General features: G+C 50.2%; 2 protein-coding genes across 4 annotated transcripts; one reads left to right on the forward strand and one right to left on the reverse strand.

The window, feature by feature from the left end:
* The first annotated feature begins 9,206 nt into the window (after window positions 1-9,206).
* Window positions 9,207-39,860, forward strand: CES1 (carboxylesterase 1). 2 transcript variants are annotated; one of them, XM_039242033.1, is made up of 14 exons: window positions 9,207-10,059; window positions 13,103-13,307; window positions 18,370-18,514; window positions 21,166-21,299; window positions 23,651-23,804; window positions 25,244-25,348; window positions 26,279-26,383; window positions 29,233-29,271; window positions 32,828-32,968; window positions 34,557-34,637; window positions 34,896-35,043; window positions 37,977-38,108; window positions 39,164-39,236; window positions 39,500-39,860. In XM_039242033.1, the coding sequence occupies exons 1-14, from the start codon at window positions 10,008-10,010 to the stop codon at window positions 39,681-39,683; spliced, it is 1,698 nt and encodes a 565-aa protein (XP_039097964.1). In that variant the 5' UTR covers window positions 9,207-10,007; the 3' UTR covers window positions 39,684-39,860. The 2 variants fall into 2 exon arrangements, with proteins under 2 accessions (XP_039097964.1, XP_039097956.1); XM_039242025.1 differs by lacking the exon at window positions 9,207-10,059 and having other exon boundaries at window positions 12,971-13,307.
* A 9,734-nt stretch (window positions 39,861-49,594) lies between these two features.
* SLC6A2 (solute carrier family 6 member 2) lies at window positions 49,595-96,120 on the reverse strand. 2 transcript variants are annotated; one of them, XM_039242003.1, is made up of 14 exons: window positions 95,847-96,120; window positions 82,936-83,067; window positions 80,805-81,042; window positions 68,794-68,932; window positions 63,159-63,293; window positions 61,429-61,532; window positions 59,714-59,838; window positions 58,874-58,986; window positions 57,850-57,978; window positions 57,269-57,368; window positions 55,287-55,387; window positions 54,473-54,640; window positions 52,963-53,034; window positions 49,595-49,651 (listed from the first exon to the last, which is right to left on the reverse strand). In XM_039242003.1, exons 1-14 carry the CDS (start codon window positions 96,118-96,120, stop codon window positions 49,595-49,597), a joined length of 1,887 nt encoding a protein of 628 aa, XP_039097934.1. The 2 variants fall into 2 exon arrangements, with proteins under 2 accessions (XP_039097934.1, XP_039097941.1); XM_039242010.1 differs by lacking the exon at window positions 49,595-49,651 and adding an exon at window positions 52,393-52,416.
* Window positions 96,121-133,500: the final 37,380 nt, after the last annotated feature.

The following is a 133,500-nucleotide window of genomic DNA, read 5'->3' on the forward strand; positions in this document are numbered from 1 at the left end:
TCTCCAGGAAATCATCATTGATAAATATGTACATTTATGATGTGAAAAACACCTCCTCTGAAGCAGTGCCCTTGTGCATTCCACAGCCTGCACAACTATTCTCAGTGACCCTGACACATCTTCAGGAACTGAGTAGAGGCTACCCCTTTACAAAGGCATGAGCTCTCAACTTTCCACAGCCCTCACTATCCCCCTTTGTCTTGTACCTGGTCCATTTCACTCATTGATATTACCTGACCCCAGAAGGTGTTTAAGCCTGGATCCCTGGCCTCTCATTTTATAGAAATCTATGGAGAAGAGAAGGAATTCATCCAAGATCACTCAGTGAATTAGCAGCAAGTTAAAACCAGGCCTGAAGTCTCTCGACTCTGTGGAGCAGGACTCTTTCTGCCGTGCTGCCTGCCCCCCTCAGCATGTGGTCCAAATCTGTTGGACTGTTTCTGGCTTAGGTGGTTGGGGAAGTGGTAGATCAGCAACCCTTGGGGCATTTCATGGTTCTAGGAAGACGAGCCAAGCCACACACAAGCAAGCTGGGAATTCAGTTGCCTGTGCAGCTGCAGAAGGCTAATTTCTACACTGATATTTGGCTTAACTAACAGCTAGAAAACACCACTCAACTCATTTTTTAAAGTACTATCATATTAAATGACATTACACTTATTTATATACTGCACACAGTCCCAGCATCCTCAAATATGATTCTAATTTTGGTAGGTATCTTGCAAGAGGGAGCATATTTCCAACTCATCCAGACACAGGGCCCTCTTCCTCCGTATTCCTGTCCACATGTGATTCGATGTTGTATTGAGTTAAAGCTGAAATAGAAATGTCACTTGGAATCCCGCTTTTTTCATTTAATTCAGACTTTCCTATCAGAGGCGTAAGGAGAAGAATCACCCAGAGGCCTTTCCCAAAATTCCAATGCCCAACCCACTCCCCAGTCCAACCAAACCAGAAACTTCTTGGATGGGATCTGGAAACCTATATTTTCAGTTTTGGGGCATTTGATGCACACACCTGATTGAGAGCGCTGAGTATTCACAGGGTGGTAGAGGAATTGCAAGTTGCTAGAGAATCTTCAAAAACTCAGCTTTCATGTCTGCCTGATGATGTGGGTACATCACAGTCTCTAGCTGCTAGTCTGCTCCTGGACATTTATGGATATAATTTGATAAGCACTTTTACTTTTTTTTTTTTTTAATTGTTTTGAGAGAGAGATAGAGAGCAAGCAGGGGAGGGGCATAGAGAGAGGGAGACAGAATTCCAAGCAGGCTTCACGCTGTCAGCTCAGAACTCTATGCAGGGCTAAAACCCATGAACCGTGAGATCATGACCTGGGCCTGAATCAAGAGTCGGACGCTTTACCGACTGAGCCACCCAGGCGTCCCAAGTTCTTTTACTTTTTTAAATTACTCCTGGCATCTGGATTTGCAGCAAACGGACCCAGGCTAAGGCCCTACCCTTTTTCAAATGCTCTTCTTATCTTACAGATTTACTTCCCCAGAGGGTCACTTCATTTCCCACTCATCAGCCTCACAGATACAATCACCTCTGCATTTCCGTCAATGTAAAAACAGAAAATATTTAATTACTTTATTTTAAATTAGACAACTTACTTTTTTACAGAAAATAGATTTTTTTTTTTTTTCAAACAATCTTGGATCTGAATCACTAAATCAAATCAAATCAAACCAAACTCTGGAGAGAAACCAAACCTTTGCCTGTGAATTTCCTAATGGGCAGCAGAGGGCAGCATTATTAAAGGGAAAAAAAATGCTTTCCTCCTCTCTGAGGCTCCTGGGGTCCTAGTAAGGTGATATTGCTGAACTCGGAAGAAAAAGAAAACAAAACAAAATAGTTAAGTTATAAACCTTTTCTTTGTAACACTTGGCAAGGGGAAGATTCCAACCCCATTGCCTGAAAAGTCTAATTTCAATGACTACGCAGAGCAGAGATTGGTGCCAGCAGGTTTTTTTCTTTCCTAGTTCTTATACTTTCCCATCGAGATCCCAGGAGCCTGCTTTAGATGGGCAGAAAGGGGTCCCTTCCCTGGTGGCTCCCGGTTCCTGTTCCTCCTCCCTCAAAGGCCCTTTAGCCTCCAGACCTTTCTGCCCAACCCCAAGGCCTAACTCTCAGCGCCGTGGCCCTAGCTATAGGTCACAGACAGGAAGAGGTGGGAAGGAGGTGTGTTCTCATATCATGTATGCCATTTATCCACATAACGTGTGGTTGTAGTTTTTTTTTTTTTTAATCACTGCTGTAGAGTCTTTATTTGTGTGAATATGCCATAATTTATCCATTCTGCTAGTGTTAGGCATTTAGATAATTCCTAGTTTCAGGTTATTATGAAAATAGTTGCCATGAATATTTTAGGACATGTTTTCTGGTGACTACACCTTCCATGTCCCTTGGATATTTACCTAACAGTGGCTTCGCTGGGTCACCAGGGTTGCATGTGACTACTTCAGTAGACACCCCAAAAAGTTTGCCTAAGTGGGTGCCAACTTGCCCTGATACCAGCAGAGTAAGACATTTCCAGCTGCTCCATATTGTCCATACTTGGCATTTTATAAAGGATTCTTTCACTTTTATTCTTATCCATTACTATATGTGCTTGCTTAGCTTTGCTATAATGCAACAATTGATGTACAGAATTACATTCTTGAAAATAAGTTACTCATTGGGAAAAGTGGACCACTGGTGGTCAGTTAGTAATATAAAAGCAAGGACAGCTTTGTCCACCTCCATGGCCACTAGTTACGTGACCAGGCATTGGCTTAATCAGGGGTCATTGTTACTGCGGCCATTACCTTGAACCTCAGGAACGTCTTTCTTTTGACACTCAGATGTCTGGACAGAAACCACACTGTTGATGTTGCCAAGCTTCTTCTGATGCTCTCTTGTAATCACGTGATTGGATTCCCCAGACTCAATCCATTTGGGACTAGCAGAGGCAGAGCACATGTGGGAACGTTGGTCTGGGGGTAGAACTCAGAGGGAATAGCTGCATCTCCATGTGCCTAAGTGGGGGGTATCTGCACTCCTGTTTTCACAGATGCCCAGTAGCTCTAAACCCAGAGGGTTTACCTACTGCTACATTTTGAATGCGTTTGCCCAGTTGGGAAGGAGGTCCCTGCTCGTGCATTGATTTCCCCTTTCTCTGCTCTAAAAGCAGTCATCACTCCTCTGTCCACCTTCCTACTTCTAAAATGCTGATGTCATTGTCATCTGCTCTTCCATTCTGTTTGTACACATGCTTGTGGACTTTATTTTTTGACCTTTTAGAAGAATGTGGGGAGGGAGTGGAAATAAATGCAGGTCCTGATCCTTCTTGAATAGGAAATGGCAAAATGCTTTTTTAAAATTTTTTTGAATGTTTTTATTTATTTTTGAGAGAGAGACAGCATGAGTGAGGGAGGAACAGAGAGAGAGGGAGACACAGAATGCAAAGCAGCCTCCAGGCTCCACACTGTCAGCACAGAGCCCAACGCGGTGCTCAAACCCACAAACCGTGAGATCATGACCTGAGTTGACGTCGGACTCTTAACCAACTGAGCTACCCAGGCGCCCTGGCAAAATACTTTTTTTAACGAACAATTAAAAATATAAATATGTTTCTACATTTTTGACAGCCACATAGTATTCCATAGTAGGAATACTTGATAAATTATCTAACCATTCACTATAGTTGGACATTCAAGTTATTTCATGGGTTTTACTACTGTTAGTAACATGGAGGTGAACCATCTCAAGCATTCATCTTTGGGTTCATTCAGAACTGTTCCTGGTTAGAGAATAACAAGGTCATAGAGATGCCTCTTTGAAGTGTTTAGCTGGATTTTGCCAAATTGCCCTAAATAAAGCTTGTACTAGTTTATCACAATGGTTCCTGTTTTTCCACACTCTTGTCAATATTTGGCACAGCCACTAACGTAGTAGTGGTAGAAATCCTTGCCAGTTTGATAGTGGCAATTTGAGTGTCTGCTTTTAATTTGCATGTCTTTTTTTTTTTTTAAGTTTATTCATTTATTTATCTGGAGAGAGACAGAGACAGTGCAAGTTGGGGAGGGGCAGAGAGAGAGAATCTCAGGCAGGCTCCATGCTGCCAGTGCAGAGCCTGACATGGGGCTTGGACTCATGAAACCGTTGAGGTCATGACATGAGCTGAATGAGTTGGCTGCTCAACCAACTGAGCCAGCCCGGCACCCGGTTTTCATGTCCTGACCTTTGTGGTTATTGGAGTGTTGAAATGACATTTTGTAGGTGTGTCACTTGAAAAGCCCTTGGGACATAGTTAATAAGTTGAAGGAGGTCGACTGACTCATCCTTCCTTCCACAGCATCCTTATGCTCACCCCCAATGTGCTCCGGACCTGCTTCCATACAAAGACAGGTAGGCACAGAGCAGACAATGATTTGGCGATGGGGTTACATCTCCCCAGCCCCAGCTGCCAACCAGCCCGCTAGGCATTCTAAAGATTTCATGGCCCCCTGAACCTTCTAAAATGAGAGCTGAGGGCCAGCCCTGGTAGATCCTGAGATCTGGCCCAACCATGGTACAGTCTAGCTTCTTGAAGAAACTAATGTCGTCATTCTTGCTGAGGCCTGTGGGAGTCCAAAAGGCAAGCTTTCTTATGCATGCAGAGAACTTAGTCTTCCCTGGGCAGAACTCACCTCCCACCCTTCCAGTGATTATTAAGCCACTTGACTTCCTAGTGGCTTGCCTGCTTCTGCCAGATTCTACTTTCAGAAACACCCCTTTTCTTCTTGGCACTCCCAGAATTAAAGACTTTTGCTGGCTTCCCATTTCCAAGGTGAAAGCCAGCTCTCTTTAGCTCGCCATTCAAACCTTCTGTTTTCCATTCACCCTTTGGGCCCAAATGACCTCCTCAAGAGCCCCCCAAATCTCCCCTGCACTGGTGATAACGTGCTCTCTCCTCTGATACTACAAATCCTGTTCACCTCTTGACGCCCTCTGCAATCAGAAGAAGTCATGGATGGTTTTGGCATTAACATAACAGGGCATAAACTCTAACAGTGCTCAGAGTAAGATACCACACAAAACCCCTCTCTCATTCACGGTCACTGTATCACCCAGATGTCTATTAATACAATCTATAATAATTTGAGTTTGATGGATCCTTTCCAGAAGAATTTAATTCAATCTTAACTTTCTGGGGCCTCGATTTTTATGTCTTTCTGACTCACCCTTTTTCCTTTTTTACTCTTAAAAGGGTGAAGGAAACCTTTATAGTGTAACCCTAGCACCAGGGACTAGGCTTACTATCTTTTATTTAGAATTTAAATAAAAGAAATATACAAGCTCCTTGTTTACCAAAGTATGGTACACTTATTCCTGGAGTTATGCAAGATTACTTTAGATGGTGCACAAAGAAACTTGAAAGCATTACAAATATTTTTAATGTTTATTCATTTTTGAGAGACAGAGTGCAAGTGGGGGTTGGCCAGAGAGAGAGGGAGACACAGAATCCAAAGCAGGCTCTAGGCTCTGAGCTGTCAGCACAGAGCCTGATGTGGGGCTCAAACTCACAAACCATGAGATCATGACCTGAGCCAAAGTCCAACGTTTAACCGGCTGAGCCACCCAGGCGCCCCCAAAGCATTATATAATGGTTATGTGTTTATTTTGCTATATATTAGAAAAAAATCTCTAATATCAAATCTGTGATTTAATGGATAGTATTATCTGTGGCAGGAATTACCATCCAAATCTGTCTGACCTCCTTTGGCACACAACCATACCATATTTCCTAGACTTCCTTGTAGTTAGATTAATTATATCGCTAAATTCTTTCCCATGGAATGTGAGCGACCATGAGGTATGCCGCATTCAGGCTTAGCCCAAGAACTCTGTTCACTCCTCTGGGCTTGTCCTTATACCAGCTATGTACAATTGGCACCCATGACAGCATTAAAAACTATGAATTAAAGATGGTAAAGCTGCCATGTTCTAGATCAGAAGTTAGCAATCTATGGCCCATGGGCCAAATCCAGCCAGCCATCTGTTTTTTAAATAAAGTTTTATTAACACAACCATGCCCATTTGCCTACATATTATCTATGGCTGTGTTTGCCACCATGGCAGATTGAATAGTTCCCACAAAGACCATATGACCCACAAAGCTGAAAGTATTTTCTGTCTGGGCCTTTACAGGAAAACTTGGCTGACCCCCTGGTTAGATCACTGGAGGACAGCCACCTTGCTGACCTAAACAGCACTGCATTTCTTTATGTAATCATGAAATAAGCCACTGAAATTCTAGGATGGTTTGCTACCATAGTTTACCCTGCCCTCAATATATTCTTACTCAGCAGCAGCTAAACTAGGCAATCCCATGAGATTGCCTGATGGAGATGGGCTGAATGCTAGCTGTTTGTGCCTAAAGGGATGACCACTTATGTCCCTGGTGAGTGAAGGACTCCCCCCCCACCCCCCCGAACACACCCCCGGGCCAAAACTTCCCACAGGTGCTCTGCCTCAGTCAATCCTAGGACATTGTTCATGTTTCTTCTGGTGGTTGTTCTAGTAGGTGCTATCCATATGTCTGTTGAGTAATTTGATGAAGAAGTTTGGGGGGGTGATAATTTGAAGGCCTCAGAGGTGTCTTCTCTCCTAAGATCTGCCTAAATGCTTGAGAGTTAAGGCCAGTTTCTAGGATTTTACTCTTTAGACCATCTCGCTCCACAAGAGAAACCTTAGGGAGTTTCCCAAAGGAAAGCAATGATCCAGTCAATTTCCACCGGTACAAGAAGAGCTGTATTATTTACAGAGCTAATATGATGCAAGGAGATCGTAATGTTAGGCAAAATTGAGGTCTGGCATGAGGCTTTGTAAACCCCAGCCTCACATATGCAGTATCATGATGAGAAATGGGCTTCCCGGCCGCAACCAGATACGGCAAGATCTGGGAGTGGCTGCATCTGTTTGGAGAATTGGTTAATGTCACAAGCAGGCATGTAATTAAGTGGGATTGGGAGAATAATTCATCCCTACCTTTTATATTTTGCCAAGACAGCATTCTAGAATTTTTTTAGGTTAAGAACCAGGGCTGTGTTCCCAGGCTGCAAAGACCAGGTGGCCAGGTCAAGAGGCATAATGATTATGCCTTAATTGGTGTGTGGGTGTGTGTGTGTTGTGCTAACTGATTAGAAAGAGGCTTAATGTCTACTTAGAAAGATAACCCAGATTGTCCCATGTGGAGAGCGATGTCCTCTTTCTTAAGGTGGTCTTTATGACTCATGCTTCTTTCCTGAATGAAATGGAGGAACCCCAGCCCAGGTCAGTCTTCATAGAAGCAATCACTTCGGGGGACTGACTCTAACTGGTGTCACAAAGTTCTCACCCCTGTTTCCAGAGCTCCCCACACTGGCTTGCCACAGTGACTAGAGTGAGTGCAAATTAACATCCTTTTTTGAATTGGCGTCTCCAGAAACTTCATTTCGGCTATAACCTATGGCCTTGGCCAAGAACCCATGAACTTCCCTGAGTGTCAGGAGCTTTGTGGCTGCTGGTTGCCCAGTTTTCTCAGATCTCAATACTGGTCTGGCCCGGACAAGGGCAGCCTTGCCAGATGACACCAGGAAAACTGTCAGAGCAGAGAAGGCACAGCTGCCTCTTCACGGCACCAGCCCGAAGACAACTGCGCCCTACATCTGTTCCTTGTCCATTGACATCTAATGTCTCCAGTTCAGCGCAGGGGGGTTGGGTGGGGCATGTGATTTCTGGCTGGACAGTGACTTCTCAGCAGAAATTCTGAGCCAGCAGCAAATACCTCTGCTGCTAGACTACCTGTCCCAAGAATGTGTTTTCACCCATCCTTCCTGAGGCTCTGGGAGGGCTCAGCAGGGAGGCATGGGTGCTTTGAAGGGTGGACGTGGAGATGTTTCCAAGAGAGATAAGCTACCTCACCCAGAGGCGAGTCAAGCATGTGCTTAGGGCACCCACAAAGTCAGTCTGTCAATAAGGTTTTGACACCACAGCAGAGTGGTTAAGAGTATGGGCTGTAACATGAGGCAGCTTTTGTTCAACCCTCAGCTCTTCCTATATTTGATGTTCCTTGCCCATGCAGAGCCCCAGAAGACCAGAGCAGCAGTTCACGGGTTGATTTTGAGAACTAGGTGAAGTACTGCATACAGAATGCTCAGCACCTTGTTTGCCACATGGGGAGCTCTCAATAAATCTCTGTCGAATGAAAGCCTGAAAGAATACAATTTGTGGTCATACAAATTAGATGTATAACCTTCCAGAACTTTTCCTATGCAAAGATCTGTTTTTTACTGAAATGGGATATTAGTATGGAAATAGAATTCGTATACCATACAATTCACCCTTTTCAAGGTGTGTGTACAGTGTCCTTTTAGCATATTTGCATAGTTGTGTAATGACCAGCCCCTCCCCATCTAAGCCCAGAGCATTTCATCACTCCACTAAGAAGCCTCCTACCCATTCTGAGTCATTCCTCATGCCCTCCCTCCTCTGCCCCTGGCGATGTCTAATCTACTTTTTGCCTCAATGGACTTGCTTATTCTGGACATTTCCTATAAATAGATTCCTATAATACATGGCCTTTTGTGTCTATCTTCTCTCCTCAGTGTACTGCTGTCCAGTTCCGTCCACTGTTGCAGCAAAGAATCTATGCTTCCTTTCTTTTCATGGCTGGATAATATTCCATCATATGGATAGATCAGCCTTGGTTTGTCCATTAATCAGTTGATGGTCACTTGTGTTGTTCCCACTTGGGATATTACAAATAATGCTTCCATTTGTGTCTCGTTTTGTATGGATTATTTTTCCGTGAAACCTCAGAGTGGAATCGCTAGGCATATGGTGAGTCTGTGTTTGATTTCTGAGGAACTGCTCAGTTATGTCCTAAAGAGGCCAAAGGTTTTTAATGACCTGGTTTTGCCCCCTTTGCAATAGATCATGGCTGTCTGTCCTTGTCAATAAAAGGGGTGTTGCATCACTATTTTGAGTGAATGTATAGTATTCCCTTAGCCAGCTGTACCAGACCATGTTGAACGAATTCTCTTTTGTTGAACGTTTAATAATCCCATGAAAGAGGCATTGAGCGTCTAACTCGTGTCCCCAGCAGATACATGACACCTTCCCAGGTATATTCAGGGTGCTTTGTATCCCCATGTTGTGCTTTCACAACATGCAGTAATCCACTCCCCCTGCCTCCCGCCCTAACACCACGTGTCTTATCTACTCCATGGTGAGCCCCTTGAGAGGTAGCATCTCTTGAATTCATCTCTGTAGCCATATCACCTAGCATAGCACCAGGCTTTTGGTAAATGGAGAATGAATGAATAACCATGAATAAATGGAAGGAAGGATGTGTGATTAGAGCCAGTGACTAGGGAGAGAAAGAGTTCATTTGCGGCAAGAACATTCTGCCCAAAGACCTCTGCCTGGAGATGTAGTGAGTTCTCTGACCCTGGAGGTATGTGATGGGAGGATGAGTCGCTAGGAGAGAGTATTGCGAAGTTGATTTAGACATCAGAAGGAAAACCAGATGAATTTAAGGTGCTTCCAAACCTGAGAGCATAGAACTCCATAGAAAAGAAGCCCAGGCAGCTAAGAGATTTGTCCTGAATTTCCTTAGCTGAGCAGCCATGGGGCTGCCAGTTGCTCTAGAAGTTTTCAAGTTTGTTCTGAGGACCTTGGACCAAAGCTTCCCCCTCCCTAAAGGCATCCGACTGCTCATGCCTGCTTGGGAAATTCAAAGTGCACTGAGGTTAGAGTCCTCTGAGGCAGAAACCCTCATGTAACAGGCTGCTGCCCGAGTCTGTGGCTATCTGTAATCAGAGATGCAGTCCAGGCTGTTCGGACCAAAGAGGGTAAATAGGGTGGGCGTGGCTTAGAGGCCCCACCACAGGCTGAGCCACAGAGCGGTGAGGACAGAAGTGGGACAAGTGGGCGGGACCTGCCCAGCCTCTATAAGCAGCGGAGACAGCTTGAGGCCCTGGAGCTGAAGTCCTTCCACGATGTGGCTCTTCGCTCTGGTCTTGACCTCCTTCACCACTTCTACGGCTTGGGGTGAGTCCTTCTGAAATAAAATAGGGAGGCACGTTCGGAAATCCTTGTCCAGGCACCAGGTGGGGGAGATACATTATGACAAGGGCGTGCGGGGCAGGTCCGGTTCCACAGCAACCCACGCCCTCCAGACTTGGCACCCGTGAGACCCAGCAGGTCCCCGCCAACCCGAGACAAAGGGGAGCATGAACACCCCAAGACTGCAGCTGCGTGCACAAGAGGGCAACCTGCTAACCTCATGCCTCAAGGATGAGGATTTCAGAGAGCTCAGTTTATTTTCCGCTCAGATCATTCATCTGAGTATGGCTAAATCATAGAGAGTGGCTTGAATATTAAGAGTACCCCTGGCTTGCTGCAAGTTGCAGTAAGCCACTTTGCTTTTAGGAAAGACCTACTACATTGGTAGCTGTTATCGTAACCCAAAGAAATCTGAAGAGGCTTTTCACTCTTCTTTTACTGTAGGTCTTTCCTAAAAGGGAAGTGGACTAATGCAACTTGTAGAAAATGAGGTGAGGGGGGGTTACTCTTCACTTCGTGCCATTTCGACTTCAGAAAGATTTCATAGGAATGCTCTACCTATGGATGGCAGGCAGAGCGCCTAGATGAACTATGGATCCAGAATGAGTGGGTTTGAATTACTAGCTGGATGTCCTTGGACATTGTTTTCTGTGCCTCAGTTTCCCCCTCTCTAAAATGGGAATGACAGCACCTACCTCATTAGGCTGCTGTGAAGATAAAACGGGTTGTTTCTAAAAAGTGCCTGGTATGGAGAGTGCAAAGAAAGGATTCCTAAATAAAGAAGTTGTTTTAAAATGTAGTGTAGTGTAGTTGTAGAAAACTTGAGATATGTTAAGGCCAACAGACAGGAGCCCACTGTCATAGCTTGCCATTCACAGTTCCCAGGAAGAAGCAGCACGCCACCATGTCGCAGGGCAAGGTGATGCTCAGGGGGGCTGGAGGAAGCGGGAAGAGGGGGCAGTTCAGGCAGGAGCCCTCACCGTGGTGGCCAGGGGAAGGAAGAGGTGAGACAGGATAAGCAGGTTTGGATTGGGAAACTAACCAATTTCAGGGAGTTCTCAGGCACAGAGGTGGCCCGCAGTTGGCGGGTTCCTAGCCTGTAGCGAGTAGGGCAGGATGATAGCGGCGTGGCCTGGGAGATCCCGATAAGGAGGTGGTAGTGGTACAGGCTCTGCTTGTCCGAAGGGAAGTTGATTCCTTTCTCTAGAATTGGCTCACTCTGAGAGGAGCAGTGCCTCCAGTCACAAGGCCCCAGATGTCAAGCAGCAGCATACACAAAATAAGACACGTGATTAACACAAGGGTGTGGCACGGGACCCCGAATGCATCTGTGCCCATTTATAGGCAGAGAAACAGACATAAGAGAGGGAAATGTATTTGCTCAAGGTCAACTGGAAAATCATGCCCTGGAACCTGTCTGTGCCTCATGAATTGAGAGCCAGGGCTGTGACCATCAGAACTGTGAGGGTCCAGGCCTCGTCTGCATTTATCTTCATTCTGATGGGGACATGGTGGGAAACCTGGAACTAAATACAAGGGCAGAGCAAGAACCGAATTAGGAATGGATTATTCCCTTGCTGGTTACCCCCTGGCAAGGCCATCCCATTTCCACCTTTAGAAAGTCCATACTGGCTGCCTCCATTTCCTCAGCTTCCTCATCTGTAAAATGAGCCTATTGTAAAGATGAATGGGAAATAAACTGGAATGCACATCTGGCACATAGCGAGTGCTCAGTATACAAACATTACATCTGTACTTGTGTCGGACAGCGAGTGCGAACTGCCCCTATTACCATAACGGGCCTCTCTCCCCATCCACCCACTTTCTCATGCTTGGCAATCGTGCTTCTGTCCACTTCATCTCTCTGGAGGATTATCACTGGCTGACTCTCCTTTCCTGTCCTGCCCACACATTTTGAGAGAGATGTTGGCCTTTTGTCTATGTCTAGGAGGGAACAATTGGAAGGATGCCAGGCTAGAAATGGTTTCAGATGAGAAACTTACACACACAGGCTGCTTGGAGGACGGGCCGTGATCAAGGAGGGGCTGAACGGCCACTTGCACATGCACACCCACACAGTCCCATAGCAGGGAACCAGGACAGGGGTGGAAGCTTCCAGGAGACAGGTGCGGCTGGGGTGGGGAAGAACCAACCGCCTGCCCCACGAGGAATCGCACCCCCAGACTCCCCTCTGGATGACCCTGCTCAGAGCCACTGGAAGAGCCCCCTTCAAGCTGACTGGGTCGCTCTGGCGTCCGGCAGGACTGTTCACTGCCGCTCCTTTACCCACTAAATAAAGCCCTGATCGTTAGCCTGGCTCTGAGGCCCTCCCGGAACTGCACCTGACTCATTACGGGCCTGTCCCCATAGACTCCCTTCCTTCTCCCTCAGGCGGGCCTTGCATTTGCTCTCAGAGCCTCGCCTTGGCATGTTCTCTTCTCTGCTTTATACCTTTATCCCCACTCCTCTCTCTGCTGCTTGTTGGCTCCCCCACGCCCACTGCCAGTCCCAGCTCCAAGTCCCCCATGATGCCCTCAGTCAGAAGGCCTCCCTGCCTCTTCTGACTCCTGGAGGACCTTACTGGGACCTCACTCAGGACACCGACCCCCTTGCTTACCCCCGAGTGGAGTCCGGTGCGTTTATGGCTCATGCTTCCTACAAGGTTCAGAGATCCCGAGAAGAGGGAGCACCTCTTGTTCATCCTCTCGGCCACATGCAGCTCAGCGCCCAGGTCCTGTTGGGTGCCTGTTTCTAGAGTCTTCTAAGAATGGAAATCAAAAGGCTCGACACTCTCAGCAGGTCTTTTTCCTGAATTTCCTTTTTCCTTGATGCTCTTGTACCTCCAGTACCAGTCTGCTCCTCCAGCTAGCCCCGAGTCAGGAACAACAGTTCACCTGATCTCTTAGAGAGAAGAAACTGAGGCCCAGACTGTTTCGGTGACTCATTCGAGGTCTCATGCTGAGAGGGGCAAACCCATCTACAGACTTTTCACCACTGATGCATTCTCTTTCCTCTGGACGTCCATCAGGGCACCCGTCCTCTCCTCCTGTGGTGGACACCACTCAAGGCAAAGTCCTGGGAAAGTATGTCAGCTTAGAGGGATCCACGCAGCCCGTGGCCGTCTTCCTGGGAGTTCCTTTTGCCAGGCCTCCTCTTGGACCCCTGAGGTTTGCTCCACCACAGCCTGCAGAGCCATGGAACTTCGTGAAGAATACCACCTCCTACCCTCCTATGTAAGCTGGCATCTTTTCAGTGGGAATGTTTACCTCAGAGTGATACAGGACGGAGTCAAGGCAACGCCCTGAGTGCCTTTGTTCTGAAATCTCTGAGCTACTGTAGATCTTTACAACGTTTGCAGAACTCACAGCATTCTAGAGCCCTTTATTCAACAAACGTGTATTGAGCGTGATTGAGCGTGTTCTAGAATCCTAGGATCCATGAGTGAACAGAAAATTATCCCTGGGTTCCCGGAGCTTGCATTCTAGCAGAAAGAGATAGATAACAAACAAAAAGTATGCAGATTAATAAATTCTGTTATTTATTATTATGTTATGTTATTATGTTAGACTGTAATAAATATCTTGGGGAAGGAGTTAGAAGTTGAGCCAGTGAGGGAAATCAGACATAATGATTCTGTTTATTCTCTTGTCTCGAACTTTGCCAAAATTGGAGAGCAGGGTGGGTGAAGGAGGTGTTTGGGTGGGGAGTGCTTTGGGGACTTGGCTGGAATGTTCTCATCTCCAGGTGTGTCTAAATACCTAGCCAGGAGCAGAGCGTGGTTGGTGTGTCCCAGTCACCCTGACCAAGCTAGGCAAAGACTCCTACAGCTGCCTCCCCTCCATTCTGACCTCATTCATCTCAGCAGGGCATTCTAGAACTTTCCAGAGTTCTGCTCCTTCTGCGTTCCTTCTCTTTTCTTCTCATCTTTCTCCCTCCCATCTTTCCTTTTTTTTTTCTTTTTCTTTCTTTCTTTTTTTTTTTTTTTTAAATAATATATGCCTGGGTGGCTCAGTCAGGTAAGTATCCAACTTTGGCTCAGGTCATGATCTCACAGTTTATGAGTTCGAGTCCCACATCGGGCTCTGTGCAGACAGCTCAGAGCCTGGAGCCTGCTTCAGATTCTGTGTCTCCACCTCTTTCTGCCCCTCCCTTGCTCACCCTGCCTCTCTGTCTCTCTCTCTCTCAAAGTTAAATAAGCATTAAAAGTTTTAAAAATATGTATGCCATTTTTATTTCCTGATTGCAAATGTAATATGTCGTAGACTCTGGGCCTAGAGTTCTTTCTTGTCTAGCAAGAAAGCGGGATTCAGGATTAAAATGCGAGGGATGGCTAATGTCCGGGAGAAGACAAGAGCCCCGAATAAGGGTCCTTACTCCATATTTATTAAGATCAGAAGGCTTACAGACGTGATGGACATGAACAAAGGACAATGAATCTGTGAACATTAACTTGTGAGCATGAGAGAAAGGGGGTTTTAAAGATACACAGTGTTAGGGGTTTAGGTTGATATAAAACACAATCCTGGTGCCTGGCAGATGGTTGTTAAGGGCAGACAGGAGGCGCTGTGTCAGTTTATCTTAGCCAGCCTTGGGAATAAGACCGATAAGAGCCTGCTTCCTCAGGGTCATCAAGGCAAGGCATCTTTGTTTGCTAATTAGCTCCGCTCTGGGCAACTTCACCCCTGGAAGCCTATAGCCCTATTTACCTGTTTACCCAATTTGGCTCTTCCTTCCTGTGAAAGCAGCTTTCTGCTTTAGTACTAAATTGGGGGGGCGTTTTCCCCCTGAATACCTAATCTTGTTTACCTCATATACCTTTGTTCTATATTTGGGGCTTTCCCCCTACCCTCTCTATACCTATTTACCTAATATTGTTTACCCAGATTTGGGTGTGAGCATGCTCTGGCTTTCTAATTCTTTATGCCTTGTTAACCCATCAGTGCAAGCCCAGGGAATTCCTAAACTTATTCCCCCCCAGTAATACATACCTATTACAGAAAAGGGAGGAAGCACAGGTAAGTAAAGGCAAGAAAATGAAAATCACATACAATTCCTCCACCTAGAGAGAACTGCTGTTCACATTCTAGATTCTGTTTTTCTGGCCTTTCATCTGTTGTATATTTTCTCCCTTAAAAATAGAACCCATAAGATTCTGCGCTCAATTCCAGTGTGTGGGTTTCTTTGCCCCCACATCAAGAAACAATTCTCTCACACCAGCTGCGTGTCCTACGATTCAACTAACTCTTACACTGTTCTGCCTGGAGATAGTGTCACATCCCACAGGTTAAAGACTCAGCCCCACGAGGCTGCTGTCTGCTTCCAATGCCAATCACCAGTAGTCCAAGCAGTCACTTGTGCTTGTGACCTTGGCTATAAATCACAGGTTCCCGTGGCCCCCTTCTTGGGTTCTATCAACTTGCTAGAATGGTCACAGAACTCGGGAAACTGGTTTATTCACTGGATTACCAGTTTACTACAGGATTAATAAGGGGTCTAAATCAAGAGCTAAACTTAAAGATCTGTGGGGTTGAGGTCTCAAATAAAGGAGATTCTGTCTTTCTGGCGTTTGGTTTCTGGCACAGCAGCCTTGAAAGCATTCTGGGTCACCACCTTGGGAACCCAGAACCCTGAACCCTGTCCTGTGGTTTTTTGGCAAGGCTTTGTTACATAGGCAGGATTAATGAAACCAGTGGCCACTGGCCAGGATTCAACCTCCAGCCCCTCCCCTCCCCAGAGGCCAGGGGGCAGGACTGAAAGTTCCAAGCCTTTAATAAGTGGTTGGTTTACTTGGCAACCAGCCCCCATCCGAAGTGTGATCAAAAGCCACCTTATTAACACAACAAAAATATCCTTATAGTTTTCTTCACAGAGGAAATGCCAAGGGTTTTAGGGAGTCTGTTCCAGAAATATGATGGAGCCCAGATAGATATTTCTTATGATAAAACACAATAGCACCTCACACGATAACGATAGTTTAGATGCCTGCTTTGCTCATTTATAAATATATCATGAACATTATTCTCTGTCATTAAATATCATAGCCTGACATGGAGTAGCTGCATGACATGAAGTATTGAATCATAATTTATTTACCCAGGCTCTTATTTGTGGTCATTAAGTGCTGTTGAGAGTATAAATAACACTCTGATGAATATCCTGCAGCTAAATCTTTATGCACAGTAATGAATATTTTTGCATACGTTCGAAGAAGTGATATTTCTGAGTAAAAGAGCGTGTGCTTTCTGTTAAATTCCTCTCCAGAAATGTTCCAACTACACTCCTCCTATTAATATGTGAACACCTCCATTCACCAGCCCTTTGGCAATGCATGGGGTTATTAAAAAATGCCTTTGGGCTGTTGGATAGGCAAAATAATAATCATTACTATTATCATTATAACTATATAATTTTGCTCCTTATTTCTCATTAATTTGAACACTAAAAATGTTGAACACTTTTTCTCTCTTTTGACATTTGATTTTCTTCTTTGATGATTATTGAGCTCCTTGCTCCAGTGATCAGGAGAACGTTCCCTTAGGATGGAAATTAACAAGTCATCGATGAGGGCTCTGCCACTTGACAGCTACCACTTGACCTCTGTGTCAGCCAAGTGTTCTAATGCCTCGTGTACCTCATCTACTTACCAGGGGCAGTGATACCTGCCTTCTGGTACCTTGGGATACGAAAATGTTGCTTATAATGTCCTTAGAAATGTAATGCACTAAGGGGAGCCTAGGTGGCTCAGCTGGTTAAACATCCGACTTCAGCTCAGGTCATGATCACAGCTCATGAGTTAGAGCCCCGTGTCAGGATCTGTGCTGATAGCTTGGAGCCTGGAGCCTGCTTTGGATTCTGTCTCCTTCTTTGTTTGCCCTTCTCCCACTCATGCTCTGAGTCTTTCTCTCAAAAGTAAATAAACATTAAAAAATTTTTAAAAAAGAAAGAAATATAACGCACTACATGTAGAGATCTTTCTGGCTGTATGACCTTGGGTAGTTCTCAAACCTCTCTGTGCTTCGGTTTTCTCAACTGTGAAATGGGGATACTAATAGAATCTATGTTATGGGCTCATCGTGAGAGGATTAAGTGAGTTAGTACCTAAGGAGTACTTAAAACAGCACCTGGCATGCTTAGAGGGCTGTAAGTATTATCAGTTTTAATCTATGTTGGATCTTTAAGATCTGTTATTAAGGAAACCAATAGTGCTTACCTGGGTTGAATAGATTCTTAGCATTTCACGGCTACAAGATCCTTCTTTCTTTCTTTCTTTTTTTAAATGTTTATTTATTTTTGAAGGAGAGAGACAGAGCATGAGTGGAAGAGGGAGAGGGGCAGATAGATAGGGAGACACAGAATCCAAAGCAGGCTCCAGGCTCTGAGCTGTCAGCACAGAGCCCGACACGGGGCTTGAACCCAAGAACCGTGAGATCATGACCTGAGCCAAAGTCAGATGCTTAACTGACTGAGCCACCCAGGCACCCCCCCTTTTTTATTAATGTTTAATTTATTCATTTTGAGAGAGAGAGCACCAGCAGAGGAGGAACAGAGAGGGAGAGAGAGAATCCCAAGCAGGCTCCATACTACTGCCACGGAGCCCCATGTGGCGCTCCATCTTGAAAACTGTGAGATCATGGCCTGAGCAGAAATCAAGAGTTGGACGCTTAACGGACTGAGCCACCCAGGAGCCCCCTGCAAGACACTTATAGAAATCACTTCCCTCACAGAGACCTGGCAGATTCAAGCCAAAGCAGGCAAGGGATTCACCCCAGGTCTCCCAGAAAATCAGCGAGGCAGGCAGGACTGGAACACAGTTCTCCTGATATGGCCCCACAAATATTTCATCCCTGAACTATTGTAGGCCTTGGATGTCTGCCATTTGAGTGGCTCCTCAGGGCTTACGGAAGTCTACCATGAACTAGAGCATGCCTACCTGGTGGAGGACACGGTTACCTGGAGCACGGAGAGCTGGGCTGTCTCCAGGGCACAGAGGAAATGATCCTCTCCCAGGGGGTCAGCATACTGGCAGCTTCCTCCCCTTGGCCCAGGGCATCTCAAAGCCTCCAGGAAGGGGAGAGGTAACACGGTCCTGGGAGACCTTAGTGAGCCTCAGACCACCCCCCCAGACTCTCCCCACAACCTCCCTCGAGAGAGTCCCTGAACCATTCCAGTGTCTCCAGCCTGGTAAGAACAGCTTTACTTACCAGCCTAAACCTGCCAGCCCAAGGCCTGTCCTGACCCCAGAAGACACCTTGCTCTGAAGAGCTCTGAAGTGCCTCTTTCTGGTCCCCTCCCCAGGTGCTCCCAGGATGCGGTGGCAGGGCAGGTGATCTCAGAGCTCTTTACCAACAGAAAGGAAAACATTCCTCTCAAGTTTTCTGAAGACTGCCTGTACCTAAATATTTACACTCCTGCTGACTTGAGGAAGAAGAGCAAGCTGCCGGTAAGCGGAAGCTTCCAGCACTGTGGGTCTTCTGGTGGAAACGACAAGAGGGTGAAGGCAGCTGGGGTGGGGGCTTTTTCAGGGATCCTCTGCTTCCCTTACCCCCCACAGTCTCTATACCTCAGTTTCCCCTAGTGACAGACATAGGGCCTTTGGGGGAGTTTACTGTGCCTCCGTTATGCGCATTGTGATTTTGCCAAATTGCTTCTTGCTGGTAGAAGGACAAGAGTTACTCTTACAGTTAAATCAACAGCCCAGTCCTTCCTTTACAGGTAGAGAAACTGAGGCCCAGAAAGGGGGAGGTGAGATCACGTTGTGGGATTGGCAGGACGAGAGCATAGGCCTTCTGAATTTCAAACCAGGGCTCTGTGGCACAGACTAAGAAAGTGAGCCTGTGGGTGACCTTTCCTCTGCACTTAGGATGCTTCTGTCAACTTCAGGGTGGCCTGAGAGACATTAGGGGCAGAGCCTGGGGCAATCTAAGAAGCTCTTTATTTTGCCTCTGGTCAAATATCTTGGATTTTATTGTAGCTAATCTCCTTCCTTAATTGTCTTTGGCACGGACTGACGACCCGATGAGTCAGTATTTCCAGAATAAAGGAGGCCCAGAGGTGGGGCAGCTCCCAGACTCAGGCTGGGGCTTGGAGGAAGGTCTCCTGGAAAAGGAGGTGATCCGCGGGGTGGAGAGGCGTGGGGGTGGTAGCACCCAGCCGTCTCCCGGCAGCACACCTGACTCGATGCCCAGGAGTGGGGGAGGGCACCCGTGGCCTTGTGAGCAGAAGCCAGCACGGGATATGCCCGGCTCAACGAGATGGGACAGCGTTCCACTCACTCCTTCATACGTGCGTTCCTCTGTTAGGTACTCCGGGCCCGCACGGGCGTAGCTATGATTGAGGGTTAGGACAAGGGAGGGACAAAAAGCTGTCACCAGACAGCCACTTGGAAGGATCTCACCGCCTGCGCTGCTCACACACGGATTAGCTTCTTCAGCGGATCCCTACTGACCGGCCCTTGCCTCAGCCTTCACGCAGATTGGTGCGAACTCAGTCCCTCTGCCCGGAGTAGGCAGGGATGGAGGTGTAGGGGGACCGGGGGACAACCCCTGCTTGTGGACACAGGACGGCAGGGTCTGGCCTTAAGCCTTGGCTGGTTCTGCCTCTTACTAGCAGAGACCTGGCTGCTTCCTTAGCGCAGCATCAATCACATATGTGATTAATATTTGACTGAGCTTTGTCTCAGTGACTGGCGAGCAGGCAAGGCCAGGACTCCTGAAGCAGTCGTTAGAGTTGAAGGGAAGACGTCATTCCTGTCCTCACGGCCGGCCCCCTGCACCAGGGCCAGGGCCGCGCTGTGCCGCGTGGCTCAACAGCTGGACTCCAGGGCCAGACTGGGTGGCTCAAGTCCTGCTTCTGCTGCTTATTAGCTGTGCGACCTCAGGCAGGTTAAATGCCTCAGTTTTCTTGTCTGTTAATGGGACAGCATTAATTCCTGCCTCATGGAACGGTACTTGGCACATAGTTTGTGTTACAAATTCTTTTTTTTTTTTAAGTTTATTATTTACTGGGACACCTGGGCAGCTTGGTCAGTTGAGCGTCCGACTTTGGCTCAGGCCATGATCTCACGGTTCGTGAGATCGAGCCCCATGTCGGGCTCCATGCTGACAGCTCGGAGCCTGGAGCCTGCTTCGGATTCTGTGTCTCCCTCCCTCTCTGACCTCTCTCCCCATGTTCTGTCTCTCTCTGAAAAATAAACATTAAAAAAATTTTAAGTTTATTATTTATTTTAAGAAACAGAGAGAGAGACAGTGGGGGAGTGGCACAGAGAGAGAGAGGGAGAGAGCAAATCCCAAGCAGGCTCCTTGTTGCCAGTGCGGAGCCCGACGCAGGGCTCCATCTCACCAACCGCAAGAGCATGACCTGAGCCGAAGTCGGATGCTTAACTGACTGAGCCACCCAGGCGCCCCCACAAATTATTATTTTTTTATTAATAAGATTATCACAATATTATTTTTAAAGCACTCTCCCTTCCTGGCTGTGTGAGCACTTACCTGCCAGAGCCAAGCGTTATGAATTGCCGTGCCCACCCTCATTCTCAAGCCTTATCGCCCTTCTCAGATCATGTTAGTCAGATGAATGAAGACTTACTGGAGGAGGTGGCTTTTAGGCTGGGCTGTGGGAAGATGGGTGGGATCTGGGGATGCAGAGGAGGCAGAAGGAAGGTATATTTGAAAAAAATCCCCCTGGGGGCATGTATACTTCTTGAGACTCGTTCATGTGCCAGAGCAGTTTAATTCCCTGCACGCGAGGTAACTAAGATGAGGCTGAAATGCAGGGCTGCGGCAGGCAGGGCGTGCAGGGCTGCGGGAGCGGTCCAGGCATCAGGAGGACTGAGGTGTTGGATGGTGGGGAGAACACGGCACTCGCAGCCTTGGCTGTTCCCATGACGGAGTTCTCAGTGTGAAGAGCCGGTGACGCTGGAGCTGGGGACCCAGGCAGGGACAGGAGTGGGGTGGCAGCGCAGGGACTGGTGGACTTCGGGGATGGGCCTCCCCGGGTCATGGCCAAGAGGTGGGCGACCAAACCAGACACCCTCTTGAGGTCCTTATCAGCTGTGCTTCCCCTAACCAGTATGGTTGCCTCCTTCCTGTCCAGGTGATGGTGTGGATCCACGGAGGGGGTCTGCTGTTGGGCGGGTCATCAACCTATAGCGGGCTGGTCCTCTCTGCCCACGAAAATGTGGTGGTGGTGACCATTCAGTACCGCCTGGGCATCTGGGGATTCTTCAGGTAAGATGCTGGACAGTCCTCGCTGCACATTGGCCCCCAAAGCAAGGATGCAGGGGTGCGGCTCTGGCCAAGTCATCCCTCAAGGGGATCTTTGCCAGGTTCCCTAGTGAGGCATCCAAGTCCCCTCCTTCCCCAACCACCCTGGTCCACTTGCTTCTGGTATATTCTCTCTACCTGGAATGCCTGTTCTACCTGATGAACTTCTTCCATTTTTTCTTTTAATGTTTATTTATTTTTGAGTGGGGGGAGGGGCAGAAAGAGAGGGACAGAAGATCTGAAGCGGGCTCTGTGCTGACAGCAGAGCATGACGCGGGGCTCGAACCCACGAACCGCGAGACCGTGACCTGACCCGAAGTCGGACGTTCAACCGACTGAGCCACCCAGGCGCCCCTACCTGATGAACGTGTATTCATTCTACCAGGCCCAACCCAAATGTTACACCCTCTGAAATACTCGTCTTTTTTGCTTGTGCTGGCCCAGCACATTGCACACATCTGTCGAGCCAGCGTAGATCAGAGCACCGAGAGGCTTACGCACCTCACCTCATGGGCAAGGAAGGAGCCGAGTTGGGGCAGGAGCTCTGCATCCTTGTGGGTGAAGGAACGGGTGTCTGGAGCTGCAGGTTTTCCGTGCATCTGACGCCAGTGGACAAGCCTCCCCGAGAGGAATGTCAGGCCCACTCATCCCGTTTCCATTTTTGGAATTCGGCACGTGCATGCGTGAAGGCCAAGTGTCTTCCCCATTGAGCCTGCACGGGGCAGGAGCCAGTCTTCCTGCAGGACACAGTTCCCGTGAGCCTTTTCTGAATTTCCCAGCACCAGCACCTCTGCCCCCGAGATGGCTGCTGGGTGGGCTGGGGGAGGGGTGGACTTCTCTCAGGAAGGCCCCCAGGGCTGGAGGAGGGCTCCCCCGGGGGCGTCCTGTCCTGGGGTGTATCCACGACCCGTCTCTCTGCTCCCCGTTCCAGTCCAACTGCTACATTAGCCCTTCCTGCTTCTGCTGCGCCTCCTGGTCTGTCCTCCGCTCACCCTACCCTGGTCAAAGTTCCCCTCCAAACACGCCACTGTGTCCTGGCCAAGGTCACCAGTGACCCAACCGCTCTTGGGCCAGCCTTGGCACATCCACACGTGACTCTTCACATGTGATCCTCTGACCTCCGTGTGTACCTCTCTCTCCGTCTCCGCTGGCTCCCTGGGGGACCTCAGGGGCCATGTTCAAAGTTCCCTATCTCAGCCCCTGCCTCTCCTTGGAAATCCAGATGTTCAGTGCATTCACTAGCACCTTGCACCTGCTGCTGCCTCTCCTGGACGTCTGAAGGGTCCCACACTGCACGGGGACAGACTTAACCCTTGACCCACGCTACTCCTTCCCCCACACTTTCCCACTCTGCCCCGCACTGCCTGTTGGCTCCTGGCAGCCCCGCCTTCCACCTGCTCCAGCGAGAAGACTTGGCTTGGCTTTTTCTCACTCCCCACATCCAGTCGGGGTCAGCAAATCCTCTTGGTTCCACCTTCAGAATATATTCAGAATCCAACCACTTCTCACCTCCACCCTTATGGCCCCTAATCAAAGCCCTCTGTGTCTCTGGCCTAGACGATTGTAATAACCACCTACTTTTATAACCCTACTGCTTGGATGCTATGTCTGATCCACACTAGCCAGAGTGGTCATTGAAGACATAAATGGAATCTTGTCGTTGCCCTGAAATGGATTCCCACATTACTAACAATGACATCAGAGGTCTTACCAAAATCCACAGAGCCTTTTAGCTGCATGTCCGACACTCATACTTTTGTCCACTGGACCCCAGGGCCTTTGCACTGGCTGTTTTTTCAGCCTGGAATTCCCTTCTTTGGATATGTGCAAGGCTCACGTGCTCATCCATTTAGGTCTCTGCTCAAATGCTACCACCGCAAAGAGGCCTTTCGGGGTCATGTGATCTGAGATAGGACCCAGCCGCTCCACCCCACCTTTTCCCCCGCCCCATTTTATTTTTCCCGAAAACACTTTTACTCCCTGACATCATGTTCTGTATGTATCTGTTTGTGTGTGATCTGTAGTGCGAGCTCTGTATAGCCGGAGATTTTGCCTGCTTTATTCTCAGATGTGCTCCTAGCTCTTAACCACAGTGTTTTGCACAAAGTAGACACTCAGTAAATAGATGCCTGCTGCATGACTCTAGAGCCCTGCAGTGGAACAAGGCTGCAGGGACGGAGACAGGACACCACCCTGTGTCAGGGCTGTGGAAGCCCAGTCCTTTACAGGAAGGCTCACCCAGGGCCCCCGCCCCTCTGTGGCCCTGAGAGCCCTACCGTGAAGTCCATGCTCCCACCCCCACCCCGTTCTTACAGCACAGGGGACGAACACAGCCTGGGAAACTGGGGTCACTTGGACCAGGTGGCCGCACTCCGCTGGGTCCAGGAGAACATTGCCAACTTTGGAGGGGACCCAGGTTCTGTCACCATCTTTGGAGAGTCAGCAGGAGGTATAAGCGTCTCTATTCTCGTAAGTGTCCCTGGCCTTGCTGTGGCTGCCCATGCGACTCCTTGAAGCCTTTTGTCCTCTTGACAAGACCTGGATCTAGGACTGCCCCTGCTCTGCGCGGCATCGGATGGTGGAGAGCTAACGGCCCAACTCTCCTTGGCCTCCAGGAGGCTCAGAGCCCAGACTAGTGTCCCGGGGCCCTGAGAGGCTCTGGCCTCAGCCACAGCAGTGATTTCCTCCCCTTCTAACGTGGCTGAGCCCCAGCTCTCTCTCTCTCCTTCCTACTCATCATAACATTGGGACTCGCTTCACATCTCCTGGCAAGCAGGGGTGAGCATAGACTATGAATGAGGGTTGGACAGAGTCATTGTTCAGCCTGAAGCCAGGTCGGCATGTCAGGGAATGTGAGCACTAAGAGCAGGGCAGAGGTGGAGCTGGGCTGGGGAGAGTGTGTGACCAGGGAAGGGATGGCGGGTGTGGGGACGGGAAGGGGTGGGGCAGCCGTGTGGGCGCCTGGGGAACCCGGGGGCCTGGTGTGGGGAATGGGGCTGGGGAGCCACCGAGAGTAGCAGGGATGGAAACCCCATGACAAGTGCTGGGAGCCATGAAACGGCCTGCAGCCCCCTCGCTGTTGAGCAGAGGATCCGCGCCATTACTGCATTTTTAACAGACGTATAGGTTTCCTTGTGGGATTCTCAGAAGGAAATGTTTTTGTACTGTAGTAAGTGGAGAAATAGGAAAGGGACAGATAAACCCAAAGAAGGAAAAATCATCCCTAACCCCATCACCCGAGGAAGCCCACCGTGGACATTTTGACACTTTTCTAGTTTCCCCGCCCCTTGATTTGCACGCTCTCTCTCTCTCTCTCTCTCTCTATATCTCTCTCTCTCTCTCTCTCTCTGTGATTGATCTATTTATCATCTCTCTACCTAAGATTTTTCCAACAAAAGCCTTCCTTAGCATATCCTGTAACAGAACCATTTCCCTGAACATCAAGCACTCTTCCATTAATACCATTTTGTTGTAGATTCCATGGTCTAGATTTGTACAGGTTTCCACAGCAAGAACGGAAAATGGTTTATTCACTCAATTTCATGACATTGGAACCTTGGGTCATTCCCAATTATATTATAAACATTACAATCACTTTTCCTGGGATAAACCCCGAGGAATGGAAATGGGGCATCACAACCGTGTCTTTGAAGTGTGGTTGTAATCAGCGTGTGCCGCACACTTCCTCTTCTTCCCTCTCTCTGTGCTGCTGGCTCTCTCCAGCGAAGGTTCTTGGAGAAGCCGGTACCAGGGTCAGCCTGGGACCAGGCCAGGCCAGACAAGGACCTGTCGCGTACTGAGCCCCAGGGTCTTCAGGGGAATGGGTCAGGGGGGAGCTGTGGATGGGGTAGCTCTTGAAGACCCCTCCACATGAGCATAAACTCTCTTTCTGCCCCCTCTCCTGTCAGGTGTTATCTCCCCTGGCCAAGAACCTGTTCCACCGGGCCATCTCCGAGAGTGGCGTGGTCCTGGCTTCTATCCTGGTCAAGAAAGACATGAAGGATGCAGCTCAGGTGGGTCATGCTGGATTGCCGGACACCCTTTGCTCTGCTCTCCTGGGGTCTTCAGGGGACTTTCCTGCCATGGGGTCCAGAGTCACAGAAGTGGAAGGGCAAGGAGACACTGCCGCCAACCTCCCAGTTTTACCACTGAGCAAACTGGGGCGGACAGTGGAAGCAGCTTGCCAAGGTCAACGAGTGATCGGGGCAGAGCAGGGGTTCGAGCGCGTGACTCTGGACTGCCAGCATGGTGTGCTGTCCACTGAGCACTATTCCCAAAGTGTGCCTAGGTGGGGTGCCAGGCCACACCGTGGGCAGTGGACTGTCCCCACATCTTGTCTCTCTCAGGGTCTCAGTTCTGGTGAGCCCACTAGCAGCAGGTGGGCCTGGAGTGGCTCCTCCTTAAATGCCTCATGGCTGGGGTGGGTACATCACATAATTTTGGTAGAGCCAGACATCTAATGGCCTCATGAATTTTGCATGGTGGAGACAGATTTATGATTACAGAATCACACAGGTTATAAAATCTCAGCTGATAAGAGCAATAAAGCAGAAGTACCTGATATCATAATGCAATCCAAAGGAAGGATTGTCAGGAAGGGGTGAGAATCCCTTAGGGGGAGGTTATCACGAGGGGCTTTCTGAAATGAAATTTGAAACCAGGCAGCGTGGTTCTGGATTCCATGCTCTTAGGCCCCACTCTGTGCTCCCTCCCTTTAGACACCCAGCTTGGAGATCGTTACACCCATTTTAACAGAGATAGGGTAACAGACACAGGGCTTGTCTGTTGGCACAATGGGACCCCGGACCCCCACCCGCTGGTCTAGAGTATTTTCTGCTCCCCCCTGCTGTCTTTAAAAATGAAGGTTGGGGTAGAAGAGCTCTTTATTGTTGGAAGGAAGGGATGGGGCTCTTGAATTCTGCTGTTGCTTGTGATCTCTGCAGCAAATCGCTGTCTTTGCCGGGTGTAAGACCACCACCTCGGCTGTCGTGGTTCACTGCCTCCGCCAGAAGACAGAAGAGGAGCTCTTGGAGATATCGCTGAAGATGGTAGGCGCACCCGTTCTCTGGGCCCCACCAGCACCCCAGCCTGTAATCTCAGCCCCAGGCTTCAGTATTTCTGCGTTCTCTTGACCCAGAAAACTGCCTCGGGCAGTGTCAGCCTCTGGATCTGAATAAGACTTTCTTTTATTCTTTTTTTCTTTTTAAATTTGAGAGAGAGGGAGAGGGTGCAAGCTGGGGAGAGGGGCAGAGGGAGAGAGAGAGAATCTTAAGCAGGCGCCATGCTTAGTGCAGAGCCCAACTCGGGCTCGATCCCACGACCCTGGGATCATAACCTGAGCCGAAACTAGAGTCACATGCTCGCCCGACTGAACCACCCAGGTGCCCCTCTTTTTTTTTTCTTTTGTATTATGAAATATCTCAAACATTTGCAAAGTTGAAAAAAGGCATAACGAACAAATTGTATAGTAATCTCTCACCTCAATCAAAACTTCCCATTTTCCCATTCTTGTTTCCAAATGTATTTTTAAGGAATTAAGCATTACATATTCCCAGAGATAACTACTGTTGTGAATTTTGAGGATGGCATAGTAAAAACAAAGATTTTAAGGAAGGTTGTTACAATTGATCTTGCTTAATTTAGAAACTACCTCAATTATATCCCAGTGGTGGCACAATTTTCTAGCTTTTCTGAGACACTGCCTCAATTGCGATTCTAGAATAACCATACATCTACTCATCCAGCCAGCCAGCCACCATCCATCCGTGAATCTATTCATCATCTTATTCGTCTATTTATCTACCATTCTGTCCAATTCATCAATATTCTTTTATCAGTTTAATATCAACCCATCCATAACTCTCATTCATTTCAGTCATCTCTACGTTATCCAACCACCATGTCTCTTCGCCTATCATTTAACCACCCAAAATCAATCCAACATCCCTCACCTAGTTATTGTTCATTTATCTACCAATCCATTGGATTCACCCATGCTCCATGTATTGACCCACTCCATCCATCACCTACATCCATCCACCCATCTATCCATCTGTCTGTCCATCCATCCGTCCCTCCTTCCATCCATCCTAGGTGTATGGAGAGGGGTAATTGGATGGGTGATGCAGACATTAATCAGATATAGTTCTTGCTTACGAGGAACTATCCATGGAGAAACACACTCATATACTTCCTGGGTTAAAGGTGATGGAAGTATACAGAGAGGAAACATTCATCATTGTAGGGATGCTTCACAGAAGAGGGACATTTGGGGCCTGATGGATGGCTATGACACTGTGTCATCACAAGGACACCCAGAGAATACAGCATGTAGGCCCAATGGGAACTGTTCCCTCTTTGGGGAAGGGTATGAATGTGAGCTAAGGAGTATCCTGAGCCCCTCAACTCTCATCTGGACTCTCAGCCTCTAAGGATATTGCTGGACCCCTAGGGCTAGGTCTCTGGCACTGGACTCCATTTTATTTCCTGGCTTGACTCCAGTGTGGCCTTGGGGCTTGGATCTTGGTTTCTCAGGCTCAAATATGGTGATCAGTGCATTCAAAGAATAAAAACACAATCGTTCCTGATTACTGGAAACAGATTTATTTCAGCAATTCTCCATCGACTTAAGAAGACCTAGCTTATAAGGAGAGACTTGGTGATTTTAAGAAAACCCAGGGAACTTCACAGCCCGTGTTATCTTTCTTTCTGAGATGGTGTAGAGTCTATCCCCAAAACACACACACACACACACACACACACACACACACACACACACACACCCCTGACTGGTAGGACTACAACCCATAATAAAGAACTCCTTCCTGGTCACTTGCTACGCACTGGTAAGACTTGTTAACTACAGTGTAGCAAATATACAGGAAAGAGGAAAATGGGGTGGGGTCAATTTCAGTAACCTGTGTAAGTCAGGACTTTCTGATACAAGAGGAGACACCTCTCAAAGCGCCTTGAGTGGAAAAAGAAATGTGTTGTAACAAAATCTTCATAAAATTAACTGAAAACTAAACCACAGTTCAGGAATACATGGCTTCAGGCATGGCTGGATCCAGATGCACATATGATATTAAGAATATACCTGCCCTATTCTTCAGCTTTTTTATTTTTTTCTCTCTCAGGCAAGTTTGTCCCCTGGGGAGGCTAAAGACAGCAGCAGCATCTAGACTTACATTCCTATCCGTTTAGAAACTTTCACAATAGGGGCGCTTGGGTGGCTTAGTCGGTTAAGCGTCCGACTTTCACTTAGGTCATGATCTCGCGGTTCGTGGGTTCGAGCCCCGCATCGGGCTCTGTGCTGACTGCCAGCTCAGAGCCTGGAGCCTGTTTCAGAGTCTGTGACTCCCTCTCTCTCTGACCCTCCCCTGCTCACGCTGTCTCTCTCTCTCTCTCTCTCTCCTAGAAATAAATAAAACATTAAAAAAGAAAAAAAGAAAGAAACTTTCACAATAATACCAGCAAAAGTTTGGGGGGTAAAGTCTATTGGAGTAACAGGGGCCTGTGCCCATACCTGAAGTAAGCTCTATGGTCAGGAAGCTGGGGCACCCAGGTCACATATAGATGCCTGGATTCATGGAGTGCGAATGGGAAAGAAGGAGGTCCCCGAAAGTAATATTGGGGTGGTGTTGCCTGGGGGAACCGTAGGGGGAAATGGATGGAGGGCGGGGCAGGCACAAACAACAGATGTCTTCTCCAGTGCTACCCTTCCTCGTTCCACACCTACATCTGTGTCCCTGCCCAGTGGGGCCAGTGTCCTGCCCACTTCCTCTTGGCCCAGCCTGGGTGACACCGGGAGGGAGAACCTGACACCTCTGGCTCACCTCCCATGGCCTTTGTCCCGTAGAAGCTTTCTCATCCACACCCTCTGCCTTTGTCTTCACAGAAATTTTTCACTCTTGATTTATATGGAGACCCCAGAGAGGTAAGGACTTTTGGTTTCTTGATTACAGGTTCTAACTCTTGACCTCTTGAAGCTCTAGTCAAATATGAATGAATGAACCCTCCCTTCTGGGCTCTTGGTAACTCCTTGTGTTTATGTTGCTGGGGCTCAGAGAGGGGCAGTGAGCTGCCTGGATAACACAGCCAGGTGGACCAATCAGTCCAGAGCCCCCTGGCCCCAGCCTACTGCCCACTTCTTGTTTGCGTTTCCTGCTCCCAGAAATGCCCCTCAGGAGAGGGCTGGCACTAGAAATTTCCACATGGGGTGGTGGAGATAGCTGGATGAGGAGCCTTCGCTGAGGAGCCCACGTCTTTCCCAAGAGGCTGTGCAAGCTACACTGTCCGCAGGGCGGTCCGGAAGGGGCTGAGCATCTCAGTCCTGAGGATACACCACCCTCCCGCCAGCCACACCGGAAGCCCCCAGCAGCCTTCCCCGTCTCCTGCCCTCCCTCCTTCTTTCCAGCACCACTCGTTCTGGGGCATTCTCTCTGCAACATTTACAGTCCCGTGCTCTCTGCTCTCTCCTGGGCATGCTAGCACTTACCTTAAAAGGTGTTGTGTGGATTCAAGGAGGTTCATTCATTCATTCAGCAAAATAGCACTTCCTTTGTGAAAGGACCTGATTGAGGAGCTGGGGACAGAGTAATGAAACAGGCAAAGCAGATGCAATCCCCTGCCGTCTTGGAGTGAGGGAAGGGTAACACACAGTGGTCCTTGTTATGGAGAAAAAGAAAGTGAGCAATAGGGACAGTTTGCTGTGGTTTGAATCCGCATAGCAGAATCAGAGAAGGCTCAACAAGAGGGTGACATCTAGGCCAAGTTCTGGAGGCAGAGAGCAAGGCAGCTGTCAGGACAACTGGAGGCAGAGTGTCCGAGGCAGAGGGATCAGCAGCTGCAAAGGTCCTGAGGCAGGAGGCCAGTGTGGCTGGTGTGGACAGAGTTGAAGGAGAGAACTGGCTTGAAGCTAGAAAGGAAAGGGAGCTGGGGGTGGTCCCTTGAAAGGAATTGGATTTGGATTTCACGTGAGATGGGGACGTCTCAGGCACGATTTGAACAGGGGAGTGACTTGACCTTGGGTTCGACAAAAGGGCTCTTTATGCTGCATTGAAATCGAAGGTAGGGAAGGGTAGGCAGCCCCAGGGAGACCAGTTGGGAGGCCAGTGCACTGCAGTCGTCGAGGCCAGGTCATGGCAGCCTGGGCTGGGCCCGTAGCAGAGGAGGAGGTGAGACCGTAGGGTGGCATCTGGATGTTTTTCAAGTCATGGCTAGTGGGATTTGCTAGTGGAGAGGATGTGGGGCAGAAGAGAAAGCCGGGGGTGCAGCATGCCCCGGGGACTTTGGCCTGAGCCGGGCAAGGCCCAAGGCCCACACAGGGCTTCCACTTTGAAGCGACAGTGTTGTTCTTGGTCTTGCTTGTCAGTCGGCCAGTTCCACGGCCTTCCGGTGGGTGGATTAAGGCACATGGCGTGTGGGGCTGCCAGCGAGGGCTCTGAGTGGTATCTAACGTGTATCGAGCTGCGTCTGCCACCAGACGCTGTGCTGAGCATTCTGCGTGGGTTCAGTTCCAACCCATCTCGCCGATGACAAAACCGAAGCACAGACAGATGAAATAACGTTCCCAAGTTACCGGCCAGGAGGTGGCAGAGCCAGGAATTCAAGTCCAGATAGTCAGGCTCCAAAACCCACACTCTTGAGAACGACTGTGGCCACATATGCAGGATCGCCATGCCCAGAGCCAGCTGCCCGGCTGGTGGCGTGTGAGGCAGGCGCTGCTGCATATGTGCCCACGTAACTGATCGTCATCAAGGGTAACACCGAAAATGGAGACATTCTTCAGCACAATGCGAGCCCACCGCTGGTGCTCTTATTCATGCTTTTCCTCTCTAAAAAGGAATTGGGTCTCTGTTTAGGCACCTTGAGTGATGGGGAGCTCACTATCTCCTCGAAGCGAACTGTTTGTTTATCAATAGCAGTTTGTGTTTAATAAGCACAAGACAGATTAGTGCAATCGATTCCTATGAATTGTGAATTCTGTATTTGTGAATTCATCTCCTCACTAAAATAAGTGTGTGACCCCAAATCGATACTCCTGACACTTTTTGCTGTCATTCCTGGACACGGAGTGGGCCCACGGCTAGGCTCCCATTCGAGACCCAACAAAGCCGCCCAGTGTTTTCTTGTGCCATGGTTCATGCTGATATAACACATGGCCTCCTCACTGTCTACTTAGTGCCACATTTTCCCCATTTTTGTGCTTTCTGTTGATGGCTCCACTGTTGCGAATGACCCCTGAGGCGCTGTCCCTGCGGAGGACCTGCTCCTGAGGGCTTGTTCAAGGCTGTGATGCACCTTCGTGGATTAGGTCACCTTCGTTCAGGGCGGCCGACTGTGCCGTGGGCTGTGAGTTCAGCGGTAAGGGGGTAAGGGGTCAATAAGGCCCATCCAGGAACAGGAAGGGACCCCTTGCCAATCTGTCTGTGAGGCTGTCTGGGAAAGTGCTAAAAGAACATCTAGGATGTGACGAAAGCTGTGGGTAATCGGCTCTAATCGGGGTTTTATGAGGTGACCATGGGTAAGAAATCCTAACAACATGGCCCATGGGGCCGAAGGCCGAAGGCCCGGGAAGATGCTGAGGACTTCTCAGCTGGTGTTTCATTGTAAATAAATACTACACATAATTAGTTACTTGTAAGCAGTGCGTATTCCATCCAGTGTCTTTAAGCTAACGGAATACAAGAGTTGATGGAAAGGTGACCAGATGGTTGTAGGAACCTGACGTTGTATTTTCCCACCAGCAGTGGCCCCGCGCTATGGCTTTATAGAACCGAACCACCACGGATAACAGAATTGACCCACATAGGCAAATGTACACTGCAAATTGAGATATAGGAATATGTACATACACACATATATGAGTATATTTATATAAAATGTATATGTTTGTAGATTTTTTAAAAATGTTTTTATTTATTTCTGAGAGAGAGAGAGAGAGAGAGACAGACAGCATGAGCAGGGGAGGGTCAGAGAGAGAGGGAGACACAGAATCGGAAGCAGGCTCCAGGCTCTGAGCTGTCAACACAGAGCCCGACGCGGGGCTCGAACCCACGAACTGTGAGATCATGATCTGAGCCGAAGTCGGACACTTTACTGACTGAGCCACCCAGGCGCCCCTATAGGTTTTAATATTAAAATATATATGCATGTTTATATATTTATACACTGATATATTTATATTTAATAAATTTAATGTGTATTTATAGGCATATGAATATATGGAAATATGTAGAGATATGTATACATATATTCCAGTTTGGGTGAGTTTTGCCCCACTCAGACTTACCCTGATAGTTACGGGTCCACCTTCCACCCTCTGGGGTCACATGCACTCGGCCCCCTTTGTTAGGAGCCTGAGTTCTGTGGCCGCTGCCCGTGGCCATGCAGGTGTGCAGTGCTGGCTTCCGGCTCTGACGGGCGGACAGGGGGACGTGGGTGTGGCCTCGAGAGCGGAAGCCCAGACCCCACGATGCCCTCCTCCCTAGAGCCATCCCTTCCTGCCCGCCGTGGTGGACGGAGTACTGCTACCAAAGATGCCCGAAGAGATTCTGGCTGAGAAGCAATTCAACTTTGTTCCCTTTATCATCGGAATCAACAAGAATGAGTTTGGCTGGATTCTTCCAATGGTGAGAATGTGGGGTCCCTTTAGGCTCCCCTCCCCCACCCCTCCCATCTCTGCTCACGGAGGCTCCTCCTTCTCGAGGCCCCCCCTCCCTCTGAATCCAGGGCAGCTGTCCTGTCAGATTTCCATGGGGGGCATGGACATTTCTGTCGGGGAGCTTCACCAGCATGGCCCCACTGCCACCTGGGGACCCCTGTTCCCAAACACTCTGACTGTCTTCCAATCTAAGAATCCTACAGTGTGGGCTCCAGGAGCGTCTGCAGGGAAAACCACTGGGCAGATGGGCAGACCGAGGCTGGGAGAGGACGGGCTCGGAGCTAAGCGGGGTGGCCTGAGCCCCTGCGGTCCCTCCCCGTGGCCTGGTGCTTCCCCTGCTCCTCCATAAATCCCACACCTGCTCTTTCCTGGTCATCTAATGGGGGCATCTTGCTCCCTCTGGGGTGAAAGTTCTGAGTCAGAAGAGCTTTCCCTCGGTCAGAGATGCACACAGCTGACGCGAGGGGAGGCGGTGAGGACAGGTCTTATTCAGTTCTACACCTGCAGCAGGGAGGAGAGACAGCGTGAGCTGAACTCAGGTCCCTGCCACAAAAGGCTGGAGTCTAGTTAAAGGCTAGGTGTGCCAAGGGAAAGGCACTGTGGGGACTGTGACAGGTGCGCAGAGGGGGAGGGGACCTGTCCATGGGAATAGGCCACCTCGATCTGTTAAGTGCCATTTATCCAGAAATAAACTTTGATCTCTCTGCCCAGAGGCAGTGGTGTTCGGGCTGCAGCAGGGTGCCCACCAGAGTCTCAGGGACTGAGAGAGAGAAAGGAGACTTAGTGGCTGCATGTCTGCATTTCCAGAGGTGGCTCGAAGGTCCTTGAGGAAACAGTTTTGGGTGGGAGATTTACATCTCAGAAAGCAGAGGAAGAATTGTAACTGCAAGCTTCCTAAGGCAGCTGCTCTAAAAGGGGGTTCAGGACCCTATCACCTTATCACCAGGTTTTGGCCAGAACCAATGATAAATTCCCTTAGTGGCCAGGAGCCCGTTAAAGGGCACTGGGGTCATCCTAGGGATGAGATCATAAGTGCTGGCAGTCAAGCTAGAGTTTGGTCAAGTTCTGTAGTGCAGAGGTTTGGACGGAGGGCAGCAATTTCAGGGGTCACCGACACACCGAAGCCACAATGGCGGGATTTGAGTCTTCCTTGGTCATTTCAGACAGGTGGGGACATGAGTGATGTCTGTGCTCTTTGTCTCCAAGCCCTCTACTTCAGCACTAGCCAGGCTGAAACCTCACCTGTGGGTCTCCATGTCCAGTATGGGGATTCTTGCCTCTGATTGAACAGACATACACACACACACACACACACACACACACACACACACACACAGTGCCAAGGCCTGGGGCAGCTTCTCTTCATATTTACTTTATCCTTTGGCACTGTTTGAGTTTCTGGATATAATAAGCCTGTCTGTTTCATCGATATTACCCACCTCGTCAAGGATCCATGTTTGTCAAGTCATGACAGAGTGACCTTCGGCTGGTCGGTAAGTGTGGGTCTTTCTGCTAATTCTTGATGATTCACACTTGTGTCACTGTTGTTTTAACAGTTAATGGGTTACCCACTCTCTGAAGGCAAGCTGGACGAGAAGACGGCCGAGTCACTCTTATGGAAGTCCTACCCCATTGTCGTAAGACCCGGGGACCCACGGGAACTGGCTGAGACCCAAGGAGGGGCAGAGGCTTGCCCCGAATAGCTGAGCAATTCAATGGCAGGATGAAGACTGGGGCTGGAGGGTTCTGCCCACATTTTCCTGCCTTTCCCACCTCAGCACGCCGGGTAGTGGTGGCTGCATCGTGCTGGAGGGATTTACTATTAATGCGAGCCATTCTCTGTGCCCCTCACTGGGGTGGGGGCGGTGGCCACTTTTACTTCTGCTCTATTTCAGGGCATCCCTGAGGACCTGAGTCCACAGGCCATTGAGAAGTATTTAGGAGGGACAGATGACCCTGTCAAAAAGAAAGATCTATTCTTGGACATAATTGGAGATTTGGTATTTGGTGTCCCATCTGTGGCTATGGCCCGTTACCACAGAGGTGAGTCCCAGAGGCTGGACAGGAGAGGGACACTGAGCCCAGCGGCTTCGCTGTCGGCCCTCATGCAGCTTGTTTTTTTCCGGCATCCCGTGACTCGGAATTTGGGGCCTTTTTGCCAGGACTACTACAGATTTTATCAGTGCTGTTCTTTCATTTTGTATTTGTCTCAATCTCTTTTCAATAAACAAAAAGAACTTTTCTCAATATAAAATTAATATCCTACACTTGTGGAAAGTTTTGAAGATATGGAAACACATGAAGAAGGAATTAGATATTATTCTAAATTCCTCCACCTAGAAACATGTTATACATTCTTTTTTAAAAAAATTTTAACATTTATTTTTATTCTGAGACAGAGAAAGGCAGAACAGAGCAGGGGAGGGACAGAGACAGAATCTGAAGCAGATTACAGGCTTTGAGCTGTCAGCACAGAGCCCGACGCGGGGCTCCAACTCATGGACCTCAAGATCATGCCCTGAGCTGAAGTTGGACACTCAACTGACCGAGCCACCCAGGCTCCCCTGCTATACATTTTTTGATGTATTTTCTTCAAATAATCTTTCCATTTCTTACATATAATTTAGAAATTAACTTGATATCGTATGTCATATTTTTGTTCATAGAACACTATTTTGTGTTCAAAAACATCCGCTATTTCACAGAATGATGCATCAAAATTTACTTTATTGTATTCGTGTCCTATTGGATATTTAGTCTAGCTGCTTATATTGTGATGCAAGGAAAAAACATTATGCTCAGCCTTATGTGCATAAATCTTTAACCAAGTCTCTAATAATTTTCTTAGGATTGGTTATTACAAGTGAAGTTCCCGGGACCCCTGGGTGGCTCAGTTGGTTAAGCGTCTGACTTCAGCTCAGGTCATGATCTTGTGGTTCATGAGTTTGGGCTCTGTGCTGACAGCTCAGAGCCTGGAGCCTGCTTCAGGTTCTGTGTCTCCCTCTCTCTCTGTTCCTCCTCTGCTTGTGCTCTGTCTCTGTCTCTCTCAAAAATAAATAAAGATTAAAAATGTTTTTAAAAAAGTGAAGTTCCCAAGTGGGGCTGTAAGAGCATTTTAAGTTCTTGATACATGTTGTGACATTGCTTCCCAGTGTATGGCTGGGATTTCTTAATTCTCTCATTTGCAAAACTCAGATGAAAAAATAAAAACAGTGCTGTCAATTTCACAGCTCTTCCTTGAAAAAAAAGGAGAGAGAGACCATCCCATGTTTTAATGACAAACTTAGATTAACCAACTCTGTCCGTCTCTCTGCCTCTCCTATTGCCCTATTACCCTCATCTGTGCCCTACTTTCCTTTGAAAACTTGTGCTTGTAGGAATTTTATGCCTCCCCTTGGTTTTAGGCAGAAAGTTGAAAAGAGAGAGAGAAAAAAAGAATTCTCTTTTGTGCCGCATGCTGGCTGCCCCAAGAAGTTCTCTCATTCGTGAAAGAGAAAGTTCTCTCATTCTCTTCCCTCTATGGCCAAAGAGCTTCTTCCTAAAACTGCCGAGTGGCGGAGGGAAGTTACAGCCCCCTCTCTCAGCGAGTTCTGCTTGACCTTAAAGCCGCTGTTTAACACATGGATTTCAGAACCACAGAAGGGTTGCTTCTTCCAGACAACACCTCTTGCTACATCCAGGGTGTGGTGATGGAGATCAGGGAGGCATTTCAATAAATTACTCTACATCCTCATGTGGGGATGGCACATATCATTAAGTTATTTTGAGACAAATGTTTAATGATGTGGAGACATGATTATAGTGTATTACAAAATGACATACACACTATCATCCCATTTTTATATGCCTAGAAGGGATATATGCTAAAATGTTAACAGAGGTATCTTCAGGTGGTGGTAGGATTATAAGGGATCTTTTTGTTCATTTTCTCTTCCCGCACTGTCTGAGTTTGTTACGGCACCCAAAGGGGGAAAAGCTGTATAATTTCTCCTCCAGCCAGAAGGGGGCCCAACCCTTCCCGGTCGTCACTCTGCTGTGGGCGTCAGGGTTCGGGCAAAGCGCTAGGTCCATGCACCACCCTAGGCTGGTGGCCCCCAACTCAGCCCTGAAGGGGCAGGGTGGGCAGCCCTGAATGAAGCCATCCGCGGGAAAACTGACACCTTGCGGGGGCTTGGAGAGGCACTGCTGAGAGTGGGGGCCGGGAGAGCAGGAGAGAGCCACCTTTGTCCTCCGTCCGAGCCCTCCTCCTCCCTTCTGCCACCGCCCGGGCCCAGCAGGAAACAACAGATGAGGTGACAGAGCTATAGAACATGTTGAGCTTTGGGTTTCGCAAGATACAAGAGATTCTGTATGAATATCTGGGCTGTCGAGCCAGCGACTAGGATCTGGGTCACTCTCCCCTAGAAAGTAGGTGACAAGGACACTGCGAACTCTGCAAACTGGGTTGGATGAAAGGCACCTGTTAGGCTGCAGAAACTCTAAAGGAACCAAAACCAGCACGTTTTCAACGAAATATAGTAGCGTAAACTGCGTATAGAGACGTTCTTGCGTGTGAGCCCATCAGCGGGCAGCGGGGTCTGTGTATTGGCCCAAGACCCCTAAAATGATCATTGTTGTCATTGGATTTACTCACAATCTCAACATTTCATTCATTCAATCTTCATTCATTGAGTCATTCAACAAATATCTGGCCTAACGCCAGTTTTCACCTCCTCCCAATGGGCATTTTTAAGCAAATCGCAGAGCTTTTGCAAAGTTCTGTTTCTCCGTTACGCGGGTAACCAAAGATTTTCTGCAGGGCCACACGGTGGCTAGCACACAGGTGGCTCTCACAACGGGCAACTGTGAAGGCTGCCCTTGCTGTGTACATAGGGCCCAGGTGTGCCCCCAGCTCCCCGAGGGCCCAGGGCCTCCCTTGGCGCCATCCAGGTGTGCATCTGGGGAAATGAACTGTGCGTGAATCCATGTCTTCACAGATGCCGGAGCCCCCACGTACATGTATGAGTTCCAGTATCATCCGAGCTTCTCGCCGGACAAGAAACCCGAGACGGTGTTAGGGGACCATGGGGATGAGCTCTTCTCCGTCTTCGGGGCACCATTTTTAAGAGGTAATGGCCCTTTGGTGATTACAAACTTGGGGAGTTCGAAGACCCGGGTGCAAGTCTCAGTTTGGTGGCTATGGGCCCAGTTCCCCCTTCTCTCTGGACCCCGCTTACCCAGACACACCAAGGTAGGGCTGAGCTCCGAAGGCTCCCAACCCTTCTCCTGCCCTGGCACATCTGATGGAGAAGGTGCATCGATGTGCTCTAAGAATTCAGGTCTGGGTATCAATAAACCACATGGTGGACCAGCTGCAGGGTCCTGCTCAAGGGCTACAATGTCACCACCCACTTCCCACTGTGAGTGAGAGTAAGGTTAGAATTTAATGTTGACCTTGAATTGGGGCTAATGTGCATGTGTGTGTCTGTCCAACCATCTGTCTACCTAAAATTCCTAACTTTCTCAACTTAATATATTTAATAACATATATAATACTTTATTTTTTAATGTTTATTTATGTTTTAGAGAGAGAGAGGGCACAAGTAGGGGAGGGGCAGAGAGAGGGAGACACAGAATCCGAAGCAGGCTCCAGGCTCTGAGCTGTCAGCACAGAGCCCGGCATGGGGTTTGAACTCACAACCTGGGAGTTCATGACCTGAGCCGAACTTGGACGCTTAAGTGATGTAGGAGCCACCCAGGCGCCTTTGACAGAGATCTCCAATGCCTTCCCTGTGAGCAGTTACACACTTGCGTGTGACCTACCTCAGGGCTGTTTGTAACTGACACATTTACTGCTCGGGTGACTGCACATCACTGATGTTTCAGAGTCTGTGAGAACGTGGGTGCGTGAAGGAGATTGAGCAAAGGCCCAAATGGGAGCAGTCCCAAGGTGCGGCTCTGCAGTCAACACCCTGGGCGTGGCCCTGGGGACCTTGGGAGGGGAGGCGAGGCGCGGGATGCCTGGCTTAAAGTGCACAGAAACTACCCAGATCTTGAAATGCAGATTCTGACACAGTAGGTCTGGAGCAAGGGCTCAGATTCTGAATTCCTAGCAAGCTGTCCCGTGCTGCTGGCCGTAAACCACACTTTGAGTAGCAAAGGATTTTTTTCTTCTCTCCCACAGGAGGTGCCTCAGAAGAGGAAATGAGACTCAGCCAGATGATGATGAAATTTTGGGCCAACTTTGCTCGGAATGGGTGAGGCTGGTGGCAGAGATGGAGCAGGGTTGGGGCGGGCGGGTGTGCTTCCTGGGAAAGGGAGCTCCCAGCCCTGTAACCCTGACAAAGAGCAATGAGAGTTCTCTAAAAGGGGACGGGCTGCCTAGGATTTGGTGAGCTCCCCGCCTCTGGAGGTGAAGGAGCCTCCTGGAGGAAATAAAACCAAGAAGCCCTGCCAGTCTCAAAGTGCTGTTGGGTCCCCAGAGTCGCTTTGGGCGATTCTCATTTGATTTTGTTCCTAGGAACCCCAATGGGGAAGGGCTGCCCTCTTGGCCGCCATACGACCAGAAGGAAGGGTACCTGCAGATTGGAGCCAACACTCAGCCAGCCCAGAAGCTGAAAGACAAGGAAGTGGCTTTCTGGACCGAGCTCCTGGCCAAGGGGGCAGCAAAAAAGCCACCGCACACGGGACACGTTGAGCTGTGAATGGGTGGCCTGGCTGGCCTTGGAGCCCAGTCTGGGGTATTCATTCTATAGAAGGTGTTTATGAGCCAAAGAGGGATCTTATTGGACAAGGCTGGGAATCTGTCTGCCAGGGGAGGGCAGAGGCCAGGGAGGGGGAATTGTGGCCAATTTAAGGAATAAATGTTCTCATGGAGACCACGTCATTGTCTGTATCTCTGTCTCAGAGAGAGAAGGATGGAGGGGTGGGCATGATTGGAAGGTGCCTCCGGTGAGGATGGCTTGGCCCTGGGAGCTGCCAAGGATAACTGGGCCTCCGCCCCATGTCTCTGGGCCCTCAACAACATGCAACAACAGGATGTGGGGTGGCCGGAGTGCAGGGTCCCTCTTGTCCACGCGGAGCTGGAGTCTGCATATGTTCCTGCAGTGGCAGAGAAGGGAGGTGCCGTGGTGATCCTGTGGCTCTCTCATGCGGCCCTTACTGAGCCTTCCAGAGATCTGCAATTTTTCTTCCGTGTACACAGCAGCACCTTCCCGGGCCCCTCCCTGAGGCCATCTCTTCCGGCAACTTGTCTGAGCCCCTCCTATAGCCTGGACCACCTCAGGATTCATCGGAAGCATATCTGCACTGGCCGCGCGTTAGAATCACCTGAGCGGCTTTTAAAATAATGCCTTTGCCCAGGCCTCATCCTGGTTCTCACTCCTGTGGCTGGGGAGGGTTCTGGACAGCAGGATTGTTTTTTTTTTTAAAAAGCTCCCTATGTTTAGCTGGTGTGCAGCCAGAGTGGAGAACCATTGACCTGGTCCAGGAGTTCCCGAAGGCAGGATTCTTTGAACAAGTCTCCTGGGTCCTGCACACTGTGTGTACCGAATACATGCATGGATGAGTGGTTGACTGCATGAGCCAGCGAGTAAAGGAGAGTTCCCAGGTTCCTGAAGATTGGAGAAAAAAAAACGTAGGCCTTCCCAGGCAATGAGACTAGAGGGACAGGCTGACAGAGGGTGGTCAGATGGAACTTCACACGGTGAAAGTCAGCATCAGCCTTCAGGTATCTGATGATCATACCTTTGAATCCTATAATAATAACAGGAACTAAAAGTGATTGGATATTTATTATGAGTCTTCATAATAAAGTACTTTCCATATTCATTCAGATCATCTTCATAGCCGTGCTTTGAGGCGAATACTTGCCATCAACCCCATGGAGGTTAACACAAGGCCCAAGAAAACTCAACCAGTAAGTGACAGACAGGACCACGTACATTATTTGCTGTGCAAAATAAAAATGACTATTTATTTTAAAAATTATTAAGAATTTCAAGATGGCGACCGCAGAGTATTAAGCCACCATGAGCCTAGGGTCCTGCATGATGGCATGGGTCTCGCACCTATGAAGCCCACCCTGGTGACACAGCTGGAATGCGGACCTTAGCAGTCTGGCTCTAGAGCTTGAGTCCGTAAGTGCAAAGCATTCCTTCCTTCCTAAACAGGACACTTCAAAACTCCGATTAGAGGCTTGACCTGATCTCTCCAGTTCATCTTCATCGGATTCCCGCCAGCCCCCATTTGACTGGCGGTTCTCTGCTGCCCTCTAGTGGGCAGTATCTGTATAGCCACACTTGCTTCAAGGATGGACCCCAGGGGCTGTAAGGGGGTTGAGACTCCCAGCCCTGTCCCCCACGGTGGTGGCTATGCCTGAGCTGCCACATGCAGGGGCAGCATTCAGACTGGTCTCTTGCAGCCTCCAGAGTCCTAAACGTGCAGGCGCAGCTTGCAAATGAGTTCCTACTTCAAACTGAGATTGTTTCCTGGCCCTGGTGATCTCCCCAGCCGCCAATGGAACGAATCCAATTCCGGGCACCTCAGAAGTGCTTGGAAAACTCTGCTCGAAAGCACTGTCTGCAAAGCCTCTGTTCTTTGCCTCTCACCTGGGCTGGTCAAAGATTCCTAACTAGCTTCCTTGCCCTTACTCTCCGTGCTATACACACCCTTTGCCTTCTGATTTTGCAGTTCCACTCAGTAAGAGTCCTCTTCACTGGCTTGGACAATAATACATGGCAGAAGCGATGCCATGCCTCAAGAGGCCTTGCACGTGTACACACTCCCTTGAGCCCAGGCCAGCCTGCCGGGAATGAGGCACCACACGGAGGGGGCCCATCCCAGGAGAGGCTATCCAAGATCAGTCGGCCTCCAGCTGACCCACAGCTGCAGACACTTGGGTGAGCCCCATGGGGATCAGCTGAGGCCGGCCAGCTCTGCGGAACTTCCCGGGTGGTCCACAGACCAATCAGCCAAATACATGGTGTTATTTTTAAGCTTTGGGCTGGTTTGTTTCACAGCAGTCACTTCCTGATACACTATGTGACACCCAAGTATGGTCACATCCACTCCACCCCACTCTAAAACCTTTTAATGGTTCCTCATTGCCCCCTGGAAAAAGTTCCATCTCCCTATCCCAGCTTGGGAGGGCCCTCATCTTCTAGATTTTACTTTCCTCTGCAGCCCTCCTATTTGGAAATTTCCACTGCAAATTTCTTCAGATCCTCGTGCTGCCTGCAGTCCTGCTGTGCATCAATGCTGCCCCTTTGGTATTCTCATGACCTGGATTTTTTTTTTTCCTGACTCAGTTCAGGTATCACCTGTTGCAGGGACATTCTATGATCCCCCCGGGTGGGGTTCCGTGCATGATTTTTCTGCCAGGTTTCGAGATGGCCTTGTCTCCCTCATCTCTGTAAACCCAACCATCTACTGAGGGCTGACCATGTGCCAGATACTTATCTGTATGACAAGTATCATACGGGACCGTGTGCCGATATTTATCTCGGTGGTTGCTGTCTTCTGTCCCCAAAGTCGCTGGTCCCCTGAAAATTCATTTCAACCAGTTATGGCAAGTTTGGTGAGAAGGGTAGGCTAGGAAAGGCTTTTTAGGGGTAACATCAGGAGGGACAGGTAAGAGTCGGCCAGTTTCAGAGAGATGGGGAAAGGCCCGGGAATGAGGCCCAGGGGTACAGGGTATCCTTGGGGACACATCTGCAGCTAGTATAGGGCGACCAGAACAGAGAGAGGGGATGAAGTGAGGAAAGATCGTCTGGATTTACTTTGAAGGCACTGGGGAGACACCAGTGGGCTACAAATAAGCATGCAGTAGGTGCTTAATATGTTTTCTGATCAGCACACCATCTGCCTCCTCCATCAGACTGAGAGCTGTCTCAGTGACTGGGTTATTCCTTCTCTGTACACTCCCGGTCCTTCCTGGCACGCGCTGGGACAGGGCAGGGTTCTCATTTATCAGTGAGTAAATGAATGAAAGACTAAATAAATCCACCCGAGATATAACAATACAAAACCAAGTGGATCTTTTCATCCAGACAAGAACTACTTTTCGCTCCCCTGCTTCAGGGAAGTGTGGGCAGACTCTGAGGAGGGTCCGGAGAACAAAGGCCGGTCCTCCTGGCTTCCTTCAGCCTCTGCTCTGCTGGAGGAGTGTGCGTTGGTGCCATCTGGTGGCCCTGGCGCCCATCTTCTATTTTAATCAGCTTCCTCTGTTGCTAAGGTGCGGTCAGGCCAGAGAAGGTGACCCGGAGCCTGGAATGGGCAGAAACCTTCTGTCAGCAGACTGACTTCCCCAGCTGCTCAGCCAGCCCCAGGTCTGCCTGGGGCGAGGACAAGACCTGAGCCCTGAGTCCAAGAGAATAATTGATGTCAGCCCATGCGACAGAGAAGCCCTTATCTATGACCACTCAGACAGACCCTTTCCATAAGGGCCCCCACTGTTCTCAGCAGATGACGGATTCCAGGTGTGAAGAAGCCACAGGAAGGGAGGCAATGGCCAGTGTTTCCCCAATACCCTTCTTGTCTTCTTCCTAAGAGAAAGCCTGGTTTTGTCCAGAGCAGCAATGTACCCAGTTACAATTCCAGCCCCCTGACAGCTGGAAATTGCCATGATACATGGATCTGGCCAATGAGATACAGGCAGACATCCAGGTAAGGTTCTAGGAGGCCCACTCCTCTTCCAAGTGAAGAGTCACAGACACAGCTGGTCTCTGCCTTTTGCCCTTTCTCTTTATTTCCCTTCCTCCTGCCTGAAAGCTGGGCAAGATGTCTGCAGGTGGACTTGCCTTTCTTTCCCCCTTCATGAGCATGAGTACCCCATGCTATGGATGGGGAAACAGAAAGCTACAAGTAGTCCAAATCCTTGATGACTTTTCTTAAGGGTCTCCAGGGTCACCCCAGGCTACTGGGCATGTCTGGGCAGAGAGAGACCCTCACTAAAGTGCTTCTCTGAGAGCAAAGACACTTCTCCCTTTCTTCCTGCTGAAGAACAGGTCTCTCCCTGACCCACTGCTTATTTGTCACAAAAGAGTGAGAAAAATCTCATTTGTTAAGGAACCATACTTAGATTCCTATTATACTTGTCATCCTAACACATAGAGGATATGGATAGGGAGCCCAGGTGGAATCTGAATCCAGCACAAAGAACCAGAGAGCACGGAGTAAGGTATGTTCAGAGAAAGGCAGCATAGGTGTTTTCTCTGGGAGACAGGAAATCTCTGTTCAAGGTGAACCCCCTTACTACAGTGACCTGGAGCAAGTCGTTTGCTTCCTAGCACATCGGAGGCATTTAAATGCATACATATTTAAATATGCTTGTGTGTCTATATACACATATAATGTGTGTATATAAATCACATGTGTGTGTATAGATTACAGATTGTTTGGAATGAAGAGACCGTTGGAACTAATCGATAGCCCATGCCCCTACCTGCTGAATCACATTACACCCATATGGCTGGGGCCCAGGGACGATGGCATACCGGGGTGACTAAGAACACAAGACTCCCCGGGCACCTAGGGGGCTCAGTCAGGTAAATGTCCGACTTCAGCTCAGGTCACGATCTCACGGTTTGTGGGTTCGAGCCCCACGTCAGGCTCTGTGCTGACAACTCAAGAGCCTGGAGTCTGCTCAGAATTCTGCATCTCCCTGTGTCTCTACCCCTCCCCTGCTTGCGCTCTGTCTCTGTCTCTCAAAATAAATAAACATTAAAAATTAAAACAACAACAACAACACAAGACTCCCTGGGTTCAAAACCCAGTTTCACCAACTGATAAGTTATTTCATTTCTTTATGTCTCAGTTTCCCCCATTTGTGAATGGGTATAATAATACTACCTCATTCAATTCAATGAGATGAAATTTGCAAAGCACTTGGAACCATAACTGGCTCTGGATAAGCCAATGTTGGGCTAATTACACGTCAACTCAGGGCATTGGCCTTGTCCAAGGTGCTGATGCTCCTAAGATCTCAGTGCCTCCGAGGATCCATGGCTGTGAGACTAGGAGGGCCCCATTCTCTCTTTAACAACCCCAGGGACTCCTTGTACCCTGTTTGCCTCCTAAGTCCATAACTTCAGTGGGGGCCTCTCTAACTGTAATTGTCTGATTAACAATTATAATCTTAGCTGTGATGTTCCCTGCGACGACTCTGTGGCTCATTTGAAATGTCAGAGTTGCCTTGTCCTTCCTTACCGGTGAGGGTGCCTCAGATACCACCCACCACCCACTCTTCTCTACTGATAAGGTGTCATTACTGTCACAGGACTGGACATGGGGGATCAGGGCTCAATGACAATTACCAGGGGAGTCTGGGGGCTGTGATGCAAGAAGAGAAATCTAGCAGGCACCTGGGAATATGCTCGGGCGGACAGCAGGTAGGTGCCCCAATGTTGGGCTGGCCGTGGCCTTCAAGTCTGCGCCAGGCTTCCTGTGGCCAGGGGCTGGGCTTGCTTCAAACCTTTCCTCTTCTGATTCTGAGGCTGCCCATCCGCAGCTGGCACTCTGGACTGAAGCCCGAGGCTACCGGGTGTGTGGGTCATTCTCTGCTGCAGAAACAATCCATGTGTAGCTCCTGGGTATGTCCAGGCAATGGGCTTCACGTGGGCCTTCTCAGCGGACAGAGATGATCTTCCTTGATGTCCTGCAGCCCACCCCTTCCCTTCATGCCCTGCTGGCCTGGCCCAGCCCCGCCCCTCCCAGGCCTGAGGCCGACAGAGCCAGGAGCTGATAAGCAGCAGGACACCAGAAGCCACTTAGTTGCCAGCTCTTCTGGTCACCACACCTCCGTCTGCTCCTCCTCTGGGTGGGAGCTGAGGTCAAGGCCTGGCCGAGTTGACGCCTGGCTGGGGGAGCCTCTCCCGTGCTAGCAGCCTAATGGGGGCTGACAGCAGAAGACTGTGGGGCAGGCGGGGCCTGCAGAAGCCTGGCTGTTGGACGCTGGCATTTCCCGAAGCTTGAACTTCCTGCCCAGGTGGTCACATGCACTGGGGCTCAGGGAGGCTTGGGTTTGGATACCCAGACCCCGTTCAGACCTCAAAGGCAGCATTTGAAGGAGGGGACTAAGGAACAGAGACCCTGTTTTGGCTGCAGAAAAACTGGGCCATCTTTGAAATGAGCAGAGGTTGGGGAGGAGAGAGCCGTCGGTCATGGAGCTGATAAGGAGGCTAAAGAAACTCGCTCTAGTTTTCACCCTCTTGTGTGATGAGACCAGGGTTCCGATCCAGCCACTGCAGCATCAGGGATGTTGCTCTTAAGTCCACATTGTCTTGTCTGACCCTCCCAATAACTCTGTGAATGCAGATTTAGTCCTGCCCTTCAGATACAAGAAAGCCTTACATATTTGATTTAACTTTGTCCAAGATTCCATGGCAGGAAGTAGTATAGGCAGGATTCAAACCCAGGCCCACTCTCACTCTGAACCCTTTGTTCTTTCCACTGGACCAGAGCAAATTACAAACTGCAGGCCAAATCCAGCCCCCTACCTGTTTCATTAATAAAGCAACTTTCATGCTATAATAGCAGAGTTGAATAGTTGTGACAGAGACTTTTACAGAAAATGTTTGCTGACTCCTGCACTAAATCTGTAGGATGAATGAAAGGCAGCAACAAACACCTCTGTTTATTAGTGGCTGCCTAGAAAAGTAGTCATTCACATGTTAGTGTGAATTAGTCCATCAGCACTGTGACAGCTTCTGGAGATATCTCATAGTGTCAAAAACAGAAAGGACTTTAGTATCACATAATCGAACCCTGTCTCTATTGATGGGGAAACCAGTGCTTAATGGTGACTTTTCTAATGTGACTCAGTCCTAACATCAGAGTAGCTGGTCCGAAGTGGGCTCTGAAACTTTTCCACAGCCTTGATTCCTAACAATAGTGACCCATCCAGACCCACCTTGACTCTCCTACTAGAGGCCGTGTGACAAAAAATCATCTTCCCAGTCCCCTGCAACGTGTCCTCCACCTGAAATTCAAGTTCTCAAAGTTCCACTGTCCTTTCCCACAGCTCGCAGCGCCTGTTGGAACTGATCCCTCCCCCCACCCCATTCTCAGAGGACACCCCACAATGCAGAGAGCAAACACTCACCCTTCAGTGGCTATGTGTCCCTTCTCAACCCGAGCCCTCGGTTTCCTCATCTGTTCAGTGGGAAGATTGTTCTTTTTGCTCCATACCTCGCAGGGTCATTGTCAGGAAAACAAATGACATGTGGCATGTGTGATGGATTGAAATGAAAAGCCAACATAAAGTGGAGAGATTTTGAAATAAGCTCTGTTGTCATGTTCATTTGGTTAGGGGGTGGTGAACAGAGACTGACACCACGTATCATCAGAAGAGAGAGGCCCCCAGGGGCGCCTGAGTGGCTCAGTCGGTTAAGCATCTGACTTCGGCTCAGGTCAGGATCCTGCAGTCTGTGAGTTCAATCCCCACGTTGGATTCTGTGCTGACAGCCCAGAGCCTGGAGCCTGCTTCATATTCTGTGTCTCCCTCTCTCTCTGCCCCTCCCCCACTCATGCTCTGTTTCTCTCTATCTGTCAAAATTAAATAAATGTTAAAGAAAAAAAAGAAGAGAGAGTTCCCCCAAAGGTTATATGCATATATACCCGTGAGTCTCAAACATCCGACACTGAAGAACGTATGCATTCTCTCTCCCAGAGGAGCAGACACAAACTCATGAAAGACAAAACTTGCATCTCATTTCAAAAGATTCCAAAATTTTTTGAAGTCTATCCATAAAAAATTTTAATAAGTGATCCATCATACAGATGAACAAATCGAGGCCCAGAAAGAGAGATAGGACACATATCAGTGCCTTTGGAAGGAGATAAAAATGAAGCTATATCCTTCCAAAAGTGGAGGACAGAGTGTGTTTGGACTGGGGAAAATTTAAAAGACAAGCAGTTGCCTAAAGTGAGGCTCATCTGTGAGGCTCCTCCTACCCCATCTGCCAGCCTAGGGCACGGGTGGCAGCCAGGTGCCTCACCATCCCCAGAAGAGCTGCCCTTTCAGCCTCTGCCCCAAGCCCCCTCTGAGCCGCCCGCAGGGCCACTTACTCATTAAATGTCAGCGTGCACGAAGGGAAGGCTGGAAACGTGGCTGCCTTTTGTTCATTTCATTCTAACAACCCCCAGCTCCGATTCTGGAGTTAAAGCAAAATGGTCAGAATCATAAAGCAAAATGGGTTGCTGCAATTCAACAGGTCAAACCACCCCTCACCTCAACACCCTCGGAATGTGTTTACCTGTCCTAATCCTGCTGCATGAGGCTGGGCTCATGATCAGCCTGTCAGCACAGAGCCCGCTTTGGATCCTCTGTCCCCCTCTCCCTCTGTACCTCCCCCAACTCTGGTGCGCTCTATCTCTCTCTCAAAAATAAACAAACATTAAAAAAAAAAAAAAAGTAAAACCAATGTAGCTACTTTAGTGGCTTGAATTTCAATCAATCAATCAAAAAATAAAAATATGTGTCCATCTCAGAGCTGGGATTACATGCGCAACCCCCTCCAGCCTCCTGCTCCATGCGTTATGAAAAGAGTTACCTGGGTGAAAGGCAGGCCACTCTGACCAGAAGCTCTTCTTTACCAGCTGGAGGCGGATCACAGACACTCCCTTCTGCCTTACATAATTCAGAACATTTCACCTTCGTGACTGAAAGAACCCACTACCAGATACACGGCACAGGAAATCTCCTTTATTATTCTGTACACTGATTTTGCCATGAAGAGAACAGCTTTTAAAATAAATCCACACCAGACGTTGACACCTGCGTGACATTGGAACATTCTGTGACACAGAGAGGGCACCACTGGGCCAATCCTTATTTACAGAGAAGTGGAGAAACAGAGGGGTGAGGGCGGGTACCCCCAAAGCAACTTCACCTTCACCAGCGTTCTGGTGGTTTCGGACATGGCAGCAGTAAATATGCCACTACCGCACAGCCGTGGGTCCTGGGGCTCACCAGGACACGACACGTTTCCCTCAAGATCCTCGACACAGATGGGCTGGACTTATTTTTTTCAAATACCAAGTGTTTCTGGCATCAGTGGAAGAAATACTGGAGAAAAGAGGAACTACTGAAGGTCCAGAAAATCAAAGTTCTGGAGGCCAGAAATCCGACATTTCTCTACTCAGCAGGCTATTATCGGCCACCGGATCATTCTGGGAAGCCCCACAGTCAATGAGGTCTTTCCCTCATTGTCTATTTAGCAGAAGTATGTTGTTGTGGAGACAGGAACATTATTTTAACTGGATGGGACCTCTGATGACCTGACCCAACCCTTGTTTTACAGACAAAGAACAGAGATGCAGAGACCCCTCCCCAGGAACCCCACTGGGCAAGCTACAGACCCAGATCCGGGCAGCCTCTCAATGCTGCGCTGTTTCTACCGCGCTTCCTCTCTGTTCTTCTCCATCCTGTGGCTTTCCAAGGAAATAAACTAACAAAATGAGCTCCGTGCACTTCCTGGCTAGGAAATGACGTCTTTGGTAAGAAGGCTTCGGTCTCACATCACCAGGGCCGCAAAACGGATCATACGGCCAGAGACAGCCTCCCCCCGGGGAAGGGGTGCCCTCTAAGAATTAAGGCAGCTTTGGGGACCTTTATTCAGCAGGATATTTGGCAAGAGTTGGCAGCTCCCCTTCTCCTTTGCCTCATCCGCATCTAGAACGAAGACCCACTGACGGGTGGACACGAATTAACTCGACATCGAGTGAATGTGAACACGATGGTCTTAAACAGAGATTTTACATTTCATGGAAAATCATAATTCTTTAAAAACCTGGTAAAATAGCAAAAGTGTCATATACAGTACACAGGAGCACCCTTGTCGAGGGTAACCTCTGCTGTCAAAAAAAGGCCGCAAAAAAGAAGTCAAACATTACTCAGGATAAAGCACACGCTCCTCCTCCATTAAGTGCGGGTGGAAGGTGAGCCCAGAAGGTCTGCCAGCACCTCTGCGAGAACTCCCAAGGGCTTCCTGGGCCCCTCGCCACCCTCCTCCCGGGGAGCCCTGGGCTCGGGGCCAGACCCCCTCGCCCCAAGCTCAGGAGCCACAAATTCCGCCACAAGGCAGCACCGTGGTGTTGGTTTGGTGTTGGGTCAGCTAGCACCACATGTCTGATTCACCCTCGGGACAGATGTCTGGAGGCAGCAGGGCCCCATGCAGACGGCCGCAGAAAGCTGCAGGTGCCCTCTGAAGCGTGCCCCTGTTCTGACGCACACAGGCATTCTCCGATCGCCCTCGTTTCAGCCAAGTAGACTCGGCTTTCACGCCCCGACTGTGTTCACCAAAAAGGGGACAGCTAAGTGACTTCCTCTGGCAGCCAGCTGGACGTGAACAAATGACGTCTCTCCCCGCTTCCCTTCTTCCCACACATTGTTCTTTTGCTAAGAAACACTCCCTGGCCACTCGAATGGGTTTGGTTTATTTGTTAAAGACAGCCCTGGGTGGGGTAAGCCATAGTGTGCGAGGGATTTCAAAGTGCTCCGGGCTGAGAGGCAGGGGCTCTGACTTGAGGGTTTGGCTGGGTCCCTTAGGAGCTGAGAAAGCTTGAGCAAGAGGGGCCTATATGCTGGGCCTTGGTGTTCCCACCTGGGAAATGGGGACAGAAACCAGCCTGTAATCCTCGCTGGAAGATAGGAGGCCACAGGGGTGAAAGGACTTTGTATAAAACAGCTGGAACACGTAGGGAGGAATTATTCTTCACGGGAGGACTCGAAGTCACTTGCGGGACCAGATCCCACCCGGGATGGGTGGCCCTGCCCTCTCCCTCACCCCCATCTTACTGTTCAGCTCTGTTGGATGCTTTCAGGCCCCGCCTACCACAGCGATCCAAGGCACCTGCCGCTTGGATTGCTTTAGACTTTGAAATGGCCTTTTTACACGAAAGGATCAAAAGTCTGCTGATTTCCCCCTTTTCTCCAAAAAACGACCCAAGGACACTGACTTAGCAGGGAAATCTCAGGACCTTCAGCGAGAAGACCACCTCCCTGCTCCACCGCTACCCCCACATAACCCTCTTCCACAAACTGCATGATTGATTGATCTGGCTCAGGGACACCCGAGTCTTATGCAAAGTGCCTTCTGGACCTGTGTCTTCCTACCCTACCAGTATGAGCCGCCTATTTACTTATGTACTTATTTATGGCCCAAGATTCTCCAACAGGGGCTTCCCCAGTCACGACAAGAACTTCTGAGTCTAGATTTCCAACGAGGGCATAAGAGACTCAAACCAGAAACAGAAGCCCCAAATAGATGCCACCAACGTAGCCAAACTACAAATCAGTTCTCTGAATGAGCTGAAACTCACCACCACCGCCACCAGAGGGCGCCACGTGCGAACATGTGTCAGAAGTCAACCTGGAAATTCTCTAACCGGCTCCATCAGCTCAGAATCTTTTCCCCTCGACTTGAATGAGCAGGCTGCTATGTGCTCGGCCCCACCATGCCTTCAGATGCCAAGTTCAGACCATGAAGAGAGACAAAGGGAGTGTTTAGGGCCAACTCCCCATCACTTGAGAGCCCTGGTCCGTGCTGGGTGGGATTCCTACGGAAAGATTCTGCAGGTGTCTGTGGACAATAAATAAACAATCAGCCCATCGGGGTGCCCTTGGGCACCCACTTGGCCCCGTGAGGACAGCAGACAATTCCACAGACACCCTTCTGCCTCACTAGGTTCCTGTCCCAGGTCCCCCAGAGAGATCTCAGAAGCCACAGGTGGGTTTCTGGGCCCCTTGTGCCTGACAGAGCAAGATTTCCATGTGGCCTCTAAGAGCTCATCTCGTGCTTCTGCAAAACCTCCTCACAGCGGCTCATCTGCATTTTGCCTCGTGACATCCATGGCTCTGGATCCTCTGACCACCAGACGCTGGAAGAATGTTCCAGAACACGCGCAAATCAGACTCAGCTTAGACAGAGTGAAAGCTAACTCTGAGGGTTCTGCTCACGATCTGCAGACTCGGGACAGGGACACACCGAGGCATGCTCCCTGGTCACGAAAGCAGCCTCCTCTCTCAGGCTGGGCGGCGGGATTTCTTCTGCGGCCCCGAAGTGCAAGCAAACGGAGTGGCGAACTCTGCCCAGGCCATGGAGCCCAGCTTAGGCCAGACCTCGAGGCGGGTGAGGCTTTCCCAAAACAAAAGGGGTTCAACACAAGTCATTTTTCCTGTCCCCTTCCCTCCTCTTCTCCCTCCAGACTTTACAATCCAAGCTCAAGTGTCCCCAGGCCGGATGAACAGAAGGTGACTACAAACCAGGTCAGTAAATCGTTTGTAACTGGGGAAAGAGGGGAAGGGACGGAAAGAACGTCTTTCAGGCGAGGAGTCCCAAGACTGTGTCCGGGGTGGTAGCAAAGCCTTGGGCCTGGACGTCGGCACCACAGGGTCCCTCCTTGGGGCCTGGTTCAGATGGCCAGCCAGTGCCGCAGCTGCAGAGGAAGACGGCATGGTCCTTATGGCAAGGCCAGAGGCGGTGGGAACGACAGGCCCAGGGCTGGCCGAGAAGGGCAGCAGTGCAAGCACAGGGGAAGCAGAGAACACTCCCCCCCCCAAAGACCCTGGAGAACATGCAAGCTGACTCCCTATTTGTCACTTAGGCCCAGAAAGGGCAAAGAAGCCTCCCAAAGTCACACAGCAAGTCTGAAGCAGGGGGCTCGCCAGGACCCTCCCCCACCCCCACCCCCAAGGGTTTTAAGGTTTTGCAAGGGAGGAGACCTCCAGTCTAGTGTGACAGCTCACGGAGCGAGGACAGAGCTTAGGGGAGATTGGACGTGGTTTCCCAGGACCAAGGAGCAGAGGGGGAGGTAGAAGCTGGTAGAGGCCGGGGACAGGCCCCTCTCCTCCATCCCTGGCACCGGGACAATAGGGTGTGCAGCCAGCACATGGTGGGGAGGAGCTAGCCCACCCCTTCCCCCCCCACCCCCACCCCCGCCGCCGCTCCCCCCCGCCCCCCGGACGGTCCAGCCTGCACCTACTTGGAATTGCCTGACATCTCTCTGGGCCACCAGGTGATGCTCGTTCTCCGGGGTGATGCCATAGGCCAGCCTCTGTGAGAAGACAGAGGGGGAGGAGGCCTCAGCCGGGCCCAGGGGCACCTGCCAGCAGCCCAGACACAGGCCACCTGCTGTTCGGCCCCGAGGTCCCCCAGGAGCAGCGTGTGAGGTCCATACAGGACACACCGTCCCTGTTTGCAGAGCGGGCGGGTTCACTTGGACCCATTTGTCCTGTCCATGTTTATCGGGTCAACTAGAGCGGTCAGGCGGGAGGCGAGGCCCTGGAGCCGCGGGGCTGGAGGAGACGCACAAGGTCTCTGCTTTGGGGGAGCGCAAAGACACGCGGGCCGCTGTGAAACCGCAGCCGAAGTGCTGCGGACGGCCGGCTCGGAGCACGGCCAGCGCCCAGAGGACAGGCCGGCCTTGCTGCGGGCCAGGGCAGGCCTCCCCTGGTGCAGACACAGGCGGGGACGCGTCGGATCGATGACTGGTCCCTGCACGGTGGGGCGCCCTCCCTGCTCCCACAGGGTGAAGAGTCAGAAGCTCAAAGCAGATCGCGGCTCTCAGGTCCAAGATGAGCTCACAGAGCACAGACCCTCCCGGTGACCCAGAGGGTCTCAGATGTGGGATTTCAAGGACAGGAAACAGGTCACAAGGAGCCGGGAGAGGGGACAGACAAGCCCTGCCTGGGACCCTCCTCCCTAAGTCCTTGTGTGCCTCTCTTCCTGACACCCCCATTTGTCTGTCCCCTCATTGGCATGGGAGCTCTGGGGAGGGTCATCTAGTGCCCAGCAGACCGCTGGGGCCGTGTAGACTCACACCAAATAGCTGGCAAGTCAGGGCATGAAGGGGTGGAGGAACGACAGCTTCATCTTCCGAAGGAAGGCCATGAGGGAAAAGCTGTCACCATCATTTATAAAAGAAAAGGCATATTAATACCCAAAGACAGACGTAATTTCAGAGTGAGGGCACCGTTCCCTCAACCTCTCTCCGTGCACACGCACACAGAATGTGTACAAGTGAGAGAAGGTGTATTCCGGAAATCTCCGGGTTAGGCTGATAAGCGTCAGGTTCAGGAAGGAGGCAGGTGACAGCTTCGATGACCAGGTCACAGTGAGCTCAGCCTGGGAGAGTGGGGGCATCTGGGACACGACAAACCTCAGAAGGGGTCTCGAGGGCTGAGTGTCACCTGCTCACATAAACATCAGTAGGGCCTGAGGGCACTCAGAGCAGATACGCATGTGACACAGACGTAACTAACGGGCAGCCTGCCTTGGGCTCGTCCTCTGTGCCGGGCACTCCCTTCATCTTCTCAGGGCCCGTATTGTCATCCCCAGGGTACCAATGTGGAAACTCAGGGTGGGGGGCGGTAAGTGACTCGGCCATCGTGGTGGCTCTGGGTCCGTGTCCCTGTGTGTGTCCCCTCGCATCTCACAGGGATGGCTGGGGACGGCACTCCCATCCCCCCCTCCCCCGGCGCCCCCGACCTCACCTCCCGAAGGGAGCCCCGCGTGCTGAGGAACTTATAGACGCCGTATGCAGGCACCAGGACCATGGAGGACAGCGCGATGCCCCATCCGACCCAGTTGGCCCAGAGCGGGAAGATGTAGTCATCGTAGGTGAGTGGCTTGAAGTTGACGATACTCATCACCACCACGAACTGCAGGGGACACGGGGCGTGGGAAGGGGCAGGAGGAAGGAGGCGAAGAGAGGGCAGGACAGGGAGCCACGGACAGGGAGGGGACAGAGGAAGCAGGAGGGAGGGAAGCGCGGGGGACCCGTGGGACGCGAGGGGCCAGGGAGCGCAGGGAAGGAAGGAGAGAAAAAGACAAAAGAGGCAGCGAAGGAGGAAGAGTTCACAAAGCAAATGGGGACCAAAAAGGGACAAAGGGAGCCAGAAACAGAGAAAAGGAGCAGAACGGTGACCCTGGCGCTGGGCTGAGTGGTGGCACGGGCAGTGCTGAGGGTCCTGAGCGTCCCCTCTGCCACGGGCAGTGCTGTCGGTCCTGAGTGTCCCCTCTGCCACGGGCAGTGCTGGCCGTCCTGAGCGTCCCCTCTGCCACGGGCAGTGCTGAGGGTCTTGAGCGTCCCCTCTGCCACGGGCAGTGCTGACCGTCCTGAGCGTCCCCTCTGCCACGGGCAGTGCTGACTGTTCTGAGTGTCCCCTCTGTGGAACCTGGGCTCAGCTTCCCAGAATGTCCACCCGCAAAGCGAAGATGCCTGCCCGCCCCCCCCCCCCCCCCCCCCCCCCCCCGGCCCAGACACAGCCCCCTCCCCCCAGGAAGGCAGGGCCACGCCGTACACACCAGGAGGAAGGCGGGGCTGACAAACTTCCAGCACAGTCTCCAGTACAGGCCTGGCTTGAACCCCATCATCTGCTGGATGTCGTTGCTGAACCTGTCCACACCTGGGCACACACAGGGCGGGCCTGTTACTCTGCTCCCTGGGGAGCCTCGGCCGCCCCCACTGCCCGCCCCTGAGAGTCAGGCCCCCGGGGGCACGACACGGGCACGGACATGCTGGCACTTAGGACAGCCGGGCACGCGGCTGGTGCAGAACTGGGAAAAGGACACAGCAGCAAGTGCCATTCACAACAACATGGATGGACCCAGAGGGCACCATGTCCGTCACAGAGACCCAAATGCCGCATGACTTCCCTTATATGTTTGAGAGTCAGAGAGAGACAGCACGAGCAGGGGAGGGGCAGATAGAGAGGGAGATACAGAATCCGAAGCAGACTCCAGGCTCTGAGCTGTCAGCACAGAGCCCGAGCGGGGCTCGAATCTAAAGCACAAAACAAAGGAACAAAGGGAAAAAGAAACAAAAGAAAAAAACCACACTCTTGAATACACACTGGTGGTAGCCAGAGGGAGCGGGGCGGGAGCGGGACACAAGTCACAGATAGAGGGGACTAAGAGGTACAAACTTCGGGTGAGAAAATAAATAAGTCATGAACGTAGGGAAGATAATGTAGTGACATTGCTTGGTGACAGGTGATGGCTGTATGTCCCCTGGGGAGCACTGAGTAATGTACACAGCTGTACAATCACGATGCTGTGCACCTGAAACTGATATAACACCGTGTGTCGACTGTATCTCAATTAAACAGTTAAAAAAAATAGTATCACCATTTATGTGCCATTCTGATTTATTTTTTAGGGGGAATGCAGTGCCTGGGAGCAGAGGGGACTTGCCCTAGGTGACATGGCCAGGTGGCCTGCTCCGAAGCCCACCTTTTTGCCCTTGTTCCCTGTTGCTTAAAACAGTGACGATGGGGGCGCCTGGGTGGCTCAGATCATGATCTCATGGTCGGTGGGTTCGAGCCCCGCTCGGGCTCTGTGCTGTCAGTTCAGAGCCTAGAGCTGCTTCAGATTCTGTGTCTCCCTCTCTCCCTGCCCCTCCCCTGCTCGCCCTTTCTATCTCAAAAATAAACATTAAAAATATTTTTTTAAAAAGAACAGTGAATTTAGTGTGTACAGGACTTTGCCCGCCTATAGACTGGCAGAAGAGTCCAGATGCACATGAATTAACTATTTGACGTGACACATGGGGAGAAATGGAAACAGAACACATTCGACAATCCGTAACGCTTTCTTCCCCATTCAGCTCCAGGATAAGGTCACCAGAGAAAACATGAGATACCTTGCAATATCTGAATTTCAGAAAGATAACGAAAAAGATTTTAAGTTTAACTCCATCCCATGCAATATTTGGGACATACTTGACACTGAATCAATTACTTGTTGTTTATCTGAAATTCAAGCTTAATGGGGTGTCTTGCATTCCGTTTGCTGAATGTGGCAATCCCACCCTAGAACGAAATCTCAAGGGGCGCCTGGGTGGCTCAGTCAGTTGAGCGTCCGACTTCAGCTCAGGGTATGATCTCACGGTTCGTGGGTTCGAGCCCCGAGTCGGGCTCTGTGCTGACAGCTCAGAGCCTGGAGCCTGCTTCAGATTCTGTGTCTCCCTCTCTCTCTGCCCCGCCCCTGCTCTTGCTGTCTCTCTCTGACTCTCAAAAATAAATAAAAATCATAAAAAATAATAGAACGAATCTCGAGGCTTGGGCAGCTTCCTGAGTCCCTTGCTAAAAGCTGGTGTCGGGTGCCCCTGGGCCCTTTGCAGCCTCCTGTTAAGGGGCGTTCATGCAAGGATGAGCTGGGGCTGGGGGACCTGCACCCTGAGAAGCCGGGCTCTGGGATCAGGCGGTGGCCGTCCTGGAGAAGGAGGGCCCGTTGGCAGCTGCGGGGGGAGATGAGGCTTCTCCACGCACCCGGGGCCCTGCACGTACCATAAAACCAGGAGACTCCGATGGCCTCCATGAGCACGGCAAACAGAATGGAGGTTCCTGCCGCAAAGGTGTCCAGCAGGGTCAGCACATATATTCCACCCTGTGCACAGAGAGACAAAACCTGAGGTAGTCCCAGCCAGAAACGGCAGCGACTGTCGCCTCCATCCCAAATCCATCCCAACTCCCCGTGAGTCCCACAGGCTCAGAGCCCTGTTTGCGAAGGCGGGTGACAGGGTTGTGGTGCTGTCGTCTTGATGTTGCATATTTGCCTTCTATGAAAGGTCTTCTGTAGTCGCTGGGTCTGGGGGATTCCAGCCAGTAAATGTGACATGGCTTTCACAGGGACTTTTGCTGCCCCTCAAACAAATACACAGTGGAAAGAGTAGCCTGGAATTCCTCAGGCTCAGAGGTGGGAGACGGAGGACACTGGGGTGTTAGCCCCGGGGGGTCGGGCTACAGGGCTGGGGGTGCCTGTCCCACCTCGCTTCCCCCGCTGAGCTCACCCCGCCCCGCCCCAGCTCCCAGGCCAGGACACTGAGCCTCACAAGTGGCAGGTGACCCAGAGCCCAGCCCCTCCTCACCTTGGTTATGCAGAACAGGGCCAGAAGGAAGGTTCCGAAGGTGACGCCGAATGTGAAGAGTTTGCGGTGTCTCTTCAGGGCCTGGAAGTCGTCCGCCAGGCCTGTGATGACGGCCTCCATGCCTCCCATCTGCACGGAGCCAGGTAGGGTGAGGGGCAGGGATGAGAGACTGCCCACACCTGGGTCCCTGGCCCCAGGCTCCCTCCGACCTCCCAAAGCCCAGGGGACTCGGCACCCGGGTGGCGGCCTTGCCTTCCTCCTCATCCTTACCCCGCTCTGCCCTGTTCTCAACCAAACTCACAAGTCCGGGACTCTGTGGGAGAGGCTGAAGACTTAACTCCCGTCTCCCTCTGATCACAGGTACCTGTCTTCGGTCCCACGCACTTGACCTGAGCCCCTACCGATTAGCCCAGGAGGCTGCGGGGTGGGGGTGGGGGTGGAGGGTTGGGGGGGTCGGGGGGTGGGGGGGGTGCAATGCCAAACCCCCCAGCGAGTAATCTATCTGCATATAAGCAAAGGGCTTTCTGGAAACAACTACCACCGAAAGGGAGTTTCCAGTGGCTGGAACTTCAGGCAGCAGTTTCCGACTGGGACTTTTGACCGCCTTTCCATCTGTGAAGCAAGTGATTGCCTCAAACCCCAGACTCTCAGAGTCTGAAAGGGTCTCCTATGCATAATGATCACGTGCTTACTAAGGTGGTACCCCACGCCTGGAGGGGGGCAGATAAGAAGCACACGGCCACCACTCTCTACCTGTACACGCCCCCTGACCCCTGGGCTGGCTCACGAGGTCTCTTCTGATGTGGATGTCCATGAGGCCATCACGTTTCTACCAGTTCTCAACACTGGCCTAAGTCTTGCCTTTTTTTTTTTTTTTTTTTTTTTGAGCAAGGACTTGTCTGCGTTTAATTAGGGCTTTGTGGAAACAACCAGTAACCAAGCAGGGACACCAGGCTGAGTGGCCGGGGGATGGGAGGGACGGGCCCAGTGTGGGTGGCGGGGTATCCTGAGCCTGGTCACTCACTGAGCTGTCAATCCCCAGAGCCAGGAGCATGATGAAGAACACGACAGCCCAGAACGTGGATCCCGACAGGGTGGAAATGGCCTCTGGGTACAGGATGAAAACGAGGCCGGCTCCTGTAAGAGACACCAAGGACCTCGTCGGGGGCTGGGTCCGCTGGTTGGCGACGTGAGCGGCTGAGGCCTTCAGCCTGGCCAGCCCCGCGGAACCTGGCTGGTCACAGGTGAGGCTGGATCCGGCTGGAAGTCTGTCATGGCCCCGAGGAGGCTGACCTCCAACAGCCAGGCCAGCTGGACAGCTCCAGGCCCCAGCCCGCGAGGACCATCCGGGCGCAGCCTCCTCCTCTGAAAAGTTTGTGGTCCTCGGGTTCCATGAGGATTCCCTCCAGGCCTCAGCGTCTTTGTGGCCGTAAGACTATGAGAAACGGTAAGAAGGCCAGTCTCCAGAGTCGGGCGGCTCAGGGCTCGAACACTGGCACCATTGCTCACTGGCTGGGTGACCTGCGGCAACTCACATAGCCCGAGTCTCAGTTTTCTCTCCTGTGAAGTGGGCTAATGAGCCCTTTAACACCCACAGCGGTGTGAGAACTAGTGAAAGTATGTCAAGTGCTCAGCACAGGGGCGAGTACAGAGTAGTGCTCCCAAATCAGTCCTGCCTAGCCCGACTCAGGGAAGGTTCCCTTACATATGCAGGGGCCAGGACTGCCTGGAGCTCCCAACTGACAGCCTGGGAGAAAGCTAGAAGGTTCGGAAGGCTCCATGCCTGGCCCTCTCATTCCTGCAACCACAGGAAAGCTGCCCTTCCAGGGGTGCGCTGGGTTTCTCCACCCCGCCCCCCACCCACCTTCGGTGGCAACGTCCTCAATGTTGACCTTGTGTTCATGGGCCATGTAACCAAGGATGGAGAAGATGGCGAAGCCGGAGATGAAGCTGGTGACACAGTTGATGGTGCTGGTGAGTAGGGCGTCCCTGGGGAGAGAAGCCTCAGTCATTTATGTCGCCCAGTGCCCCTGAGCCCTGCACAGGCTATGCAATCACTGCTACAAATGCCAACCCCCCCCACCTTCAGTTTTCCTGCTGCCACAGGGACCCCAGCGCCCCGCGAGATCAGGACCTGCAGGTACAGGAAACAGATCAACAGCTTCTGGATGAAGCATTTTGAGACCAGGGTCTGGTATCAAGCTCTTGTGGGGGAATCACATGACCAGCCTCTTCAACAAACTGTCCGTAGCTCCCCTGTGCTTCTCGACTTGAAGGCCTTCAACGGCTTCGTTAAGATGACCCAGCCTTGGGGCGCCTGGGTGGCTCGGTCGGTTAAGCATCCAGCTCTTGACTTTGGCTCAGGTCATGGTCTCATGGTTCATGGGTTCGAGCCCCATGTCAGGCTCTGCACTGATAGTGTGGGGTCTGCTTGGCATTCTCTCTGTTCCCCCTCTCTCTTGTGCACACCCCTGCTTGTGCCCTCTCTCTGTGTGTCAAAATAAGTAAATCAATAAACTTAAAAAAAGATGAGACAATCTTCCTCCATGCCTTACTTTCCATGACTCCCCAACATGCGGCCTTAGAACAAAACATACCAGTCGACTTGCTGGCCCACAAACACAGCACCTCCCTGGCTTGGCTCAGGCTCCTCCCCACCCTGGGTGCCCCCACTCTGTGTCCCTCCGTCACAGCCTTGGCCGTCCTGCTAGGCTTGCCTCACACCACCCCCCGTGCCCTTGCTGATGCCCTTCAGAGGGCCAAGCACCCCGCTTCCCTGGCCTGCCTGCCGCCCGCCCATGTGACAGGATGCTGGCAGGTGTCCCTCCTGCTTTGTCATGCACCAGAGGGCGGTGTGATTCTGTCTTTTTTTAAAAAAATGTTTATTTATTTATTTTTGAGAGAGAGAGCTTGAGCAGGGGAGGAGCAGAGAGAGAGAGGGAGAGACAGAATCCCAGGCTCCACACTGTCAGTGATGCTTAACCAACTGAGCCACCCAGGTGCCCAGGTATGATTCTCTCTTAAGCTTTCGACAGGGTGATGGGGGCCGGCCCAATTTGTGCCCATGTCCGAGAGTCTCTCAGCACTGGGCCCCGGGGAGGCAGGGCGACATGCTGACCTAGAACTGAGCTGGAACGTGGAATGTGGTCTTCTCACTCTACTGCCCTGTGCAGACTTCTCAGCCCGCCCTGCAGACTACCTCTGACCATGCCAGGCCCTCACCTCCCAGGCGACCAGCCCTTGCCTGTCTGGGTGTCAGATGGACAGACAGAAGTGCTGTCTGCTCTCGAAAGGCACACGGTGCTCCTCTGCCCCAACTGCTGGTCCCCATGACCTCCCGCTCTCGTGTGGGGCCTCACTTTCCCCAGCCTTCCACTTGTATGTTTAAGAAGTATCCTGAATTGAAACGCATTTGTTAGGACGCCCTTAGGCCATGTCAGAGTTCATGGAAGGCCCACTCTGCCTCATTTCACAGAGGAAGGAGAGTTGATTTGCCCCAGACCGGAGCCGTCTCTCCCACCCCTGCAGGAGTCAGTCTCCAGGTCTAGAGCTTTCCAGAGCCCCAAGTAAGGACCTTACCTGTAGCAGTTGTTGTCAAATTTGTTGTAACTGGCAAATGCAATCAGGACTCCAAATCCAGCCCCCAAGGAAAAAAATATCTGAGTTGCTGCATCGATCCATACCTGAGACGGGCAGACAAGAGCCATCACCCTCCGCTGCCTACGGAACAGGACCTCCTCACTGCTCCAGGGGGGCTGGCGAGCCTCAGGGATGCACTGAGACCCGAGGAATCGAGGTCCGAGCCACGGCGGGTGGCCACGCCACTCCTCCCTGGAAACTTGGACAAAGCGACCTCACAGAGAGCCAGGGGTCTCTCTAACAGCTCCAGCCTTCGGTGGCCATGACTGAGCTCACCCTGGAGGAAGTCACTGGCTCTGTTGAAAGTCCTGACTTTCAAAGGAAGTTCATAAACTCACAGTTGTAGGCTAGAACGTGGATGGAGCGAGGCGAAGGCTATGACCGCCTCAGGAGTTAGAGACGGGATCTGAAGAAAAGACACAGCGCCTCCTCCTGCTTCAACCCCCCCACAGATAGCGGTGACTTCCGCAGGGGCCAGTGAGCTACTTTTCCCATCTTTTGGGTGATGAAAGCACATGGCTGGAACCCCAGAGATCTGAGCCTCCCTCCATTTTCTAGCCCTGGTCAATTTCACCTCTCTATGTACCAGCTTCCTCATCTGCACTGTGGGGGTAATTACACCCAGCCCCCTTGGGCAGAGGGCTGCTTGCCGGTGGGACTTGCCAGTGGGACTTGCCAGCATCCTGTCACCTCACTCATGCCATCCTAGACGCGATGAAAGCAGAAGGTGTAACAAGAGAGGCGATCTGATGGAGGAGAAGAGGTCTGCTCCCTGAGACAGCAGTTGGGCTCAGTTTCTCCTCGTCAGAAAGACAAGGTATTTAAACAGGTGCAGAGCAAACAGAACTCTGGCGTCTCTCAGAATTTACAAGACAGATTCGAGTCTTAAGCTCTGTGATCTTTCTGACAGTTACTAAGGGAATAGGTTTTCCTCTTGGTTATTGGGCTCTAACACAGTGGTGCATTGGAGCATCAGAGCTGTGGGAGGTATGTATGGTGACACGTCCCTCCTAAGCCTGTGTGGCTCCCACCTGCCAGGATTACTGTGGGTGCAGACAGGGTGTGAAGAAGCCTTTGGGAATAGTGAGGGGCAATGCTAGGTGCTGTCGCTGAGGTAGGCTTCAGGGAGGAGGGGGTAATGATCTTGGCCATGGCTGGAAGATGCTTAAGGTGCTGGATACCTCCAAGACTCTGATCCCAACCTCATTTCGCAGCTTTCGACTCGACTCCACATTCACCCCATCTTCACTGAGTCTGTGTCTCTGGGTAGCACAGCGGGCTGGAGGAGGGCTGTGGCAGCGAGGGGGAGAGGCAGGGCTGGGGGCTAGAGCCTGGAATTAAGGCAAGGGGGCTCCTGGGGGGGACTAGGAGGCCATGGCAGGTGTCAGGACCCAGGACAGAGTATTGCTCCCCTTGGAAAGAGGGGTCGGCAGAGAACACCACACGGAGCCACCGGATCCTGGACCATCACAGCTGGGAGACCATCAGGTGCGAACCAAGTGGGCATCCGTCAGATGCAGAAGCAGCAGCAGGGAGAGGGAAGGATCTGTCCTCCATCCCAGGCTATGCCGCACATTTATAGCAGAACCAGGACCAGATTTCCTACCGCTGTCCACACTGAGAGCCCACCCCAACCCTGAACCCCGGGTGGGTGGTCCCCAGGCACTGACCGTGGCCTCCTTTAGGCGGTAGAAGTCGATGTGCAGATAGGCGTTGATGCCGTTGGAGGCACCGGGCAGCGTGATGCCGTGGACGAGGAGCACGAACAGCACGAGGTAGGGCAGCGTGGCCGTGATCCACACCACCTGGCAGTGGGCAAGCTTGCTGTGAGAGCCCGGCTCTGCCGCCACGGGGAGGGGGGCGGGGGGTTGGGGGGGGTGGGCAGGCTTTCGCCCAGGGAGCCAGCCATGCCGTTCCCACACCTTCATTCACGCAGCACACACTCCATCTCCTACAGCTCGGGCCCAGGCTGGAGAGTCCGCACACCGGGTGGCTCGGCCGCGGAAGTGGGGCCAGCCGGGACAAAGGCCAGGTTCTCAGGGTACCTAACGCCTCCTCTTCGATGAGCGGCCTCCACTGACCCCTTCAAGTTGGCCCGGGCAGATCTAAGCACGCCCACATTTATGCTCTCCACCCTCCTCCTTCCTCCCTCCTTCCCCCCACCCTTCTTCCCTCCCTCCTCTCTCGGGGGCTCCTCTATCTTCATTCAAACATTTCCTCCTAACTCATCGCCCAAGAAGGGATGTGGCTGAGCAGAATCTCTGGCCGTTCTCTATCTCAGCATAGACTGAGGGCGAAGACAAACTGTCTTGTCCAGGAACCCACACAGAAAGAGATCATCCCCAGACTGAAAAGAGACACTTCTCTCACCCCTTTGCCCAAGATCAGAGATGAAACGTAGGGAGAGGGGAAAGTTGTGTGGGCTTCCTTGCTGTCCCTTCTCACCCCTGCGCATTAAAATACTCTGGAGGAAGCTATAGTTAGAAATGTGAAAGTTCAGATCCTATTCTTGGGGTTTCTGATTTAACTGGTCCAGAGTGGAGCCTGCACTTTGATTTGTCTTGAAAGCCTCCTCCACTCCCCCTGTCCCCCCCACCGCCTCAGGTGATGTCAAAGAGCAGTCAAGGTTTAAACATTAGCTGTAGGCAGATGCAGCCATGGAGAGCCTTACAGAAAGAAGACTATTCCCCCAGTAAAAAATTCGCTCAGGGCTGGGTTAAGCAGGATCCAGGAAAACTCAGCTAAAACAAATGGGGACTCATGACCTAAGGCCCAGAGAGTCCCTCCTCCTTGAGCCCTGGGACTGTGCAGTTCCAGAATCTTCACACATTCCTGGGGAGAATATGGAAGCCCCAAAACATGACTACAGGTAAAGTATTCTGTTAGCCTAGAAAGGTAATGGGCTCAACCCAAAATTGAGATATGAAAAACAAAATTCTGTTTTCTATACCGACATTGAAGGATTTATTCTCTTTGTCTGTCTTTCCTGTTTGACCAGCTTGTATTGAACAATTAGTGGGAAGACTTGGGTAGAATAATGACTTGAGGGGCAGGGGCCTGGGTGGCTCAGTTGGTTAAGCATCTGACTCTTAGTGTTGACTCAGGTCATGATCTCACAGTTTGTGGGTTTGAGCCCCGTATCAGGCTCTGCACTGGCAGCTCGGAGCCTGGAGCCTGCTTCGGATTCTGTATCTATCTCTCTCTCTCCCTGCTCCTCTCCACTCTCTTTCCCTCTCGAAAACAACTAAACATTAAAAATTTTTTAAATGAAAAATATTCTAAAACTCAGGTGGTTTTTTATTAATCGGTCCAGTTTTCTCCCCAACCCCACCATACTTTGCCAGAATTTGAAAGGTGTTCAGTCTCTTCCCGTCCACCTAAACAGCCCGTAGCCTGGCGAGGCAGCGGGCAGAGCATGGTGGCCGCCCCTAGCCAGTTCTGTTGTCTTGATTCTTCTCCAGGTCTAGGGGAGCCCACGGTTCCTGAACATTTAGTCCAATATGCAAACAGAGCGGGTGGGAGCCTAGGCCCAGGTCTCCCTCCAGTGCACAGAGTCTGCAGAGTCTGTGGTCCTCTGAGGTGGGGACAGAGCACGGGAAGGGGTGCTGAGGAAGGAGACAGAGGCAGGCTGCTGATCGTATTACTTCCATCTGCCAGCCCAGTACCGAGGACCTCTCCTCCACCCCCCCAGTGGTCTCACAGGCCGGCACAATCACATCAGTAGGGAGCAGCGTTAATTCCCGGGTCACCCAGCAGGAAATGATGGTGTCTGGATGGTCTGGTTACAAAGCCATGTCGTCAATCACTCACTGCGCTATATCCACGGGAGCCAGGGTCAAGTCCGAGCCAGGCTAGAGACTGCGGTGAGACCCTGTCCCCCTCCAGGCCTCAGCTTCCCCGTGGGTACAAGCAGGTTGGAGTAGATAGCCTGAATGTGCCTTCTAGTCAGACATTTAGGGGTTCGGTGTCTGGGCTTATGGTTTAAGAGCCAGTTCAGCTAAGGACTCATGAGATTGGGGGGGGGGGCAGGCAGGACTCCAGGATTGCAAACAACAGTGCCCGTGCTTCCAAAGTGACTCCCCGGGGGCCAATCACCCCCCCCCCCACACACACACCCACTCAAACCTCTGTCCTCTACCCTGTAGTGGTCGACGGGCCAAGGTCAGCATATGTGGTCTGGGGTAACCCCCGCCCTGATTCAGACCGTGCCCTGCCCCCCACCATCCTAGCTGTAACAAGGAGTCACAACTCCTTGCAGACACAGAGCCTTCGCTTGCCAAGACGGGAAGTGTGAACATTTGCAACTCATTTTGGGGCCATCTCTGTGGCTGTGGACCCTGCTAAGAGCAGCTCCATCCTGTTCCAGATGTAGTCTGGGCAGATGCAAGCAATGCTCTTGATTTTCTCATGAGCTAGTTTATAAAAGCAATTCAAGACAGGGCACAGGAATGTCCTGAGCGAAGCTTCTCATTCTGGAAAGTTCCCTCTCCTTGGACTGCCAAGGGCCCTTTCCCTGTCAGCCGCCAGAGGCCAGAAGGCTGGGGGAGATTTACGCAGAATGTGGGCTGTGGTTTCCACCTGGTGGGGGGTTTCCCTAGGGCAACATTCCTCCCCACCCCACCCCACCCCTGCTCTGCTCTCCGACTCATTATACTCTGAAGGGGAGGGCTTACTCCCTTGAAGGTGCCTTTGCCCAGAGGAACTGAGCATGCTCAGTTCTGTTTTTCTTATCCTCAGTCTCCCTGCAGAAGACTCACCCTCTGCTCCCAACTAGCGCCACACTAGGTGGGGCCGGCTGCACCACCTTCGCCAATGGCTGTCGGGCACTGACTCTTGGGATGCAGTATTTTAGAAGCTGTGGCGGCCTCATGCCCAGGCCAGAAGCAGTAGTAAAGCTCACATGTCTTCTGCAATTCTGCCACCTGCAGAGGCCAGGAGATCCCTGCCCCTGATACCCAGCAAAGGTGCGGAGAGGCTGGTCAAGGCTGGCCCGGGCTTCTGCACCTTTGTGGCTTTCCTCAGGCAGTTCCCTCCACTGAAAACCCCTTCCGTCTGCCCCATCCCTACCTGCTCCTTAGAGACCTAGCCCAAATGCCACCTTCTCGTGGTCTTTACAGCCCCTGTCAGTTCAAAGAGCTCATTCTGATGCAGCACCTCTCACTGTTTTTGACTACTCACGGTAAGAAAAAAATCTTGTATATGGAGACGAAATACACACAATGCGAAATCCAAACTCTGCAAGCCAGCTCTTCCTTTACTATGTGCAATGCATTCTGTTACAATCTAGGCCATTTTCTTGTTTAAAAATGTGGCGACCTGCTAAATTGATTTAAGAACAGTTGAAAGATCCAGTTGTATTTCAGTTAAAATGCATCTTGACTCCTGGATGTGAAATTATCTCCAGGGTAAAGTAAAAAAAAAAAAAAAAAACACCAAAAAAAACAAAAACAAACAAACAAAACACAAGTCATAGAATAGTGTGCCTAGTCTGCGTCCACCACTGTTTAGAGGGGACACACGGGTCTCTGGAACAAGACTCAAGAAACTAGTGGCCACTGATTGACCTGTGTCTGTCTGTAATACACCTAAGGCCATCAGTACCTGGAGAAGGAATCTGTCTTGTTTATTTTTGCATCACTAGTACTAGCATCAAGCCTAGCACATAGTAGGTGTTCATAAATGTTTACTAAGTTGTACTGAATTAGAAAGAACACTTAGTGAGGTACTTATCCACCCTTCCTTCTTTCTTCCTACCTAACCTCTTTTGCTCAGTTGAGTCCTCAATCAATATTTACTGAAGACCTACTATGTGCCGAAGCTGGGATGGTAGTGATCCTAGCCTGGTTTTGCCCTACCTCGGAAATGCCCCCAGCTCTGGTCTGCACTTTATTTGGGTTCCCCCTTGGGGCAGACACTGTGTCTAACATGCTGATAGGAAGCTTCACGGCAAGCCTTTCTTGAGAGAGTTCATCTGCAATGGCCGCTGGTCCCCTGCCACTATCTTTGCTCTCGATGGCATAACCAAGGCCTCTAGGAATACCAGAGATAACCCTGCCACTTTCCAAATCACTAGTCTAATGAAGCTTCTCGCAAATTCCCACCTACCTGATTACGGTAGGCTGCTGCCCCGTGACCCCCGGCAAACCGGCACCTAGGTCAATCCCCTTTCTCACCGACTCTAGCCTCTACCACCACACTTATCTTGGCCACTGGGCCAATGGCGAGCATGACGCAAGCAGAGACTGGAAGAGCCACTTGCACACCGGGGCTTGTCTGCCTGGAACTTGCCCTTGGAACCCAGCGCCACACTGTGAGAAGCCCCGACCACTTGGAGAGGCTCTGTGCAAACAGCCCCTGCAGCTCCGGCAGACAGCTCCTGCTGGGCTCCCAGCCGGTACCAACTGCCATTCGTGAGTACGCCCCATCTTGGATATGCCGGCTCAGCCGAAGCCCCAGATGTGCCGCCAGGCCACACCGCGTGGAGCGGAAGACCCATCTAACTGATCTCAGCCAGCCCACAGAGTCACGAGAGAGAATAAAATGATTATTGTACATCACCACATCTCGGGGTGTGCCGCCACACGGCAACTGCCAATCCAAACATGGGAAAGGACGCTTCTCAACCACAGCCTCTCTGGCAGAGTCAAGCTCCACGGGGAGCCCATGGGGCCCACATGGGGTGGTTGTTCTCATAACGTTCCCCAGGCTCAGAGTCGACATGGATCACGAACTGAACACACTCCACCCGGAGGAACTGAATACAGGCAGCACGAAGGAATGTCACCCAGGTCAGAATGCCAACTCTGCTGGCCCTCCTAGGTCATTTCACCCCATGCCCCTCTCCCTAGGAACCCTAGACCCTTGCAGGCACTCACTGTGTCGGACTATGCACATTGATCCTCTAGTGAAGGAAATGAGGATCTTCCAGAGAAGGATGCAAGCTCGCATCACGTTTTAGGCCAGAATTCATGCTTTATCAGGTACATGTGAATAGGTTGCTTTAGGCCTTTTCCTGAGCCCCTTGCCATGTCCCATTCCCCAGTCTCTGCTATCAGGGGAGCTTTGGCAGCAAAGTGGAGCCCTGGTGCACCCCCTCACCCTACTGCTGGGGAGCCTTGGGCTTAGGGAAGGGGAGAGACTTGCCCCGGGTCTCCCAGCTAACCAGCGGCAGCGCTGGGGCGGGTGCAAACCCAGGCTCTGGTCTTCTACTTCCGCCTTTTCTTTTTATCAACTACCTTGCTGCAGCTAGAACATGATTATTTTTTCAGGCCAACCTCTGACACGAAAGAGAAACAAAGGTGTTACCTTTCCTGAAGTCTTCACTCCTTTCCAGAGGCTGAAAAATAGGATGACAACGACGACCATCAGACAGAGCAAGAGCTGCCACTGGGGGAGGCCAATGTCGTGGATCCCGCCGCTCTCATGAAGGTGCAGGACGCCACGCCTGCCCAGAGGAGAGGAGAGGGGGCCAGGGAAGACGGTGTCGTCAGACAGGATGACCGCAGCCTTGACCACAGGCCAGCCCCCAGAGTACACCCTGATGGAAGCCAGCCTTGGGCTGTCCCAACCCCAGCCACTGCCTGTGTCCTGTGGGCCTGCTCGGGGCAGCCCTGGCCTGGGCCAGGGACCATCCTGCCCCAGGCCAGGAGATCATCTGGGAAGTCTTCCCACTTCGGGCTGTCTTTTTAAACCATAACAAAAATTTCAAGGTAATAATAATCTCTAGAGTGCCACCCGCATGCCTGGTCCTGGAGAGATGGTGGTGATCAGGAAAAGTCCGGAGGCTGTGTTACTGGCATCAGGAAGATAGTGACCAGGGACATTCTACAACACACAAGACAGCCTTGATGTCCTACAATGGACAGGACTGCGTCCGACAACGAAGAATTATCCAGTCCCAAACTTTCATGTTGCTGAGTTTATGAATCCCTTGGTCGAGAAACTTAAAAAAAATGTTTCTCATCTAAAAGCTAAAGGCATGCATATCCCGTGCCCTAGCAATTCCACTCCTGCCTATTTACTCGGTGGAAATGCGTACATGTGTTCACCAAGACACATGTTCTAGAATGTTCCTAGTGGCATTAATCACAATAATCTCAAATTGGAGAATATTCATATATCACATCAACAGTAGCATGGATCGATTATGATATATTCATAAAGTGGGATATTATGAAACAACCAGCTCTCTGTGAATGGACCCCTCCCACATAATTCTATGAGAAAGCAGTCAACACCAAGCCTGAAGAATTCTGTCTGATTCTGCTCACACAACCACAACAGGCACAAGTAACCTAAAGTGTTAGAAGTCAGGAAGGTGCCGCCTGGGTGGGGATGCGGGTACTGAATGGGAGGGGACACATTAGGGGTTTCTGGGATGCCAGTCAGTTATGTTTCTTGATCTGGGTGTTTGGTGACATGGCTGTGTTCAGTTCATGACATCCTGGGACTGTCCCTTACTGACATGTGCTTCTCTATAACATGGTGTAACCTATTTTAAAGTAAGGAAAACAAATAGAATAAAAATGAGGATCGAGAATAGCAGGGTCTCTTGAACAATCTACAGTGAAGAAATAGTCGGCAGAATTGCACGCAAAATGACCAATTGACAATTGCTAATCAAAGTTGTTAGGATCTAAGCACAGGTCAAGTAAGACCAACTGATGAAACAGCAGACCAGGTAGGGGAGGCAGGCCCCTCCCACAATCCTGCATCTTTGTGAGATAATGAAAGCAGAATTGTTTCCGTGGCCGAGGGAGCAGCTTGGTAAGGTGTTTCCCCTGCACTCAGAACATTCGTGCCTCACCCTGGGCCTCAGCAGCACAGCGGGGACTGCTCGCCCGTGGTGCCTTGTGTGGGGGGCTCATACTGTAGCAACAGAGGCAGCATTGGATGTACAATCCTAATGAAGTATGGGAAGTGTTGGGAGCTGAGGGGGCTTCAAGGGTACCCAGAACTGGTCCTGGCCTGTCCTCCACTGCACTCCACATTCAGAGGCTGCAAGCTGCCAGCACCCTTCAAGGCCCAGCTCCAATGTCACCTCTTCTGGGAGGCCTCTGTGATCACCCTTGGCCTGGACCTTTCAACCCTTGCAGTTCCTGTGGCCCTTGGCTCATTCTGCAGACCATGCCCGCCCCTGAGGCCTTAAGGTTGACCGCCTGCAAGGTTCTCCCCGGGGGGGGAGGTGGATGGGCCATCCCTGGGTCCCCAGTCCCCAGTGCTAAGCCTGGGCCTGGCAGTTAGGCCTGGTAGCTCAGAGCGGATTGTTGGATCAGGAACACAGGCTCACAAGGGTACTTGCTGAATTCAATAATCCATCTTCTAAAGGAACAGGACTCAGGAGGAACAGAGGGTCAGCCTCCCCCAGGCCCTGGCTCCACCTCTCAGCAGTTCCTCCTCTGACCCGGGGGAGTCCTCACCCTTTCACACTGTCAGGGGCAACCAGCCACTTGCCCATGTGGGAACCTGACTTCTCTTTGTCTCGCCGCCGGACAGGGCTTTGCTCTGAGCCAGTGGTCTGTTCGGGCCATTCGGAACGTGGCTGATTGATAGGCGCACAGCACGCTCGTGTCACAGGCCAGGAGCAGCTTCACAATCCATCCTTCCCCGCCATAGCGCCTTACCACAAAGGAGCCCCCACTAATGGCAAAAGTTGACACGCCCACAGTGGGTAAACTGGGGGGCAGTCAACTGTCTCTCGGCCTGTCCGTATCTCTCTCTCTCTCCTCCAGCCCTCCTTTACCCCTCTTCCCTTCCCTGCTCCTTCTCCTCACCCACTCCCCCCCAAGAAGAGAAACAGGAGGTGCAGAGAACAGATCAACAAAGCAGGGCTCTCAACCTGCACATTAGAATCACGCAGAGGGCGCCCGGGGGGCTCAGTCGGTTAAGCGTCTGACTCTTGATTTTGGCTCAGGTGGTGATCTCGCGGTGTGTGACTTCCAGTCCAGCTTGGAATTCTCTCTCTCCTCTCTCTGCCCCTCATCCCCTCGTGAGCTCCCTCTCTTTCTCTCTCTCTCTTAAAATAAATAAATAAGCCTCAAAAAGTCACACAGAGAGAACCCCTTTAACAGTTCCTGATGTCTGGGCTCCACTCTCAACTGACTGAACTGGAATCCTGGGGAAAGGGCCTGACCACCCCTTCTTTCAAACTTCAAAGCATCTTTCAAACTCCCCCGGTGACTTTACCGGGCAGCCAAAGCTGAGCCCCACCCCCCCAGCCCCCTCGCCGTCCCACACCCCCCGCCCTCAACAAGCTTGAATTACAGGTTTTCCTTAGAGCAAACTTGAGTCTTCCAGAAACTGTCTTTACTTTTCCCGGCAAAGTAAAATTGGCTTTCTGTGCCTAAGGGGAAGAAAGGCTCCAGAGAGACTTATAAAATGTGGGCCTGGAATAGTCTGTAGTTTGTACACCTGGGTGTCAGAGGAGCCCACAGAATTGGAGGCAGATGACGGTGTTCGCTGGGAGCAGAGGCACTGGGAGCTGCTACCCTTGTGGGGAACCCTGAACCCCGAGTTGGGCAACTTGGTTAGCTTATCCTTGGGCCAGAGTTTAAATCTGTGGAGGCCACCACTGACTCTATGCACGTCTCATTCACTCATTCATTCATTTCCTCATCCATTCCAAACCGATGTCTGTGATTTGCGAGAACGTGAAAGCAAACAGAACCTGGAACAGAACTGGGATCAGACAGACCTGGGCTCCCCTCTGGCCCAGCCACTAGCAATGGGGTGGCCCAAATCCTTCCGCCGATTCTGCAAACTCATTCTGCACATCTGCTGTGAGCCGGGCAGTGCCGGGGGCCCAGGACACAGCCTTGGACAAACCACACGTGGGGTTGCAGGTGACAAAGCCCGGTGCAAACATTCCCCATACGGAGCCTTATTCCTGTTCAGCAAAATGGCGCTTACGCGGATTAAACTACAGAATGTGAGACAAGGCCTAGAACTCAGCAAATGCTCAACAAACATTAATTGTAACGATCATGATCCAGTCCCAGGTTCCAGGAGCAGCAAAGGAGCTAAGGAGTGCCCCCAAAATGACCGGGGGAGTTAGGTTAGTCCGAGGGAGTCACTGAGGGGTGGCCGGTGCCTTCTCCACAGGGTGCGGGGGGACAGGTGAGCTGAGAGGAGGCGCACAGGTGTGGCAGAGTGAGGGATGGGCAGAAGGGGATGTGGAGGGGCACACGCGTCTATCTGCAAGTGAGCAAGTGTGAACAAATGGGCAGAGCTGTGTGGCCCACAAAGGCCCACATGTCCCCCCCTCAGATGGTCCCTATCTCCGTGGGCCCCAGGCCAGACGTCATGGCTTCAAAGGATCACCCAGGACCACCCCTCCCCCCGCCACCCCCATGCAGCCAGGTTCAGTGTCTGGCCCGTCCTCACCCTGACACCTGGTCTGCCACCCCACCCCTTGCTTCCCTGTCCCAGGCCAGACCCACATTCTCTCCCCCATGGCTCTAGATGTCTCCCATCTCCCCACACCATGGCCTCTTAAGGCCATTGTCTGATGTGCCCTTCTAATCTGTCACTGCCTTGTCCCTAAGGCCTCCAAGGCTCCTTAACACCTCAAACAGGGGCTCCCACTGGGGGCGGTTCTGCCGCTGCCTCCCTGGGGCTGTCCGGCAACGTCTGGGCTCTCACTTCTGCTCTCGTATCTCGTGGGCAGAGGCCAGGGATGTTACTAGACCTCCCAAATGCACAGGGTGGCCCTGCCCCAACACAGAACTGCCCAGCCCGTAAAGCTAGAAGTGCAGAGGTTAGGAGATCCTGGTCTAAAGGAAAAAGACATAAGCGTTTCAGAACCTGAGACTTTTTGTAACTGTCCCCTGCCCAGCGCATCCCATGTCCCACCACACCCTGCCTTGGGCTTCTGGCCCCAGCCAGCCACTGGCAATGCTCAAGCATCTGGAGCTCTTGGAACTTTCTGTCCCTTTCCACCTAGAACACACGTCCTGGCCCAACTTGTCTGCCTGGCCAACTTCTCCCCTTGGTAGTCTCAGCTCAAAATCATGGCCTGACTTAGTTTCCTCTCCTATGTCCTGAGAGAGAGAGAGACGGGGCAGGGGGGGGGGAGGGGGAGGAGAGGAGGAGAAGAGGAGGAGGAGGGTAGGGGTGTGGAGAGGAGAAACAGCTCAAGGAAAGGGAACGGAGAGGAAAGAGAGAGGGTGGGCATATCGAAAAAGACAGAGAACCAGAATCAGGTACTGACCCCACCTGACTCTTAATTCTTCTTCCTCACTGTTTTATGGCCCAAATGTTGAATGGTGTCAATAACCATTTGGCCAAGTTGACTACTAAACTCGTGAAAAAAGCCACTGGACCAGCTGTACCTGCACTGAAAGTTGCTAAAATGATGCGAGTGTCCGGCCAGACGGCTGAAATGCCCCCGCACGCATGTGAGATCCACGGCCGGGCTTGCAAGGGTGTCTGCAGAGCTCGCCAGTGAGAAGGCCAGACCCCCGAGCTGATTCCCAGGAAAAGAAATGTGACCCCAGCCTCTCCCCAGCAGGCCCCAAGCCTCAGGGGTTTGGGTACAAGTAACTTGGGTTTCTTGTACTTTTCCAGCAGTTTAATGAAAATGAATCATCGCGAAATAGACGGTCCAGGCTTTCCAAAGTCCGCGGGCCAAACGGGCTCAGTTTCTCACTTGACATTTGAGCCCAGAGGGTTGGTCCTGGGGTAGAGGGAGGCTTCCCTGCCCCACTAGGAACAGGCAGGGGGTCGGAGCTTTCTGTCTCTGAAGCATGTTCTCCAAGGGTGCCCTTTTGAAAGCTACAGAGAGCATCGGGGTTGCTTTTAGCCGCGGGCTGTCTGGCTTTGGGCCCAGGGCCTGGGGAGAATAGCGGTTTTGTTTCCTTGGATGAGTTTTTCAATCCATCAGCCTAAATGAGTACAAGATGGCGACACCATTGGCCCGCAGGCTCTGGGGGAAGAGAAGAAACGACCTAACCTCCTTAGCATTGGCACTGGGGGTCCTACTTGCCAGCTCCCCAGACTGAGATGGGGTGACTCTTTGACGGCAGAAACATTTAGATACAAGGGCCGTGTGCCATTAAAACAAATCCAGTTGCAGTTCATGACTTAAGGCCTGCAAAGCACACAAAAGCAAGCCCAGGGTGAGAAAGAGGTGCATGAGAGGAGCTGCTATCTGCCTGCAGAGACCCCCACGCCCGGTCCCCCAGCACACACCCCTGCGGACTGTCAGGTTGGAGGAGGAAGACAGGCGAAGCGTGGGTGTGGGGTGAGAGCCCTGATCCAGACAAGCTGGCTTCGGATCCTGGCTCCACCACTTCCCTAAAACCTAACCCGCCACCTTCTTATGAGAACTCCAACTCCATCTCCACCATCTCTGCACACAAAACGGGTCTGGGATGTAAAGAGATTCGTGGTGCCCGGCTCACAGTGCTGGGAAGCTCGTGGGGGGTGGGAGCTGCTGAAACAAGCCCTGGATGTGGCTCCCCACCACGAGCCCCAGGTCCCCGGGTCCCACACGTAAGACTGTCACCTTTGTTCACCACATTCTGCTCACAGCTGAGCCTGGAGGAAGTTGAGGGCTGTAACTGAGGTAACCTGGGTCGCAAAACCCAACTGGCCTCTCTCTCTGCTGCTGGGCGCCTCTGCTGGGACAGAGACGTCCCACAGGGATGTCAGAAGAGGAACCAAATAGTGACTGTACTAGAGAAGACCAACACTACTATTTTCCATTTTAATTTACAAGGACAAGGGCTGCCAAGAGCAGGAAGAAAAATCACGTTTTTTTCTTCCAGCACAAGATGATGAAAGGGAGAGCTCGGAACCGATTACACGTATCAGCAGCACCCTCTGTCCAGGCTCCTTGGCCACCTCGGGGTCCAAAGCACACTCATAATGTAAGGAGGCCTAAAACCTCCATCTGCAAGCTCCCCAAAGGTTCTGGGATTGTCTGAGGCCCCGCTGCTCAGGAGAAGAGTGAAGGAGGGGCGCGTGGGTGGCTCAGTCGATTGAGCATCTGACTTTGGCCCAGGTCATGATCTCGAGGTTCACAAGTTCGAGCCCCGCGTCTGGCTCTGTGCTGACAGCTCAGAGCCTGGAGGCTGCTTCAGATTCTGTGTCTCCTTCTCTCTCTGCCCCTCCCCCACTCACACTCTGTGTCTCTCTCTCAAAAATAAATAAAACATAAAAATATTTTTTAAAAAAGAACAAGAGTGAAGGAACCCCTTCCCACTCTCTCACGACAGGACACTGTTGGGATGCTCTGAGACAGGAAAGCACAGTGGTCAAGACAGTGGCTGTCACCCTCAACTGAACAGTAGAATCACCAGAGAAGCTGTTAATAAAACTCCCCATGTTCTGGTTGCTCTCAGACTGATGAAACCGGCGCCTCTGGGTGCAGGGTCCTGGCATCCATTCATATGTTTCTGGGTCGTTCTGAATCGCTGGGCTGGGAGCCTGGCTTTTCCACCCAGACTGCCTGGCTTCAAGCCCACTTCAAATGTCACTTCCTAAACTACATGACCCTGGACAAGTCGTTTCCTGCTTGCACCTGTTTCCTCATTCATAACACAAGAATAATTCTAGGCTGACCACGGTGGTCAGGGTGAAAAGGCCACGTGCATAGTGACTGGGACATAATCTAAGCCAACTACTTGTTAGTTGTGACGATGGCAATGTTTCTGAGTAATAATGGCCATTTATAATGGCTAGAATCCAATACAATTCAGAGGTCAGGACTGCAGGCTCTGGGTTTCACCGCCTGGCAAGGCAGGGGCTGGACTGGGGACAGGGAGGCTCCTGGGGCAAACCAGAAACAGGTCGCTCAGGGAGTCCTGGGAGCCCCAGCTGCCTGGGCCCAGACCTTGGCTCTGCAGGGTACTGGCCATGGAGCTCTACCGTCTCACCTGCAGATGAAGCGAATATTCACAGGCTCCTCATGTGTGCACTGAGGGGAATAGTTACAGGAACCTCATGGGGTTGGTGTGAGGCTTAAATTGAAATAATACACACAAAGAAGTCAGCAGGAACCCGGACACACGTGCGTGGGAGGGAGGGGGACACGAGTGACCCATATGTAGATGGATGTTTGCTTCAAGTACCAGCGAGGCTTCGATTCTTGGGGGGCTGCAGATGTACTCCGATCTGCATCTGATGACAACTTTGGACCCTATGTAATTTCGCACACGCCTGCTGGAGTCCATAGGAAACACGGATGGATGGAGGTGGACATGCAGGTCATGGACCTGCAAATTCCCTGCTCTGGCTCGCTGAGGGTAGCTTCTGGGCCCCGAGCACCTAACTCCCCCAAGCCCCGGGGGGCAGCCGTCTCTTCAGAGGCCACTTCTGACCGTATCTCCTTGGCCCCACTGCCCTGAGATGGCAGGGACAGAAACTGGCCTAAAAGAACCCCAATCTCCAGATAATCAGGATTCATCCCGAGGGCTGTGGTGCAGAGAATCCATAGGACTGAAGGAAGCTGGTCCTGGCATTTTGTCTTTTATGAAACCGTCTTTTCTCATCCTCCGGACGAGAACTAGCCTATGTGGTGGCCACTGGCCACATGTGGCTATTTAAAGGCAAACAGATGAAAATTAAATAAAATTTTTAAAATTCAACTCTTTAGTCACGCTGGCCATGTTTCAATGGCTGCATTGGCCCTATGTGGCCCCCACCTAAGCCGCACAGAGAGAGAACATTCCTATCACGGCGGGCGGCACTGCACTAGTCCAAGAGTCAGCAAGCCGTGGCCCCCAGGCCAAATCCAGGCTGTGGACTGTGAGCTAAGAACAGTTTTTATCTTTTGAAAGGATAAAATGAAACAGAGCAGAATCTGCAAGAGACATAGATGGTCCTCAAATATTTGCTATCTGGTCTTTTACAGAACAGTCTGCCACACCCTACTCTAGACCCCACGCACCTTGTGAGTGAGGTCCCAGTGGGATTCCCTGTACCTCCCCCCTGCCCCCNCCCCCCCCCCCCCCCGCCGCAGCCTGTACAGGACTTCCTGGTTATCTGCTAACACTTGTGTCTTGATTGCTAAAACGGGGCTTGTCCCCGCCGGGAGAATAAAGACAATACAGGCTGCATTCTGAAGAGCCCAGTGAGCAAACATTTTACACCAGGCGGCTGAAGACAAGTTGGCCATCACCCACCTCAAGACATAGAAGGATGGAGTTGAGGATGATAGGATTCAGGGGGACCGTAAAATACGTATTGATGGTTCTGGATTAAAACCACAGAATAAAACAACTCTCCGCAAGCCCGTACAGATGTAAATGAATGACCGAGGAAATGCAAATCAAAACCACCATGCGATATCATAACCTCATACCTGTTAGAATGACCACCATCAAAAACACAAGAGGTATGGGGCGCCTGGGTGGCTTAGTCGGTTAAGCGTCCGACTTTCGCTTGGGTCATGATCTCGCGGTTCGTGGGTTCGAGCCCCATGTCGGGCTCTGTGCTGACTGCCAGCTCAGAGCCTGGAGCCTGTTTCAGTCTGTGACTCCCTATCTCTCTGACCCTCCCCTGCTCACGCTCTCTCTCTCTCTCTCTCCTAGAAATAAATAAAAAAAACATTAAAAAAAAAACACAAGAGGTAACAAGAGTTGGTGAGGATGTGGAGTAAAGGAACCCTCGTGCACGCGCCGTTGGTGGGAGTGCAAACTGGTGCAGCCACTGTGGAAACGGTATGGAGGCTCCTCAAAGAGGTATGAATAGAACTGCTACATGATCCAGCAATTTCACGGCTGGGTATTTATCTGAAGGAAGTGGAAATACTAACTCAAAGAGATACTGCACCCCTGTGCTCACAGCATTATTTATAATAGCCAAGACATGGAAACAAGACATCGATGGATGGATGAATGTATAAAAACAATGGAGCATGTGCGTGTACAGAGAGAGAGAGAGAGACAAAGTGTGATATACATATATGTATATACACACACAAAACTATGATATATTGTATATATGTATTGTATAGATATATACATGTATTGTATATATATATACACACACAATACAAGCTATACATAATACACAATATTTGTATGCTTTATATAAAATTTATATAAGTATATATAAAATATATGTATATAATTTATGTATATAAAAGATTCAATCATGTGGAAAAGAGGGTATCCTGCAATTTGTGACAAGAGGGACAGCCCTTGAGGGCATTATGCTAAGTGAAATAAGTCAGACAGAGAAAGACAAATACCATATGATCCCACTTATACTTGGAAACTAAAAAATGTTTTACAAAGATAAAGAAAAATGGACTGGCAGTTGCCAGGGGCAGAGGGTGGGAATGGGAAAACGAAGTGAAGGTGGTTCAAAGGTACAAACTTCCAGAAGCTATAAAATAAAGCCCTCACGGGGATGTAATATACCACATGGTACCCAGTTAACAATACTATTGTATATTTGAAAGTTGCCAAGAATAGATCTTAAAAGTTCTCATCACAAGGAAAAAAATTGTAACTATGTGTGGTGATGAATGTTAACTAAACTTATTGTAGTAATCATTTTATAATATATACATGTATCAAATCGTACACCTGAAACTAGTATAATGTTATATGTCAATTATATCTCAATAAAAAAATGCATCCCTGAATGATCGAATGAAGGAATAAATAAGGGGAAAGTGACAGCTCTTCCTTACAGAAGGATTCCAATCAACTAATCTAGAGGGAATGATGGGAATAGAAAATCACAATTAGACAAACACTATGAGAATAATCTTTGCTGGCGAGAATCATTGAAGGATGCTGAGGATTTGACGTAAGAGGATGATGAGAAACAAGATATTTACACACTTTGAGAGGTTCCCAGAAGACACTTGTTAGTTACAAAGGGAATAATGCTCTCTCCACACAGAAGGAAGCTGGCAAGTACCAATTTAGCCAAGTGATGGAGGTTACCATCCTCAGTAATAAGAAGCACCATGTCCCTCCTGACAGGATGCATTGAGAAGGACACAGCATCATCTCTATGGTATTCTTGTCAAAAATGCCTAACCTTGGGGCGCCTGGGTGGCTCAGTCGGTTAAGCGTCCGACTTTGGCTCAGGTCACGATCTCATGGTTCATGGGTTCGAGCCCCGCATCGGGCTCTGGGCTGACAGCTCAGAGCCTGGAGTCTGTTTCAGATTCTGTGTCTCCTCTCTCTGCCCCTCCCCAGCTCGTGCTCTGTCTCTCTCTGTCTCAAAAATAAATACACGTTAAAAAAATGTTTTTAAAGCCTAACCTCAGTCTAATTGGGAGAAAACAGCAAACCAACCCACACTGAAGGTTAATTCACAGAATAACTGACCAGTACCCTTCAAAGGTGTCAAGGTCATGACGCTCAAGAAAAGACCAAAGAACTCTCACAGATTCTAAGGAGAAGGGACAGCTAAATGCCCCATAGCACTCTGGGCTGGATCCTGGACCAGAAAAGGATTAGTGGGAAAAAGGACAAATATAAAAAAAAAAAAAAAAGGCCTTTAGCAGGTTAGTTAATGGTAAATGAGAATTAATTTTCAGATTTCGTTCATTGCCCTAGGGTTATTTAAGGTGTGGACAGCAGAAACTGGGTTAGGGTATATAAGAGCTCTATGCCTTTTATAATTTTTCTGTCTACAGTGATTTCAACATACAATGTGTCTTTTTAAAAAAGATATTCTGTCTTCTACTCCCAGTCAGTGGCTCTCAGGCACACATGGTCCAAACACTTCCCCCGAGCTGCACATAGCTGGCCTGCTTCTCACTTTCTGAATTTCACCGACAAGCTCCAGCTACTCACCCCTCTGGGAGCCTCAGAGAGACAGCAGCACAGGTGGGCCAGGCGGCAGCTTCAGGACCGGTCCCATCTGGGGTCAAGCTCTAGCTCCATCAGCTGCCGGCTGAGCCCCTGGATGTTCCCTTGGCTGGCTTCATCAGCGTTCATGTCACCTCCTCAGAAAAGCCCTCCCTGACCACCCAAGCTAATCTTCCTTCCCTCCCCCCATATACCTGGTTTTTGTTCTTTAAGAGCACCGACCTTCCCTAAAATGTGTTTTATTTCCTGAAGGGCACATTGACTCTCTAAAACAACGTTCTTGCTTCCTTACCTGTTTACTAGGACATTCCCCCCCCCCCCGACCCCCACTCTCCCGTGAGGCCCTCCACTGCCCTGACCAGGGCAGTATCCTCAGCTGCTAGCCCAGGGTCAGGCCTGCAGTGGCTGCTCAGTACCCCTACAAAGGCTGACAGGGGTACCCCCTCCTCTCTCGAGGTTTCCCTTAGCGGGTGGCCCAGGTCCTGCCCCGCACAAGTCTCCGTGTGCCCGTGTGAATAGGATGAGGGGGCGGTGACTTACTCATAAAACTCTGCCGCTGGAGTGAACTTGTACTTGGAGTACTTGGTGTGGTTGCCCAGCACGGAGCTGTTGAGGAGCTTGGGGTCGGTGCAGTTGGGGCTGTTCCAGGCGTGGCCACAGTCAGTCCAGGGCAGCTTGAAGGTGAAGGAGGAGAAGAGGTAGTAGAGCGACCAGGCAATGATGACGTTGTAGTAGAAGCCGACATAGATGGCGATGAGGATTACAGCATAGCCGACTCCTGCGGCGGGGGCAGACAGGGGTCAGGCACGGGCTTCCCCAGGCCCAGCCCCACAGCCACCTCTCCCGAGGAGCCAGCCCTGACCACCACGGCACCACCCGGCCCCTCTGCCCCTCCTTCTCAGAAGCAGATGGTCAGAGCCTCACCTCTGTGCCCTGCGAACCCACCCGCCCTTTGCCTGGGTGCTCTCTCTTGTCACTGGAGCCCTTCGGCCCACTCATCAGGCAGGGCAGATGTGCCAGGGCCCGAATGTCCCCGGGCAGCAGCCAGAGTATACTTGCTGGAGGGTGTGGAGACCCCGGAGTATGAGCACCCCCGGTCCCGCCCCCCTTGGGCAGAGTAACAGTGAGGCAGGCTAATGCTCTCTCCCAGTGGGATGGGCCCCTGATCCTCGGTGGAACGGGCTTGAGACATACCTTTTACTGGCTGACACCCTCCCCTCTGTCCCTCATGGTCTTTCCTAAAATCCCCTCCCTGAATAACTCCCTATTAGAGACAAACCTTTGTCTCAGGATCTGCTTCTGGGGACCCCAAACAACCAGTCCCTGATTAGCACCTTAGCCCTGTGTGTTCTCCTGGCCCCACTTTCAACCATCTGCTCCATGCGTGTGCCAGTCTCATCTTCCTGAATACGCCGGAAGCTCTTCTTGGGCTAGCTCGTCCTACGGCTTTTGCCTACAGTAAGTAGACATTTGTTTATTTGTTTTGTTTTGCCTGTGTAGCATCGACTAAGGGAGTAGCCTTATATGTTCTTGGCCTGTGAGGTTTAGCTGAGGCTAATCCTTCACTTCCTTGATCTGGCTGTAGGCACATGACTCAGGCCTGGCCAATCAGAGTTCTGCTTCCCCATAGCCACAGGGATTGGTTGATAGGTGGGCATACGACTCAAGTAAAACCAATGGGAGTCTTCTCTGGGATCTTTACTGGGGAAGGAAGGTGTGTTTGATTTATTTTGTCACTGTTCAACTTGGTAGGATTTACTCTTGCTGTTGCTGATGGCCAGTTTTGCTAGCACCTGAGAAGAATATGCCGGAGATCGATGCTAACACTGACTTCAGACAGAGAGAGGTGGAGAGAGATTCTGGATAGTATTATTCAAGGACCTGGATCAAGCTATACCTGAAGCTAGCAGAAACTCTTGGGCTTAACTGTATCCTAAACCAATAACTCTTTTTACATTAAAGCCACTTTGAGTGGGATTTCTCGAAATTAAACTGAAGAAACCCAATACACTTGTCATTTAAGCCTCTTACCAGCCTGTGTCTATTACAGGACTGAGTACATAGAAGGTAGTCAGGAAGCAGATACCAGCTGAGAAGAGGCTCAGAGGAATCATACTGGCCCTCAGTGCCACCTGGGCCCTGAGAGACACTCATTCTGACTCCACCCCCTTCCCACAGACGTATGGGGGCCAAGAAATGGCAGTTGCTATGCATATTTCCCCCAGATGTGCCCCAAGTCCCAAATGTGATCAGTTAGTTGTGACTGTTGTATTAGGGGTTGTGAGACAGGTTTTTAGCTGAGCCCAGAAAGGTCCATGATCAGCTTTTCATGTCTGCCATGGGAGCAAGAGGGGAGGGCAGGAGCACATGTGTTGAGTAGCTCTGGCACTTCTGTAAATATTTCCCACACGGGAACAGACACCCTCTGATCAGTCAGCAGCAGAGGCTGGACTGTTACCCAGGCTGCCAGACTTTCTAGGCTAGGCTGTCATGGATGCACCAAATGCACTCCATGTAACTCGCCATGGTGGATGCTCTTGACCTTGCCAATACCCGTGAATCCCACGAGAGAGCTGTTCTATGCCTCAGATCCCACCTTCGGAGCAGTTTCTCCAGGGGCACCAAGGAAATCTTCTGGGCAATGCTTGACTCCCCCAGACTCATTCTTTACCTTTGAAGAATGGGCAGATCTTCCACACCGTGGCTGCCCCTTCTCGATTGTACTGGCCCAGAGCCAACTCCATATAGAACAGGGGCATCCCAGCGATGATAAGAAACAGGGTGTACGGGATCAGAAAGGCACCTGGAGGACACAGAGGCAGAGTGTGACCCCCTGGAACCCCGCCAGCCTTGCGCCTGCCTCCTGCACCTGCCTGGATCAATGTCTTCCAGAGCCCAAGTGTCCTTATTTTTCTGCTCTCTGGCCACTTCCCAAGGGGTGGATCATGGCAGGGAAAGAGGCTGACGCAATCAATACAAATAATCATAACAGTAATAGTAACCGCTGTGGGACCAGGAAAAGCATCACTATGATAATGAGGTTGTGTGGGGTCAAATCAGCAAAATCTGGGTTAATCAAAGCTGAATAAGCTTGCTTCTGGCAGGATTCTCCTGGCCCTGGGTCCACAAGCACACACCGTGAAATGTCTTATACAAGACGCTTATAGGGACAGTCTTCACTAAATTCATTTAAACGCAGAGCCTTTTCCTTCATGGACCACCACTCTGGGAATGCCAATCGCCCCAAACCCTCCTTTTATCGTCAGAAAATTGACATCAGAGAGGGAGAGACAGTGCCCAAAGTCACACATGACTGAGTTTCTAACTTTGCTTATATTTATCTCATTTTAAGGCCACATGGGGCTTTCCCGAACACAACCTCACTGGATTCTTAGTTTCACAACTACTCAGAGACATCATCAGACAGGGTCAGACAGTCCTCCAACTCCGGGGGAAACTGAGGGCAGAGAAGGGAGTTGAATCAGTCCTGGTTTTGCTACTGGTAAGGGACAGAAGCAGGATTCACATTCAGGTCTTCGAATGCATCAGGCTCCCACTGCTACAGGCAATGCATCAGGCAAATAATCCCTGGAGCGAGTGTCCGACCAGGGAAGCTACCCACCCCCTGTTGCAGAAACATTGCAGAAACCAGTGAGGGCCGCTGGCCACGGGCAGCAACTCGTCCCCAGAGAATTCCTGCTGGGCTGAGACATGTGTGAGTTTCAGAGATGCTGCTCCGCGTGCCCGGCAGCCTGGGGTGAGCTCACCAGGCTCTGACGCCGCGAGGTGACTCACTGGGATGGATCTGTGCCATGTCAGCCCAGGCTGCAAGCGTGACCGCAGCAAAATGCCAGCTCCTTTTCCTGACGCAGCTGGAGGTGGCAAGGCCAGATCCACACTCGTCCCCGCCTCTGGCCTTTGGCTGAGATGCTGTAACCTTGGAAACCAAATACTCTCTGGACCACCCACACCAGGGAAGTGCAGAAACTGGGAAATATTAACGACAGTAGCATGAGAAATATAACATCCTGTGCTGTGTTCCAGGCACTTTCAGTGCAAAGTCCCAGTCGATCTTCACAGTAACCCTAAGAGGCAGAGATGACTGCCATCTCCATTTTCCAAATGTGAAAACTGAGGCTCCAAGCTAGTGGAGAAGTATGCCAAAGTCCCATAGCACCCCAGGTCAAACTCACTCAGCTACTCAGACTAAGTCCCCACTTTCTTTCCAGGGCTACTCCTCCATAAGCCCAGGGCTCTTAAGAACAAAGCATGAAGTACTGGCCCCAGTGCTCAGAGATCCAGTCCCTTCCATAGCAAGAGATGGACCAGCACTGTGTGTGCAGGAAAGAAACTACCAGGGAATGAGTACCTCCCATGTATATGTAGGCACTGGATACTGGACATCTGTGATCCCATCTACCTTATCCAGAAAAATCTGAGGTAGCAATTTCTATACCCGTTTTTGAGAGGAGGAAACTGAGGCTCAGAGAAATCCAGCGACTTGACCACGGCCACCCAGCCAGTAAGCGATGGATCTGGGGTTTGGGCCTAAGTCTGCCTGCCTCTGGAGCTCCAGAGCTATTCCCACATATTGTGTAGACTCCAGAATATTCCAGCTTTAGTGAAAGGACATGAGTCTGAACAGGGTCTTAGAGGGGAGGATGCCCTGAAACTGGGTATCTGGGGCCAGCCTAGCCATCTAGTCAGTTGGTCATCCACTCTGGTCCAATACTCCATCACCTACTCCATGCTGGACTTCTGTGAATGCCCGTGCACCAACCTTTTTCTGCCCCTCCGCATTTCTCACTTTCAAACTCCACCTTGTCCCTCTCCCACACCGAGAGGGCTGACCTGACCCCTGACCCCACGTCTGTCCACGGCACTGGCAGTAATGGTGGTGGTGACAGTGCTGATGCTGGTAATGCTGACAGAGGTAGTTGGTGGTGGTGAGGGCGACATTGGTGAACATCTGTTAGATGCCAAGCCACACACCGAGCTTTTATATAATTATTCATTTAAAATCACCCCCGAGAGGGGCGCCTGGGTGGCTTAGTCGGTTAAGCATCTGACTTTCGCTTAGGTCATGATCTCGCGGTTTGTGGGTTCGGGCCCCGCGTCGGGCTCTGTGCTGACTGCCAGCTCAGAGCCTGGAGCCTGTTTCAGTCTGTGACTCCCTCTCTCTCTGACCCTCCCCTGCTCACGCTGTCTCTCTCTCTCTCCTAGAAATAAATAAAAAATATTAAAAAAATAAAAAATAAAAAAATAAAATCACCCCTGAGAGATAATTACCACGAATTCCCACCAGCAGATGAGGAAATGGAGGCTAAGAAAGGCTAAGTTGCCCCTTCAGACTAGAAATCTGGACATCCCTTTGAGCCCCATCTGCCTGCAGCCACCTGCTATTGCCCTCAGGAGACGGGAGCCAGAAAGTAGGGAAATCGACGCATCTGACTGTTGAACAGGTCTGACGACTGAGGTCGGTGACCCAAGGGGCAGCGGGGAAGGAAAAAGCCGGACTCACGGCTCAGATGTTGGCACTGAGGTTTGCTACTGACAAGCTGACGTTCTTTTCTACAACGAAGGGAAAGAGCAATGTCGGCCAACAAACCAGGCATCTCCCTTGGGCCAGTTTCCTCCACTCCAGGCCTCCAGGTAGCACTGCCAACAGGTAGGTGAGTTGCCCAGTCTGACACTCGTTTCCTCTTATGCTTGGCTGGGGGTGCCGCAGAGGAGGTTAGGCGGAGGATGACCAGTCTACACAAGCCCGAGGCTCTTCTCTGTGAATGTGTGTGATGTGGGGCAGCCACCGCTTCAGGAGGAAACGGCCCAAGAACACTCCAGAATGACTGAGCAGCTGAGTGTGAATAAAAACCAGAAAGCCGCCCAGTGGCCCCTGCCTTATTCTTTTTTTTTTTTTTTAATATTTTTATTTATTTCTAGGAGAGAGAGAGAGAGAGACAGCATGAACAGGGGAGGGTCAGAGAGAGAGGGAGATACAGACTCTGAAATAGGCTCCAGGCTCTGAGCTGGCAGTCAGCACAGAGCCCGACGCGGGGCTCGAACCCACAAACCGCGAGATCATGACCTGAGCGAAAGTCGGACGCTTAACCAACTAAGCCACCCAGGCGCCCCAACCCCTGCCTTATTCTGAAAGAAAACATCAACCAGCCGGCTGCTTCAAGACCCCTTGCAGAAAGATCTGGAAGAAGTTGGGGCAGAGCTGGAGAGCCAGAAAGGGGTTTCAGGGATGACTGAGTTCAGCCGAGGAGGCCTCTCTTAAAAACAGCCCTGTAACAGCTCCTGGGATTGCAAACTTTCTAGAAGCTACTGCCCTGCAAGGCCCATAACCACTACATTCCCACGGGCCTGCCACATCTTCACACGTGGCATTACCAGCTGCAACCAGCCTGGCACAGGGTCTGAGAACCTCAGGGGCCACAGCCCACAATCCTGTCTGGACTCTGGAATGCTCTGGGTATGCAGGTCCTAGTGTGCAGACCTTGAGAAGCACCCACAGGGCATATCTCCTGAGGCTCTCGGCTCCTGGCAGTCTTCACCACAAACACACGCACACAGACGCACACCCGTGCACACTCGTGATCTTTCTGCACAGCGACACACACAAACACACGAGGAAAGAACCATCGGCTGCAAAAGAGACTCTGCCCAATGGCCTTCGGATGAATTTAGTATGGAAAGCATCTTCCTATCACCTCTAACCCAGGGCACACTGCCTGCCACCTCCCCACTAAAGGGGAACCCTATGGTCAGAGAGAGGTTCTGGAATCTTCTGTACAAATGCCTAGCCCTCAGGAAGCGAAGCCCAGGGGCACTAAGTTCCGAGTGGGACGCCCTGGGGCAGGTGAGGAAGGCAAAAGAGAGGAGCTCAGGAAAGGGGCGGGACTGTCTGCAGGAGCCTCAGCAAGGGGCAGTAGGGCCCAGGCCCGCTGGGGATTTGGGGTGAGGTGGGGAGTGTGTGACCAGGGAGGGGCTGCAGGAAGGAGAGGTGGGTCCCTCACGGAACCCACTTCCCCGTCTGCGGAGCCCCAGATTCCTCAAACTGTCAAGAAGCAAAGACTCGCAGAACTGGCCCCTCGGTGCCCGTGGCTCAGCTGCGGATGGTCAGTGGCTGCGGCTTTCACCGGAGTTCCAAGAAAACCTTGGTCAGTGCCGAGAGTGGCTGGATTTGCGGCCCCTCCCGGAACAGCCCGAAGGCATAGCAGACAAAAGGGTGCAGGAGAAGGTTCGATCTGCGATCCCCACAGGCACACGGGTGGGGCAGGGGCAGGGTGGCCATGAGATCCACGCCGCACATGGCCGTGGTCTTCCACATGACCAACTGGGCCGCACCTTTTAAACCAAACCTGCTCTCTCTTCTTACCTAAACAACTGGACCTTCATAATGGTTCCATCATAAGGTTCAGTTTGGGAGCCCGCCCCTCTGAGAGCTCTGCGCCGCAACATGCTGGGAAAGGGGAGCCCCGTCTGCCCTGCGCCTCACTTCTTCCCCACTTCAGCTATGTCCAGCGACACGCCAGGCCTTCTGCACATATATGTGGACTCCTGCACCTACATGACCAAGCTCTGTCCACACCCCTGCAGACCACGGGTCTCTGGGATCCCTTGGCACCCGTGCACTTGCATCAAAGTCCACATTACAGAAGGGATGAGGTGAGAGGCCCACGTAGACCCAGAAGGCGGTTGGGGTATCTGCACAAGGAATTACAGGGAATGGTACCTAGAGTGGGGGCGGGGCAGTGCTCTGGGTGGGCAGGCTGCCTTGGCCGTGGCCTCGGTGAGAAGGGAAGGAGGGCAGAGCAGGGCTCTCTATGGCACAGGACCCGGGCAGCCCCCTGTGACACAGCATGGAAGTGACACAGCATGGAACACAGATACAGTAAGACCTTGGTCTGGGAACATAGTTTGCTCCAGAAACATGCTTCCAAATCCAAAGCACTTGTGTGTGAAAGCGAATTTCCCCATAATAAATCATGGAAACTCAGATGATTCGTTCCACAACCCAAAAAAATATTCATTGAAAAATGATTGTGATATTGTAATATAACACAAAATAATAAAGAAAATACAAAATATTAAAAAACAATTAACCTGTGCTTGCCTTTGAAACACTTCGTGGCTGGTGTGAGGGAGACCAGAGGAGGGTTACTGTGCAGGACAACTTTCACTATCACTGACAGAATCACTGCTATCTGCTGGCTCAATGGAATCTTTTTCTTTTTGTGCAACTTTAACAAGAAGCTTATCCAATGACCTAGAAGCAAGCCAAGCATTCCTAAGCTGACTCTGGTATGGAAAAGCAAAGGACTGTCCATATGAAGTGACAACACTACACTAGTGTCAGTTGTGGGCACCTTCCAGTGCTCTGTAAAATCACGGATTTCTGCCAAACACGTGGCCTGAGACCGAGCATCTGAGCATAGGAGACCATTACCTACAATCCTGCAGAGAGAGAGAGAGAGAGAGAGAGAGAGAGAGAGAGAGAGAGAGAACCATTGGCTCAGTTGTGATCATGTGACATTCGGTGTCCCGTACTACTCGTATTGCAAGACATCACTCATTTATCAAGTTAACATTTTTTAGAAACGCTTGCTCGTCTTGCAGAACACTCGAAATACAAGTTACTCGCAATCCAAGGTTTGACTCTGTTTGGTCTCTGCTCTGGATTTCTGAGACAGAACTCTTAAAAACCCCTTGTAATTTTCCTCTTCTATTTTTAGTGTTTATTCATTTAGTCTGAGAGAGAGAGAGAAAGAGAGAGAGAGAGAGAGAGAGAGAACACAAATGCACGAGCATGAGAGGGACAGAGAGAAAAATCCCGAGCAGGCTCCACGCTGTCAGCACAGAGCCCCACACTGGGCTCAGTCTCACAAAGTGTGTGACTATGACCTGAGCCCAAATCAACAGTCAGATGTCCAACCGACTGAGCTACCCAGGTGCCCCAAACCCTTGTAATTTTCTGAGTGGGGGTGATAGGAATGTCTCACACAGATCTCCTAAATCCCTTGGAGTATTCTGGATGATGGGAGTATCTTTTGTTCTAATGAGGCAATGCTTGCTGAGCTCCTGAGTGGGGGCTGGTCACCAGGAAAGCCAAACCCTGATTAGAAGCTTGGAAGTTTCAGCCCCAGGCTCCAACCTGAGGAAAGAAAGAAGGGCTGGAGATTAGGCTAATATCGATTACGCCCATATGATGATACTTCCATAAAAATCTCTGAACTATGGAGCTTGGAAAACTTCCAGGTTGGTGAACATAGGCACATGCCAGGATGGGGCACACCCCACATTCCATAATAGCAGAGGCTTCTGCACTCAAGACTCTTCCAGAACTTGCCCCATACCCCTCCTCACCAGTACCCTTTACCACACCCTTCGTAACAAACTGGAAATGTAAGTGTGTGCTTCCCTGAGTTCTAGGAGCTGCTGTAGCAAATTACTGACCTGAAGAGAGGATCGTGGAAACCCTGAGCTACAGCCAGGTGACCAGAAGCACAGGGGACAGCTTGAGGCCCATGGGTGGCATCTGACGTGGGGGCAGTCTGGTGGGACTGAGCGCTTAACCTGTGGGATCTGTCAGCTCCAGGTGGACAGTGTCAGGACTGAATTGTAGGATACCCGCTGGGGTCTGGAGAGCTGGAGAATTGGCCAGGGTGGGGAAGTACGGATGACAGCATCTACACCCTGGGTTCGCTGTGAGAGCTGGAGATGATGGAGGAGAAGTAAGTACTGGGTGCCTAGCAGGTGCTGTGTAAATGGGAATCACATCCTACCATCACACCGCAGAGCGCGTGCAATGCACCTTTGTAGACTGGAAATTGCAGGCTGATAAGCGCCTGTGCGGGTCCCACACAGAATGCAATGTTGAATGCATGCTGGAGGCTCTCAGCACAGGAGGGCATTGAGGCAGCCCCCCGGGGCCCTTCATGTCCCTGTCCCAAGTGAGGCCGGCTACTCCCCCCGAGGCCATCCCCGTTGCCGAGGTGCAAATGGCCAGCTGAGGCTCTGCCAACCTGGCAGCAGACCTCTCCCTCCCGGCGCTGCTTTTCCACCTTTCCCGAATCCCTCCCCCGCAGCCTTCACTTTCCACCTTCTTTTTGTCCTTAGCACCACGGGGAACAAAACAGACCAGTCTTGTCCAAAGCAATGCTGTGCACACTGGGTGTCCGGCATGGTGCCACCAGCCACCCCCACCCCCGAGTCTTTGGCAGTTAAACAGCTGGCTTCACACGGCCATTTCTTTAGGGAAACGCTCCAGTGCTTATAATAAACCAAGCCCAGATCGTTCCTGTTTGTCAACACAGACTCTGCCCAGGGTATTGGAACCGTGTGGTGACGATGCATGTTTCCTCCCCACAGGTCTTCTGCCCCTGCTGACTGGCCCCAGGATCCCTTTAACCCCAGCCCGAGTGGAGTCTCCCAGCTCTTGACTCCTCCTGACTTTTACCAAGATCGGCCAGGGGCGTGGACGCACACCTCTGCACGAATTCTTATTGCTCCGGGAGGAGGTTCCACGTAAAATGAGCTGCACGGTCATTTTAGGGGCTTCCCACTGACGTCTGGGCCTTAGCTCTGAGACCGGGGAACATCCCCAGCAAGGAAACAGGCCTGCTTCCTGATGGATTAACATCCCTGCCCCCTTCAGGAGGACAGAGGGGGCTAAAAGCAGGGAAACTAGCGTTGGGGCTCCCCTCCTTGTGGGGCAATTCTCTCTCTGCTGTCAACTTTGCAGGGTCTGACCTGACATTTATTAATGATCTTGGGCTCTCCATATAGCTCCTTGAAGGTTCAGGTGTCCTGTCCCCATTCTGCTCTCTTTAAGATGAACAAATAAGAGAGTGGCTGGGATGCTCAGAGCTATATTATAGAGGGCAATCCAAGTCATGAAGAACAGTAGATACTCATCTCCCTCATCTGCGATATAATACTTCTAATAACAGAACCCAAAATGACGTTCGCCTTTAGGGTGTTTACAATAGACTATGAGCTCCCTAAAGATGGGGATTGCCTTTTGCTCATCTCCACGTTCCTGGCATTAGATGGGCATGTCGGAAATGTTTTCTGGTGAAAGAAATGGTTCCCAGCAGTGACTCACATGGAGATGCAGCTAATGAAACTCCCAGGGCCTTCCTCCACTTGCATTGTGACCTAATGCCTACTTAGGCAGTTGGGTCTGGGACCTCGGGACAGGGTGTAACATTTATCCCCATGAAATCCCATCTTGCTGGGAACAGCCTCTCTAGATCGTTTTTGGCCGGCTAGAAGCAATGAGCCCCATCGCGCTGATGACCTCAGATTAAAGTCTCAGCTCTGGCCCCTGATGAGCACCTCATTCCCGCAAACTCATCAGTGGAGGGCACGCCAGCCAGCCAGCTCATGTGCACCTGAGCTGAACCATCAATGTCAGGCGTGGCCAGCTCGGGGGGTAGACGGCCTCCTACAGCCAGGCGGGACGTAAGAGCACTGAGTTTGCAAACCTCTGAGCTTCACACCAGCCACTGCTTCACAGCCAGCCTCCAGAAGCCCAGATATTTTGGCCCAGAGGGTTTCCCCCATGGGCTGTGGATATCTGAGATGGTCAGCTTACTTGGGAAAGGAGGAGAACCCTATTTGGGGCCAGAACCACATCTCAGGGGACCCGGCACGGAAATGTTACTACCCATTTCCCAGGTGGGGAAAGTGCAGTGGGGCGAGGCTGGACTGCCGAAACATGGAGCAAAGCCTGGGTCTTGATTCGTGATTCTCCATGACCCAGACGTGCCTAATCTCCAGCTTATCCCCCTTCCTCGACTCCTTCCTAGAATCAATTCTGCTTCCTCCAAAATCAGGACACCACTGGGTCTAGCCTGCAGTTAGCAATCACTAAATGATAACAATAATAGGAGCAGGTCCATTTCTTGAACCCCCACAATGGGGCAGACACAGTTTCGAGGGCTTTGCATGCCCTGCTGGAAGGTATACCCTTTCCCCTTCTCTGGACAAGAAAACGGAGGCCCAGAGAGGAGGACTCCAAGTCTACCTTTCCAGGGAGTGTCAGGCTTAGATGCAAATGTGGGTCTGTCTAAACCTAGAGACCTTATGTCTGACAGCACAGGACTCGTCTCAAACGCAAGCAGCCATTGCCAAGACCCCTTCCCTCGCAGAGAGACCCAGTCGATCTGCTTACTCCTCCCCGGACACCAGCACGGACCAGGCCCAAGGCCACCAGTGTAGGGGGAGAATCTAGCACCCTGAAAATAGCCCCACTGCCTGGCACTCTCTGTTTGAGAAGGTTCCGAACAAAGCCCTGGAATTTCCAAGACTGGCTTTCCCCATCGGCAGCCTCCCCCACTGTGCGTCCCAGCAGCTGGCCTACGGGAAGATGTTCAGACAGGCTCACCTTTCCCAGGAATTTATTCAGAAAGTATTAGCCGGGGGCCTAAGCTACTGGCACCTTTATCATTTCAAAACACCCTCCAGTACGGTCCCAGCGTGAACAGCCAGACATGGACGTTACTTTGGTAAAACTGGCACCAGGGCTAGTAAATAACAGGGTGGGTGAATCCTGGCCTAGGGGCAGAGCCGAGCCAGGTCATTGGAGAGGGACAGCTCTCGGGGTCACCTGTGCTCACCTCCAGCTGTAGTGGGGAACCCAGACGTAGAGAGGGGCTGGGCCATGCCCACAGAAACAGCTGAGAGTCACACTTGGGTCTTTTGACTCCTTCCACAATTACAGGACACCCACTTGCCAACACGCTTGCCCATCTCAGGGCCTCACTTTAGAATTACATTTAGGAATTGATCCCCAAGAAGCAGCCAGGAGGTCTCAGCAGAGATCAAGCTGAGAAAAGGCCAGCTGAGCTCCCCCAGAGGGGTGGGGAGAAAAGGAGCTGCCTTCGAGTCTGAGATGGAAATGGGAGGCTGCACCGCTCCCCTGTCATCCATGGCCATCCCAGCCATGGAAATGGAAATTCACCGGTACAGCTTCCCCACACTTTAGCCTGGCATTCAAGGTCTCCAGGCCCGGCCCCAACTTGTCTCTCTGCCCTTATCTCTGGTGGCTTGCCCTCCTGCCAGCCCGCACCCCTAGTCTCTGCAATGATCGCACGTGCGTTCTGGAACAAGAATGCCTTCTACCTTCTCCAGGCTTGTCCGTGCACCTCCCATCCCTTCCTTGGGGCTGCGCTCCAAACACGGTCCACCTCCAAATCTTTCCCAAGCAGCCCCTCCTCCGGCCTTTAGAGCACTTGTCACCTCTCCCACCCATGTCACACATCATCAAAATGTTGTTACAGAAAAGCAGCAGCTACCTTTACTGAGGCCATGCTCTCTGCCTGGCTCTCCACTGTCATTATCACATCATCACGTCCCCACCCCTCTGAGCTGAGAGCCATTCTTTCCATTTGACAGATGAGGACGTGGAGGCTTGAGAGGCTGCCCCAAATCACACTGCCGGGAGTTGGAACCTGGGACTCCACAGTCAAGGACAGGTGGCCCCACCCCCACCAGCGTACGCTGTCTCTCTTGGTTAGTTACTCTTTCTGCATAGGCAGTAGGTCTTTGAGAGCTTGGACTATTTTCATTCATTTGTTGGGTAGCTTCTATCGCATTCCAGGATCTAGACCTTACTTTGGGCATTAGAAATGGAAGAAAAAGTTACAGCTTATGCTCTCAGTGTGCCCCAGTCTGTGTGGGTGACAGATACACAGATAAATGATGGAACGACTCGGGTGCATGATATACAGGGCTAGCAGACCAAGTAGGGGGCGCTTCTGGCCAAATTTGCCTACAGACTGGAGCCTGTAACACATGGGCTGTGTTTGAGCCCTGAGCACCTGGTGCGTTGCCTTGCGGACAGCAGGCGCTCATAGTTGGTGGCAATGGCCAAGTGAGCACACAGTGTCAGCGAGAGCCCCAGAATACCCATCTAGCTGATGTGTGCACTTGGTCATCGGTCATCTGGGGTCCCTTCAGTTTCACCCGACACTTATCACGGTGGAAATGGCGTGGGGCGGCATGACACTTCAGGTGACAGAAGCTCCTGATAGGCAGCTGTGGTGATGGCTATATCTAGGTGACCCGCCCTCCCCAGAGCCTAGCGCTGTGCCTCACACCAGGGAGGAACCGATAAATATTACTGATTAGTGATACAGCCTTCTGCCATCTAGGGGACACGCAGTCTCGGATGGTCACTGAGGTCATGCTGGATGGTGCACCTTAGGGTGTCTCAGTCTGTCTTCTGTTCATCACCACTCCGCCTGCTAAAACTACATGGGTTCTCCATTTTCTCCCTTCCTGGGTCCAAAGGGCCAGAATTCTTAAACCTGACCAGAGACTCTTGAGAGGCAAACACGGGAAGTGTATCACCTCTGAGTCACGCTTCCCATTTCTCAACCAAAGCAAGTGTCCAGAGCAAACGCTGGAGCAAATAGCTGGGTCCCAGACCCTATGGGGCAGATCACGACCTTTCCCTTTACCTGGTTCTAGAAACACTTGCCCTGCCGCCTTCTGACACCCTGGCATCCTGAGCCACTGCCAGGTGGGATGGCCCGGTAAGTAGAGAGAAGTTTCCGGAGCTGGGCCTCCGTTTGCCAGATTCTTCCTTCCCGTCATTTTTCCAGGCTCACTGCAAGGCGCCCCTGAACTCACTCTTGCAAATGAGCACAGGACTGGGTGGTTTGGGCACCCAGAAGCAAAGGCCCTCAAGAAGGAGCTAGGGTCTTTGGGACCTTGTGTCCTGCCCCCTAGGCCACTCTTCCAGGGCTCAGCCCTTTGCTTGGGCTGTAGCTGGGCTTCTAGACTTGCATCGCAGGCAAGTAGGTGTGTCACTCTGCTCCGGTAAGGGGAGAGAGCCTGGCTATTTCCAGTGGATTTTCTCCAGGCCCCTCTCCCACTCCACCCTGTACTGTGGCCAAGGACCCGGTTGGGGGTGGGGGGAAGGCTTTCTCCCAATCACCCAGGCCTCCAGCCTCAAGCATCAAGCTAGTTCATGGTCCCCAGTGACCCAGGTCCTACCTAGGCTGTGCACTCTGGCCCCTCCAGCAAAACAAACACCAACCTGAGAGTGGAGTTCTCTGACACTAGCTTCTTTCTCTTTGAGTGTCTCTGTTCCCAAGTCTCTGTCCCCAAGAGTGCAGGGCCTCCCAAGTGCCTTCAGGGAACCCACATCCTCTCTCCCCCTTTGGCCCAGAGGTCCCTGCCCTGCCCCAGGACTCAGAGCGCTGGAGTTAGGGTCACCATGAGCCTGGCTGTCACATCCTGTGCACTTCCCGCACCCCTTCCCGAGCTCTCCAAATCCCCACCTCTCTTCCTGAGAACCATCAAAAGATCACCCAACTGAGGGTCTCCGGGTTTTGTCTTTCCACCCACGCGCCTATCACTGTCCAGGGGCAAGCCTCCACTTCCCTATTCCACCAGGGACTCCAACCCTTTTCCCGTGAGCCCTGTCCAGACCCTTCTGCGCTCCAGACTGGCTCGCGGGCTTCCTCTTCTCCCGCGCATCCCATCCTCCCTCCCAGCCCTGGTCCTGGCCACCGCTGCGGCCAGGTAGCCCCCCAAGTCCAAGCCCCAGCCCATCAGGAGGCTCACCGCCACCATTCTTGTAGCAGAGGTAGGGGAAGCGCCACACGTTGGCCAGGTCCACCGCGAAGCCGATCACGGACAGCAGGAAGTCGATCTTTTTGCCCCAGGTCTCGCGGGGCTGCTCGTCGCCATCGCGGGACGCCAGGAGACACTGGACGCCGTTGCGCTCTTTCACCACCAGCAGCTCCGCGGCTTTGCGCCCTTGCACCGGCTGCTCGGGCCCCGCGTCTGCCCCGCTGTTCTCCGGCTGCACCTGCGGCTTCATCCGCGCCAGAAGCATGGGTGCGGTTGGCGAGGGGGACGTCAGCGGTACTGGGAGCACGCGAGGCTCTGCCTGATAAAAGGAAAAGATGTGGTCAGTAAGCCATCCCGCCCTACTCCCGGGAGCGCGGGGACAGAGCGGCCAGCGCGCACGGAGCGGACGTAGGGTTCCCCACAAGCCGCGCGCGTCTGGTGGTAAAATTTGGAAACAGTGGTAGTGGCGCGGAACTGAGACGGAACTTAGAGTTGGAGACCAACCCTGCCGGCCCTGCGGGTCTGGTCCCGGACGGACCCCACAGCGCTTCCCTCATTCGCCCGCTCCCTCTCGCCCCCAAATGGCTGGGCTGGGACACGCGGAGGCGGAGGTGTCCCGGGGCGGCGACCCTGCCGGTGCCGTTGGCTGCCCCCTGTCCCCCAGGTCGGATCTGTGCCACCTCCGGCAGCCCCAGGAGCCACTTACCCCTCGGCACTTCAAACTCGCCACCACTCCGGCTCTGCGCACGCAGCCGGGGTCTCCGGCACACCTCGGCCGGGGCGCGCGCGGGGCGCACTCACGTGTCCGGCAGCGCCGCGGTCCCGGGTGCCCCGCCTGGCCGCGGCGGGCTGTGGGGCGCCGGCCGGCCGGGGCTGGGCTCCGCCGCGTGGCGCTCGGGCGCGGCCCGGGGAGCGCGGGAGGCGCGGGGCGGCCGGCGGGGCGCGCGCTGGCTGCTTCTGGCCGCGCCGGGCGGGGGCCGGGCTGGTAATGTAGCCTGCGCCCCAGGTAACGCGCCGATTGCATTAAGCCCGCGCCGGGCCCGCTCCGTCTGGAGCCTGTTAGCGCTAATGGAGACTGACAGCGTGGCCGGGGCTGGGCAGGGGCGGGGGCGCGGCGCGGGCTCGGGGGGCGACTCCGGGACCCGGGTGCCCGCTCCCTTTCCAGCACGCACCGGCGCACCAGACGCAGCTCCCGGAGGGCCCGGGGCTCTGACTTCTCACCTTGGGAAGAGAGCGAGACGCCCAGAACTGGGGTCAGAGTCGCGTCTGCGAGGGGGCCGGGGAAAGACCAGGGAGAGCAAATGACCCGAGTCAGTACCAGCTCTGTCATCCGCTGCAGGCGGTGTAAACTTACCCTGCCCGAGTTTCTCCATCAAGGAAGTGGGAATGTTCTGCTCAGTGCATTGCCTAGGTCGGCAAACACGCTGGCGGGCCGCTGGCTGGCTCGGAGTTGAAAGGTCAAGCCCCAGCCCTTGCTCTTATGTCTCTGTCATGGGCAGGCTAGCACAGATGTGTGGTTCTGACCCCTGTTTCAGCAGGCTGAGGACTGTTATTCATTCATTTCGCCAGTCATTCATTTACCCCTAACTCATCTGTTATGAGTTATATGCCCTAGATACGCCCACTATGTGCCAGGCACTGTTCTAGGCTCTTGGGATACATTCCTGCACAATTTACTCAAAAATCCCTGACTGGGTGGAGTTTATATTCTGTGGGGGGGCGATAGGGGAATCAAGAGGTATAATAAATGCACACATTCTATGGTATGTGAGAAGCTAATATTTGCGTAGGGAAAAACAGCTTGGTGAGGGGATGAGTAGTGCTGTGTGCGGGGAGGCCGTGGGTCAGGGAATTTGAGAAGGTGACACTTAAGCAAGCAAAGGGGTGAGCCATTTGCACCTGGTATTCATATATGCATTCCCTATTGGTTATTTTATTCATTCTTTAAATGACCACCTGCTGTATGCCTGAACAATGATGACTAGTAGAGCTACCGAGATATTTCTTGCCATCAAGGAGCTTACAATCCAGGGTGTAAAGAGTCCATCACCACTCCGATTGGTCAGGGTTGGTTGTAACTACAGAGGTATGGAAATTGGTTGGAGCTGCATCGGCAAGTAAGGGGTGCGGTGGTAATCCAAGAAGGCCATTACAGAAGCCACAACACTTAAGGGGGATGGACAGGAATTTGCATATGCCCTGGCATGCTGACCTTTCGGTCCTTTAAACGTTCCAAGCTCAAATCCACCCCAGGACCTTTACACTTGCTGTTTCTCTGTCTGAGTTGTCCAGATCTCAGTTCAGTGGTCCCTTCTTGACCACCCAAATCGAAAATGCACCCCCACTCTCTGTCATGTTGCCCTGTTTTTGTTTGTTTATTTATTATATGTCTTCTCTTGGGTAGCGTATGAACTCCATGAGGGCAGGGACCTTGACTGTCCTCCACACCACCATGTTCCTGACACCTGGAACATACTAGGGAATTAGTATGGAAACTGAATGAATGAATGAATGGTGGCACATGGGGGCGCTTAGAGCATTTTCGCCAGAGGAACCAGCATGGCAAATATTCTCTGTGAAGGATGTAGAGAGGAGAGGAAGGGAACATGAGTGGGACGGTGAGCCCCCCCTGGCCTTCTGGGGGCTGACGATGAGTAGAGGCAGAAGGTCAGGGAAAGGATGGAGCAAAGGTTTCAAGAGTGCCAGGCACCGCAGGTCCCCATCCATCAGGGGACTGTCTTTGATCTGTGGACTGGCTTCCCAAGCCTGTGAGGAAAGCAGGGAAGGCATCGTCTTTCCGTTTCTCAAGTCAAGAAACCACGGCTCCAAGGATTCAAGGGACCTGCCTGAGGTCTCACAGGTTAGAAATGACAAAATTGAAATGAGAACCCAGATCTCCTGGTTCCCAGCCCCCATCCCCTCCACCAGTTTATGGATGGAGACACTCAGAATCTCTCAGTGATTGTGTTTCTCTCCTCTCCTTTCAGCCCACGCCCCACCCAGCGGCCCTGAGAGTCACACCTCTGAACGCCGGGATGCCTCAGCCTCCCCCGCTGTAGCATCCCCATGGGGGATCCCCGTCACCTCACTGCAACAGCCTCTCAGCCGGCCGCCTCGCTACCAGTATCTTTCCAGCCACGTGACACTCACCAGCTGCCAGGCTCTTCCTAAAACTCAAGTATGATCACCTCCCTCTTCTGCCTCCTCTTCTGTCTCCTCGGAGAGACGGCGCACCAAGTGTGATTTAATTAACCGCGGATTTAAGGTAATTTTATTTTCTTCTTTTTTCCTTGTCCTTATCTGCCGACTTGTCTACAAAGAGCATTTGATACTTGTGCAATCAGAAAAAGATAACCCACAATTTCTCAAAATCCTCCAATCTTTTCAAGATAATATCTAAACACCGTTAGCAGTACAGACAAGATTCTGCCTGTCCATTCAATGCATCTCTTGCTAATCTAATTCTCTACTCATTCTCCCTACAAACCCTTTACTTTATCCAAAATATATTTTATTCTCTAGCAACGTGAAAGATCCAGGTACCCTGGATACCTTGTGCTCTGGAGTTTTAACTCTGCCGTTCCTTTCTTCCTCTTGTCTCCCCGGAGAACTCCTGTTCATCCTTCAAAACCTCAAAAGTCACGTCCACTGTAAAGCCTTTCCTGATAACCACCTCCCAACCACCTCCTTCTTTATACTGCTCTGGATGTTTCTCTAGTACAGTTCTCTGTGTGATTTCCCCACTGGGGGTAAGGACAGTGTCCAATATATCCTGTTACATAGCTTGTGCTGTGGAGATGTGTACAAAGCAGAACTAGAAGAGATCTCAATCATCCGTTGGGTTTGGTGTCTTTGGTTGGGGTTGCTTCTGTTGGGTTCCTCTAGAAGCATCATCTGAAACAAAGATTTGAATTCAAATAGTTTACTTAGCAGGCAGGTCCTGGGAGCCCTCGTATAGGAGTGGGGAGGAGAGGCAAGAAAGGGAAAGGACCCCAGAGCGGCGACGTGAAGGAGCAGTTTCAGCTGTGGGCAGCTGGGGTTTAATCCTGCTCACGACCTCTGGGACACTGCGTGGAATATGCCTCCATTGTCCCCCTCCTGGGTGAGGAAGTTGGAGTATTTGCCCATTAAGTCTGTTCCCAGGGTGCTAACTTGCCAGCGTTCCCAGCCTGCCCGGTGCGTGGGCTGAACATCCCAGCTGCCAGCAAAAGGCTTCTCGCAGAGTCCTGGGGCCTGGCAATGAGAAGCTGGCGTGGGGTCCGCACGGGCAGGGACAGCGTGCGCGGGGCACTGCGGGTTTGCTGCAGGGGTGCAGGGAGCATCCCCCCACTTCCGCACACCATCAGAGGGCCAAGCAGCAAGCCCAGAGCCTTCCACCTGGCGGTTTCAGAGACTTCTGGGGGACAACAGTGGCAACCCCAGGCTGGGACCAGGCTGAAGGGGAAGGCGTTTCTCTCCATGTCTGACCCAGACCCCCTGCCCATCACTCCGAGAGCCGTGGGGCCATGTGGCTTCTCTCCATGCCCTGCATTCTGCCCTTCAAGGTGGCCTGAGGGCAAGTGGGTGGGCAGGCGACTGGAGCATTATCAGAGCTAACTCGATCTCTGGGGAAGCGTCACTTCCACTTACCATGGCACTTGGTGACACAGGCCATGGGCACGAGGCGATGGCTGGGGCTGTCAGTCCAGCTCTGGACATCTCCCGGCAGACGCCAGGACCTGGACACACAGATAGGCTGGAGGACATTTGGAATCCGAGGTCTGGACACTGGAGGTGTCATCAGAACACTGTCAGAACTTGGAGCTTCATTGCACTGATGGGGGAACTGAGGCCAGAGAAGAGAGGTTTGCCTGTGAAATTTCTACTTTCCATCTGCCTTTCCTCCCTCCCTTCCTCCCTCCCTCCCTTACTTCCTTCCTTCCTTCCTTCCTCTTTCCTCCCTCCTTCCCTCCCTTCCTCCCTCCCTCCCTTCCTTTTGCTTTGCCTTTTTTTTGTTTAAACCAGGGACATTAGACTGGTGTCCTTGCAGATGACCGGCTCTAGAGCTGTAACTTTTATTGTATTTACAAATAGCATAAAAGTCCCTTTAATAAAAGACCCAGATAAGCTGAAGTCAGTCTCCTCTAGAAGCCCTCCCACTAAAGCCCCTGAGTCCTTGAGGCTTCCAGCTTACCCAGAGGTGGCTGAGGCCTTACAGTCTTCTCTGCCGAGCGCCTACCCCAGCAGGCCACACCCCGGCTCCGGCATGAAAGAGCATCTGTCCGTCACCGACGTCCGCATTTACATCCTCCGCCTGAATCCGACCACAGACGGCACATGTGTACGTGGGTGATAAAAGGCACCTGGAACTCACCATGTCCAAAATAGAATTCTCAAGCTCCCCTTCCTGACTCTCCCACAAACATGTTCTTCCTCGTTCTCCCTCATCCCAAGTGATGACATCTTCCTTCTAGTTCCTCAAGCCACAAAAACCTTGGAGTTGGCCTTGACTCCTCTTTTTCATACTTCCGCATCCAATGCTACTGCAAACTCTCTGGTCCCAGTTGCCTCACCCCTCCCCGCCCCCACGGGGACCGGTCTGCTCCAGGCCATGCCATCTCTCACCTGGATTACTGCACAGGCTCGGAGGGGCCTCCCTCACTCTCCCCTTTCCCCTGAAGCGTAAGTCCTACCCAGTCGCCAGACCTTTTGGAGACGAGCTCAGATCCTGTCCCTCCATCTCCGTGCTCCCATCTTACTCAGGATAAAACCAAAGCCCTTCCAAGGGTGATAGAGATGAACAAGTAAACACATCCATTTGTGGACTTGCCGATGCAAAGCCCAGCCAAGCCGTGTGGCCCTCGAGGTACAGGAATCGGGCAAGGACACAGGTGCGGGGCAAGAAGAGCAGGACAGCACGTGGTGTGCCAGAAAGAGCCCCGGGGCTGGCGGTCAGCACCCACCTGACTCCTGCTCTGCTTGATTTCAGGCTTTGGGGTCATGGCCAAGTCCAATGGCAACATGGGGATGAACCACAGGAAGAAGACAGACAAAAGGGAAGTCAGGAGAGGAGCTGGGGAGGGAGCAAAGGAAAGGAGGGGTTGAAGGCAAAGGGATTCATTCTCTTGGGAGGGAAGGTGGCCACCCCCCTCTGTCGGAGCCCCTTAATACATCCCTCGGCTTTAAGGTAGTCACGTGAGTTATGGTGACAGGGGATTTGTGCTCAGCTGGGCAGAAGGAGCCATAGCCAGGTTGGCACAAGGACCCTGCACCCCCGGGGACACCAAAGCAAGTGGGGGGTGGGGGGCCTGGAAACCTTCATGCCCAGAGCCCTCTGTTAGAAGACTGGGCACACGTGAGGTGATCTGATGAAATGCGGGCTCTCCCAGAAATATGCACCTACACACAGCATTTGAAACTTAGTGTGAGATTTATCATATGTGAAGAAAAGTACAGAAAGCAGGTATGAACAGTTTACAGTTTCAATAATATCAGCGATATGAACATAAAAGAACCGACCTCTGCGGGTTAAGAAATAGAGCATCTCCATGGTCAGTTAAGCATCCAATTTGGGCACAGGTCAAGATCTCGAGGATTGTGAGTTCAAGCCCTGCGTCCGGGCTCTGTGCTGACAGTTCAGAGCCCTGGAGCCTGCTTCGAATCCTGTGTCTCCCTCTCTCTCTCTGCTTCTCCCCTGCTCATGCTCTGTCTCTTTCTCTCACAGACAAAAATAAATAAACATTAAAAAGAAAGGAAATAGCGCATTTCCGGTTCCCCAGAAGCCTCTGTGTGCCCCTCATCAACACCCCCCTTCACTGCTCTCCCCCACTCCAAGGCAACCACCCACTACCCTGCACTTAGCACGTAATCGTTTGTCTTCCTTTACCACCTGCTAATATCTCCCCAACAGTACATGGTTTCAGTTTGTCCTTCTTTGAACTTTACATAAAAAGAGTCACACCACAGATACTTCTGTGACTTCCTTGGCTGAGTATAACATTTTTGAGTTTCATCCATGATGGAGTGGGCTGTGGTTCGCTCATTCTCATTGTTGGATATATTCATTGTATCGTAGAAGCAAAAACAAAGTCATTTATTGATTCAGCCATTGAAGGACATTTGGATTATTTCCAGGTGTTTTATATTCGAACACTGCCCACAGTGAGTTTCTAGAGTTTCTATACTTAGCAGATCGCTGGTTTGGAGTGTATGTATTACGCTTTAGCAAGGAATGTCAAACTATTTTCTAAGATGCTGGTACCAATTGCAACTCTCTACAGCAGTGTTACTTCGCTTCCAGTTTCTTCACATCCTCCCCAAACCTGGGTATTATTTACACTTTGAATTTTTGCCAGTCTTTTAGATGTAGCTTTAACGTGCATCCTCCCCACTTGTAATGATGCGGAGCATCTTTTCACATGTGTATTGTCCCTGTATATTTCTTTTTGTCCTGCAAAAGGATGACGTCGTTGGTGCAATTTTTTGTTTGTGTGATTTTCTATCGGCTTGTTCGTCTTTTCTTCTTGATTCGTAGTGGTTCTTAATATCCTGGGTACAAATACTTGTCAATTCTATTGCAAACATCTTTTCCTGGTTGTATTATAAGTCTTTTTTTTCTCTATGTGGTGATTTTCACATAAGGTTATTAATTTTAATGTCATCTTCATTTAATTTAACTTTTCTTTTAATTTAAGTATTTATGTTTAAGTTACAAAATCCTTCCCTCCTTATGGCGCGCCTTGGTGGCTCAGTCAGTTAAGCGTCCGTCTTTGTCTGAGGTCATGATCTCACAGTCCATGATTTCAAGCCCGGCGTCGGGCTCTGTGCCAAGAGCTCAGAGCCTGGAACCTGCTTCAGATTCTGTGTCTCCCTCTCTATCTCTGCCTGTTCCCCGCCCATACTCTGTCTCCCTATCTCAAAATAAAATAAAAACAAAAAAAATTAAGAAAAGAAATCCTTCCCTACCCGATATTTTCCTAAATTACAATTTAAAATTTGACAGTTTTTCTCTTTATCTCCCCTTCGATATCTTAACTAACGTTGCCGTCTAGGTACAAACTTTCACTTGTAAGATGAATCAGTTCTGGGGGCCCAAAGTACAGCACAGTGACTAGTTAATAAGGGTGTATTACTTATCGGAAATTTGCTAAGAGAGTAGACCTCATGTGTTCTGACCATACCCCCCCAAAAAGATAACTCAATGTGAGGCGATGAATATGTTAATTAACTTAATTATGGTAACCATATCACAATGTGTATCAAATGATCACGTTGTACACTTTAAATATATTCAATTTTATTTGTCAATTATACTTCAATAAAGCTAGGAAAGCAAGCAAACAAACAGCATTGCTTTATAAGATGGTTTTGCAAGATTCTTCCGTCCTTTCTCTTCAGGAGTGGCTTGGCAATGCTATTTCTTACAGATTTCAGAGTCAGCTTGCTGAGTTCCTTGAAAAATCCCATCGGAGGGTCTACTGCAATTACACTGAATGTATAGATCCAATGGGGAGACCTGACATTTCTACAGGATTCAGTCTTTGTATCCAAGAACACAGTACATGCCTCTGTATCTGTCATCTTTAATGAACACAGCATTTTAAACAGAGTTTTCGGGGATTTACAGATTCCCACATGAAACTGTCTCAGAATCCCTTAACATTACCTCCTGGTAGCCACCAGGCTCTCTTCTCTCCATGTAATACACGTGGACCCCTTCTTACAGCCACCTCTCACCCCCTTCCCGTCTGTCCTTCTGGCCCTCTGATAGCCATTCCTAAGAAACTGACCAAATCCAGCGTTTTCTGCAGCTTGGAGATGCAAAACTGTGAACTAGCTAAAAGCATGGTTCAGGAGCCTCCCTGCATGAGCTCTAATCCTAGTTCTGCCCCCTTAGTGTCTGGGAAATCTTGGCCAAGTTCCCCTACTTTTTTGTCTCAGTTTCTTCATCTGTAAAATGGGTGAGATAGGGATGGCGACAGTACCCATCCACCTCATTGTCGAGAGGATTAAATGAATAAATACACGTAAAGCAACCCCAGGATCATGACCTGAGCCCAATTCAAGAGTCAGACGCTTAACTCAGTTTTCACACTTGTAAAATAGGGGTGACGTGGGGCGCCTGGGCAGCTCAGTCGGTGAAGTGTCTGACTTCGGCTCAGGTCATGATCTCATGGCTTGTGGGTTCGAAGCCCACATCTGGCTCTGTGCTGACAGCTCGGAGCCTGGAGCCTGTTTCAGATTCAGTATCTTCCTCTGTCTCTGCCCCTTTCTTGTCCCCACTCTGCCTCTCTCTCAAAAATAAATAAACATTAAAAAAAATTTTTTTAATGGAGGTAGCATACCTGTTCAATAAGACAACCGATGGGAAGGATTTTGATATCACTATAGGAAGGGGCTCATTTCTCAAGACTCCGTGACGCCAGGTGCAGCTGGGTCGCCAAGGGTCACTGCTTCCTCCTGGAGGCCTTTCCCTCTTTGTACTTTGCCAGATCACAGATCACACTAGGCTAGCAGACTGTTCAAAGGTGTCTCAGATCCCTTGTTCCCAGCCCAGGGATTTGGAGTCAGTGAATCTGCAGCGGAGACCTGGAATCTGCATGTTTACAGTATGTTTAATTCCTGTTTAACAAAACATAATTCCGGTGTTAGTGACACGTTTCATAAACATTGTCCCAGGCGGGGAGCGGCCGTGGCAATTTCCACTTGCTCTGCCTGCCCCGAGCAAGGGCCTCTTTTCTCTTCCACTGGGACGCTTTTCTTCCTTTTGCTCTGGCCCCTTAGCAGAGAGCATGCAGCTTCCTGGGCTTGTCCCCTGGAGGGGTGAACGGGTGCCCTCTAGGGCTTGGAAGTGAGAAGAGCGGCTTCGTGCTTGTGGTCTGGGCTGCGGGCAGGCAGTCCCAGGAGCAGCCCTAAACCCCGCAGAGCAGGCGTAGGATGGACAAGGCGACGGAGGTGGGAAGTGCACCCTCGTCAAGGAGGCCATCGAGAGGCCTCGGCACGGGGCTCACGGTGACGGCTGGGGATGCCGCCTCCAGTCTGGGCTGGTCCTACTCTGCCTTTGTGTCCGGGAACCCAAAGTTAGTGATGGCAGTGCGGGCTGTGGGCCACGCTGTGTAGACCACACACGGAGAACACTGCTTGAGACGCATCCTTATTGGAAGCCTGCCTCCTCCCCCAAGGGGAAAGCTGAGTAGTTTTAGGACCAGGGCAGGGGGGCTAGGGAGCCAGGCTCAGGGTGGCGAGTTTCTGTCCCTTCCAATTGTTTAGGAGACCGCAACCCCCTGGTCTCCCTAGCGTGATAAGCCAGCACAGTGATACTCAACTTTCACAGTAACTGGGTGGGGCTTCAAATGCTGGCCCTGTCACCCGGTAGCTGTGTCACCTTGGGATGCTGTGTACCCGTTTTCTCTTCCGTATGGTGGGGTCCGTCAGCATCGTTATCTCACAGCGTCGTTGGAAGGCGTGAAAGCATCGTGACTCAGTGATGTTTGCCGTATACTAAATACACATGGGCGTTTGCTACACATTAGGCAGCCCTTCATTCACTGAGCATTTATTGCTTGTAAGAACCATGTATTATTACCTACAATACTCCCCGTGGTTATCCCATTTTACAGATGAAAAAGTTCATGCTGGTAGTGGTCAGATGTCTTGTCCATGGCCACATGGGTAGGATGGGGCGGGAAGTGGGATTTGAACCCAGATCTGGGCTGGCTCCCGGGTCCCGGTCGTCTTCCTCCTCTCCACCTCCTCACTGTCCCCTCCCCGTGCTGGCTCCCCATCTCAAGAGGACGCTTCTCACTTTGGGAACCTGGAGGCTGGGGCTGATGCGGTTCTGAGCCTCAGCACTGTCTGTCGGGGGTCACAGACTTCTCCGGCCCTTTCTCAGCTGAGCCAGAGTCCTTCCTCCCCAAGGCTCCCCTCCTCCCACCCGGATCCCCGATGTGCCCACCCTGCCCATCACCTCTGGGACCTGCCTTGACGCCAGCCTGCCCCCTCCGGCTTTCTTCCTCTTCTCTCCTCCCCTCCACCCTACCCACCTGTCCCGGTCTCCCCTCCTTAGAGCCGTGTCCTCCTCGCTCCATTTCCTCCCGTGCTCAAGGGAGAACCCTCCCCGTGCTGGGTCGGTGCCCTTCCCCCCAAGTCACTCAGGTTAACAGCAGGCCGAGAGCCCAGCCCTGGCTCTGGACACACGGTCCAGGGCTCTTCCCATGGTCCACATCCTCTCTGTGGAGACTGCACACATGCTGAGAGCACAAGATGCACGACAGGGAACAGAGATGAGGAGGCTGCCAAGGAGGGACCAGACCGCCAGAGCTGGTGCTCACAGAGTCCCAGAGGTCAGCATTAAGCCATTCCTTTCTTTTTTCTTTTTAAAAAATATTTTTTTTATTTTTTAAAATATTTTTATTTATTTCTAGGAGAGAGAGAGAGAGAGAGAGACAGAGACAGCGTGAGCAGGGGAGGGTCAGAGAGAGAGGGAGTCAGACTGAAACAGGCTCCAGGCTCCGAGCTGGCAGTCAGCACAGAGCCTGACGCGGGGCTCGAACCCGCGAACCGCGAGATCATGACCTAAGCGAAAGTCGGACGCTTAACCAACTAAGCCACCCAGGCGCCCCTTAAAAAATATTTTTAAAATTAATTTTTTTTTGAGAGAGAGAGAAAAGACGAGCAAGGGAGGGGCAGAGAGAGAAAGAGAGAGAATGCCAAGCAGGCTCTGAGCTGTCAGCACAGAGCCCGATGCAGGGCTTGAACCCTCAAACTATGAGATCATGACCTGAGCTGAAGCCAGACACCCAACCGACTGAGCCACCCAGGCTCCCCTAGGTCTTTCCTTTCTCGTTCCAAGGGTCACAGAAACACACCCGTCAGCCCTGAGGTGCGCCGCTTTCCTGGTGAGGAGAGCAGGTAGTCGTTTCTCACTGCACAGGATAGCTGTGGGCTGTTGAGTTCTGTGCAGCCCAGATGACACCCACGCATCCAACTGTCCAACAGAACCCACTCCTGGGTGCTGTCGGGGGAGGCTGTACTCCTATTCTGTGTGGCTCAAGGGCAAGGCCAGAGCCCAAAACATTTGCTGCGTGAGGGGGAGTTTAACGGGCCATGTCAGGGATGGTGAAGGCCACCTTTCGAGGCCTGAAGGCTCCCCTGGTTTGCGGTAACAAATCCCAGTGTGGGGCCTGTTTGCCTGACAATTCCCCAGGTGGCCGTGACGCTGGGGAAGGGGCCTCGGGGGGGGGGGGGAGGACGCTCTTCGTCCACGTTTTCCAGAGTCTGCCAACCATTGCTAATCAGTGTGCTAGGGATAGCCTCTCCCGGTCTTTCGCCCTGTCCCCCACCCCACTCCTAATAGGACCTCTCCCCACTCCCCAAACCACTCAGGGCTGGGGCGGCCAGAGCTTAGAGGGGACCTGCCACCCTTTCCAGAAGTAGAGTGACACGGCCAGCCGGTCAATGGGAGGGTCGATGGTCGAGGGCCACACAGGCCCTGCTTTAAGTGACCTTGTATCAGAGAGGAGCAAAGCCTGACCCTGTTGCCCTGTCCTTTGAACCTTGACTATTGAAGGAGCAAGTTTCAGTCTGGCCTAATATGTCTGATCCCTCTTTCTCCAGAGAGGAGCCCAGCTTGGGGGCCATCCTCCAGCCCAAGCAGCGTCAAAGTACAGTTGCATGACAGCATTTTCTTCTCAGTGCGTTTAGTTTTACATTTACCGTGTATTTATACATTGATATGGGTTTTCAATTTATGATAGTGCTATAAAGTTTCTTTCACAACTTATGACTTCCAACTTTATGATTTTAAAATCATGAAATATCTCAGACTTACATAAAAAGATACCCATCACATAACAAACAGCTAGCTACCTTAAAAAACAAAACCATTGACTGTGTGATTGATGTTCCTGTGTTCTACTTCCCAGGTGTGCTCCTGACCTCCCTCTTCCCGGCCAACCAGGCTCATTATTCTCAGGCATGAATCTGTGCTTTCATTAGATGGATGGATGGATGGATGGATGGATGGATGGATGGATGGATGGATATAGGTAGGTGGATAGGTAGATGGATAGGTAGGTAGGTAGGTAGATAGATAGATAGATAGATAGATAGATAGATAGATAGATAGAGGTAGGTAGGTAGGTGGATAGATAGATAGTTTGATAGATAGACGTAGGTAGGTAAGTAGGTAGGTAGGTAGGTAGATAGATAGATAGATAGATAGAAAGATAGATATAGTAGGTAGGTAGGTAGATAGAGGTAAAGATATAAAGAAATTGATAGCTAAGTGGACATATATGGATACATACATAGGAGATACATAAATCTAGAGGTAGAGATATAGACAGATAGATAGATATAGGGATATATATGGATCTATACATAGGAGATATATAAATCCCTAAAATTAAAAATGTGCATTTCTAAAATGATCACATACTAACAATTGGGCCTTGAACAACACAGGTTTGTACATCCAAGTTCATTTACACGTGGATATTTTACAGTACCGTTCAGTAAATATATTTTCTCTTCCTTAGGATTTCCTTAATAACTTTTTCTTTTCTCTATTTTTACTTTATTGTAAGAATACGGTATATAATACACATAACCTACAAACTATGGGTTAATCAACTTTTCACATTATTAGTAACACTTCTGGTCAGTGGTAGGCTATTAGTAATTAAGTTTTGGGGGAGTCAAAAGTTACACATGGATTTTCGACAGAGTGGAGGGTCGGCGTCCCTAACCCCTGCATAGTTCAAGGGTCAAGTGTCTTTCTTTCCCCCTTTGGGTCAACTGCCTTTATGTATGTGTGTCTGTGAGGCTTAACACATACAGAAAAGTGCACTAATCATAAATGCACTTTTTACGTAGTAAATACATCCATAAAATTACCATTCAGACCATTCAAAAGTATGACCAGCACCCCAAAAACCCTTCTTGTTTTCACTCCTAGTGAACATCTACCTCCTGCAGCCCCCCCCAAAGGTAATCACGCTTTTGACTTCTAATAGCATAGCTTAATTTTGTCTGTCTAAACAACAGAAAGTATCATTTTGTGCATGTTTAAAGTTTATACAAATGGCATCATTCTGCACGAATCTTTCTGCAAATGTTCTTGAGATTTTTCCATGTTGATACTTGAGTTTCCTTTTAAAAACAAATGTATTTAATTAAGGAGCGTGAGTTGATTTTAAGGAAAACACCGAGGGCACCCTAGGACAAGTTGAACATAGGGTGCCAGAATTTAGAAAACATTGGATCTGACTCCACTACCTTCCCCTTTTACAGGTGTGAAAACTGAGGCCAGAGAAGTAAGAGCCATATTCCCCTCCCCCCTCCGGGGTCACTCTGCAAGTCCCTGGTACAGCTGGGACAGGGGCCCCAACCCTAGATTCCTGAGGCCAGAGATCTTTTCCACTACGTTATGTTGGCAAGAAACACGTCCCTCCACCCAACCCCAGGGCGACGGATATCAGCTGTATTTCTTAGCCAAGGTTAGTTCTTAACCTTGAACTGCAGAAAGTAAGCTGTTCTCTTGGAATTGTTTGAGAATGAAGCCTGGGATGGGGGCGGTGTGGTGTTGTGGGGGCGAATCACCTGCCCAGCTTTCAAAGTTATGACAAGTCTTCCACTCAGAGGCCCACCTCGGTGACCTATATTTTAATATGTGCTATTAGATTATTGCTAATGAGACATTTTAGGGATAAAAGAATTATGCTCGCTGCCCAGGCTGCGGTAAAAGTACAATTGAATTAAGGGCTGAAATCGTTTAGGATTCTGCTAGACAACCTGTCCCCCAGGCGGGGCCTGAATGGAGAGATTAAGCTTTAGAAATTACACAGGAAAAATAAGTATAATTGATCTAAGGTAACTTCACTCGTCTAAATTAAATAATGTGATTGTTACAGGCAGAGAGGCTCGGGATGAGGAGCCGGACGGAAAAGGCTCTCTATCTACAAACAAAGTTAGAAGTAAGAGCCCTAGGGAATGGACTTTTTCCTGACAAGCCGAACACCCTCCTTCCTGATGGCTTTGAGAGTCCGCTGGGGCATTAGCAGGAAATGGACCCAGTCTGAGCGGCAGAGAATCTGAGCTTTGGCAGGGACCCCCGGGCACCATCCTCACCATCGCCTGCCTAACACAGGGGCCCTCCCAGCTCTCTCCAGCCTCCCAGTGGGGGAGCCAGTGCCGCCGGAGCCCCTTAGGCAGACTGACCAATGTCCTCACTCTCGGCTGCAAGAGATTTCTCTGTGGGTGGCTGGCCAGCTGCTTTTGTGTGGCCAGGGCCCACCCACGTGAGTCCTGAGCCCTGGAACACCAAAGATCAGGTCCATGCCAACCTCCTTGGAACCAGCTCCCCTCCCCCACCCCATGCCGTCATTTATCCCAGCACAGTGAAGTGCCAGCCTGAGACCAGTTCTCGAACAGGGATGTTGCGTTTGTACAACGGCAGGAGACTCGAAGCTGATCTTCAGGGAGCTCACTGGCTGAAGGAGAGAAGTGATAATCTCCTCTCTGGCTTACGTGTTTGCATCCCACCAATACTTCCCTTGATTCTGCGTCACTGGGGAAGCCGGGGGTAGAGGGCAGTGTCAGTTGTGGTGCTGTTCAAAACATGGCAGATGCTGTCGTCAGGGGTCTCCCTGCCAACCTATGAGGGCAGACGTCGCACCTCCTCCATCCGTCTTGTCCAGTCCGCCCCTTTTGCGTCCCCAAGCTCCTGTGTGTTATGTTCCTAGGCAAAGAGTAGGCTGCCTGGAAGGGGAGACTTGGGGGCTCCCAAACTCCCCCCGGATATTTCTGCATCTAATGCCTTCAAGCCCACAGTTAACCCTTTAAAAACAAATTCCAAGGCACCTGGGTGGCTCAGTCGGTTGAGCATCTGACTCTTGGTGTCGGCTCAGGTCATGATCTCGCAGTCTGTGGGTTCGAGCCCCGCATCAGGCTCTGCGCTGACAGCACGGAGCCTGCTTGGGATTCTCTCTTTCCCTCCCTCCCTCCCTCTCTCTCTCTCTCTCTCTCTCTGCCCCTCCCCTGATCCCTCTCTCTGTCTGTCTCTCAAAATAAATAAATAAACTTGAAAAAAAATTTCCAGGGCACCTGGATGGCTCAGTGGGTTGAGAGATCGACTCTTGATTTTGGCTGAGGTGGAATCAAGCTCCAAGTCAGGCTCCGTGCTGAGTGTGAAGCTTGCTTAAGGTTCTTTCTCTCCCTTCTCCCCTGTTCACACTTTCTAAATTAATTAATTAGTTAATTAATTAATTAAATTAAATAATATCTTTTTTACAATTCCAGTTAGTTAACATACGGTGTTATATTAGTTTCAGGTATACAATCTAGTGATTCAGCACTTCTATTCATGATAAGTGCTCATCATGATAAGTGTGCTCTTAATACCCTTCACCTCTTTCACCCATCCCCCCCACCTCCCCTCTGATACCCACAGTTTGTTCTCTACATTTAAGAGTCTGGGTTTGTTTGGTTGGTTGTTATTTGTTTCTGTCTCTTTTTTCTTTGTCCATGTGTTTTGTTTCTTTTTTAAAAAAATGTTTATTTATTTTTGAAAGAGATAGAAAGACAGTCAGGGAGTGAGTAGGGGAGGGACAGAGAAGGGAGACACAGAATCCGAAGCAGGCTCCAGGCCCTGTCAGCACAGAGCTGGACACGTGGCTTGAACTCACTTACCACGAGGTCACACCACGAGGTCATGACCTGACCTGAAGTCGGACGCTTAACCGACTGAGCCACCCAGGCTTGTTTCTTGTCTTGTTTCTGAAGTGCCACATATGAGTGAAATCATATGATATTTGTCTTTTTCTGACTGACTCATTTCTGTTAACATTATACCCTGTAGATCCATCCATGTTGTTGCAAATGGCAAGATTTCATTCTTTTCTGTAGCTAAGTAACGCCCCATCATGTATATACACCACATCTTCTTTGTCCAGTCATCTATCAGTGGACACTTGGGTTCCTTCCTACCTTGGCTACTATAAATAATGCTCAACAAACATAGGGGTACGTGTGTCTTTTCAAATTAGTGTTTTCGTATTTGTTGGGGAAATAGCCAGTAGTGGAATTACTGGATCACAGGGTAGGTCTAGTTTTAATTTACTGCGGAGCCTCCGTATTGTTTTCAACAGTGGCTGCTCCAGTTTGCATTCCCACCAACAGGGCACGGGGTTCTTTATTCCCCACATCCTCGCCGGCACCTGTTGTTTCTTGTGTTTTTAATTTTGGCCATTCTGACAGGTGTGAGGTGGTGTCTCACTGAGTTTTGATTTGCATGTCCCTGATGAGGAGTGATGTTGGGCATCTTTCCCAACAGAGGAGTGTCTGTTGGCCATCTGGAAGTCTGCTGGAAAAAATGTCTGTTCCTGTCTTCTGCCCATTTTTCATTGGATTATTTGCTCTTTTTTTTGGTGTTGAATTGTATCAGTTCCTTATATATTTTGGATAGTAGCCCCTTATCAGATATGTCACGTGCAAATACTTTTCCCATTCCGTTGGTTGCTTGTTCACATTGTCTCCTTTGTGTCACCCTCCAGGTTAAAAATGAACTAGAACATGGAAGGCACCTGGGTGGCTCAGTCGGTTAAGTGTCTGACTTTGGCTCAGGTCATGATCTCACGGTTTGTGGGTTCGAGCCCTGCCTTGGGCTCTGTGCTGACAGCTAGGAACGTGGAGCCTGCGTCAGATTCTGTGTCTCCCTCTCTCTCTGCCGCCCCCTGCTCACACTCTGTCTTTCTCTCTCTCAAAAGTAAATAAACATTTAAAACATTTTTTTAAAAGTGAACTAGAACATGTAGATACAAAAGATGTCCTCCCTGCCACCATCCTTTCTTTTTTTTCTTCTTCCCACCTCGCTTTCTCCCTTCCTTCCTCCCTTCTAATAGGTTATTTCCTGAGCAACTACTATGTGTCAGGGACAGTTCTATGGCACAGGACTATAGTGGTAAACAAGATGGCTAAGGCCCCTGCTTACTCAAGGAGAGGACAAAGTCTAAAACAGATCACCAAGCAAATAAATAAGATATCAAGAGATACTGACAGGTGCTTGAAGACCACACCAGACTAAGGAAGCCACTGGGAATGGCTGATAGGGGGAGCGCATGATGGACGTTGCCTTGAAAGGGTCTGTCTGGCCGGTGCATGCAGAGCGGGGCAGGGACCTGGTCCCCAGGTGGTGGAGTCACCAGGGGAGAAGAGGGGCTGTGAGCAAGAACAGCTGAGACCCCTCCCGGGCAGCAGGAGGAAGACTGGCAGGAAAGGAGAGTCTGGGGACAGTTTCTGATTCTGAAAAACATAGAGCCACGTAAAGAGTAATCAGACATGCTCTCTCTCTCTAGTTCTTTAAGCTGCGGCTGCCCTGCCCAGAACACTGCCCATCCTGCCCTGTCCTGCTGGGAACCATCGTGGGGACCCTCTCTTTCAAAGTGGGACAGGCAGGATCAGCTGCCGCCTCTGAAACCCCCGGGGGCGGGCCCGCTCTTTGAATGCGTCTGTGCACAGGGCAGAGCACCGACCTTGACTGCTCCTAAGTACGTCTCCAGACCTCACTCTGTCAGCACACAGGCGACTTTTAGTTTGTGGAACGGGAAAGATCTCTGTTCCTCAAAAGCTGTTTGCTGAGTCGGAGAGACTCCTGTTTTCATTCCCTTCTTTGAAAGCAGAAGCGGAAACTTGAACTCGAGCAGTAGAAACTTGTTTCTCTTGTGAATTCAAGAGACAAAGTGAATTGACTCTTGCACCCCTCAATCCTCCCCGCTGCACTTGGCACAAGGTCTACTCTTTGGGCCTCAGCTTTCCCATCTGTATAATGGGTGAAATGATTTCTAGCGTTCACTTCTGTCTGACATCTGTGTCCTCCCTGAAAGGGAGGGATGAGTGGTAAACTTAGGGGCAACGTAACAGGGAGCAAAGTAGCCCGTTCTGAATAAACGGTGAGCCCTCTGCCCATCTCACTCTGTCCCGGACTGCGGGGCTGCCGCTGACCAGCCAAGAATCAGATGAGAGGGGAGGGCCGGGCGAGGATGGGCTGGCCGCCACAAAGGACCCACATATCAGTGTGTAATTACATTTTCTCGACTTCTCCTTTTGTTTTGGTCACCTGGGGGCTTTGCAAAGCTTTCATTATTTTTCCATTGTCTGATTTCCGTTTTTCTTTTTCTTTTAATTTTTTTCCTGTTACCTTCAGACACTGATATTAGCTCAGTGACTCAGCCCTTCGACTCCTTATTAATTTCAGGCTCCGGTGTCCTATCTGCCCACTCTCCTTCCTGCTTCTCGGAAGGTCTTCTGGGCAGCGAATGCTGTCCGCGATGCCCTGATACCTTCTTCTCTGAAGTACCTTGGCTCTGCGGGTTTCCTGTGCTGACAGCTCCAAGTCCCATTTCTAGTGTAGGAAGAAAATTCTGAAGTCGCTGCATATTTTCTAAAACAACAAGATCTCCAAATAAAGCAGGTCAATTGAACACAAGGTAAATTACAAAGTTTTTAGGATGGAGGAGACTCCAAAGTTCATCCAAAGCACCCCTAAGCAGTGGCCATTTAACATGTACTTGCATGCCTCCCTCGACGGGGGACTTACTGCTTGCAAAGGCAAATGACTCCACCTTCAGACTTCACTGACTGTTAGGGAGTCCTGTGGGCAAGCTGCTGGCCCTGGGTTCAGCCCTTGGAGCCACACACAGAGGAAGGAGACCCCTTCTTCCCCACAACAACCGCAGATAGTTGAGGACAAAGATAAAGAGTCTCCCTCCGCGACCCCAACACCACCGCCACCCACCTTGGGTTCTCTCTTCTCTGCGCCAGGCATCTAGCCCCAGTGCCTTGAAGTCTTACAGGAGACTTGATTCCAAATCACAAGTCCTGGACTTGCCTTTGGAAGCCAGCAGCTGCCAGGGACATCAAAGCTAATTGCTTAAGAGGCCACGGGGGGGACACATTTCTTCCCCTCCCCAATCATTGACTTTCTCGGGTTTCGTTGATCCGGTTTGTATCGATTGCATCCCGGTGAAACGCACATGATTACACCGTTTCACCGCCCCCGAGGGACCGCCTGTCATCTCGAACTGGGGCCAGGCCTAAACCATTTGTGATCACTCAGGAAGGTGCCCGTGGCATCGGGCAGCAGGTCTGGGTGGATGGTGGCAGGAGTTACCTGGTACAGGGAGCCACCAACCAACACCCCGTGGGCTGCCTGGTGGAGGATTAGTTGATGCACCTGCTACTTCACAGATCAGGAAATCTCACACACAACTCAGAGCCTCCGGTTTCTTCTCAGGCAGCGGGAGCTCTGTCTGGCCACTCTGAGGCTGGGGGAAGGCATGAGCTCTCCAGCTGGACCCAGACTCCTTACTTCTCTTCTGGTCACTCACTTCCCTTTCTGCCCACTTTTGTGCTGTGGAGAGTTTGAAGCCTCTCCCCCGGGGCACTTCCACCTTTCCTGCCCAGGGGCGCTTCCGTCTCTTTGGGACCAGCATGGCCTCATGGTGGCGGTGCTTTCTGAGAAAGAGTTGCCACTTCCGTCTGCACCTGCACCGGGCCTGGTGGGCCTGGTATTTGGGGGTCATAGAAGCAGATCGGGTTGACCCAGCTCAGCACACCCTGACTCCTAAAAAAGCCTGGCTGGAGTAAACTGGCATGCATGGCGAGAACCAGCCCAAGGTCTGGGGCCTCTCCAAGGGGGCCCCCAAGTGACCCCCGGGGCACCCAGACCAAACCTTGGGAATACTTGGTAACGGGTTGTTTCTCCATTTTTATTTTTTTATTTTTTTTAAGTTTATTTATTTTGAGAGAGACAGAGACTACATGAACAGGGGAGGGGCAGCGACAGAAGGGAAGAGAGGGAGAGGGAGAATCCCAAGCCGACTCCAGTGCAGAGACCCCACAAACCGTGAGATCATGACCTGAGTCAAAACCAAGAGTCGGGCTCTTAACCGACTTAAGCCGACTTAAGGGGCCCCAGTCTCTCCACTTTTATAAGCGAGACGTGGACAGTGGACAGGGGACAAACTCATATCTGCCAGTGGTTTCTTTGTGCTGCCAGAGGAGGAAGGGGTGCCTTGGAAGTGAGGCCTCTTTCACTTTGAGCAGGCAGCAGTTTCTGGGAGCTAGGACTGGGGGCTGGGATTTCTCCCTGGGCCAGACCAGAGCACTCTCTGCTCTAAGAGGGAGCACCGTGGCCATTCCTAACCTTACAGGTGGAGGGAGAGTGAGTCCTTACCCGTTGTTCTTGGGATGAACCAGCCAGAAATGCAAACACAGAGGCTCCCAGCTGAGAGGCGTTCACAGAAATGGCTGTTTCCACGAGCTCTCGCCCTGGTGGACGGCCTGTTTCTTCCCTAAATATGGAAGAAGTGAAGCTGTTGGCTCTTTTGTTTTTAAATATTTGCTCACAACCGATCACAAGGTCAGAGGCTTTCCTGTCCAGCAGCCCCTTCCCCGGCACACGCATCAAGGGTCTTCAGGCCACTTCTTGTCTCTCCCAGGTGCTGGAGGTGGAGGTTCTAGAAGGAACCGAGCTCAGCTTGGTGTAGCGCTCCCCAACCTTACCTAAAGGGGAGATGCGAGGTTTGGGGGAATGTGTGGCGGACTTAGGCTGTGAGGGGTAACAGGGGACGCGCCCCTAAAGGGGCCAGCCGCTCCCATCCGTGACCTTGGGTGGCTTCCAATTGGGAGGGGACGTGCTCCTCCTCCGTCCAGGCTCCTGAGGAGAATGAAGCCCCCCTGTGACGGAGAGGAGTCAGCCCCCCACAGCCCCTGTGCTGAGGAAGGTGGTCAGTAAGCACAGAAGTGCCCCTGGTAGTGAGGTCGCACTCCAGTTTTGAGTACTTGTTTTCTGCAATCGAATTCCCTCCTCAAAGCCTCAAGGCCTCAGAAACGTGTCGTCAAGCACTGCATCTTGGTGCGAACTTCGCTTTGAGGAACCAGGGGGTGGTGGCGCCTGCTCCCGGGCAAACAGCCTTGAGATGGGGGAGAGGCCCTGGGGAAGGAAGAAGCTGGGTGGGTGGTGGCCACCAGGGAGGGGTGTCAGGTGACCTGCGGGAGGCACGGGTTGGATGTGCCTGCACATCCTGGGGGTTCTCAGAAAGACTGTGGCTCCAGACTCACGTGAGACGCACGGAGCGGAGGGTGCGGGGAACACCTGGCAAAGGCTCTGCCTTCGGTGAAAGCAAGGAGAGAAGCCCAAAGAATGGAATCTTGGTTAGGGAAAAAAGGTGAGGCAGAAAAGGGCACCTTGTTCTTCTCGGCCTGGAGGACAGAGGCCACAGCTGTCGGTCTGACCCTGGAGGCCTCACCAGCCAGTCAGCCACGAGGCTCTTTCTGGTCAGGGATTTGCCAGGCTTTCCAGGCGCTGCTCTCCCCTCCTGTCCCCCCGCCCTGTCCCTTCCTGTCCCCTCCTGTCCCCCCTTGTCCCCTTCACAGGGCCTCCCCATTCTTCCACTGCACAGAGGCTGATCCCTCTGTCTGGAAACACTCTCCTTTCCTCACCTTTGCTTGGAGAATCCCACTTTCTTGGGGACTCGGTTCCAACTCCTCAGACCCCACGCTCGGCCCCCCTTGGTCTGTGTTCCCGCTGTCCCCATACCTCGAGTGACAGGCCCTACCCCACACACCAGTGATTAACAGCGGTGCCCCCAGCCAGAGGATGAGCCTGCTGGGGGCCGGGACGAGGTCTCGTTCTCTGTGCACCCCCCCTCCGCCTCCAGCTGCGTCCTGTTTTGTGGACTGTCGGACAGGGCTCTGGGGCCTGGCCAGATGCGGTGCCGAACACGCAGGAGGGAGGAAGAAGGAGCCCGTGGATGACCAGCCTCAACTGCGTGTTACCTGGCTGCCCTGAAGAAGTGTGGTCACCCGCTTCTCCGGCAGAAGACGGAGGGCCTGGGGAGCTGTTGCCAAAGCCTGTTCAGCGCCATCTTTGGAAACCAGTGGCTTACAAGAAGGTATTGTATTAGTCTCCTACAGCTGCCCTTGTCTCCCATCTCTGGAGGCTGGGTGTCCCAAATTAAGGTGTGGGCAGGACCCTCAGGGCTCCTTCTGAGGAGACTCTTTCCTTGCCTCTTCCAGCTTCTGGAGTTTGAAGGCAATCCTCCACATCCCTCAGTTTGGAGCTGAGTGGCTCCAATCTCTGCCACTGTCTTCACGTGGCGTCTTCTTCCTGCGACTGCCTGCATCCCGACTGTTTCTTTTCTCATAAGGACGCCAATCAGATTGGATTAGGACCCAGCCTCATATTAACCAACTGTGGCTGTCAAGACCCCATTTCCAAATAAGTTGACATTCTGAGTACCTTCGGACATTCTGAGTTAGGGCTTCAGCATATACTTGGCGGGGGGGGAGCACAATTCAATCCGTAACAAGCACCAGAATCTCCTTCACCCCTAGCCTTTGCTGTCTCCCAGCTGATGACCGAAGGGTGACCTCAGGACAAAGTCAGTGTAGGCATTGCCATGAATGACCCAAGACTAACAGGGCTCCTCAGCCTACTCTGATCTTCCCAGAGGCCCATGGAGGGGCAAATGTGGATGCTGTCTGGGTGTCTTCTCGTTCCACGTAGGCCGAGTGCCGCTGTTCTGGCCAGGATATGTGAGCAAGTCTGGTCCTCGAAGCCAGCCGATCTGGGCAGGACGTGGCTGTGTGCCAAGACTGGGGACCCTGATGGCCGCCATTTGCTTTTCCTTCCCTAAAGAAGAGTCAGTGTTGTGAGTTGTTCCGGAAGTAGGCTGGAAGCATTCTGCTGACCTTTCCTGATTGAGCTCAGATTCAGAAACCGCGGACATCTGGTGGCATCCTCATTGGGGGTATTATTTTTTTCTTGCGAGACACAACCTCAACCTCAGCCTCAGACGAAATCCACTCAGTTCAAATGATGTATTGACATGTGGATTTTTTTCCCTAGTATACTAGTTATAGGAAAAAAGTGAAAAAGTTGATTTCTATTGGAATGGATTTATTAGTAGGTGTTGGGGATGAGCAAGAAGCCATAAGTGAGCTTTCCTTTAAGGGAAAAAAATAATTGGTTTGACTCAAGCTTTAGAAAATGAGCTTGAAGCCCCCACACACACCTTTTGGGGTTCTGGCGCTTATCACATCCCATTTGACAAGACTGAGAAACATGCTTGTTCTGAGGAAAGCAATCTATACTCCTTTAAAGTTGTCAGTAGGGCGTTGAGTACCCAGCACCTAGCATGTGGAATGCCGTCCTGCACACCTCCACCACGCATTCAAACTGCACTGAGAGCCATTGCTGGACTCAATCTGGGCTCTATCAAAGTACCCCTTCATCTTGTTTCTCCTTGGCTGTTGTTTGGAGGTGGTAAGAAGAACAAGCACCTGTCTCTCCTGGTCTTCTTGGTCTTACCTCAACTTTTCTCAATACATCTGTATAATGGGTGTCCCAGGGTATTAGAAGACAGCCTAGGCATGAACTCTGAGATCCTTGGGAGAAAATGATCGGATTATATCCACCTGAGTCTCCTGATTTTCCAAAGCTCAGATGATAGTGTCAGCTTTCAAGGGAATACTTTCCATTCAGTGTTACCCTTTGAATGATTTTCTCTCTCATTCTCTCAGTCCCTGTCTCCATCTCTCTCTTTCACATGCCTGTTCACTCACATACACACACACACACACACACACACACACACACACACGTTTGGTCTGAACTGACTCACTGAAGCTCAGTGATGTTATGTAGATGGAGTAATATCCCCACTTTACAGAGGAGTCTTGGGAGGGTAAGGGGTGTGACAAGAAGTCAGTGAATGAACACAGAAACTAGCACCTGAGTACCTGAGCCTGGCATTCTTTTCTCTGCATTACGGGCCCACTCAGAAAACCGTGAGCACAGGCGAAAATGGAGGGTGGGCTGGGGAAGGCTCCGGCACCCAGGGGTCCCGGACTCCCTCCCGTGCCATCACACTCTGCAGCCCTTTCTGGCAGCAAGCAGGTCTCCCCCGCCCTCAGACACGCACGGAAGCCCCGGCCCCAAGCCTGGCCAGCAAGCTCTCTGGGAACAAACAAGGCTTTTCCTCCGACCCCAGAGCACTTAATCACTCCTCTTGTGCCGACCCCACCCTGGGGAGCCATGCGTCATTGCTGTCCACACACTGGGGCTGGGTGATGGCCACAGGAATTCATATCCATAAACGCAGACAATGGCTGAGGAAGTGCAGGCCTTTCATGTGGCTCAAGGGCTGCATGTGGGGGATCGGAGCAGAGCGGGCCTCCGTTCCAGGTCATATTACCACTTGCACTCGTCATGTGTGGCCTGTCGTGAGACCCCTTGTCTCCCTGGCTCTCCCCAAGGGTCGCATGTGGTAGACAAAGCCACAGTTATGATTTCCTCTTAGAGATGCAGAAACTGAGGTGCAGAGAGATGGCAGTGGCTTATGGGCGCTGTGGGAGCTGATCTGGGGGCTAGGGGACAGGGCCCGCTTTGCCCCCAGCGCATGACCCAGCAGTGACTTCACTTCCCAGGGTCTCAGCTTCCTCCTTTGCAAAAAGAGGCTCTTTCTTCTTTTGAGACACTTCTTGGGTCCAAAGAGGTAGTTTCTTTTTGGCAGCACTTTGAGAATTATTATTATTATCTTTTAAATCACACAGGGGACGCCTGGGTGGCTCGGTCCGTTAAGGGTCCGACTCTTGATTTTGGCTGTGATCTCACAGTGCATGAGTTTGAGCTTCACATCAGGCTCTGCACTGAAGCCCGGAACCTGCTTGGGATTCTCCCTCTCCCTCCTCTCTGCTCCGGCCCATCCCCCCCAAATAAATAAATAAACTTAAAAAAAATCATACAGGGGCGCCTGGGTGGCTCAGCTGGTTCAGTGTCCGACTTCAGCTCAGGTCATGATCTCACAGTTTGTGGGTTCATGCCCCGCATTGGGCACTGTGCTGACAGCTCAGAGCCTGGAGCCTGCTTCGGATTCTATGTCTCTCTGCTCCTCTCCTGGTCATGCTCTGTCTCTCTCTCAAAATAAATAAACATTAAAAAAAATCATATATAACTTTTTGGCCCCGTTATTCAAATGACCTACTGAATCAGTAAATGAATGGAGGCCAAGCTAAGATATATTTGTGGCTGTTATGAGTTAATGAGCTCCAGCTAAAAACAAAATCATTCTTCAAAAATGTCCTCTGAGGATCAGAGAGCCATAGAACGTTCTGCAGGACCAATTATCTGGTTTCTTCTCTTCTGAACCATTGATGGCTTATATTTAAACATTCCCACAACTCTTCTCCATTTGCCAAAGTTGTTAGGAATGTCCCCGATGCAGGCCTTCTGGGGTGATGATGGGGAAAGGGGCCGTTTGAGCAGGCTTCAAGGCGGCATACCAGAAGGTTGGGCTCCTGTTTACATACAGTTTAAATTAAGAGCCAGGTTCTCGCTGGGGAAGGTGACGGCGCTTCTCTCTTGGGGCTTCTATGTTTTGCTTTTTCACTACAAAACTCTCAGGTTGAGAGTATTCGGTTACTAATCAGTCCAGAAATATCCTGGCCGAATGGAGGAGGGAGCGTTAGGCCTACATGTGTGGTGATGTTCGGACAAGAAGAAAACGTGGCTTGGTGAGACCAAGCCCAGACGGTAAGGGAGGGCTCAGCATTTAGTGAACAAATTCTGCATTTTGTGGCAGGTTGGCCTGATTTTCTGGGTTCCAATAAATGAGCTGTATCAGAAAGCCCTTTCAGCCTTCCGAGCTCTCCCCTGTCCGTTTTATTTGAGCTTTGACAAATCCCGTGTCAGCCCACCTGTCTGAACATGACCCTGAAGGGAGTGACAAGGGACTTGGGCGCTCCCGTCCACGCCCCTCTTGGGCCCGTGTGTACTGTTCAGAGGAAATGGCTTTTTCCTGACAACTGTGTGGAGCACGGAGATTTTGCTTCCATTATTTTGGTGTAATTTGGAGCTCCTTCTCACTTAAAACCCTGACGAGCAGCTGGCTTCACCCAAGGAATCTGGGAAACTGTGCACATTTATATTGAGAATGTTTTTCACTGAAGAAAACTCTGTGTGTGTGTGTGTGTGTGTGTGTGTGTGTGTTCGCGTGTGTGTAATAAATTTAGGTGTGGGGCGGCTCCGTGGGTGCAGTGTGCGACACTTAATCTCGGGGTCATGAGTTTGAGCACTACATAATCCATCATTAGAAAAGGAAATATTTAAGGGGCACCTATGTGGTTCAGTTGGTTGAGTGTCCGACTCTTGATTGCGGCTCAGGTCGTGATCCCAGGGTTGTGGGATCAAGCCCTTGCGTTCCGGCTCCACGCTTAGTGCAGAGGTGGATGTAGAGCCTACTTAAAAAAAATTAATAGAAAAGTAAAATAAAGCGAATGTAGGGGAAACTTCAGGCTGCTCAAGTGCCTGTCAATGGAAGAATGGATAAGGAAATTGAGGCAATCCTTATGCTAGAACCCTACTGTGTAATACTTTCGCCAATTATTCACCCACATAGATGAATGGCAATTACATTTTGCAAAAGAAGCGGGACACCAGAGTACACACGTCATGTACTTAAAGTATGTGCCTTATAATTTCATTTATACAGATTTTTAGGACGGACAGGCTCATCTGTAGTGATAGAAATTAAAATAGCAGCCATCTCTATGGCGATGGTGATTATTGAATGTCAAAGGATTTATAGGAATGTTTTGAGAGAAGAGTATGGTTTACATGAGTAAACCGTTAATGAGTGTTTCCAGCTAATCTGTGCATTTCAGCGTGTCTATATTTTATTTGAAATAACTAGAAAAATAATAATAAAATGCACGAACAAGATTCCCTTAAAGATTCAGATATTTTCTAATCTACTTTTTTCTCTTTGCATTTCTATGTGACATGATAATGCTTAAAAGCCTGCTACTGATTATCTACCACAATTCTCTTAATCTTTATGTGTTTTAGATCTTCTCTTTTGAATGTAGTGAATTGAAAGTATTATAAATTCTTACTACTATCAAATATGAAGGAAATTAGTATCCAATACAAAACTCATTGGAAATGCATGTTAATAAGATGGCTAAGGTTTCTCTCTACTTCATAGTTCCTCATCAGTACTATTTCCATTTTTTTTTATTTTGATGGGTGTAAGCCCCAAAGAGTTTATTTACATGTGTAAAAGGTAGTAATGGAAGGATTTGTTATAGAAAAATTATTAGGGGCACCTGGGTGGCTCAGTCAGTTAAGCACCTGACTTCAGCTCAGGTCATGATCTTGCAGTCTGTGAGTTCAAGCCCTGCATCGGGCCCTGTGCTGACAGCTCAGAGCCTGGAGCCTGCTTCAGATTCTGTGTTTCCTTCTCTCTCTGCCCTTCCCACACTCATGCTTTGTCTCTGTCTCTCAAAAATGAATAAACGTTAAAAATGTTTTAAAAGAAAATTATTTAAATTATTTTCAAGTTATTTGCCAAAAATCACATGGCAATCTACTATTAAAGATTACTTGCAATGATCCACCAGCTAATAAGCTGATTGGTCCTCCTTCAATTTTATTGCAAGCAATTAATTAAAACCATTACCGTTAAATACATACATGAATTAGTTAAATAACACTGTTAAGTATTTTTATCCAATTATTTTCCCATTCTCTTTCTTAATATTCTGTCAGTACTTGAAATTGTTTCTTTATCCCACGTCCAGGATTTTGTTTTGTTTTGTTTTGTTTTAATGTTTATTTTTGAGAGATACAGACACAGTGTGAGTGGGGAAGGGACAGAGAGAGAGAGAGGGAGACATAGAATCTGAAACAGGCTCCAGGCTCCGAGCTGCCAGCACAGAGCCCAATGCGAGGCTTGAACTCGGGAATGGCGAGATCATGACCTAGGCTGAAGTTGGACACTTAATGGACTGAGCCACCCAGGCGCCCAACGTCCAGGGTATTCTTATACCCCCAGAGGAAGGTGTGATTTTAAGATTTAGAATAGGTGAGAAGCCCCCCCTTTTTTTTGTAAAGTATAGGAAATGTAAATGTGAAGAGGTCTCTTTGACAGCAATGCAATTAATTTTAAAGAAGCCAGTCTCCCTGGTATCTTTCTACTGCAACCAAACTAGGTTTCTGTTAATTCCATGAAAAAGTCTTGCTTTCTCCTGCACATTTTGTTGTTTCTGGAAGAAACACTGCCTCCTCCATTCTTTAACTTCTACTCATCTTTCCTGACCCAGAGCACTTCCTCCATCAACATTAGTTTCCGCTGCCCTTTTACATCTTCCAAAGTGCCTGTCCTAGCCCATTTTGTAACATCATCACACGTAGGCTTACTACTTTTTAGTGATTTGTCTTCACAAGACGATATATCCCATCAGGATAAGGACTCTTTGTTTTGTTCACCATTGTATCCTGGCATCTATATAGCAGGACCTGGCGCTAATTATGTGCTCAATACATATTCATGAAATGAATTTAAATGGATGAAGAAGGTAAGAAGAGTAAAGTAGAGATCTTTCTCCGGGCTTGCTATTATCCCACGTTCCACTTTATACTTGCAAGATCTCGCTTTGGATTACTACAGCTTCACAATACAGTTTTATACCTGAGGTGGCTATTCCTCTGTCTCGGACACATGGATTTTGTTTTTTTTTTTCCTTCAGAACTTCTTGCTATTTGTAACTCTTTGTACTTCTACATACATTTTACAAAAGGTTTGTGTCTGTTATACACATGCACACACACACACACAGTGTCACAGAAGGATCTTGATTGTAATTGCTCAAACTTACAGAACTATTGGTGGAAAATTTACATGTTTATCATATCAGGTCAGCCTATAAATGTAATTAGATCTTCCTCTTCTTTCCACTTAGCCCTTATTTAATGTATTTTTAATCATATTTCATAATTTTATCTATAAAGTTCTTGCAAATGTAGTTTAGATTTGTTTTCAGATATCTGTTTATTAAATATTTCCTTTTCGTTTTAAAATTTATTTTAATTAATTTTTTTTGAGAGCAAGAGAATGTATGTATGCATGTGAGTGGGAGAGAGGCAGAGGGAGAGAGAGAATCCCAAGCAGTCTTCACACTCAGCATAGAGCCCGAGTTGGTGCTCAAGCCCATGACCCTGGGATCATGACCTGAGCCAAAATCAAAAGTCGGGCTCTCAACCAACTGAGCCACCCAGGCGCCCCTTAAATATTTCCTTTTCTAATGATGGATTCCTAGTGTGTAGGAATGCAATTTATGGATATCCTTCTAACTCTCTTATTAATTCCAATAATTTATTTGGAGATTCCCTTAAATTGTTTACACCTTATATTTTCCTTCTTCCATTCCTTGATTCCCCCCGGCCCCACCCTGCCATTTTCCTATGTTTGCTACGACCTCCATTACAATGGGATCCAGAAGCAGTGACAACAGAGCTTCTTGCCTTCCTTCCGATTTTGAAGGAATGTTTTCATAATTCAGTGTGAGTTTTGTGATGTTTCTGGTAGATAATCAGGGTAAAGAAGTTTCTTTCTCTTCCTAGATAGTCACAAAGAATAAAGTGGAGATTCCTGTAAAACATCTTTTCTGAATTTATTGTGATGATAATGATTTCTGTTTTCTTATACATTTGTGGTAGGTAGAATTAGAACCCCCCAAAAGATGTCCATGTACTAATTTCTGGAACCTGTAATTCTGTTGCCTTACATAGCAAAGGGGAATTGAAGTTGCAGATGGAATTAAAGTTGCTGATCACCTGACCTTAGAATCCATACCCAGTGTGCCTTTTAAAGTGGAAGACGTGGTCAGAATTATGTGATGCGAGAGCAGCTCTGTCTTTGGTAGCTTTGAAGATGGTGATGGGGCACAAGCCAAAGAATGTCAATGGCTTCCAGAAGCTGCAAATGGCAAAAAAAAAAAAATTCTCCCCTTACATCTCCAGAAGGTAGACAGAAGGTAGGACTACAGCCTTGCTAACACCTGGCTTTTAGCCCAATGTGACCCGGTGACATCCAGAATAAGATAAAACATTTATGTCATTTATGCCACTGAACTTGTGGTAATTTTATAGATGCAGTAGCAAGCTGATGCAGTATTAATGTAATTATTTAAAAATATTTTCTACTCTTAAGCCATCCTTGCATTCCTAGAATAAATCCAACTCAATCATGAATTTCATGATACACTGTTGGATTGGACTTAATAACAGAATCTATATTCATACATAAAGCAGAAAAGTTACTGATGATTCCCTTATTGCACTCATATCAAGGTTATTTTCTCTGTTAAAGGATATATAATATTGGGACCATCTATTTCTTAAAGATTTAAAACATGTCTGGAATACCATCTCAGGGGTCCTTGGGTGAGGGTTGATTTTAAGCTACTTATGAAATTTCTATAATGATTATAGAGCTAGTCAAGATGCCTCTTTATTCAATGTCTCGATTTGGCTTTCACCCTTAATAAAATGTTGAGTTTTGTTCATCCGGTAGTTGATTTACTTGAAGATCATCTCATAAACTTCAACCTAACCTTCACACCTATATAAAATTAACTCAAAATGATCATGGATTTAAATGTAAAATGCAACTATAAAACCTTTGGAGAAAAACGTATGAGAAAATCTTTGGGTTCTGTGGGTAAGCAAAGAATTTTTAGACTTCACACCAACAAGCATAAGTTCGTAAAGTGAAGACTGATCAGCTGGATATGATCAAAGTCAAACTCTTCTCTGTAGAAGACCTTGGTAAGAAAATCAAGACAAGCTACTCATTGGGGAAAAAATATTTGCAAATCACACGTCTAACAAAGAAGTATCTAGAATATATAAAGACCTTCCAAAATCTAAGAGTAAAAACAAAACAAAATAATCCAATTAAAATATGGGCACAAGAGGGCGCCTGGGTGACTCAGTTGGTTAAGTGTCCGATTTTGGCTCAGGTCATGATCTCACAGTTCGTGGGCTTGAATCCCATGTCAGGCTCTGTGCTGACAGCTCAGGGCCTGGAACCTGCTTCAGATTCTGTGTGTCTCTCTTTACTGCTCCTCTCCCACTCATATTCTGTCTCTCTATATATATATCAAAAATAAATAACCATTAAAAAAATTAAAATATGGGCACAGGATATGAACAGACATTTCACCACAGATGATATAGAGTTGATAAACAAGCACCTGAAAAGGTGTTCAACATTATTAGCTGTAAGAGAAATTCAAATTAAAGCCACAGTGGGATATCCATCTACCAGAATGGCTAGGATACAAAAGAATGACCACACCAAGCACACAGGGATGTGGAGGAACAGATCGCTCATTGCTGGTGTGGATGTAAAATGGTACAAATGGTACAGCTCTGGGGATAGTTTGGCAGTTTAAAAAAAAAAAAAGAACACTATTTGACACTGTGTTACTCAGCAGCTGCACTTCCAGGCATTTATCCCAGAGAAATGAAAGTTTATGTTCACACAAAGGCTGCCCATAAAAGTTTATAGCCATTTTACTCATAATTATATGAAACTGGAAACAACCCAGATGTCCACCAGTGGGTGAAAGGTGAAGTAAGCTGTGGTACATCCATGTCATGGAAGAGGAAGGAACATATTCTTCATAGAACGAGCAACCTGACTGGATCTCTTGAGAAACATGTTGGGTGAGTGAAAAGAACCAGTCCCCCCAAAGTTATGTACTATATGGCTCCACTGAGATAATATTCTTGAAATGACAAAGTGACAGCTGTGAAGAAAAGATGAGTGGTTGTCAAAGGTTAAGGGGGAGATGGGAATGGGGGGAAGGTGCAGGTGGCTGTAAAGAGTAAAATGAGGGATTCTTATAGTGGGGGGAAGTGTTCTGTGTCTGTATCAATGTCATTACCCTGGCTACGATATTCTACAGTGGTTACACAAGATATTGCCATTGAGGGAAATCATAATAAGATTTCTCAACACTAGTAATAAAGAAAAGATGTAAAAAAAAAAAGGAGCCCAGTGATAAAAATACGTTATATACAAGAGAACCATGAGAAGAATTCCTTTTGACTTCTCATCAGACACAATGAAAGGAAGAGGTCAGTAGAATCTTTATAGAACTGAAAGGAAAAAGGAAGTCAACACAGAATTCTGCACCTGGCAAAAATAGGTCTTCAGTGAAGGCAAAATCAAGGCATATTTAGACAAAAGAAAGCAGAGAGAATTTATTGTCAGGCATCTTGCCCTCTACGCATTGCTCAAGGACATTTTTCAGGCTGGGGAACAACGATGGAAAGGTAGAATCATACCAAGAAATGGAAATAGAGAGTGCTTGAAATAGGAAATACGTGGATAAATAGACCTTTTTTTTCCCCTCAAATTTTCACTTGACTGTTTAGAACAGAAATGATAAATGTGCCTTGTGGGGCTGAAAACACATAGAAGATACGTGAGAATAGTCCCGATGGCAGAATGGGATACAATGGAAGCACATTGCAAGCTTCCTATGTTATAAGGGAAATAATGTACTAGCATCTGAAAGTAGACAATATTAAGTGAAAGGTATATATTGTAAGCTCTGGAACAGCCACTATTTACTTACTAAAAGTAAGTAAGTATAGCTAATGAGCCAAAAGAAAATATAAAATGACAAAATACTAAAAGGAAAAAAAAATTAGTCCAGAAGAAGTTAGAAAGGAAGAGAAAAGATCAAAGAACAAATAGAACAATTGGAAAACAAAAAGCAAGATGATGTAGACTCAAATCCAATCATATCAATAATTCTATTAAATGGAAGGAGACTAAATGTTCCAATTAAAGGACAGAAATTGCCAGACAAGCTAAAAATATCCAAATGGACCACAAAATACTCTTTTTTTAAAAAATGTTATTTATTTAGTTTGAGAGAAAGGGAGCGAGCAAGTGGGGGAGAGGCAGAGAGTGAGGGAGAGAGAGAGACCCAAGCTGGCTCCTCACTGTTCATTCAGTGCAGAGCCTGTGATGTGGGACTCAAACTCATGAACCTTGAGATCATGACCTGACCTAAAGTTGGACACTTAACCGACTGATCCACCCAGGCGCCCCACACAAAATATTTACTTAAGACATGCATGTTAAGTATAAAGACACAGATGGGTTGAAAGAAAAAGGAAGGAAAGAGATAAACCAGGCAAACACTAGCCCTAAGAAAGCTAGCATGGCTGAGCAGTTACTGACTAACAGCATAAGTGGTATTACTGGAATTACAGAGAAATAGTCATAATGATAAAAGGGTCAGTTTATCAAGATGATCTAACAATCAACAATGATCATGAACATAGTGGCAAAGTTTCAGACAACTGACAGTTGATAAAAGTCAGAGATTTCAACATCCATCTTTCAGTAACTACTAGAATCGACCAAAAAAAAAAAATAATCAGCATATAAAGAGGACTTCTCGAGTTGTTAACTAACTGGACCTAACACATTTAGAGAACACTGCCCCCAGTCATCATCCAACCCTCATTCTTTACAGGCACACATGGGATATTCACCAAGATACACCATATGTAGGCTGGGCCATAAGATGAGTTTTAAAACATTGAAAGGAACGAACATGAAAGAAACAATAATAAAAAAGACCAGAGGAAGGTTTTCACCCTTAGCCTAGAACCCAGGCCAAGACAGAAAAACTTCCTCATAGTCTTCCTTGCCAGAAGCTGCATTTTTCTGGTTTATTCTTTTCCTGAGATTAGAGCCCTTCAAATGTCGGTTTGTCTCCCCTGAGATCTTGGTCCCAAATCTCCACCTCATATAAAAACCTTGTCCTTTGCCTCATAGAACAGCAAAATACTAAGCCCCTGTATTACTGAGGCTGACAAATGTCCACCTGTCACCCGGAACTTTTATGTCTTCACGCTCCTCTGGTTTCCAACTCTCTTTCCATTTTTGGCTAGCGAGGGTTTCCCTTCCTATTCTGCATGCTCAGCTAGCATTTCAAACATGTTTGTGACATTTTGCTCAGCATTCTATGGGTTTTGTGGCCAGAGGGTTCTCAGATTATCTAGTTTCCATGTTTCTGGAAACTGAAACCGGTCATCATATAATCCTTTAGCTATTTTATGCACTCAAGTTACCTTGGCCCAATCAAAAGTCCCCTCTTTTAAAGCCAGATGGCCTTGGGTTTGAATTCCAGCCCGGGTACTCGCTGGTTATGTAACTCTTGACCAAGTGATAGAACCTCTCTACATGAGTCTAGGGATCTCAAAATGCCAGGTTTTCAGGTTTATTGTAAAGACGATCTCTGTTCTCATACAATGTGAGGCACATTACATGAAAACTAACGTTACTGTTGTTGATTCACCAAATAGTGCTTGCTCTGTGTAAGGCATGCCTGCTAAGTGGTGGGAATAAGAGACAGTAGTTATACAGATAATTTCACAGAAGTTTAAGTGCAAGGGCAATGGGATTGAGAATGCCTGTAGAGATGGAGTGGGCTTTTTTGATCAGGCAGTGGGGGGATTCCTAGTTGATGTAACATTGATTTAAAATCTAAATAAACTCTCAGGGAGCCTGGGTGGCTCAGTCGGTTCAGCATCTGACTTTGGCCCAGGTCATGACCTCATGGTCCATGAGTCTGAGCCCTGTGTTGGACTTGGGCTCCGTGTTGACAGCTCAGAGCCTGGAGCCTGCTTTGGATTCTATGTCTCCCTCTCTCTCTGCCCCTCCCCTGCTTGTGCTCTCTCTCTCTCAAAAATAAATGAACATTATATAAATTAAAACTAAATAAACTCAAACATTTTAAAACCTAGATGTGATAGTTGCACAGCTCTGCAAGCATACTAAAAAAGCACTGTATTGTACACTTTGAATGGGTAAATTGTATGATGTGTGAATCATGATCTCAATAAAGCTTTTTTTTTTTTTTTTTTTAAATCTGAACAAAGAAGAGCAAGCAAGGTGAAGAGCATTCTAGCCAGAGGGAACACCAGTACAGAGCCCCTGAGGCTGGAAAGGGCTTCAGTCAGTGCAAGGAAAAGAAAGAATGATGGTGGGTGGGTGTGTAGTGAGGGAGACAGAAGTCATTAATGGTTAATATCTACACCTGGGCGGGGGGGGGGCAGGGATGACTAGGTAGGACCTCGTGGGCCATGGTGAATATTTGGGATTGTGTACTAACCGCAATGGGTAGCTTTTGAAAGAATTTAACTGGAGAAGTGATAACCGGTTTGTGCTTTGTAACGCTCGCTGCTCTGTCTGTCTGGCTAGAGAATTTATAGGAGGCCCAAGGTGTAGGCGAGAACAGCAAAGGGGATGCTCTATAACAGGGAGAATGAAGGTCCTAGATCTTCCAACAGTGAGTTAGTCTTCAGTTCCCTAAACCTGACCTTGATGATCATGTAACATTATTCTGAGAGCAGAGATGTGACTGGAAATGGACCCATAGCAGAGGGGCCCATAAGAAGTAGGGAATTTATGCGCCTTCACTACCCATAAAGGAAAAAGATTACTGTAGGGTCCTGAAGTTGACCTTGCCATTGATTTACAGTATGTTGGATTATTCCTATGGGAAGGTTTCTGGATTTTCAGCTGCCCTCTCCTGGGCCTCAGTTCACCCATCTTTTCCCATGTCAACCACTGCTCAGAACCATTTTGAATCACCTCTGTCTTTCTTCCATATATGAACTCAGTCAAAATTTGAGAACTAGAACCCACAAGAAGGAAAGCATATGGCAGACATTAATCTGTAATTAATCTGTAAATTCTATAAGTCAGGCAATGGTGATGCTGTATGTGAATAATTAGAAGCCTGGCCTTTGGAGTCAGACACAATGACTTTTAATTCCAAGTTGTGCCATTTATTGAGTGACTTAACGATAGTTCTAAATTTTGTTCAGTAAAGCTAAGGATAGCAGTACCTATGCTTCAGTAAGTCTTTAAATGAATTGATACTTGTAAATCACTTAGCACAATCCCTGATACACAGTAAGCACTCCAGACTGGTAGCCTCTATTGTTATTATTATTACTTATTATAATAATTAGTAAGTCTGTTACTTACACAAAGGAAAAAATAAACATTTTTAAGAGATTAAATAAATAAACAATTTATTTATTTAAAGTAGGCTTCCCACCTGGCATGGAGCACAACGCGGGGCTTGAACTCACGACCTTGAGATCAAGACCTGAGGAGCACCTGGGTGGCTCAGTCGGTTAAGCATCTGGCTTCGGTTCAGGTCATGATCTCAGGGTTTGTGGGTTCTAGCCCCGCTTCGGTCTGTGTGCTAACAACTAGCTCAGAGCCTGGACCCTGTTTCAGATTCTGTGTCTCCCTCTCTCTCTGACCCTCCGTCCCTCTCTCTCTCTCTCAGAAATAAATAAAAACATGAAAAAAAAAAAAAGATCTGAGCTGAGATCAAGGTTGGATGCTTAACTGACTGAGCCAGCCAGGCACCCCTGAAGTGTACTTACCTTTAGAAGACATGAACTTGTGAACTCCTACGTGATGTTAAAATGATCATACTCCATGTGATCTGAGATAACATCTCAATAAATCAATACTCCATGTAATGAGATAACATATTAATAAGACATCAATTTTTTGGGTAATAAATTTAGCTTAAAACAAATGTTAATAATTATAAAATCTTTAGTGAATTCTTCATTTGGGAACCCAGAAAGCCGTAAATAAGTCCCTTCATAAACTATTCCTAATTATGAACTATTGGGGAGTATTGAGTTGGATACTCTTAATAACCCAAAATGAAAACTCAACTCCCCTGTTCCATATGGAAGAATGAT

This window comes from Hyaena hyaena, unplaced genomic scaffold (genome assembly GCF_003009895.1).
Source record: "Hyaena hyaena isolate Hyena2069 unplaced genomic scaffold, ASM300989v1 scaffold_7, whole genome shotgun sequence".
Classification (NCBI taxonomy): Eukaryota; Metazoa; Chordata; class Mammalia; order Carnivora; family Hyaenidae; genus Hyaena; species Hyaena hyaena.

Excerpts from the sequence above, each read along its gene's own strand:
- CES1 (XM_039242025.1), top strand. The coding sequence starts at position 13,030 with ATGCTGAGAGGGGCAAACCCATCTACAGACTTTTCACCACTGATGCAT. Across the intron at positions 23,805-25,243 it reads GTATAAGCGTCTCTATTCTC|GTGTTATCTCCCCTGGCCAA; the intron begins GTAAGTGTCCCT and ends CTCTCCTGTCAG. Across the intron at positions 29,272-32,827 it reads TATATGGAGACCCCAGAGAG|AGCCATCCCTTCCTGCCCGC; the intron begins GTAAGGACTTTT and ends CCTCCTCCCTAG.
- SLC6A2 (XM_039242003.1), bottom strand. The coding sequence starts at position 96,120 with ATGCTTCTGGCGCGGATGAAGCCGCAGGTGCAGCCGGAGAACAGCGGG. Across the intron at positions 57,369-57,849 it reads CCCTGTTCTGCATAACCAAG|GGTGGAATATATGTGCTGAC; the intron begins GTGAGGAGGGGC and ends CTCTGTGCACAG. Across the intron at positions 54,641-55,286 it reads TCAGCCCCGCCTTCCTCCTG|TTCGTGGTGGTGATGAGTAT; the intron begins GTGTGTACGGCG and ends TGTCCCCTGCAG.